Source organism: Pungitius pungitius, chromosome 11, assembly GCF_949316345.1.
Source record: "Pungitius pungitius chromosome 11, fPunPun2.1, whole genome shotgun sequence".
Taxonomy (NCBI): domain Eukaryota; kingdom Metazoa; phylum Chordata; class Actinopteri; order Perciformes; family Gasterosteidae; genus Pungitius; species Pungitius pungitius.
Genome location: NC_084910.1, coordinates 13087882 through 13228920, shown reverse-complemented (window position 1 = coordinate 13228920; position 141039 = coordinate 13087882). Strand labels below are relative to the sequence as shown.

Below are 141039 nucleotides of genomic sequence, written 5' to 3'. Positions count from 1 at the left end.
CACACACACACACAGACACAGACACACACACCTGGTCCCCCTAGAACCCCCCCCCCCCCCCCCCCTCACTGTCTGTGTTGAGCTTTGCCCTCTCCTCGTATCTGACCCTCACTGCTTCCTCCCTGTCAAACACCCACTGTGGGCTGAAAGCTGCTCTTTGGCACGGACAAAGAATCAAATCTGGATCCATTTTTGGGGCCTCGGAGCAACTTTGTCACCAAGGTCGCCGGGCCCTCTCTCTCGCCTTGAGGCCTTCGTGGCCTGATGAGAGGGGGGGCATGGTGACTATTTGATGTCCGTGGGTGTGTCGGGGAGCGCCGTAGGGCAGGTAACCGGGGAACGGCTGAGACCGGAGTTGCTAGGTGACGCATCCAGACGCTGTGCTTTGAGACCTTGGAAGTTTGAAGGAGAGGCGTGCCTGTGATCAAACCGTAAGGGTTCGTTTTTGTTGTTTCGCTCTCTCCGTGCACTCAGAGGAAGTGGAAGCGGAGCTCTGCTGCGTCCGGGCACTTTTTTGTGAAGCACATGGTTTCAGGGACTCGGGGTAAAGCGCAGATCCCCCTGGTGGGGATACCCCCTTAGTGAATGATACCAAAGTCAATGCCCTGCCAGGGGATCCCTCACGTTTTACCCACTCCCTAAAATCCTGATGCTCACCTGAGTGTTCAGAAACTCCACTTTCCTCCATTAGGCTTAAACGGCGGCATTTCGCCACAAAATCACATCATCATCTACCTCAGAGATGTGCATTTATTTATTCATAAAATATGCTTTAAAGGAATACCTTAACTTCTGGGGAAATATGTTTTTTTTTAATTGTCACGCAGAGGGCTAGATGAGACCAGGAAGTCCTTTTAGCAGGCCAGCACCAATCTACCCACACAACCACAAATTGGCATTTTTCACTTGGACGTTTGTGCAGTGTGAAATAACAAATATATGAGCTTTAGAGGTGCTGGTATGCAGATTTAGTTATTTTTGCTATTGCGTCCATGTGAATGAATCTTTAACAACACATTCAAACCAAACAGGATGCGCTGAATCGTTAGCTTTTATAGGTTTAGCTCCCTTTACTGCTTAAGCTCAGTATTGACTCACTGCCTAATGCTGCTTCTTTTACGGGCTTCCTAAAAGACACTTAAAGCCGCATAAAAAATTAACCTGTGATAATGCAGTTGCGAATAAGTGTCTGTTATTGATCTTAAAAGGTGAGCTTGTAAAGGCATAGTTTTGTACTGAAAGTAAGACTGAACTTAGCCCTGTAAGGGAGACAGTGAGAACATTAGGACCGCTGATGCGTTCGCTTCCTGCTTCGTATCTGAGCAGCGATGCATTCGCTTCGCTGAGAAAATGTTTGTCCGGAGCCGGGCTGGCTGTGAGCTAAGCTAACCATCGCTCAGGTGTAGCTTCATATTTACCGCACAGATAATCTCCTCATCTGCAAGAAAGCCCAAAAATGTCAAACTATTCCTTTAAAATGCAAGAATCAAAACTTTAACTTGATTGCAATCACGCTAAGATAAGAAAAAGGAGGAGACACGGCGAGTAGAACAAAGAACAACAACAAACACAAGCTGCTTCTTCCTCCTCCACCCACTCTCATCCACACCAGTCGTGCTCTTCTTCTCTTCCATCCTTTTCTTCTTACTCTCCCTCTCTTCTACAACATAGCTTTAGTCCAAAGGTTTCTACAGCAAAACAGCAAAGCAAGTACGATGTTATAGAATAAAACCAAAGAGCTCTAACTTGACCTTCTTCTCAACACAAGGCCTCCACTGCATCCTTCACCTCTCTCTACACATCCATCCCTTCCCTTTCGCTCTCCTTTAACTCCTCCGTCACCTAGCGAGCCGGTCTTTAAAGCCTTAACCTCAACTATCCGAAGGGGAATAATAATAATAATGATGATAATTAAGATGATGATGAAATGTATATTTTTAAGTATTTGTCATTGGAAAAATAATCTTCTCGTAATTATGATGATCATGACGATGACTACAATGACGACGATGATGATGATGATGATAATGAAGTTTCTCTTGGTATCTCTGTAGCTGTTCCGATCCTTCTTAAGTTCTTGTCTTTTCTGCTCGTGCTGCCGGAGAGTAACGCTTAACTCCCATCAGCCTCCTCACCCCTCCCCTCACACTCTCCCCTTTTTCATTTGATTTACCCAATGTTTGGCCCTACCGTCTACCTGTCAGACCTTTACCCCCTGGATGTTTGCCCGTGTGTCTGTGTGTGTGCGTGTGTGTGTGAGGAAGAGTGAGCTGTCAAACATTGACAAAGGGAAGTTCAAGGATTTTCTCTGGGAGTGCTTTCTTGTTGTTAGCTGTTAAAGAGGGGGGTGGGGGGAGGGAAGGGCTTCAGTTCATTGCTTTTCCACCTGTTTGCGAGCGTATTTGTGCGTGAGCAGGTGGGGGTTGCTGGAAAGTCGGACAGGTGTGGTTGGCTGCAGTAATTTGCAAAAAAGACAAAAAGATTCCCTGTTCTTTAGAGGACGACAATTCCCCACAAAGGCTCTTTATTGTCAACTGTAACGTGCAGTTTTCCAACTTCCTAATAAGCGTGTCTTTAATTCCCCTTGTCACAACAGTGTGTGTGTGTGTGTGTGTGTGTGTGTGTGTGTGTGTGTGTGTGTGTGTGTGTGTGTGTGTGTGTGTGTGTGTGTGTGTGTGTGTGTGTGTGTGTGTGTGTGTGTGGTTGCAACCCCCTCCAATCCCCTTTCTGTACCTCCCCTCCCCTCTTCTTTTCCCTTGTGGTAGCAAGTTAGCCTCTAGTGTATTTATCTTGAAAACCAAAAAAAGAAAAGAAAAATATCTCTACTTGTTCATTGTACAGTGTTGTTCATTTTAAGTCATTTTTGTAACTGAAAGTGTTTCATTCATCCAAATAAAACAGGAGACAAAAACTGTACAGATGATCCCCACCACTGCCTCTTAGTCTTTTCTTTTCTGTACATCAGTTGTCATGTTGAACCACTTCTCATGGCCCTTTTACACCAGAGGAGGGAGCTATTAGACTAGATATCTGAGAACTGCTGTTCTGTAACTCTTCTAGCAAAGGAAGGTCCACAGGTGTCATGGAAAATGTTCTTATAAACCAATATATACATTAAACTTCAATAAATAAGTGAATGAATGACAAAGCAACCAATAAATACATTTAACATAGATTTAACAATACCTAAACACAATTAATTAAGAATACAGGTTTTTGAAAGAGAATATCAGTTGATTAAATGATCACTATTTTCTTGGCACCTGTTTTTTTCCTGCAAATCTTACTCTATAGTCAGCATTAAAAAAAGAGCATAAATTCCAATGGAAATGGTTGAGCTGAACAGCTGCACACAAAACACCCACAATGTGGGTCAATACAGCAGACGACACAACACTGGATTAACTTGACCCATGGACAGATGACCATTAGGTCACCAATCAAATCTAAGACGATGGATCGTTTTGACACAACTGACGGGTTGCTTCCCAAACTAAATCATGATCAGGTGTGGAGCTGCAATGATTTGGAGCTCATAAAGACAAGGCTTGCTGAGTCCCCAAAGCTGTCGACGAGTTCTCACTGAGCAGTCTCGATGCTGAGGGGGGAGGAAGAGACATCATCTTTATCTGTCCCTCCATGTGTTTTCTCCCAGGGGACATCTGCTAATGGACAAACCGCATACGTTCCGACTTCTCCTCCCATCCAGAAGTGTTTGTTTCCCTGTCTGTCTGTTTTCTTTTCTCCTTCCACATTCTCCTCCTCCCTCTCCTCCTCCCCCTCCTCCTCCCCCACCCTGTTCCCCTTCCTCCTCCAACTCGTCCTCCTCTCTTGTTAACTGCCTCTCCTCTTCAGTATGTCTTGCTCTTCCGCCCCTCCCCCCTCCCCTCCCTCCCCAGCTGTGTGGCTCAGTAGGTGGATGATTAGGTAGGATGCTGGAGTGTGACAGCTTTCAGACACCCACCTCCGGGTTGAGTCATGGACGACGGTGGAGAGCATGTGATCCTATCACCAGGGTGACTCGGGTAGATCTGTGCTGTCGCATTGATATGTAATATTTGTGCTTTGCCAAAATGTTTCCAGTTTGATCATTTGCACATTGACTCGTTGGTGGAATGGAAGTCAGTAGATTAATAACTACAACCCACTGCAACAACAAACTGGAATACTGCGTCAACGCATCAGTATTAATAATGCGTAATATCTTTAGATTTTTATTTGTGATACTTCAAGAAAATAAATTCAACATTGAGTTGTAAATGCTGGGGTACGCTTACTTATATAGGAGTTAAAGTGCAGAAAAATAAATACTGTATTTTAGGGAAATGAACTTTAAGGTTCATTCTTCACCATGAAAACAGGAAATTCTTAAAGGTCTAGTGTTTAGCGCTTCCGTTTTGAGGACTCTGTGAAGAGGAACTGCTCTGTATAAACTTTCATTCTAAAATGTCCCAGTGATTATCAAACAAAGAGAGCATATTTAATAATGTTACATTCAACTTCTGCCAAAAGAGTTCCCAACATTTTTCACCCATTCACCTTTAACTATGTCCACTTAGCAGATTTTTTTAGAGAGCTTTGATAATGTTGTACTTCATTGGTAACTGTATATACTTAGATTCGTGTTGAAGTTTTAGCTTGAATATCCTAAGTAGAATATTTGATCCAAACACTTTAATTTTTACTTTGTAATAATCCCCAGTGGGGAAAAAAAGAAAAAAAATATGATTTGCCCTCTTCAAACATTTATTATTTTTCTTGTTCACTCTCAAATGAGATAATCACACATGCTTTTCTTAAATAACGTCTTGTTGCTATGTGACAGTGCTGAGTCAAAATGTCATCTTATCATCAGATAGTCATTGTAGGAGGGTGCAAATTATTTTCTTCGGCCCTGATGGGGATCATATCTTTCATCTTTGAAATGAATCACTCTCCATGAATGTAAAACCATACTTTGGCATAAAGCGGGTAACTGGAGAGTAACATATCTGGTTAGGTGAGGAGTCAGTTATCACAGGGGCCACTGCAGGTACCCGGGTGAAGGTGGAATTGGCTTCAAATAAGGCCTCACTGTGTCAGTGGTACGAGAAGACAGAGCCCCAGCTGTCAGTTCGACCAGGAACACTGCCAGAGAGTGTGTGTGTGTGTGTGTGTGTGTGTGTGTGTGTGTGTGTGTGTGTGTGTGTGTGTGTGTGTGCGCATGCGTGCGTGCGTGCATGCATGTGTTCATGTGTGCGTGTGTTATTGGTGCCAGTGAGAGACAGTGCCAGTGGTGAAGTGCCACTAGATAGATAAGGTTTCTCTCGCTGAACAGCAGTGTGTGTGTGTGTGTGTGTGTGTGTGTGTGTGTGTGTGTGTGTGTGTGTGTGTGTGTGTGTGCCAGTGTGAGCTACTGTTGCCTCACCCCTCGACCTCCTGCCCTCTAACAAAGCCACACATGGAAAGAGTATCGGTGTCTTGTACTCATCCTACGGTGCATGTGTTGAAGTGCTTATTGAGAAAATTAAAGCTATGAGTAAGTAGTTTAAAGAGACAAACAGAGAGGCAACGAGGTGTGTGTATTTACATTATATTACATTAAATTTAGCTGACGCTTTCATCCAAAGCGATTTACAATAAGTGCATTTAAACCATAAGGATACAAACTCAGAAGAACAAGAAACAAGAACGTTCCATTTAATTAAATAAGCCAATTTACAACTTGCTATAGGTAAGAGCCATTATAAGTACAATTTAAGTTCTACAATTTGTTAGTCTTTTTAGTCGAGGTACAGTCTGAAGAGGCGTGTCTTTAATTTGCGGCGGAAGATGTGCAGGCTTTCTGTTGTCCTGATGTTATTTGTGTGTGTGTTAAGGTTTGAAAAAGTCAAATTTCCACAGTAAGTCATCGGTTGAGAAACCAACAACACGTTGGTGTCTTTGTGTTTATGGTTAGTTTACTTCACAAAAAGGGCATTTTATGATAAATAATAATAATAAACACAAAAAAACTTCTTGGCCGATTTGAATACATGAGCAAACCTTGCTTTCCAGAGCTTTAGATCTGATGAACTCACATTTTTGCTTTTAATTCAATTTCAAGGAGGTGTTTACAATTAAGTGAGATATGAATATTTCAGCAACTGTTCTCTCTACCTTCACCTTGGCAATAAAGTGCATGAATGAAAGCAGGATCCCAACATGCCAAGGAAATTAACATCAGAGCGCTTTGGGAGAGATAAGCATGTACCAGTTATTTGATACAATTGCTTCCTCCGTTCCTTCATCTTCTTTTGGTCTTGTGGACATGTGAACGTCACCCTGAGACACACACAAAAACCCGGCAACATTGTGCACAGCAGGGATGCCGCCCGCCCCCTGGATGACACATCGCACAGAGCTCCCACCGCGCAGAGAAACCCTCCACAATGCTCTCACCTCTCTCCCCCACAGTCTTACAGATTCGACTCCCTTTGGATTTCTTCCCTGATTTTTAGCTCCATAATAACCAGATTGACTTGCCCACAAACCTGTTTGGTAACCTGAGCCATCAACAAAAAAAAAACAGTTTGGAAAAAGATGCAAATATCCCTGGAAAAAAGAGCTACTTTTTAAACGGCAGCATCAGTCGTGCCAATCAGGTTATCCACAGCACCTGTTTGTCAGGAGCACCCCTCCTACAGCACTGATTGGTTGGTATTCTAAAGGCGCAATGGTGCTTTAAATCAAATGGTAACGTGAAAGTGCTAGCAGGCACACAATGATGATCTCAGTTCAGCGTTCTAAAGTTTTCCTACTGGCAGCAAACAAAGTACATCTGAGGCTGATGTTTTGCAGGTATTGGTACATAACCCAAATAGTGTGTAGAATTAAATGGGGTAGTGGTGAAGGTTTTTTACCATAATAAAATACCCTTTTTTGCTAGATATTGTATGAAGCTATAAACATTTTGGATGAACACGTTTTATTTATATATCTGCATGGTATGTGATGACACTGTGTTTGTTAAGAATTTGGGTGTGATTGTCTGAAAAGGAAACAAATCTGCCTAATTCTTCCCAGCGAAAAAAAGAGCAAGTCATTGGGTGTAGGCTCTCTTAGTCCTGCAGGGCTGACATTGAACGCTGCAACGGCCACTTGATCACTGGGTTAATTGATATGACCAACACACTATTTTAGACAGGCATAACAACTACAAAGGTTGTTAGTGAATGTTAATTTGTGTTCCTGTAAATCATGGTGAAAAATATGTTTTCCATATAATTATGTAGTAATTCATTTCCTCTCCATCTGGCATAAGATGCAGCTAAAAGACCAGGAGAAAGCTGGTGGAGTGACCTTGAGTTAACATTTTTTCTTTGCCACAAATGAAATGTGGATTTTTGCGTTTTCCATATTCTGTAGTTAGCCGCATGAGCCGTGTATTGTGCATGTGACCGTTGCAGTTAATAGTTTCATTAAGGACTTGATGTAAAACACGAGGCATCAAACATGCCACTAAACACAAAGGCACACTAAGGTCAGAAGTAAAGGAATCAGTTCCACTGTACCACAGCAGCTCCCACACTGAACGAGCCCACTGCGCAGCACCTCCACAAAGGGGCCTCCAGTGTAGCAGTGCAAAAACAATCACACACACACACACAATCACGAGCCACGCAAACATGAGGAGAAAACCGACAAAGCAAAAGGATGATGGTGATTATGACACATAGCTATGCCGCCCACAGGAGTGCCTGTGCGAGGGCACAGCACATCAAACTGAGCAAGTGTAACACATGCTCTGTGTCAGTCCTCCCCTGCACTGGCATGTAATGTATGACACATAGTTGAACCACCTACAAGCCTGCTGTCTCCATGGCCGGCTCATGATGACGGTAGCGGAAGAAGGGAGGGAAGGGAGGTGGGGGGGCATGTTCTATATTGTACGGGAGAAAGAAGGAATAGTGTGTATTCCCTCTGTATGTGTGTGTGTGTGTGTTTACAAGCTTGCGTGACTTCCCAGTAGTATTTCTTTTGGTTCAAATGTTGCTCATCAAAAAATATACCCAAACGTCACTGGGGGTAAAACAAATCAATTTAACGCTAAACGTCGTCTGGCGTTCTCTGGCCCAGCACCTTTGGGTGATGCAACCAGGGGAGAGGGTGAGCTACCTAGATACAGCCCAGATACGGTGTGAGGATGGCCAATTAAAGACGAGAGAGAAGTGGAGGCTGCTCCTGTATGTGACCCTTGAGACCTCTAAGACTTTTTTGCACGTTTTTTGCTACTTCGGGCCAGCAGAAAACCAGCTGTAAACACAGCACTGACCCATCATCAGGTCAGAGTCTTCAGATTGCACTTTGGTCGCTGAGGATTGGAGAGGAGTAAGGAAGGGGAAGAGGAAGCTCTGCACTGTGCCAATAGGAAGACTTTGTTCCTCAGTGAGATACAGGAGACAGTGTCAACACACACGCTGTGCTCAATATAGCTGCTGTCACACGGCCAGGCATACCTCTCCCTCTCTGCTCTCCACCCTGACACTTGCACCTTCCTCAACACCCACCCTGCCTCGCTCACGTTCTTCTATCCGCACCCCCCCACCCCTTTCCACTGAACAGGTTGCATTCTTCCTTTCCCCTCCCCTCAGTCCTTCCCAGCGGCCCCCGTCCATCAATGTCACGTCCTCGGAGCTAAATTAACTGATCTCCCTTCTTTTGCTCTTGTTCCCCTTCCCTCTCTCCCCGCAGCCCTCTGTATATATTACAGGCTTGACACCCTGCCAGACATTGGTTTAATATAACACACATTCTCTGTGCCTTCCAGCCGCTCTCACATTACCCTCTCTTTCCAACTCCCACCACCCCTGCTTTCATATGGGCACTGGCCGCTTGCTTTTCCATACTTTACCCACCGCAAAAGGAGCTTTTTGTTCTTGAATAGCTGCCTCATTGCCATGGTAATCCCACAGAAAGAGAGTGTGGTTTTTCTGTCTAGGCCTTTGAGGATGAAAATAGTAAGTCACGATGGTGGCCCTGAATCTGAGGAATCAGTGTACAAATTTGGAGCGATGCGTGAAGGAGCCTGAAGTTTATTCGCGCCTTGATGGTGTGAGTATACGTGTCAGAATGTATTGCACTTGAGCCGTTTCCCAAATTGGTCTTCATCTACTTCCATGTGGAAATCTTGTTGCCACCTTGGCCTTTTCCGTTGATCCCCCTCTTCCTCTGCCTCGCGTAACCCACCCCCTTTCGTCCCTCCCGCACCCCCCTCACTGCTCGCTGTGGTAATCCCATTACTCATGTGTGAATACCAGCTGGGGAAGAGAGGCAGGGAGGGAGGGAGGGAGCGAAGGGAGGGAGAATGTGGACAGAGGATAACTGTGTCGAGGCCTGGGGTCTCAACTTGACGGTTGAAGGTTTTTTTCAAATTCTTGTTCATGAGAAGAAAATATTAATTGACTTTGCAAATTGTTTTGCTGTAATTTGAGGAGTGTTCAAACTTCGTACCCCTCTGACCATATTTGGAGAAGGGTAAAAACGCGATACAGAGAGACAGAGGGAGTGATGTAAGGCTGTGTCTCACGACGGTTGGACGGGCGAGCTTGAAAATAAACAAGTTCTTTGATGACAAAGAACCCATTGACTCCCTTATTCCCTCTCTCCCTTTCTCCCAATCCTTATTCGACACAGCTTTGCTCTCTTTTCCTCTCTCCCTCTGTCGTTTTTTTGCTTTTGCTGTTTCGAAAAGGGGTGACGTCGGGGGGGGGGGGGGGGGGGGGGTGAGCGTGCGTATGTGGGTGAATGGGGGAGGCATTAACCGCCACCCCGCTGCACTTGTTGTCCCCTCAGCTGCCGGCTTTTTCTTTCATCCGGTCTGCTCTCACCCTGCAAGCCTTTTAGTCTATCCACCCATCTTCTTTTCACACAGGGAGTGAGACCTTCTTCCCCTCAGTCAAGGTCCTCCACATGAGGAATTAAGGCTGAACAAGGGTACAACTTTGCAGGCGTTTCATACAATGCCGTCGGAGGTTGATTATGTAAGAACCCTTGCTGAAAGTCAAAGATAATTGGAGCACTTAAAAAGAATAGTGAATGGAAAAACAGCCAAAGAAGGAGAGACTGAAAACTGTTTGAGTGTGTATGCGATTTTGTGTGTGTGCGTGTGTGTGTGTGTGCGTCCTATTATTGATCAGTGACATGAATCATCGCCTACTCTATGTACATATTTCACCTCTGGTGGTTGTTCCACGCCCCGTGCAGGAATTACAATGCTCATTGGTTTCCACTAGTTGATAGAATCCGGTTGTTGGAGTGTCTGCATTGTATTTTTGCGAGTGTGTTTGTGCGCGTGCACTGCCTGTGGTGGCACTGGTTAGAGGGCTACCACACCCATTGTCCACAGTAATTACAATGACTCGAGCCATCTGTGTTGCAGTGGCACAGACCAGCGGAAACCACTGTGTGTGTGTGTGTGTGTATTGCTGCTGAGTGGATGGCATGCAATGCAGTTGCACCACTGGATAAAAAAGAGGTTTCTTATATTTTTGACCATCTTGAGCCACTGTTCATCAATGTGGAGTTGCGATTGAATTCAGTCACATTGTCTATCAAACGTGATAAAGAGTGGAGAGGATGGGGGGTGGGTAAGGCTTTCAATCTATTTGGGAGATATCTGGAGATGTTTAGACCCACACCCACCCGAACTGCCAGCGTTCACATACACACAAACACCCCAGTGACAAAATCGGCGCTCTCCCTTTCATTCTCTCTGTCTTTATCTGCGGAGCGTCTGTCTGTCATTCTGATTAGGAACGGACAGAGCCACATAAAGCACAGAGGGGATGAAAAAGGGCGGGATGGCAGATAGAGGGAGTTACACATGACGTGGAACCAATAGGACAAGGCTCTTCTGTGATACGCTCTAATCGTCAAACACATCATCAAGTTCACTCGCCGAGATCCAGCCGGGTCTAATTTATTGGCCTAATATAAGAGACAATATAAGAAGAAATGAAATGTGTGAAAAACCACACTGGATGTATTTGAAATGGGGGTTTTTCAGCAATGCAAAATATCCCATATTAAAACACAGAAAGGGTCCACAACCGGATCAGGCGTGTCCTGGACACAAATAGTGCATCTTCCAAAACATACCACTTTTTAACGAAGATATAAATGTAAATTGTCTCCCTGTGTTAAAGAGTTTCTCGAAGAAAGATGAGTGGAAAGTAAAGACAGAGTGAAATTCCCATTCAACAAAGGTCTGCTTCAAAAGTGAGATAAGGCAAGCTGCCAAAGGGAATCCAAATTCTGGCACTTTCAGAGAGAAATTTTTCTCTATTGAGCCAGCATGTGCCCAGTTCCTTGTCTTTTTGTATAAAAAAAATAATTTACTCAGCGTTAATGTGCTAATGAGACTTTGTATAAAGAGAACTCACTGCTAAGGTGTCATCTGTTAAGAAACACACGAGAACAACCATCAACTAGAGTACAGGTGTAACTTCATTCATCGGATCCCAATTCATGAGATCTAACCTGAATTAAAAAAATAGGATGTGTCCAAACTTTTAACCACGGAGTCTATATTCATGTATGGCCGAAATAGCTCCAAAAAATAGTTATCCCAACTCGTGATCCCATCAGCCTTGATCATGTAGCTTATATAATAATGACCCGAGGAGAGAAAATGTTTGTGAAGGAGGCAAAGAGACGCAGGCGTGGAGAGGTGGCAGAGGATGGAGCGGTGGGAGGAATAGAAGAGGTGTGAGAGTGAGGGAAGGTGGACGGACGTATGGATGGATTGGTGGTGAAAGACGACAGAGTAGCAGCCAAAGACACAGGGCGTGGGGGAGAGAAAACAGAAGAGGTGGAATATCAGCAAGAGTAAGGGAGGTGGACGTGGAGGAGGTGGAGGAGGAGGACAGAGGGAGGGTGCTGAGTGTGCTTCGAAGGGACGCACGAGTCGCAGACAGGCCAAGTTATTGGTACACACAGAAATATCGAGGAGGAGAAACCGTTTGTCCTCTCTGCACTTCATCTCTAAATCACTCTTTTCTACCTCCTCCTCCTCCTCCTCCCTCTGGAGCTGTTGGTCTTGTCCCCTCTATGACTTCTTCTCCCCCCGTGTGAAGAGCCGGGGAGAAGCCGATGAGGTCTTTACCTCAACCAAGAGTGCAGACATCAGTAAATGGAGAAATGATAGATATATGGAGGATGCATGCCTGGTTCCCAGCAGCATGCCCCGTGAGAAAAATGCCCCACCGCTCAGTTTTTCCTGCTCTGAAGAAGAACACAGGACGGCTGTTTCTCTCAATGTGAACGCTCAGCATCCCATTTTTCTTCTCTTTAGGTCCATTTCCTTATCAAGACAGAGCAGAATGGGTTTCCTGAGGCTGTCAGAGAATGGCCAGTGGAGGAAAGAGTTTGTAAATCACACGCACCATGCGGGGACGGCGCCACAGCCGGAGGACTTTGTTTACTTTGTTTTACTGCTGCTGTCTTATCCTGTTGACAAGGCAGGCCAGCGGTGTGCATCGCTGATGTCAAAACAGGGTGCAAAGACAATAGAAAAAAACACACAAAGCCCCACATAAAGCCTCTCTCCAGTGCACCAGGTGCCAAATGTACAAGAAGAGGCCAAAGAGGATATTCACTTCACCTCCCATGTACGACGCCTCACCCACTGATATGCACTCGTCAATGGCGCGTGACGGCGTCGTATTAGCGGCACATCGGGAGGAAGCAGAGGGTGAGAGAGTTTGAGGTGACAGGACACAAGTGCGGGCATGACACCGGTCTTCACAATCAAACCGGCCGTGCTAAACATCTGGGCAGGTGAAAAAGATTTATATCACAATATAAGTAAGTCATGTGCGCTTTGGATTGCAATGTGCACATACACACAGCATTATGCTAATGCAAGGGCTGGGTCATTGTGAGTGTGTGTTTGATTGTGGTTTAAAGGCCGGATACAGTTAGATGTTCTTTTCAAAAAGCGGAAAAGGGAGTTAGTGCTACACAAGAAACTAGCGACAGATGCAGGATGCAGGTTCATATTCAAATTAACCACAATCTGGTGTGGTGTTTTTTTTTTTGTCGACTCGCTGTGAAAGAGGTCTTAGTCTACATTGGTTAATGTATTTGAATAGAAATATGAATATTGGTTAAAGTGTTGCCAGCTGTTTGTGCTGTATTCTCTCATTTTTTATCCAATTTAATTTTCCAATTTTGCTTGATTAAATAATAAGCAAAAAAATTCCCCTCGATAACATTTCTTGGAATAAAGAATGTCCAGCTACAAAAAGAAAGCAAAAGGGACATTCTTGGGTTTTGAAAACAGGCATATTTGAATTCAAAGAGGCTTTATTTGGCGTGCCCAAATAGAAGGACACATTAGCCAAAGCACAATGTCAGGGAAAGGTACAGAGCTTTGTGTTCAACTTGGGTGTTAACAAGTCATTTTCTAGTTTGGAAACTTTTGTGATAACCTCTGGCTCCCATGACAACTGCCACCACCAAACTGAGGCCACAGAGAAAGCTAAGGATGTATGGAGGATTGATTCCATGTGACCCCTCTGTTTTGAATGTATATTTAAGATCTTAAATGCAGGCTTTTCGCCAGGCTTTGCTTTCAGGAGATGCAAGGGAAAAGCAGCCTTCATGAGTAGAAACACGTGTGATACACAGCGAAGAACATAAAACGGCATATAGAAGGTGGATTTTAACTACAATACTGAATGCAAGGTTTTAGTAAGTTGTATATCCTGTTTGCAGTGTTAGTCACAGAATGATGAGTATAATGAGTCAATATAATGATTGTAATTATCCTGATATGAAAGAGCCTAATTAGAGCCGTAACCCCCGATTGACGCAAAAGGACACCGTGAGCCGAGCCGACCACCGTGCCTCGCTCGAATCGTGGGATTCGAATGTGACGTCGGTACGGCAGCGCGCTGAGGCGGTCTCCGGGCAACGCCGCGTGCTGCGATGACGCCAGCCCGGGCCCCGGGCTCGTGTTGAGTGGGCGTGACTCGCCACGTTAGCCCCCCTCCTCCCCCTCCTCCTCCCTTCTCCCCCGTCAGTGTGGGCGGGGCCCGTCCAGAAGAGAGGGAGCGAAACACGACACCCCGAGGACGGAGAGACGCTACGTCGGGGAGGGTGGGGGGGAAGGAAGGAGTAGCAGTGAATGGTGCGAGAGCGAGAGTGGAGGACTAAAAAAAAAGTCGGTAAAGAAAGAGAGGTTCCTCTTTATCGTTCATTTCTGTCACAGAACAAACGCTTTGCTGGCGGGGGGATGTCAAACGGCGACGAGGATGCGGTTGAGGCGGAGTAAACAGCCACCCGGCAGTTAGCGAAACAACTTGTTAAAAAGCGGAAAAAAGGCTTTTCGGCTGGAACGAGTCGGGACGGTTGGCTTCGTTTTCTTTTCAGCTGCAACTTAAGCCGATTTGAACGCTCGGTGGTTACGGGTCGCAGCGGCGAGGTGTCGGACCGCGCGGTTCGGTGGACAGCAGAGCCCCGTGCAGAGCCCCGTTCGAACGGCTCGGTCGGCCGGCGGAGAGCCGAAGGAGACGGGCCGGGACACCGCGGCAGCCCCCGGGAGGGGCGAAGAGTGAGCCGCTGACGAACCAGCCGCTAAAAGTTTATCTTCACCTACGTTTACAGAAAACCAGAGGGGTAGGGGGTCGAAGGTAGGGGGTGGTGGGGGGGGAGGGGGTCTTTTCCCACAAACAACTTTGTGGATTTCAACGTGTTTTTCGGCAAACTTTAGCGCGCGCGCTGCCCGGCTGAGTAGCCGACGTCCACACAGAAGACATGAAGACACCTGGAGACAATGGTAAGTTCGCCAGTGGATTTCTACTCCCCATTGTCTGTTTTGTTTTTCCTTCTTCTTTTCTGTTTATTCGCCGTGGTTTGTTGTCGGCATAGCGAACGAGTAACTGCGTCGCTGAATAATGAACAAGTCGGAGCGTCCGCTCCCAATCACCAAAACAAACACTATGAAAAAACCTGTTGATTTTTGACTGCTCTCCGGATCAATGGTCCGTGGTTTTCAGATAAAATACTCAAACCTGTTCAAGAGGAAGTGGTTTAAAACAGCTGTAAAGAACTTGTTACGGCGACATCCTCTGTGTCACCGTGACAACCTTCACCCTCTGCCACCTTTCACAGGAAAACACCGAGGAATCCTAGCAGGTCTGCGTGTGTTTAGAGGCGCCGTGGGGACGTGTTGATATATTTCTCAGACCCCCCCGCTGCTGCTGCTGGTGGCTTTGAGGGGATCGGATCCAACCGGGTTGATATTGATGATACTTTTCCGTCAGCATATTGAAGTGAGAGCATGGGGGGGGGGGTCTAGTAGTCAGCTGAGGTCTCTGTGTGCGCGCGTCTAATTCCTGAAATACTTGCATAAGTTCGTTCCTATTCTTCACTGGTGCGCATTTCCTTTAAAAAGGAAGTGGAAGTAATGTATATTTTTGTTGCTATCAGTTATAGTTCCTGACAGAGATTTGAATCAGTTGACATGATTAGATTTAACGTTACGTTAATCTCAAGAGAGTGGATGACATCTGAGAGTATACAACAATTCAAGTCGTTTCCCCCCCTGTGGGAACACTGATGACTTCCTAAGTAGCTACTTACTGTTAAACATTTGGCGTGGGGCAGTGCGAGTGACTGACAAACTGTGTGGGGACCCTTTTCCACTTGGGACGTTCCCCTCCCTTCCCCCACCCTGTCCCCTCCTGACTCCCGCTGCACGCAGTCTCAGACCCTCAGCCCTCCACATTCCTACACACACCCACACACCCACACACACGCACGCACGCACACGCAGTCCTTGCTAGGAGGCTGATATGACATCATAGCACGTCCCACCACGTAGCCCTTTATTACAAGGAGCTGCGCGTGCATGTGGCAGCCGATAACTCCAAAGAAGATAATGAGAATGGGTGGTGCTTAGGTTGTGTGGTTGGTGTACGAGGTGTGTGTTTCTCATCTATTGAGTAAAGAACGTTAACCTATGGTGTGACTTGTGAATTGTGGCACGTTGGTCTTAGTTAACTTTTCACTTTGTTGATGGGACTTTGAGTCTTGATTATTATTTATTATATTTTTTTATAAATTTTTTTTGTCTCTGAAGTTTTCAATTTGGACGGCAAAAAACATTGATAGTATATGTCGGAATGTAGTGAAAAATCCCCTTCCTTCACCACAGGTGACAGTTAAAAGTCCAAATATATCCTGGATAGTCATTTTGTGAGTATACTTTAATTTAAGACAATGAAACATTGAATAAACTGGAACTACAAATATTTTGCATTGGTCTTAGCTTGTAAAATAAATTTCCCTTTTCTGTTTTTCTGTTTAGTGATGGTTCAAATTTCCCGAGAGTTATTTATCAGTCATCATGACATTTGAGGATGTCTCTGTTGAACAATAAATAAATAAATTGGTACCCATTGCTGTAGACATTTCTACATCATAATCATAATCTAACAACAAATCAGATTGTATAACAGCACCTTTAAATAGCTGCATTATGGGACAAGTTAATCCACAGAGCTTCTCTAAACGGCCTGATCTCCTGCTGTGTTCACAGTTGCCATCAGGACACCACTTTTAACCCTTAACTTGTGGATATCTCATCTTGTTGTCTGAAAGTAGTCCTTGAATGCAGAAGGATATGAAAAAGCCTGGATTTATGTTGGTTAAAGAATGTAGTCCCTTTCTGGTATGTTTGGTGGTGTACCGTTGTGTCCCATACGGGCAACTGCGTCTGGCGCTTACCTCATTTCTCTCCTTTGCCGGACACTTCCCTTGCACTTGTGTTTTCTACAGCCACTTCATAAGTCTGCATAGATGATAGGATTTGTGCTCAGATGGAGAATTGATACGATGAGACAGGAAGTAGCGGGGCTACAGCTATATCTGTTACTGCTGACAGCTTTGTGTTGGTTTTGTGGTTTTGGAAAGTATTTTTTTGTTTCCTTTATAGCTAATCACTTTTGTAAGAGGTAGAGTACAGGTGAAACTCTGGAAATTAGACTATCGTGCAAAAGCTCATTACTTTCAGTAATTCAACTTAAAAGGTGAAACTAATATATTAGTGTGTGTATATATATAGCCATAATCATCAACATTATATCAAATAAAGGCTTGAAATATATCACTTTGCATGCAATGAGTCTATTTAATATATTAGTTTCACCTTTTAAGTTGAATTACTGAAAGTAATGGACTTTTGAACGATATTCCAATTTTTCGAGTTTCACCTGTATAGGGAGGTGTCAACTTTTGCCGGTTACCTGAAAGGCCGTTCTAATGAGTGATTCGGCACTGGTGGTAAGGACATGCGTTTGCTATAATAACTTTTCTGCTGTTTGTCTCTCGTGCTATAAAATGTTATCAACACTTACACACACATTTTGCACTACTTTGAGGGTCACACATTTTTGACCACCCCTCCCCAGGAGTAACAATTTTTGTTCTGCCACTGCTGTCATTCTTTTCTCTTTCTTACGGGATAAGGACTGGTGTGTGTCTTTGTGTGATGGAATTGCATAGTGGGACCCCTGGCCCTCGAGTGGCTATTGTATGTGTGTGTGTGAGTGTGTGTGTGAGTATGGGACAATGGTGGGAGTGGGCAGGCCTCAGGGCTGTTTGTCAGTGGACTTGTGGGGCCAGGGACCTCTCATTGTACTCATAATGGTGCGGAGTAGCTCATAGTTTGGTGGTGCCTTTGACAAGTGAAGAGGCCGCACTTATCTATGCATGTGAAATGTGTGTGTGTGTGTGTGTGTGTGTGTGTTTGTTTGTGAAGGAGAGCGAAAAAAAAGAAGTTTGGTAAATGTCGACATCCCAGTCTATTTTTCCATCAGTCATTCAACAACGGAGTTTAATGATGATTGTTTCGTGCTGCTTACCTGGAGGGATTGCCATTGCTTTAGGGCCATTTTACCATTTGTGCAGACCCACACACACACAGTCAAAGTCTCACAGGCCTTATGACGTGAGAGGAGACAAAAGGGTAGCTTGTGAACAAGAAATTGAGAGGGAAAATCTCCCTGTGTGGGTTTATGTGTGCGATAGCCTCCATATGCTTTTCAATCTCGACACACAAGCACTGTGGTGATAAGCGCAGTGATTAGCCTTATCTGTGAAAAATCCCTCGCAGTGCTGACCACAGCAAAAACACCAGCTCCCATTATCCCAATATCGTTTTACGGCCTGGTTTACAAGACTGCCCTGCTCTGATCAGACTCGGACAACATGCTCTAAGCCGAAACTCAATGACGTTCTATTGCAGAAATGGGTATCTGCTGTGTGGAAAAAGCTGGCACATTGAGCCCCTTGCCAAAGATCTACTTTGATCGCTGTTGTTATCATATCTATATATTTGCTTATTAAACAATAGGCTTAACATCTCATGGCGGCACTGAACATTTTCACTGTAGTAACACTAACTAGGTATTTAGTAGTAAAGTTATTAGTTGTAATATAATATAGAATTTTATTATTAAAGATATTAAATATATAGATATTAAAGAAATGGACTTTCTAAAATCCATAAATGAGCATTGCCATTGCAGAGGCAGCAAGGCCCACTTTTCCTTGTCCCAACTGTTGTTCACAAAGGTTTTGATAAGCTCGTCTGTGATGCTAAGTTGACAAATGACTTCTGGTAGAAGGGGGGGGCCTTCACTTGTGGAAATGTCTGTATTTAGCCAGGAATGTGTCCAAAGGGAACAATGTGCTCAGCCAGTCGACACTAATGGACCTCCCCACCATCAGTCCTGTGCCGCCCTTGACCAGGGAGACCGCAGCCAGCCGGCATTACCCTTGGCAGCACCGATGCGTCTGACCACTGTCCAGCGGTGTTAGTGGCTTGTCTGCCCCTCCCTCCCACCCCAGGGACCCTCCCATTAACCTCAGGTCTGAGCCATTAAAACCTATAGATCTATGTTCCCCGAGACCTGTTTGATCAGCTACAGGGTTGTGATGTTTGACACTATAAGAGCTCCATTTAAAATGTACTTTGTTTAGTCGGGTAACACAGCAGCTGAACTAAATGTGCCCTGAGGCCGTTGTGTGTTTGTGTCTGTGTTGTGAGTTAGGCCTAGTTTTACCGTGAGGCCATCGGTTTAACCACAACATGACCCCGTTTTGACTGTTTTGGTTATTGGTCATGGATGGTAATGGGGTGGGTCTGCATGTCTGGAAAGGACTGGACTGTTGACAGATAACTGTAACGCTTTGGCTAACATTTGTGTGAGTACACATACACCGTGCACACACACACACACACACACACACACACACATTCACGCTGCTGCTTTTTATTGGAATTCTTGTGGGACCTCCCACATTCCTGCTTAGAAGGTTAATAGTTGCCGGCTGTGTTGCATTACACATGAGGGGGAAAACACAACAGTTACTATCTCTGCGGAACGCACCAAGTGACTTGCAAAGGCATGCATACATACATGTACACTACATGACATCATTTTAATAGCTCCAAACCACAATATGAATTCAACAGATTTCAAATCAAGATGAGAAGGGATGTTTTACGTCAAAACTATTAACTTCATAATGCTCACACACACACAACTCAAAGGGGTCTTTTTTCAAACAAGTATCAAAATTCGCGCTGAGAATGCACCGAGGTGTGTTTGGCGTGTATGGACTGACCCACGCTGTTCGGCAGCTGTTTGTTTGTGCACGCGTGTGCGTTGTAATTTAGTACGGGGAGTTTACAGAGACATTGTTGTAGAGGTGACTCAGAGTGAGGCGCAGAATGGCATGTTATTGTAAAATAATATCAGGTGTGTACACGAAGCACACTGGGTTTTCTGGGTGGGCAGCTCTGCAAAGGTGTCCCTCGGTACAAAGTGTGTACGTTGCTGCCTGTGGGTGTGCATAGCAGCTTTTTGCTTGTGCCCGCACCATTGAAACTGATCCGAGTCTGACGACATGCACCGAAGCGTCTGGTAACTCTATTCCTCTGATCCTCACAGACGAGAGGTTTTATCTCGATTCCCTAGAATATAATGAGCTGTCCTTCAGGTTTGAGCCTGGAGTGTCACCTCTTTGCGTGGTGCAGTATAATCAGGGTGTGAGATGGCAAGGCCGTGACAGCACTCAGTTAGTCGTGAAGGTAACTCTTCCTTCAAGCTTCCCCCGTTGCACCACCACTAAGACACGCCACAACCCAACCACCTGGCCTGGCGGGCCCACACACACACACACACACGCGCACACACACACAAACACAGTAGTTTCTCGTAATCTTGCGTTAATGCTACCAACGTCAACCATTTCTGCCAATGTTAGAATATGGGCCGTCTGTTGTAATCTATACTCTTAATCTCCTTTGATTAACCACAATAATACTCCTCCTGCTGTGGGCATCTTTACAGTAGCGATATAGTGTGACAGCTAATGAACATCCTGGGCTGGATACCTTTTATGTATTGCAAATGAACTTTCATGCAGACTCTGTGCATTCTGTTCGTTGGGTGTGTACGGTGTGTGTGTGTGTGTGTGTGGGGGGGGGGGTCTTTATTTAAACAGTCAGTGTTTGCAAGCGTTTGTCTGCAGTAATTGTGTGGTTTAGTAATATATTATTAATCATAGATGAACAAAATAATGGCGATTTGAGGTGGCAGGCTGAAAGAGCCCTCGTTTAAAAAAAACTTTATATTATGTAGGTATGTCATGTTTTCTCCTGACGGCTGGTAGTTGGAACAGAAATTACGCCTCGTTCACTGTTATCTGTGTGTGTGTGTGTGTGTGTCTGTCTGTCAAGTGTGTTAAGTGCTCTAGAAATTGGGCTGTCCCGGGCCTGCTGGTTCAGGTGGGTGCTGAGTGGAGTTCCTAACCCCTCACTAACCCCTGAAGTCCCTCGCAGAAAGTCAGCAGTGTTTGAATAGTTCCTCTCGCTATTTTTATCTGGGAATCCGCTTCTGTGCTGGACCCAGGGAGCGGGGGGGGGGGCGAAGGGCAAATGTCTGGTCTAATTTTGGACGATGGGAAGTCGCCAAAAGGCCGTGGTGTGGATATTTAGCGAGCACCCGAGTGGCCGGCCGCCGTGTCTTGAAACGGCGCACGCCGCCGAGTGGAAACGCTCTCTCTCTTGTCGCCCCCTGTTTTCTCCTCCTCTCTTACCTCCCCCAAGGCTCCCTCTTTTTTGGTCCTTTTTTTTTTCTTTCTCTACACCCCCCCCACCCTCCCCACACCCCATGTAAGGAATGCGGGATCACGCATGGTGGTTTCCTTCCAACCAGTCTTTCCTCTCCTCTGTTAGGCGTTCACCACGTCGCTCCCTATCGCTCGATCTTTACCTCGTTTCTCTCCCTCCTGCATGCCGTGTTCAGACATGTTCAGCTTTGTACTTAACAGCTCATTTTGAACTTTGAGCCAACTCGTCACAGCGTGTGTGTGTTTGTGTGTGTGTGTGTGTGTGTGTGTATCTGGGGAAAAAACTACCCTGAAAGGTGGTATTTGAAATGTTGGAGCTCATATACGTCGAGGCATTGTGAACTTTCTGTTTGCATGATAGTTTACACCACCTGAGCTAGCAGCTCTGTGGAACGGTATTGTAATAAATAAATAATATAAATGGACTGTTTGCAGGTGTGTACATACAGTCACCAAATAATTGCAGGCCAAATGGCCCACTCCCCGGAACGGGTGGTGTATGTGTGCGCTTGTGAATGTGTGTTTAAGGGAGTGATATATTAGTGCAACGAAGGACATCCTCTGTGGCCGCTCAATCTATTTTTATCCTTCTGATTAAACCAGTTTGAAACATTTTGAAAAATTCCCCCAGGGACTAAATTATGACCAAGGGATTGCTAATGCACAATGTACAAACAATGTACATGTAATGGAGGTTGGAATAACGGGCCTGCTGCTAAGTGCATCTCTTTCACAAGAGTTCTGACTGGAGCCAGATGGAGAGAAAAATACAGTGTTTTTATTTGGAACAGGCTCTTGTGTGATTTTGCGCACACACCGTTGCACATGTCCCTGTAGGGGAGTGAAACCTTTTTGAGCATCGATTGACCCCCCCCATCCCATCATCCTCTGCGCGCTCTCACTATCGTGTCTGTGTCACCAATCCATGGACCAATACCCCAGTGGGAGCTCCTCTTCTATTAGCCTCCCCCTCCTTTTTCCTCCTCACCCTGCTTGGTGTGCTTCATGTCACCCGATCCTGTCTCTCTTTCTTTCACTGGACACCCTGATTTATTGGGGCCAGCGCGATATGACGACCAGAAGCACGCGGGGTTGTCCGCTAACCTGGGTCAAAGTGTACAGAAGGCTGTGAGGACTGTGAACATGCGCCAGCGATAGCGGCTGGTGTCGATGCGTTGGGAGTGGACTTGGAAATTCGAAAATAAAACAAACTGAAAGTCAGACTAGACGTCAAGGTATCAAGTGCAAGGCGGTCTAAGTGCATGTTGGTAAGTGTGTCTACACACACACACACACACACACACACACACACACACACACGGCCTTGGGCTCCATCCAAGATGTGTGGTCATAGGCAGAATAAAGTGCGGTGGATTGCACTCACAGCAGGACAAACATCTGACTCTATTTCTGCCCGCTGGCCATCGTCCCCTTAAATGTTCACAAGACTTCCTTCACCAGGGGATCAGCCTTTTTCTTGGTTTTCAGGTGTGTGTGTGTGTGTGTGTGTGCTCGTACTGGCCTGAGAGAAACTAAATAATGCATTGGATCATTGGTATGGTATTTATAGAAAAGAAAAGTGGTTCAACATTTAAAACAAAGCTGGCCCTCAGTGCTGAACATCATATAGCATATCCCCCTCCATCATGTCATCACTTATTTCCCCTGAGTGAATGGGCGCTTTACCACTCACCACTCTTTTAGGACCTGTCACGTAACCTGTTTGATATAGACTTATATTTCTTGTCATCCCAGTTGCGCGCGTGTGTGTGCGCGCATATGTGCTGTGATTGTGCTCCAGTGCCTCTGTACAGTAGCCGTGCCCTCGGCCACAATAGTTTTATCTGTGTCCATTTTTAGAATCAGATGTGGCCCAGTAAAATTACATAACTGGGCAGTTGCATGCAGCTGCACATAAACACACACACACACACCTATAGGTCTACTGTATGCACACAGTGATTGTTGTTTTAGGGGATTAGAGAATTTGAAGAGAACAGTGAGCTGGATCCCCTGACCAGTCACAGGGTGAGAGGGTAAAAGAAAGCAGGAGAAGAATGGATTAAGGCCGGTCGAGGGATTTACTAAACAGGACAGGAAGGGGGACCGGCCACGAGTGCCAACCAGTGCTAACCAGTGCCAACCAGGAATATGTTGGAGAAAGAGGAAGAGAGTCGCCGATTTAATCAGATTGTCTGATGATCGTGACTCATCACTACACGTACTCGATGGCATTTGGAAACACTTCACTTCCAGACATGGCGACTTAAACCCTGAGGAATCGGCTGTGGATTTAGTCAAACCGATCTCACATGGCGTATATTCTCTACCATACTGTCTGCATATGCAGCCATGAAAAATACGAATACTTTGTGTATTCATTTTACCCTGGAAACAAGTCTTAATCTTCCGCCTGCCAAAATATGTCAATCTAATTATGACATTTCTGACTGCAGGCTACAGAAAGAGGACTTAATATGAAGAAGTGCTGTGAATGTAATATTAGTTGAATTACCCACACAAAAACACGCACACGCACACATTATTATACACATGAGTCTTTGTAACCTCATTCTTACACATGCAACTAACGTCACACACCCATTCTTATACGCAGCACTCTCTCCAGCCGGCCCCCAGCTAGATTCCACCTCGCTGTTCGTTCGTGGGTGTTGTGTTAGTCGGGTTATTGTGTTTGTCTGGCCCAAGTCTTAGCCGGATTCTTTGCAAAGGTATACGCTCTCCCTCATGCTACATGTGAGAGGACGCATAAGAGGTGTGTGTTGAAACGTGCGGTCTGTGCATGTGTGTGACTCATTGATGTCAGTGATGTGAATGTGTAACCTTGATTCTCTGTGTAATTTATGATCGAGCAATAATACTTTTTTTGCCACAATCATTCCTGCAATTGGTGGCCAATATTTGGTTTACTGCATGGTTGAAATTCATCATTGAATTACGGGTCGGGCAAAACTTCTCATGTGGAAAGAGGCCCAATTCCCAATTTTTTCCAATGTGCGTGGTGTCTCAGAGGCAGTTTTTTGCCGGTTTCAGATACCCTTTTTTTCCACACTACTGGTGTAGAGCTGTAACATCTTATGTTGCTTTTTGGCATGCAGTGGAATTTCCTTTTACACCTCACCGCCATGCGTGTAGCGGTCGGAGCTACTCCTTTTACGCGTACAGAGATTGAGTCATTATAACATTTTAAAACGATTAATAACCCACAACAAACACTCTTCAACAAGGTTAAACACCATGGCACAAACCTTTTTGACACCGTGATATACCACGATATCGTCAGAATCTTACAAAATATATAGCCATACCGCCCAGCCCCAGCAACATGATGGGCCGGTGATTAAAAAGAAAGAAGGTAATATTCCTTTTTAAGCTTTTACTTTCTGTTCAGTATCCAAACGGATGTGCCAAATTTAGTGAGCATGTTAATATTCAGAAGCAGCACGAAGAAACAATGCGACGGAGAAATGGGCAATGATAGAAATATTTTCTTAATCTTCTTCCACTCATCAAAGAGTGTATTCTCAATGCATCCAGACGGATCTGTTGTATCGGGTGTGTGTCACCAAATTGTATTGAGGAGGTGTAACTGGAGGCCAGTGCGGCTCTCACTGCACGGGGAACCCCCCCCCACTCCCTTGTGCTGGTCTACACCTCGGATGGATGATCCAGGTCCCTTTGGGGAAGGACAGTGGTTTTGAATGTGTGCTGTCATTCTGCATAATAGGAGTGTTCATGTCTTTGTGTGTCAAATGTAACTGAGATGTCGCACCATTGTATGTGCACGCACATGTACCCACGCAGCCACCCACACAAACAAACACACATACATGCCTCATGATATTTGTGCCAATGAGCAGAGGTAATCGCTGTGCGTGTGTGTGTGTGTGTGTGTGTGTGTGTGTACACTCAGCTCTTACATAACTGCAGCAAGGATCTCTCTCTCTCTCTCTGCCGGTCAGAGTTTAATCCCTCTGGGCTTTACTTCCGCATCACTCATTCATTTCTGTCTTTTTCACTTCTTTTCTTCTGGTCTTCATTCTCTTTTTGTCTCATGACTCCTATTATTATTTTAATTTTATACGCACGATCTGGCAGCAGAAGGATCTAAAGGCCAGAAAATCACAAGCAAGTTGCTTTATTTCCTCACAGGTCAACACTCCCCACGGACTTTTTAATGACTGAATATTCATTTTAGTTCCTAGTTCCTGTGTAAGGGATCACCCTGACGATTCACAATCTCTCTCTTCATATTACCACGTTCGTACACAAAGCTGACGTCCATTTCTCAGCTAAAGCTTTGAGGAATGGAGCATTACGCTCTTGACCCCTGCCCGCCGCTGTAGCCACGTGGAATCACAGTGTTGGTGGAATCAGGAACATTGTCCCATATATTTCCCTCAGGGAGGCCGTAATGATCGCATTGTTCTGAATTCGCGCTGTCTAGTTTTTCGGCAGAAATTGTGGTAAGTGGACCGGTCCCTGCCGGGGTAGAGCAGCTGTGTGTTTAATGCTCAGCTCATCACATGGCGGAGCTGATCGGCCACCATTGTTGAGAGAGATGGGTCTGCACCAAGGTACATGCCGCAGAGGACCTTTGTAGGGTCAGCTTTTTTAAAGGCCTCCCATCACACACATCTCTGTATCTCTTCCCCTCTTTCTCCCCCTGTTCTTCATTTCAGTGTTTTGCACTCTCTTGCGTTACATCATCATCAGCCCCTCTCTCTCTCGCTCTCTCTCTCTCTCTCTCATTCTCCCTCTCCTGGGGTCTTGCATAATGCCCAGCTTTATTTGCTCCAGCTGAGGATTCTAATCTCTCCCACGAGGCAGAGCGCAAGAGCAAACCAGGAGAGGAGGGGAGCAAGCCGACCTTTCTAACCTAAGCTGTGCCCGCTGCTTCGTTAACTCAATCACTCCACCAACCATTGAGATCTGAAGCATTGCTTTGTCTACAGGCAGCACTGACAGTGTGAAAGTGTGTGTGTGTGTGTACGCATATGGTTGTAAAAACGTCTATCAGGAAAAGTGTGTGTGTGTGTGTGTGTGTGTGTGTGTGTGTCCCATCCCCTGCTGCTGTGTGGAAGGTGCGTGGTCTCTCTTGGCAGCCCAATGCTAACTTGGGAATAAGCAGTGATTATCTGCATCTCCTTCAGTCGGAGCACACACAGACCCACAGACCGACATCGTGGCCAAATAGGTGAACATGCGCCGACCTGGCTCCGATCCATGAAGACATGGCGTCAGCATAATACATGCAATGTTCATTGAAGCAAATTGTCCCTTTCTGATTTCTCCCGTGCAGGGGCCGTATGCCGGCTGGCAGCCATGTCAGTGCGCTGTGAATGTTGCGTAAGGCCGATCAACACTACTTAATCAGCTTTAGCAGACGTGCTTAACAGGCTGACCAAGTGGGGTGAGCATTAGAGGAGGAAGAATAAGGTGGGAAAACAAGGAGGCTCAAGACAGGAGGAACAGCACAGGAACGGGGCTTGATGGACGAGGCGACACCGCACGCGTCTGTTGTCCCTGTTTACGACGGGATAAACACATAAACACGCTGGGCTCAGCCCTCCGAGTCCCCCCCTGCACTGTGCCGTTTGCCAAGAGTGTGTGTGTGTGTGTAGACACGTGTACTGAAGACGGTACAATTATTTTTTTCTTTTTTTTCCACAGTGGACACGTGTAGCCTCCCACCGACATTTTTTATAATCGCTAGTCAATTGGACAAAATGATGAATGTTCAACTCTCTGAATCAACCGCCATGTGCTGCTGCGGCCTGATGACTCACCTCTGTGAACACCGGTCTTGCAGGTTTTCACGTGACTGGAAAAACGAGGGAAAGAACCTAGCATTCGCGGCATGCAAGTAATTGGTGTAAGTGAAAAATATGCTAAAAGTTTATCATAATAGAATAAACACTGTATCCATGTAAAGGTACATTTTGTTTTCATGTCTCATGAAGAGGACATTTAAAGCGCCATCGACAGGGACTGTCATGCAGGCTGTAATCCTGTTTATTTTGTGCGCGTCATATTGCTTTAATTTTTTGCTTCGACCTCTCCTGTGGGCAGCATGTCAAAACCAGCCCCTTACTTTTGTTTCAACCTACAAATGAGTCCCATTTGGATGATTTGTGATCATTAAAGAGAGCACCGTTTCCAAGCACTCTGTCTTCACATTTGTCTGTGCTTTTCTGGGGCAAATTGAGCCAAATTATGGCGTTTAGCTTCTTTTTGTCTTTTTTTCTCGCGTTCTCTGTACTTGTGAAGGCCATTTGTTGCTCTTGTGGTTCACCACTGTCAAGTAAATGCAGAAGAAACACTTGAAATCTAAATGACTGTATATCACTCACGATAAGCGATTGTTCGGTTTGTGGCGGTGACCCTGTCTTTAACGTGAGGGCTTTATACCGGGCCTTTTTATTTCTTATTCAACACTCATTCCTCTGCTTCTCTTTTCTTCTCTCTCCTTTTTGACCTTTTCCCAGTTTTCTTTCTTTCTCTCTCTCTCTCTCCTCTAAATACCCCCCCCCCCACCTCCTCCTTCCCCACACACACACACACTCAAAAAAACACACACCTCTTGAAGAATGACTAGCAGATGTGGACGGAGCTTTTCCCTTCATCTAAAATTAGCCGAGATAGAAGAATGGCAGGAAAGCGCACAGGGTTGGACGCACAAACAGGAGGGGTGTGTGGGGTGGGGGGGGGGTATTGGCCACTGAGTGAGAAATCAACAAGAAGTGGAGGAAGTAATAGGTTAAAGTTGATGGGACTTGAAGCGGTGTGTGTATTTTCGGTGCTGTTCACACACGTTGCTGACCCACAGGAACCACTTGGTCCTTATAATGTGCTACATTGTGTGTTGAGTATTGTTTAGGGTGTACGGAGCAGTGTGCAATACATTTAATACATTAGGAGCAGTATAGGTAATCCAATATGTTGATCTGGAGCAACAACATATTACCAGTCAGTTGCCCTCGCCCTCGCCATGATGCAACGCTGCTGCCCATCTTTAATTCTTTTGTAATTACCCTGTCAATTAGCACTCTGCAAGCTGGATGTTGTACACAGCTCCAAAAGCTGCAGAAGGAAGGTGTTAAGGAAAACAACGCTGGTTGGCAAGCTGCCGATGTCCCCTGTTCACTTGTCACCCAAGGGCCCGTTAAGAATACCAGGCCAGCGTCCCTCTGCTTCACCCTTAAGTTTGGCTTACGTCTCCCCCCAGGGATCTCATAGTCTGCCTCACTCGGTTCAAGCAGCGGCAACTTTTTTTTATGGTTGTTGTTCTGCTCAGAAGCACGGTCGCTGTACATTTGTTTTTATTTTTTAATTTTTCTTATGTAGCTCCTGCGACGGTTGCCTCCACTTTTTGTGCGTCTGTGTTTGTACCGCACCACTCGGCTGCACACACCCTGTATGTGCAGCACGCAGGCCGGCACCATCGGCGCAGCAGAACAACAGGACCCCCCAAGGGGGGGCGGCCGCCACTATCACCAGTAGTCTGAACAACAGCACTCATCTCATAACAAGAGGAACACACACAAACACGTGAAGCCACATCGCCCATTCGCAGGATTCCCAGTTGGGCTTTGGAGTTGTCTGATGATGAAGATTGAAGATGTTTTTTTTTGTTCTCCTCACGTGGCCCGTTGTGCAGTCAGGGTTTAAAAGGTAACATGTCAAATAAAATGAATGGGTGTTTTTTTTTTCTCTATGTAAAGCTTTCTCAGTGCGCACAGAGTTGAGTGACGGAATTATTTGGGCGCAACGTAGGCGGTATTTAGGTTTGTTTGATCAGAAGATTAATGTGAAGGGGCCATGAGGAAGGCCGAATGTGTCGAGAAGAAAGAGGCGCTTGGTGAGATTCCCAGACCTGTGTTCCTCCTCTCTGGGTTGGCCAAAATGAACCGATGCAACTGTGAATTTATTACAATAAACTAATATGCTGGAGATTTACTTTTTAGTCCGGTCCGTCCCCAAGACCAAGGGCGTATCATTTCATCAGTACTGCTACAACGTTATTGGTCATGCCTTATGTATTACATTTATACACATTTTTCTCTGGTCTACTGCACAAACATGAGCTGCTACTGTAGAGCTCTGGTTAGCTATAACTACAATATATTTTTACCTCGGAAACCGAATAATTAAAGTCAAACGCGTCAATATTTGGATCACTTTCCATTAGGTTAACAAGAATCTGACTGTGCAGTCTGTGTATGAAGCTTATTAATAAATCATCATCGGGAACTACATTTCAGTTCCAGTTCCTAATTAACTTGTATTTTTTAGGGCAATGATAAGTAATTAAACCTGCCAGGCAAGCGTTATTAGTTCACTGTGGATTGAATGAAACTTGGGACATGAACATACGATGCAAATCCTCAACTTATTGTTCGTTTAAAGCACCACATGTTTCAACTAGAGCTCAGACATTAGTAAAAATAGTTCGTAGACTGCAACATTGGCTCCAGGGACCTTTTCACTCATAACCTCCATTTTACAGTTCGTACAACAGATGAAATGTGAAATATGTGAATGGTCATTAGTTTCAAACCTGGTACAGACACAGGACTCTCTTTCGCGCTCTCTCTCTCTCTCTCTCTCTCTCTTTTGTTTTTTTTTTCGAAGGATTATTAAACACAGAATCCAGCATGAACAATGCCAGACAAGCCTAAAAAATACAGCGCACAGCCCTAATCTGTTCTGATCTGATCTTGACCCACCAGAACCAGAACTCCTCCTCAACTGTAAGACGTCTGGTGTGCAGATCAGGTGTCTCGCCGCTCGGTCTCTGACTCGCCACCATGCGTCCCAAAAAGTTAATCCCCAGTGGAATGTGCCGGCTTCAGACCACAGACAGCAGGCCTGTGTCTGTGTGTGTGTGTGTGTGTGACTTGACTCAGATGTCTCTTACATTGTTTTATAACCGTTATTATTTCAATGTTTTAGGGAAAAGAGGGGAATCGTCATAGCCGCTTGGAGCCTTGAGCGAGGAGAGGGAGGAAAAGTTTTGTCTTGTTTCTAGCCAACGGTATTGGGCACTTTGTGTGTGCGCACACACACACACACACACACACACACTGCAATGTAGCGCAGACCGCTGTCTGTTGACGACTACCTGTTGCTGGTAGATTGAGCCTTCCACTCCTTTCTGTCTCCCCACCCCACCTCCCGCTCTTCCCCTTTTCTAATATCTGTTCTATTTGAGTCTGCGTTCTAGGCAGGATTAATTGCCGTATATGCTTTATTTTTTTTGTTCTGTTCGTTGTGTGGGGCGTTATTTTTAGGCCTTAAGTGTCTGGTTGCTAGGAGACCGTGCGATAGAAAGGGAGAGAGAGAGAAAATGAAGCAGAGTTTGCGTTGTGAAGGCTGAATTACAAAATCATTCACGCACTGAGTCAGCACTGACACACACACACACACACACACATGAATGTACTCACACAAGGTGTTTTAGTCTGAAGCTGTTATTGTGAACTTGTTTTTCTGGTTTCTCATCACGTCTGAGCTCTGCGTATGTCGCTGTCATTTACAATTCCAGATTCTGTCTCAGCTTCAGTACAATGAAAGCACAAACTCTTCGGCTCTGAGTGAACTGTGTTTAACTTCCTCTCAGTGCTCGCCTCCTTATCGAACGGTTTTTGGTTTTGATTCCTGCCAGATTTTGCCATGTATCAGAAATGACACACATGGACACACACACACACACACACACACACACACACACACACACACACACACACACAGGAAACAGATCTGTTGTTGTGGTGCATAACAGTTGCTAACATCCTGTCTCGCTCTCGTACCACATTCCAGGAAACCACCTCCCAAAAGTGTCACCTATGTCGTACTCCCATGCGCACAGCTGACACATACAGTATATGGCTTAATTGTGCCACTTTTAATTTACTCCTGTGCATCGAGTCACCTTTTGACCCCCAGATTTTACAACGTCACAGTGATAGTCTTACTTTTTAGTTACACGTTAGACTGAATGATGACAGGAAACCTCTTCATTTTGGAATGAGCAAAAAAAAATGGAATAAAAAAAAATGCTGAAAAATAATTAATATTCATTTGATTTCCTACTTACTCGATTGAGGCATCATTTCAGGGCTTTTGGGAGTTACGATAACAATTATCGACACACATCATATAGATTTTTGCACAGTGTCCCTACACACCGTCACCCCTCACTCACCCCACTGTCCCCGGTGAGTGTAGGCAGTGTGCGATTGAACCAGAGCTCGCTGCCAAGCTGTTGGCCCCGAGAAGCACATTAACAGCAGCATGGGAGGTGGAGCGGGCGGAGGAGAGCGGCGCCTGTGGCCTGTAGCACGGCTGTGTCACATCTTCACAGCCTTTCCCCTCAAAGTAACTTTAGAACTTGAGGGGGGGGGGGGGGGGGACCACTTGTGTCAGCTTCACACATCTCTCGGAACTATCCCTGGGCGTAGATATTTAAACATTTAGATTACTTTAAAAACGTGTTGCATACCATTTCTAAAATGCTGACCGCCGTGGCCCGGAGGCAAAGTTCAAGTTTGTCTTTGTCGAGCGCCAGCGACCCGGTGTTTATCGTACAGCTGCTGTGTGACACAGAGGAAACGACACTGAGCGATTTGACTACGCATAGGGCCGCCGTCGCGACCTCAAACGTGGAATCCGGCGGTGTAGTTTGTTGTCAGCTCGTGAAAAGTGTGAGTTTGTGTGTGTGTGTGTGTGTGTGTGTGTGTATCGGTGTGTTATGTCTAAGGAGGAGAGTTAATGCCCTGGGAGTTGGTAAGGGTAAATATACCTAACGGCGCCCTGAGAGCAACAGGACTCTTCTCTCACTGACACAATATTATTCTGCTGCTCCTCGCCCACTCGGGGGACGGCGTACGCACACAAACACACGCTCTCCCACCAGACTGCTTCATGAGTGTGATTACACGGAGAAGAGTCCAGTTATCGGGTGCCTCGGGGCTTCATGCCAGTTTGTGCGCGTGCTGGTTTCATTTTTTAAAATAATTTCTTAATTGACTGGTCACTCTGCACAGTTTGATTTTTTTTTACAACTCTCTCGAATTGTATTATTCTTTATTTTACTCTCTACAGCTGTACCTTTTCTCTACTTTAAACTGTAACATTGATTGAGCGCTCACGTCCCCAAATAGTTACTGAGTTGGATTCGCTAGCACTTATCATTTTCTTTTCTTGATATAATGAAAATAAATGGCTGCCCGGAAAATTCTAAATGGATACTAAAAAGTATGGTTTTCCTTGAAAAGCGGTTTAAAGTAATTCGTAGCCAATTGACTGATATTTGTAAAAATTCACCAGTACAACCCTAAAAGGATCACATTGGAGAGCTTTTTTTATTCCACCCTGGAAAGCTCTCGCACACACTTCAAAGACCTAATGGACATTTAACCCACGTGGTGAACAGGTTGACTGTGGAGCACGGGAGCTAGATTTGGCTGCTATTGCTCCTCCTCCCCCCAATATCCTGGAGAAAGACGTCTCCGCTCCATTGAAGGACGAGCGATATGGAGAGAGGCCGAGAGACGGGGGTCTTACGTCATACCCGTCTCATTCCCTGTCCCACTGGTGGCCTCATCACCTCCTCCAGCTCCTCTCCAATCCCCCCTATCCTCCCCATCCATTTTGTGTGTGCTCTCCCACTGTTGAACAATAACCCCCAGTGTGTGTGTGTGTGTGTGTGTGTGTGTGTGTGTGTGTGTGTGTGTGTGTGTGTGTGTGTGTGCGTGTGCGTGTGCGGTGCTATTTCTGGCCCCTCCAACTCCACAAAGCACTCTCTTCTAGCTCTTCTCTTTCTCTTCAGTGCCACATGGCATGTGAGGAAGAGCCTATAGAAAATGTAGACCGTGGGTGACCTCCAGGAATATATAAGCGGCCCGCTGGGCTCACACATTTTTGGTATGATGTTTGTTTACCCCCCCCCCCCCCCCCTCCTACCCAAAGGATATTTAGTCGTCATCTTGATTATTACCAACTCATGCTTCTCTTGTTTGAAATCTACTGTGCAAAATAAAACACTGATCACAAGCTTGATGAAAATAATTTTAACTAATTCAACGCGAATCACTGGGAAATTCAAAGACTGTTTTCCTGATTCATCTTGAGTTGCAACAAATCATGCACAATATCTGAAAAATATGCTGCTGATCTTTTTCATTTAAAAAACAAAAGTGGTTAAATTTTCCTGCTTCCAGACCATTAAATGTCTATATTTTCTTAAAGACAATTGATTATTTTTTGTCAAATGAGTACAAAACGGTAAGGAATTTCCTTCTGTGAGCTCATTTTGGGAAAATAGAAGTAGCATTTTTAATGAATATATAAGTTAATGATCCACTTTTCCCATCCATGTGTTTCCTAACTTCTCTGTCTCTGTGTCTCACTCTCATCTTCCTTGTGTATTGGCCTAATGCATTTTTAATGGACCTGGTGGGAAGAGTCCAGACACTTTGGGATTCAGGCGTATGGGCTCTGATTACCCCCCCACACCCACCCTCCTCTATTCCTCTCTTCTTTCTCTTACTTTCTCTGTCTAACCCTCCCAAGTCTTCTATTATCTCTCCATCCCTCCCCTCCACCTCTCCATGTCTTGTGTTTCTGTCCTCTCTGTTCCCCCAACTCTGCGCTTCAGGCAGTTTCACTTTTCCAAGCGGCCATGACAAAGACGAGGCTGTGTGTGTGTGTGTGTGTGTGCTCGTGTACCAACGCGCCACAGCCAAAATACCAGCTTTTTTTTTTTTTACACTTTTACAGAGAGAGCTGACAATGACCTCACCCACTTAACCCACACACACACATGCTCACGCACAAACACACACACGCACGCACACCTGCGCCGGTCGTTTCCCACAGTCTGGGTTAAAGAAGCACGGTGCTAGCCAACGGCCGCTAATGGCTGTTCAGAGGCCCTGGCCCGGTGTTAAAAAAAAAAAAAAAAAAATCCTGGGTCTGCAACTCCACTGTTAGTTTGGCACTGGCTTGTCAGTTGATTCACTGCCGAGTAGGACCCGCGGCTCTGGGAATCTCTTTCACTCAGTTTGTCTAGCTGCCTGGCTGTCTCCGCCTCCTTCCCGTCGGCTCTCCTTGGCACTTCTGCCCCAGGTCTGAGGGTCCAGTCAGCCATGACCCTTAAGGTGCTTTTTAGAGTGGGAACTAACTATTGTTTTCATCACAACTCAGTGTTTTATTTTCTCCAGGGAGAGTTTTCTCAATTTAGGATCTTTCATCCAACCGTCCAAAACACAAAGTTGTCCGGGCTTAGCTGCCACGTGGGTCTTTCTGCAAACAAACACGGCTCCTCTCATTGAGCGCATACAACAATCGCAAAGCTTGCATTGTTGACATCCATGTTTGCTTGCTAGCCTTTTTCTGTGTGTTGCATCACAGCCACCAAGTGTTTTTTGTTTAATGACAGCATAGATGTGTTGTTACAAGTGGTCGTAAACTCAACTGCATACCACAAACCATTATATAGACAAAGGAAAAGAAACTCTGATGTGCTTGTAAATAAGTGCCAAGTTGCCTAATTGACCCGTCATGTGAGCTTCTAAAAGTTTCATGTCGAGTTTATGGGGAGCAACCTAGTACCCGCGTACAGTCATGGGTGATAGGAACTGCAGTGACACATTGAATTAATGATGAAATAGGACATTTGTACCCATATTTAAATGCAGACAAATCTACTGAAGTTGTCCTTGTCCACGCCCCCGTCCACCTTCCCTGCCTCCCTCCCCCAAACGGCTTGTGTGCGTGTGTGTGTGGAAATCATTGTTGGACGGGTGACTGGCACACATAGCTGGAATAGCAGCCGTGTTGTAAGTCTGCTAGGGGCCTGCCACCGAGATCACATGGAGGAAAAGAGGCATCCACACTCCCAGAGAGGAGGGGAGTGGCGGGGGGGGGGGGGGGGGGGGTGTAAGCAATCTGATCTGGATGACAACAGACTACCAGACAAGCTATGATCTCATCGCTCCCTTAACCTCCCCCCTCCTCCTTCCATGCCTCCATCCACCCCCTCTCCAACTCCTGCTATTGTCTCTTTTTCTCCCTCTTCCCACTTTTGTTTCCCCGGTGTCCCTCCCCCATCTACTTTTCCCACTTTCTTTTCTCGGATCCGCACTTGTTCCACTGCTCAGCCCATCTCATCTTGCCTTCTTCTCTTTCACTTTGCCCCCCCCCCTTCTCCCCTTTCCCTCCTCTTGCACGCCTTCCCCCACTTCGGCGTCTTTTGCATCATTTTCTACCACCTGCCCCACTCTCGTCCCTACACACACACGCACACCTCTTGACGCACTTGCACTCTCTAGTGTCCCAGGCCAGAGATTAGGCGTACCCCTATCGTCAACCCTCCGCACCAGTTTATACATTATTGATGCCTAGTCTGTCCTTGTGTGTGTGTGTGTGTGTGTGTGTGTGTGTGTGTGTGTGTGTGTGTGTGCCTCATGCATGCTGTAATGGCTATCTAGTTTCTCCCCTGGGGGGGAGAGGAGGGGGGGGCACAGGGAGGGACGAGGTCAGAGAGGTTAAGTGTGGTGGAGGGGGTTAGGACGTGCTCTGCAGGCTCGTCCCTGCCACTCCTCTCTCTCTCCTTCATAACCCAACTACGTACACACGCACATGCACCCATACCAAAAATTCCCCGCTGAAATTCTCTTATTGGGTGTAAGCGACTGATGAAAGGGATCCGAGTTTGCGTGATAGCTGATCCAGTGAGAGTCAGGACAGCTCAGCCCGGGTTGGTCTCTGGGTTGATGGAAGGACAAAGCACCTGTTCTTGCTCTCAGCATTCCTCTTAACCTAATCCCGACTCTCTCTCTCTCTCTCTTTCACACAGACAAACACACACTTGCGATATGGTAGCTTTTAAATACACTGTTGCTAATGAAAGCATCATTGCAGGTTGAGAACGTCCTCTTAACTTCATTGACCCATGCCCGGCTACCGGTCTTATTATTTACATGGGATCCATTTCAAGCACCTGACATATGAGTTGGGTGTGTATAGTGACCTCTGAGGTCCAAAACAAAGTCAAAAGTATCATTACATCAGTATCAGTATGCCCAAACTCTAAAAATCTGTCTGAGGAAGATATGGTCACCATCCGATTCAGTGCAGCTGGCAATCGGGAGAAGGAGTGTGTGCATGTGTGTGTGTGGGGGAGGTTAGTGTTATTGTTGGAGGTTCAACCGGGGCAATATGTCTATGATTGCTCTCCCCTGGTGTGAGCCGCTGTGATTGTAACTCACTCAGGGGTTTGATCGTGCATCAAGTGTTTGTTTGAAAGAGGAAGAGGAGGAGGAGGAGGAGGGTGGTGGGAAGTGAAAAAGGAAATAAACTGTGTTTCATTTGCATGCTGACTGCTTCCATCTTATGCATGGCTGGAAAGTCTGAGAAATAACAAACACAGACTGCCCAGTTTATGCAGTTTTTACACCCGTGGTCACTTCATACTTCACCCATCATGGTGTTTTGTTAAAAAGAACATTAATCTGAAGCTAAACTGCTGGCACAGAGTTTTTGTCGACCTCCTCATTGGCCACATACTATCTGCATAATGTGCAGTACTGATAAAATCCCAATGCAAAGTGTGTAAGGCACATTGTCAGACTGATATTCTTTAATTGAGTCACAAATCGGTTCCCTTAGTAGGTGGGGGGCAACTGAGTGATTCATTGACCATGCCTTCCAAGTGCATCGTCGGGATCACAGGAAACCCACCAAGGATTGGGGGGTTAACCAGTGTCGCTTTCTTTCCTGCCTACCTTTAACAGGAGGAATGTGCTATGTGCATTATTTATTGTTATGCAACACTGACTAAGTGGTCTGCGCCGGCCAGTGCAGCGGAGATTATCAGATCCATCTATCTCCGCCTCGGGCTGTCATCCTGCAAATCCATTGACGAGCCTGGACATCCGTAATCTGTTGATTTGGGCCCGTTTGTCTTTCAAGCCCAGCTTGTCTCATTTTCTCTGTTGCCATGTGCATGCGGTGCGTCGCAAAAAGCAGTTTCATGGTGGCCTTGCACTCTACGTTTTTACACGTCCTCCCGAAAGAGGAAGTTGTTATGATATAGACCAGGAGGTGTCTAAAATGTACAACTTTCATCCGCTATTGTCTTGTATGTGATTACATCAGACATGCTACTTTGTATTCTGGGCAGCTGGTGTAATGTGCACCAAACATTATAGAATGGCATTAAATCCCCAGCAAAACGACACTTCATCAGCGCGGATGTTAGAACTAGATCTAATAGTCAATTTCGTCGTGTCCGATTTCCTCCACAACCCAGACAACAGAATGTCAGTGGGAGAATTGCATAAACATTTTCGAACACGAGCGCTGGCGCAGAAACTTTTTTTTTTTTTTTTTTTTTTTTACTCGCACATTTTGGGCACACACATGCTCTGGCTAACAGTCCCGCGCCCACGGTCTAGTTCTGTGTCTCTTGCTCTTCGCCTCCTCCTCCCCCGAGCTGCGGGTGGAGAGAGATGGAGTGATAGACAGGAGAGATGACTGGCCGTGTTGTTCTCCTCCGGTCACAGGAAACGGTGACTGCACTAGAGGAAAGAGGTGGAGGAGAGTTGGAGAGGCCTACCTGTTCCATGAAGCCCACTTGCACCACAACTTTCAGTGTGCGTTTTCCGTGGAAGGGCTACCGTGCTAATGACGGTAGAAGAATGCGCTCTGAATAAAAGCTTAGGATTACCACCCTTTCAAGCCGCCTAAATGTTTAGACCTTTTCAAAGTTGTTGTTACTAAAGACAGTGGGGGGAAAAAAAGGTTGGCAAATCTCCATCCTGGACCTCGTTATATTCAGCTGCATCCCAGACCATCTGGAAAGGGGTGAAGCAGACTAGCTGACCAAATCTTTATTTTACGGTACCATGAATAGCACAGTAATGACAACAGCTGTGTTGTATAATCGGCTATATTAACATTTGAGATGCACTAACACAGAAAAACGTTGTGTTTCCTGGGCTTACTTCAGGCACAGCTGCAACCAGCCAAAGAAGAGGCTGACTTGCCTTTTTATTATTTTAGGAGCTATCAAAGAGTTAACCCACGCGTTGTCTTCGTCTGAGCGCGGCGGGAAAGAAGAGCCTCAAACTCACCGTCATTTTAAAGAGCTGTTCATCTGAAATGCATTGTGACTAGTTTCCATATTTTTTAATGGCATCCTGTAACTTTTTGCCAGCATTCCTTCCCTATTGGCCTGCTTCAGTGATACATCAATATGTTATTATTTCAACAACTTCTGTCGAAAATAAACATGGATCTAGGTTAATAAATGTTGTGGTCAAGTATCATCATTTTTAGTTAGTTTAATTTTTTGTTTTGCTCTCCACTCCACTTGTTCAATAAGAAGGAAATTGTCAGTGAAGACTTGAAAGTATAAGACTGCTATGTAATATATGAAAGATCCCCCCACCCACCCACCAAGATTTCTACCTGTGATTATCTCATATTCATTTCCTTAGCCCCGCCGTAAAGGTCTCCACTGACTAGAACCGGATTTGAACGGGTTCTTTTGAGGTCCACGTCGCTCAGTTGCTCCACAGTAGATCCAGTGTTGTTCTCTTCCGTGTCATTTCTAACATGTGCTCTCCCACAGCCTCATTCTCCGCTGTTCGTCGAGCCTCGGGGACGCACACTAACCCCTCCGCTCTCTCTTATATCTCTTTTCACAGGGATTGCCTTCCCGGAATGGGCCTACAAGCCCGAGTCGAGCCCAGGCTCCAGGCAGATCCAGCTGTGGCACTTTATCCTGGAGCTGCTCAGGAAAGAAGAGTATCACGATGTCATCGCCTGGCAGGGGGACTACGGCGAGTTTGTCATCAAAGACCCGGACGAAGTGGCCCGTCTGTGGGGGGCCAGGAAGTGTAAACCCCAAATGAACTACGATAAGCTGAGCAGGGCTCTCAGGTACAACAAACTCGCCGAGTGTGTTTGATTCTTTGTGTATCTGTATGCAGAAGTGTGTGTTCATTCAAGTTTCCGTTGCTGGGACCAGAGCACTTACCAGATGAGGATTGTCATAAGGAGGAAGGCACAACATGACCACGGAGCACATGCTAATGACAAAAGAGCCACTATGCTCCAAATAAGACTGGATGGAAATAAGAGATCAAAATCAACTTGTATTGATTTCCCTATATAATACTAACAAGAGATTCAAAGATCTTAATGTTGCGTCTCTCTCTGAATCCAAACCCGACGCGTTAGCTCGGAGCAATCCGTCGCCCAAAGCACTTTACCTGGAACCACAGTCTTGAGACTGGTGTGTGGGCTCAGTGACGCTCTCTGACGTCCTCTTTTTGGAGGGGAATGTGCCTGAAATAGTACTGCCTCTGGTTTCAGCTAATGGATAGGGGATGAAATTGCTTCCTTTCCAGATATTTCAAGAAGGACAGCGTGTGCCTTCCCCACACTATTCTGAACAAGGAAAGGAACTGTTGACCTTCACCAGGGACAAGGCAGTAGATCACTCACTCTGTCACCTGTGTTCATGAACTCCTGAAGTGAAAATACTTCATCACGAGGCAAAGAACACTGCTACCTTCTTTTAAACAGTAATATGGATTCCATAAAAAAGAATGGGAGGGCACATGTTGATTACTGAACTAGGATTGGTGCAAAAATGTATTGAATGGTCTTATAAATCTCACACACAAAAAAAGAATCCGTAATGTGGATCAAGAATCCCCTCCACTGTGACTTCAGCATCTGCTGGAAGAAATTCATTCAAACACACAGACCCGAATAGCTTCCGCTCGTTGGCTCTGTTTTGCTCAGACATGCATTAGTCATGCACTGCTAAGACATTAATAGTAGTTAACCAAGTCTATAATAAGTGTAAATATCATAAGAGTGACCCAGGCCACATGCCTTGACACGGTTTTGACCTGGATGTTTAGCTACTATTAAATCACATTGAAATATTTTATTTTATCGCCATCAGTCCAGCCTTTGATATGAATCACCGACTCTGATCCACCTGAGCATTAGTTTTGGACCTCTGTTACTGAATTTCTTTTGTGGCACTTAGTATCCAAGGGTCGATTGAATCAGCTTTGATAACCTTGGAATTGAGTTTGCTAGGAAAGCAGTAAGTCAAATTCAACCAACATATCAATAAATCAAATTGCCTCAGGACCAACACAATAGTTGGGCGTCTGCGAGGGAACACCAAGCCCCATAAAAGGATATAATCTGAGCGACACAACTGATGCTCCAGATTTTATTCGCGCTTTCGGCTTCGCGACAAGACAGTGGGCCACAACTTAGTTTGATTATAGAAAGGAGATAGATCCGATCAATCTTGTGATCCATACTTAACACAATGACCTCTCGGCACTCCTCAGCGCTGCACATCCCTAGGGGTGAGAAGAGCATCTGATTCACTGTGTAGTGTAGACCCCGTGAAATTCAGATAATAATAATATTACAGATGGCATCGTACTGAGGGAATTAACATGGACTTTGTGATGTGACGGAAACTCGTGCAAAATCAAACTTGGAGTCCGGCTTCAGGGTTCCTGAATGGACAGCTAACTTGTGATCAAGCTATGTATTTATAGCATGTTCATCCTGTAGAGCTGTTCCAGTTTGGAGCTTAATGCTGCACATATATATATATATAGAGCTATATTTATATATAGCAGGTCTTAGTCCTCTCTTAGAGACTGAGTCTCTCTCGTGTCCTCATCTGCCCTCCGGCAGCCAGGTCGTCTCTGTTCCTGTAAATTGATCACAGTCACTCAGAGTGTTGGGGAAAAGACACCCCACGCGCACACGTGCACGTAAGTCACCTGATTTGACACCGGAGCTGTCGCCGGTTCTTCGCCCCGGGCAGACAGTAAAGGAAGCCAAGAAGGAATGATGGCACTAAAGATCAATGAAGTTAAGATCACAACCACACGTGTGAGCGATACCAGCCCACATATGGAGCAAAGTGTTGGCGAGCAGGCCACCCTGTGCCCTTCATGCGGAGAAAACCTGGAGCCTGCTAGAAGCCGAGGCCATGGGCGACATGTGGCAACCGCACTCGCACATGCTCACGGACATGAAAGGGCGCGCCTGTTTTAAAGTGTTCTTTTTATCACATAGCTGTGGTAATTATTATTTGCACCTTATTCTTTCATGTCCGCCATGCACATGATGGAAATTCGCAAAATCTGCATGGCTGGTGTGTGTGCGGCTTCCCGTTGAAGGGACACAGCCTCGGCCCATGCATCATCTTGGTCTGCCGCTCCCACACCGCTGTGAAGTTCCCACTCTCGTTGGAAGGATTACGCTCCCACTGCGTGTGCTTGTTTATGTTCGTGTGGACATGCTCGATGTTTAAGGAGGTTTAACTCATTTTTCCTAGTTTTGTTTGCTTTTGAATTCAGTCGTATATAAGGTTGCTCTTTTTGTTTAATTGAATCAAAAGCCCAAAGTGTGTGTTTCTCTCTGACGCGTTCGGTGCGAGACACGAATGACAGGAAGTTCACAATCTTTAACCGTCAGCTGCATGTCTTTGGATAGGGAAGTAAATCAATATAGAAAGGCCAAGCCCCCCCCCCCCCCCCCCCCCCTCCTGATTCCTCACAACCACTGTCTAGCTGTGGGGAAAGAGACCTGCGCTGGTCCACAAACAAGAGTACGGGTAGTTAAGGCTGTTGCTCAATCAGTCGTTGCCGAGTGCTGGCTTAATGAGTGTAATCATGCTAAGAGGTCCCAGCTCCTAGCAGACTCCCCCCCCCCCCCCCCCTCCGTCGTCTCAGCCCGCACATGGCTCCAACACAGTGGTCAGAGGTCAGGGGGGGGGTGCAGAACACAGCTGGCAAAGATTAACAAAACGGCACATGTGCGCATTCACATACACAAATGCACCATTGTATGCAGACTCTAGGCTATTCATGTTTGTGGTGTTTGCTTCATGTCTGACATCCGTTTAAACGTGATTGGTCGCCACAGCTAGAAAATCGCCACCACAGGAGGAAAAAAAACACTCAAATGGTTGATGGTGAAGCTGTCAATTTAGAATATTTGACCATTTATTGAGTGCTAAAACTGCATGTGGGCGTGCGTCTAATAATGTAGGTGAATGGATGGTAAGATGGGGGAGGCTGGCGGTGTAATTCCTATTATATAATATAATTACATAATAATAAAGTTTGCTTGATTTAACCCCAGTGCCCTATCCGGCAGGGCCAGTTCATAGGTCAGAAGGCCTCTACATCAGCACATTGTGTGGAAACACAGAGGGCCAGGACGAAAGTGCCGAGGGAGCACCCAGGGACAGTACCAGCGTGTGACTTTATGTTCTGCGTATGCTGGCGTGCACTGTCTTTCCATTGTCTTTCTGCAGCATGCATGTGTTCAGGGTACATGCACATTGTGTGTGTGTGTGTGTGTGTGTGTGTAGCTTTGTCCCTGACTGAATGAGTCCTTTATTTTCAATGGGGGCAGAATACACACACCAGAGTGTGCTCGAGTCCATATTCGCGCCACCCACAGAGCATGTGACCATTGTAACGGCACCCTGACCTGATCCCTCTCTTCGCAAACAAACATAGAGTATATACACACACACACACACAGCACAGAGGTGTGTGCGCATTGTGTGTGTGTGTGCGCGCAGGCAAAGATCTAGCTGGGATGTGTGCTTAACAGCCAATGCTGACGAAAGAGGCAGAAAATAAACACGGGGCTCATGGGGAGTATTGTAATCTCAACTTCCTGTCACCGTCAGCGCCTATTTACAGTCCAACAATGGGCAAGGCACGGCCTGTACATGCACACAAGTGGGTTGGCGTGTGTACAGATATCATATCGTAGTATAAAAAGTTGGCCAATGCGTACAGGTTTTGGCCGGAACCAAGTGTACAGATAAAATACATTTAGTCAAATTTCCCATTTTACCCAGAAACACACCTTAGAACAGAATAATGTCCTGATAGTCTAATGGGGAAACAAACACGAGTGGTTAAACACGCATATGTTCTGCAAACAAGCCTCCAGGTAGTTGCTGATTGTTCTATTCTCAGGAATTACTTGACCAATACAATGTTATCATATCAAATAGAACCGTGGACGCAGCTTTGAATAACTTAAGTTATAACAAACAGCTTTTTGATTGTGTTATGGGCTGTTGTGTGACACAGTGTGTGTGTGTGTGTGTGTGTCCGTTCCTCCCTCCCTCCTGCTCGCTCTCTTCTTTGATCATAATGTCTCAGACCATAGCAGGTCTGTGTAATCGCAGCTTTAATCCCAGGCCTAAAATCACACACAGTAACAACTGCACTGATAGAAATCCTCCCCTCTGGCCCCCTGAAGGATTTGCATAAATCCTCCCTGGCTTTGATTGGTCAGTGCTCTCTTTTGGTTAAATAGAGAGCGCGGTGAAGCTGCACCTCCTGGGTGACATGTTCAATGGGCATGTGTGGGCACACGTGTCTCCATGTGTTTGAGTATGTCTGAATAGACGGCAGTTATAGAATCAGGGAATGTATGTGTGTGTGGTGGGCAGCTAAACACAGGCACCCCAAGAATGTCTTTCTTCTCTTTTGAAGTGAGTTCAAATGCTCTTCAAAGTCTGCTTGCATGATGGTGCGGGGGGGGGGGCATGGAGAAAGAAGGGGCGACAGTGTGCTCTAAACGTGGCAACAGTTGCCGTGGCTAAGATTAGGCAAAGTTGTTGTTTGCATCTCAGCGCTCTTTGTTGTGTGTGTGTGTGTGTGTGTGTGTGTGTGAGCCAATGCCTCAGCACATCAATATTATAGGCCATATTAATTATACGCTAAGGCACACCTTTCTAAAAGGAATGCGGCTTACAATAAACATAACCGCCATAACGAACCGCTTAAGTTTCAGAGAGTTGATTCAACTTCGTCAACATTATGGAATCTGCACAAAGTGGGTGGAAAGAAGTCAAAAGTTGAATTGTTGTATTTTTCTTTGCATAACAAAGCGTACCTGTGTTGTATGGTGATGTTTCTCTGATACAGGAAAACAAATGATTTTTCAGTTACATCTTCCTGCTGTCCGTGCAGCATCGTCCCCGTGTGTGTGTTCCTCAGTCTCCTTGCTCCTGTCTGCTTCTCCTCCCTTACTTTGTGGGAGTGTCCCCCCCCCCCCCATGCTGCTTTGTGGCTGGAGTAAACAATGTTTTCAACGGTGCAGGCCCGTCCTGTCTCTCCCATCGCCTCGGGGGACGAGTGCCCAGCACAGGGAGAGAGAGTTGGAATAAAAAGGGGGGGGGGGGGAGGTATTGGTAGCATGAAAGGGGGGAGGAGGAGGAGGAGGGGTTGAAGAGGACAAGTGAAAAAAGAGCAACAGTCTGTTCCCAGAGCCAAATGGGCCCAGCTAGTCTGCATAATAAGCATAATAAGAGGGGGTGAAGGGTGACACCTCCCCAACACCAAACAGACACGCACACACTCCCGTCTGGATAACTACCATTCAGCATAATGACAGTGAATGGGCCCGCATTAACTCTGCATCACCTACATACCCTGCAGCCCCTATCTCTGTCAGCACACTTCACTTAACTGGTGCCGGCAGACGCACGCGGGAGGAAGGGAAGCCGAGCCGTCTGCTGTAAAAGCAGGTAGCCATGCCGACCCCACGAGGCGCCGCGCCGCCTGGTAGAATCTAATGTCCGGTAGCCGGAGGTCGCGTTGGTCGTTTTGGTCAGCCTGCCACACAAACTCGTGGTCTCGCGGGCAGACTCACCCAGCCTGTGTCCCTGCATACGTCTTTCGCTTTGTCTATGTCAGTGTAGGCAGCCGGGGACGTAGAGGTTACATAAAGTGCATGTGGATCTGGGGAGAAAGCACAGAGATGTTACATAAAGAGATGAAGCCGGACAAAGGTGAATACAAATAGTGCCTTGTGCTGTGTGCTGGAGCCATGAAAGAGAGAAAGCTAAATTGAAAAAAAACAGAGAGAGAATGGCCATTACATAAAAAGATAGAAATGGGTAGAATTATCGCCAGCTTTGGTTTGCTGTTACATAAAGAGATGGGTCCATCTAACAAATTGAATCGCGGAAACCGACATCTGAACAGGAAACACTCTAAAAGACACTTTCTCCTTAGACCGGTTTAGATTATCGGAATACACCGCGCATGCAATATCCCAACAAAGTAACACGAGTCCGGGACGCAAGTGTCACACATTGCAGACATGCCCCTTGTGGCCTTACGACCCATTTACGTTCCACATTTGGCATTAAGCACTGACCTCTGGTCTCTTAAGTGTTTGTTTATCCCTCCACACAACATCCCTGCTACTCCTCGGCTCAATCCATCCACCGCTTCCCATCCATCTGTTTTCTCTCCTTTAACCCCCACTCACCCAACAACCTCCCCCCTCTTGCGTTCTCTTTACTGGGTCTGCTTTGTGCATATGTCATACAACACCCTTTAATATCTATCATTAGAAGAGCGGGGAGGGAGGGGGGGGTGACATGAAAGACTTGTGGTTATTAAAGCGTGTGCTTGAGTGTGCTGGCACATCTGTCTGTGTCCTGTTCAGGAACATAAAATAAAATGAGGTGCACATCTTAGATTGAATGTTTCAGCATCGATATTAGGCCGGTAGTTCATACGTATTTTTGGGAGACACCAATGTCGCTGCATAAGTTAACATGCAGTTATTTGCCCCTTTTGTCTGCATCTTGGCCTTCACGTCCGTGTGAGCAAGTTACTTCTTGGGCACATATTTTAATTAACATCCTCATCCTTTTCAGATACTACTACAACAAGAGGATCCTCCATAAGACCAAAGGCAAGAGGTTCACCTACAAGTTTAACTTCAATAAGCTGGTCTTGGTCAATTACCCCTTTATCGACATGGGCTCCACCGGTAAGCCTCGCAGTCTATTTCTGTGTGTGTGTGTGCGTCTGTGTGCGTGTGCCTGTACAAGCTTGTGAGTTTTCAGATGCCTCCTGATCCCACAATGGGATGGCACGATTACGTAGGATTACACTGGAGAACATTATGTGTAATTTCTTTCTTTCTGTTTTTTTCTCCCTCGCTCCCTTGGCGTTTCCAGGAAGCAGTGTTCCTCAGAGCGCACCTCCTGTCCCCACCGGTGCGGGGACCCACTTCCGGTTCCCGCCCTCCACGCCCTCCGAGGTCCTCTCCCCGAACGAGGACCTGCGCAGCCCCGGCGGCATGTTCAGCTCCGTGGCCCGACGGATGGCCCGGGGCTCCGTCAGCGACTGCAGCGACGGCACCTCGGTCAACTCCGAGATCGAGGAGGGCAACGCCGGAGCGGGAGAGGAGAGGGGAGAGAGGAGCGTGAGCGGCGGAGGGGGCCCCGGCGGCGGAGGCGGCTACCGGAGCATCATCAACCCCCGCCTGTCACATGAAGCCCTGTACCGCATGTACGGGGGACCGGGGAACCCCGGCGGGCACCCGGGCCCCCGCCACGGGGCGCACCGGATTCACCCGGATTCCCTGTCGCCCTTCCCGGTGTCCCCCCTGCCGGGCCCGGGAGGAGCCGCCCTCCTAGCCCCTCCCCTTTCCCCGGCGCTCTCCATGACCCCGTCTTCTCACCTGCCCTACACCCCGTCCCCCACCTTGTCCCCCATGCTGGGCTCCCACTTCTCCTTCAACCCAGAGGACATGAAGCGCTACCTGCAGGCCCACACCCAGTCGGTATACAACTACGGCCTCAGCCCCCGAGCCTTCCTGCAGTACCCCAACATCGTCATCCCTCAGCCCCACCGGCTCGCCGCCGACAAGGCCGGCCTCTCCGGAGAGAGAGGCGCGGCCGAGAGGGCGAGCCGGGCAGAGCGGGGAGGAGAGCGCCACCATCACCCGTCTCTGGCTCACGCCACCCACCACCACGCGCATCCGCCTCATTCCGCCCACCCTCACACCCACTCTCACCCCATGCACCACCACCCGCTCCACCTGAGCGAGGAGCCGCTGCACATGTCTCCCTTCAAGTTCAAGCTGCAGCCGCCGCCGCTCGGCAGGAAGCACAAGGAGAGCCAGAGCCATAGTAAACCCCGGCAGAGCTCGCTGTCCTCCGGATCCATGACGTCTACGTCCGGCTTGGGCTCCTCGCTGTCGTTCGGCAGCGACCTGAGCTCCGCCAGCGGCTCGGGCCTCATCTCGGCCTCTTCCTCAACGCAGTCCCTAAACAGTACGGGACTGCCCAAAATAAAGGTGAGGCACATGGACCCAAATATCCGTTATGATTTGGTTTGCGATCTCAAAGGGAAAAGTACACGTACATGTGATCTAAATTATTAGCAACCGTCACCTGCCAGACATTGTCTTAACAGACAAGTAAAACTGCATTTTGAATGTATATATATATATGTGTATATAAATATATATATATATATACCCTAATTAAATGTCCTTGAGTTTCCTCCTGTGTTCATTCTTTGCCATGTTTGTCTCCCTCCAGGTGGAACCCATCTCTGATATTGAGTCAGAGGAGGAGGTGGAGGTCACCGACATCAGTGATGAGGACCCAGACGAGAGAGATGAGGAGTTTAAGCTCTTCTCCCCTCGCCACTTCAGAGCCCCCGAACACCACCACCACCACCACCACCACCACCACCTTGCTAACGGCACAGCCGCGCCCCAACACCACCCCCATCCTGACGAGGACCTGGACGAGGACGTCTTCAAGGCCCCTGCCCCGCCTCCACCTGGCCTGATGCCCTTCTTCACCTCGCAGCACACACACTCAAATGCACCCCGCATGCCGCCCGCCCTCAAGAGCGAACCCACCGAGCCAGTGGACAGCAACACCCCCCCGCCTCAGACTGTCTCTGTCGAAGCCCCTCAGACCAAGTGCATCCCCCTCAAGCTGCGCTTCAAGAGGCGCTGGAGCGAAGACCAGCGCATGGAGGCCTCCCAGGAGGAGTCGGACGACAAGAAGGTTCGACCCGAGGCGGAGAGGGAAAAGGAGAGGGAGAGGCAAAGGGAGAGGGAGAAGGAGAAAGAAAGGGAAAGCAACGGACGGATGGAGACGGAGGAGAATGGGACAGGCAGCAGAGAAGAGGACAGCCCCCCCCCGTTGGCATACGAGGGCTCTTTGGCCACGCTGTTGGCCTCCCAGCGGCAGGTGAGCGCCGAGCTGCATCGTGCCACCGCTCAGCTGTCTCTGGAGAACAAAGACTGCTGATGGGAGGCCCGGTCCAAACACTACTGCTCCGGGAGCACTGGAGGGGGCACAGGAGTATGTAAATGGTTCCTCCGTAATCCCTCTCCCAAACTAGATCCCTGCGGCCCTCCCAGTGAACTGAGAGCACAGTCCAACACACACACACACACACACACATCGAAAAACCAACACGTCAAAGACAGCCTCCCTCTTGTTTTGTTGGACACCCGCTCCAATCATCTGCCCGTCTGGACCGGGGCTCTTCTGGGACACTCAGACTCTGTGACTGGAACAGCGCTGACATCAGAGGCCAGTGACGCTCCGGAGTCCGCCGTCCCAGTAGCACGGCTCCCTCCGCCAGGACCCATCAGTGGGATCAGCAGCCAGTCAGCACTTTCCTCAGGGGACACACTCTCTTAAAAGCCCATTAACACGCCTCGGATGAAGATGCGCGCCCTTCTCCCCTACGCTAGTTTTCCTAAAAGAGGGCGGGACTTTGATAAGTGCCTGTATCTAAGAGAAGAAAACGAAAGAAGGCCGTGGAGTGACATGGGAGAGAGAAAAGAAGTAGAGGACTGCTGCAAGAAATCTTAAACTGATAAAAGCCTTGTAAAGTATGACAGCTACTGAAAAGTCAGCTGTATGTTTGTCGGTTGCATACACACACCACACACACACACCACACATACACACACACACACACAGAAACAGTGAAAAGGACTAAACGTGGACGCATTGCTTCTGGATAACAACGCGCATTCATACTTCTCTCTGAACTTTAGACTTTTGTGTAACCTTCCTCCTGCGTCTCTTCTGTCCCGTCGCTCCCCCCCCCCCCCTCCCCTGCGGACCACCTGGGGAAAGATCACGACTCCACTCAAAGACATAATCTCAACCTTCTCAGAGAAAAGAATTAACCAGTACCTCAGCGTAGAGAAAGGACTGCTAAGGGGACCACGGGGGGAGGCAGCTGGGGGGGGGCTCACCCCCCCTTCTCACCTCCCCTAACTTGGCTTGTACACTGAAAATAGTTTCTCTTAAGTCCCAGCAGCACAGAATCCTCGTTCACCAGCTAAAGCTCCTCTAACAATCATCGATAGTGTTTAATTAAACCAGCAGCGAAGCGCACACACGCACACACACACACACACACACACAGCACTGCCTTCAGCTCTTAAACATGCTTCTTGGCTCTTCGTCTGGACCTCCAGCTCTGTAGTGGCGTCATCCTCAGGTCCTGAGTGTGTGAGACGACCAGGCCTGTAAACTGCACGAGTGTGAGAGCCTGAGAGAACAGGGAACATCTTAGAGCTCACACACACACACACACGCACATACACACACACACATACACACACACCAACACTGCCTCTCAATGCCTTGTTTTTATAGCATGTACAAAATAGCAAACCGAGTTCTGATGACACACGTACAGACTATATCTTTATATATTCTAAAGGAAATTATTATGGAAGTGAGATTTTAAAAAGAACGATTTTAATGATTCAGGATTGTTTGTAGGTGAATTATTTTGAGTGTCCCCCCCACTCACTGGTCAGTGTGGCTTGGTGGCTGGTGGGGTGGGGAGGAGTGATGACTAGTGGGGGGATGGGGAGGGGGGCTCCGGGTTTTGTTTTTTTCATCGACAAACAAAGCAGAGAAAACCAGCACAGGCCAGTTTACCAGAACAAGACGGTCCAGAAGAAGAAGAAGACGAAGAAAGCCGGACGGGAGCAGACTGCTAATGACGCCGTCTGCAGCACTCGGTTCTTTCCCGCCTGTCTCTCAGCTCAGTGGGGTTCTCCCCGGCTCGAGCTGTCGTGCCCCCCCCCCCCCCCCCCTCCCTGGGCCCCCTCTCCAGGCCCTCTGTGTCTCACTGTGTGTGTGTGTGTGTGGGGGGGGGGGTGCGCTCAGAGTGAGCTCATGGGACAAAAAGTAATAATCCTGTCTCCTCTCTTTGGTTAGTCGGCGTAACGCTCCAAAGTTCACATGGGCTCTGGATTAAGGTGAGAGAGAGAGATGAGGTTAAAGGGTTAATCATTACTGGAAGATAGCCGGAGGAAAGTGGGACATGTGAGGCCCAGTCCTAGAAGGCCCTCTCCTCAAACTATGTACCTTCACACAAACACACAAATGATCACGTTTGCGATGACGTCCTGCCGCCAGGCGTCTGATTGGTTGACTGAGCTCTGCTGACCAGCGGCCAGACGGATCCATAGCAGCGAGCTGCGAGATAGATGGGCTCCAGGCGCTCTGTGTAGCCGAGCTGATTGAATTTCCTGATCAGACCCCTGTGGCCTGGACCGGAGCATGTCTCTCTCACACACACACACACACACACCAAGTCCTGTGTCTGTATTTGAACTGACAGCTGCCTTATTACTCCTTTTCATGACTCAGCATTGGGCGACGCATCTCTCTTACCTGCCCTCCTTCGCTCTATTTTCAGTTTCCTTTTGCTCCGTTCCGACGCCGTCTGACTTTGTGCGATAGTCGGACTCCGTCGTACCGCAGGATATCGCGTCCTGTTTCAGGCCTCACACACAACGGACGCTAGACAAACAGCACAAAGATGACATTTCTGTATCAAAAGATTAAAGATTTCTCAGTTTATTTTTCTGATGACAATATTGCTATTGATTATTGTTGTTGTTATTGTTCTCATTGGGTTATTTACCTCTCCACCCGGCATTATTATAATTCCATGGCCCTGTTAGCTGTTGCTTTTTATGTTGTGTTACATCACTTGGGATGATGTTGAATCCCCCCAAAACTCCATTCCCTCTTTCAAACCTTCAAGCCCCTCCTCCCCCCAAACTAGACATTTTTGTGTCTTTAGTTTTTACAAATGTAATTTAACTAAAATGTGTAATATCAACCTTTGATGCCAACGGAGAAATAACACCGGGGACTAAGAGGAAAATGCAGCGGCGCAGGATTTTATTTAGTGGCAGAGGGAGGAGTGATTTTATCTCTTTTGTCGTGTATTGTAATTTTTATTTTATAATGTTACATTTTTTCTCTCTTTGCTTCTGTACATTTTCTTTTTCATTTTTTTTAGGGGGGGGTTGTGTAATCTAAAAGGGAGAAGAAAAAAAAAAGATTAGTATTGTTTGACTGCAAAGGTCTATCTTCTCCCTCTTTCACACTCATCTTCGGCCTTGTCTCCCTGAGCCGTTACATAACACTCGGATGGAGAGATGAGCGTTAATACCATGATGTAACATTGACTTTTCTCCACTTCTTTTGTGTTTTGTTTTTTTTCAAACTTGTAATTAAGCTGTAATCAGGGTTAATTAAAACCAGTTGAAACCCAATATGAATATCACTGTGTTTGTTTGTGTGCGCACTTCCTTCATATGTTTAATAATGACACATAAGCCCAATCTGAGGGTGTTGTTGTTATTTGTAAACAAAGAGATTGACCTGCTGACTTTTTGTCTCATCAACAGCAGTTGACTGTTATATGTATTTTGTAGTTACATACTTTTACAAATTAAAATACAGTAATAGCCCCCACAACTTTGTAAAAATAAATATCTTTAGGCAAAAGTTTCTTTGAGTATCTGCTGGTTGCTTGGCAACATCTTACAGCCAAGAAATAGTCAAATGTTAAAAGTAAATGAGTGAATTAAACACACTGTATATATGGTCTTAATTAGTGAGCTTTGTTTGTGGTGGGATTTTGTTAACGTGGGGCGGAGCTATAGTTGTTTCTTCAAATTTACTGCAATGCAGGATTACACTACTGGATTTATATTTTGTGTGTAAATATATATATATACAGTATATGTATATATATATATATATATACATATATATTTTCCTTAAGCAATAACTCGAATCAACCAACATAAAAACATTCAACTGTTCTCTAACTCAAGCTAAAGCTAATTGTCTTTCATCTTGCCCCTGATGATCCCTGACGGTGGCTTGGATGAAATGAACAGATACACACACACACACACACACACACACACACACACACACACACACACACACGGCCTCCAACAGGGCTCTGAGGTTATGTGTTTAGCTGATAGAAGAAAAGCACTTTGTCTGCAGTGCCGCTGCCCACTCACCCACTAAATGCTCACATTTACCTTTTAGCGTGACGTCAGAACTGGCTCTCTCGTCTTAAGAGCACTTACAAGCACGTATTGTATGTGAGAAGAGGAGGAAGAGGAGGAGGAGCTGCTGGCCTTGAATGGCATGTCTACATTTTTAGTCATGTGGGGGCCTTGAAAGTTAGTTTACTTTCATAGATAAAATAACGTCAAAGGCAGATTAATATTAAATGATCAAAATCTACACTCTCTTCTGTCATGAAAACCTCTTAATTAGCGTGATCAGCGTCTCAAAAGTTCAGCCTCTTTGTGTGGCTTCAGTGTTTCTCTTCTGAGCATCGAGGGACGAATAGAAATGGAAACTTCCCGGCCCACCGGTCACTATGTATATCTATGTATATTTAACATATATATGGCCATTTGCTTTATATCAACAAACAGAAACCAGCCGTCAAAGCGAAAGGTTCCAAGGGAAGAAATGAAATGTTTGAACTAGGCCTTTAACAGTGAACCCGATGGTTCAAAGGAGAAAACGCACACATTCAACCTGTTAATAAGCGTCGGTTCAAAGGTCACCGGTGAAAACTACGGTGCTCCAAAGGGTTCCCCCCGGGACAGAAGCTTCCGTGTGCTCCCAACATGCCGGTGTGCCTTCTTTGACCTTCCCTGACCGTGTTGAGGGCCACTGTGTGTGCGCCTGTGTGATTCCCGACCCCCCCCCCCCCCCCCCCCCCGCGTCCGTTGACACGTCCGTCACCCAGCTGGTCCATTCACAGCCGAGGATAGATAGAGCGAGAAAGAGAAAGAGAAAGAGACCACAGGAGCCGACGTGCTCTCTCACCTGGGCCACATCCCACCCCCCCCCCCCATCCTCGTCGCTTCCTCTGAGCGCCTGCTTTCGCAGAAACCCGGCTCCGTGCTCCACATGCAGCCGGCGGCCTTATGCACGGTGCACGCGTCGGCGCGGCGGTGGGCCCCTTGTGAACGCACACACACACACACGCTCGTACACACACGGGCCTGTTGCATCCTCTGTGAGAGTTACGGCGCAGTGACACACGGCGAGGCGTGCTAGTAAGTTCACCGCATCCTCCGCCTTACGGAGAAAAGCTGCACCGCACAGGGGGGGGGCGAGGTGCTTTCACAGCGACGGCGAAACACAGACGAGTGTGCACGCGCGGATATTGATGTGGTTTTGTTTGATAAGCTGGTTGTGTTTCCTTTTTTCTCTTTCCTTCCCGCCAATCTTTCTGTTGGGCCCTTTTTTGACGGCGAAAAGAAGTAACGTCGTCTAAATATTCTGAATATTCGTGTTCACTCGGAGACCAAAAGGTCCGTCCTCGATGCGAGGGCCGAAGTGGAGGTGAGACCTGAAGAAAGAGGCTCTGCTTATGCTTTGTACGCCGCTGAGACCAAAAGTGTTGCAGCTTGCACATTTCACGTGGGATGTCTCCCCCTGTTGTTGGAACACGGCACTGCATGTGGGCGGCTGATTGTGTGCTAAACTGGAAGTAAAGGCTTGTTCTGTTGGATGAGTCGGTCTCAGCCTGTTTGAGTCACTAGTTGCTTAATGAGCAATAAGTCGGTGACGAGTGCAACAACATTTTTAACATTTTTATTTTTGATGGCATAAGATTTTGCCACATACGTGAAATACATTAAATAACTGGATGAAAAAAGGTTAATTGTCAGTAGTAATGCAAGCAGAATCCTTATATAAACTGCTAATGTTCGGTTATGTAAATGTATTATACTCATGGAATTTAAGAGCAAAAGTTTCAGTTAAAGTCAGAATGAAACACAAAATACAGAAGCCGTACGCTGCTTTAGAAATGCGTTTGTGACCACTCCTTCTTCATCTTGTCTATGTCCAAGGACGCCTGTCTTCAGCCCGGGGACATGACGTGGACACGGAGGAACAGCTGAGCGGTGTTAAGTTACTGCAGTGAGCACGAGGGCCGTCTGTTGAGCGTACTGCGGCTTGCCCGGATGGCGGCCTTGTGAGCCACCTCTCCAATGACGCTACCGCGTCCTCTCTCCTGTCATGGTGACCCGGAGCCGTTGTGAATCATCAGTTCACAGCAGCTATTCGGGCATCAGAACGATTCTTTAAAAGGGAGACTTCCAGAGATTCTTGTGTCTATGTCTCTGTGGCATCCCTGGGTCCTTGGAGGATTTGTCCCCACGTTTAATACCAGTTAGTGGTGGACAGGATCGGTAACCTCGCACAGTGTGTGTGCAGCATTTATCACACACTATTGGACACCATGACTCCTCGCTGCCTCCCCCTGTGTGCCACAGGAGCAGACTGTTGACACACGATACACAAAGAATCCCTCTACTCTTTCAGTAACCCACTCTGTGACATAAAGGCCATGGTAGGGAGAGGGGAAAAAAATCAAATATATATTTTTTCAAAGAACACTTTGGGCTCTTTTGTAAGAATTATTTCTAGCCTCATTTCTAGGTCCAAGGTCTGATAGCTGAAGAACAAATGTGCTCATAAACGTAATGTTGATATGACTAGAAGCCTAAATGTGTACACATAGTATGATATGATAAGTCAAAGATATTAGGAAAGTATTGTAACACCAAAGGGAGGCTGCACTTGTCAGCATGCTAACATGCACACGGCTCATCCAAAAGAGCAATGCTGCGAGCGAAGACACACAACTTTTATATGATAATTGAATGTTTTAGGCAAAGTAGCAGTCTATTTTATTGTCAAATTATCACTCGGGCCACCCTCTCATGCTCAAGTTATATGCTGGTCCTCCTTTCTCTTTTTGTCTGAGCTCTCAATGTTCCTCTGCTCTCTCTGGGTTGTGCTCGGCTGCCGTCTGTATACCTGAGGCCCGGGCTGACAGAGGAGCCCAGCGGGGGAAGAGGGTCTCGGGCGTTTGACTGACAGGCCGGCGATGAGCACGCAGAGAGAGGGTGAAGGGTGAAGGTCGGGGGTCAGGCTCCCGTGGAGAGTGGAGCAGGGGGGGGGGGGGAGGGGGGGAATGGGGGGGAACAGCGAGGGGGACGCTCTAACGAGGTGGGGTGGTTGTTGGGGTTTGCATGCAAAGAAAAGATTTGTGCCCTGAAAAAAAATGGCATAATGGGAATTTATTAGTCCTCGTCGTGGGTTTAATGTGTAGAGCCATGGAATGTTTGACACGGTTAGAAATTATTTTACTATAAGTTCATATCATTTCAGCCAGTCATGCAAACCAGATGTTTTCTTATTCACAATATCACTCAGGAGTTCAGACAGTGACTCCAGTTAGAAATGTTTACATGTTTTTAAAGTGTTTCCTATCCATTAAGATTTTCCCGCCTTCGTATAACATAGTCCTCTATAAGCAATCCCCCCCCCCCACACACACACACACACCTCCCCACCCCCACCGCTGTGGCACAGGACCTTTGTCTTGTAGTGAACCTTTAGGAAAGCTTTCTCCCAGATGTTACACATTTGTATTCGACACAGACTGATAACATGGCCGATGTACCGTCTGATATTAGTTCATCGCGCATGGACTGGTATCAGCATTTACCATGTCTGACAATAAATACAGAACATAAGTGGAATAAGTGTCTCAACGACATAGTTTGTCCACCAGAGAGCACTGACAGGTCTATTTTTAAACTGTAGAGACCAACGGAAGCAAAGTCCACTCATGACTTCAAATCACTAAAGGGAATATTTAATATAGATATTGTTACATTTTATTAATTATGTTAATGTATTAATAATTAATAATATGAATAATATCTAATCAAATCACCAATATAATGTTACTTTTCATCACTCTATATATTGTCTTACATCCCGGGCATTGCAGTCGTATGACTCCTGGGATATTTCCCCTTTTTAGACATTTATGATTCAGTGACAGCTTAAGTAAAACCTCTGCAAGTCACTCGAGGACAACAAAAAGTTGCAGTGCAGACCAATTACAACTAGATGTCACTCTACATCAACATTTAATCAACATCTAGCCTCTCTCTCTCTCTCTCTCTCCCTCTCTCTCTTTCGACACACACACGGTGCACAAACACAGGCTAAAACATGCAAGTAGTAAACCTTTCACAAAAACATGCGGCCCTTTCGTCCCAAAGTCTCCCTCTTCTCTCCCATCATTGAGCTCGAGTGAGAGGTCATGCATGCATCGGATCACACCGACAGGGGGCGCTGCTCCTATGAGATCCCTCATCGGCTGTCCGGTCTGCTACTACACACAGACCAGAGGATTATGTAATCTTTATTATTACGGAAAGACATATTTTGTGAGACCCTGTGATTTTTCCTATTCTATCCTAAGCCAGTGCCATCCATCTCAAACGTGCACATCTTTCCCCTTCAGCCGGTCCCGTGCACACCGGTTCGTCTCCATCACCATCAAGTTACAAACACGGGGTTAGCCGAGTTTACGCCAGACCACGCCCTCTCGGTCCAGCTGGTGGCAACACTCGTGATGACATCATCGCTAAGCGCGGCCATTGGTCCCGAGACGTCGCACACCTGCCCAATCGCCTGTCGGTGAAGTGACGTCGTTTCATTTCACGGGAGTGGGCGGGGCGGAGAGACTACCGACGTCAGAGCCAGCGGGATGCTGCGCCGTGATTGGCTGCATGCGGTGAAAGTCAGCGTCTGTTGCTGAGAGAAAAACGGAGACGGGGAGAGAGGCAGAGCAGTCTGCAAGGGGCACCGATGCGTCGGCTGTTTCTGCAGCACTGAAGTGTTGTCCAGCTCCTTAAAGACTATAATAGTGCACTCGTGCGCACTCATCACCTGTGTCAGTGCATTCACTTAGTTTGCCTCAACGATATTCACATGAACTGTTAAAATGCATTTGATGCAACAGTTTGCGTGCTGGGCTACACAAGTACAAACAACCGCATAGCTGTGCTTTTAATCCCGCTGCACCAACGTCTCCATGGAGAGGGAGAGAGACTGATGCATTATCCCCTCTGCTCAGCGATGGCACTTGTGCTGTCAATTATGGTAAACATACTTATTTTCAGTGGAGGGGGGAGGGCATGTGTGCCTTTCTATTGGCCCGCGGTGATTTTCTCCCTCATTTCGGCCCTCCCTCACGCTGTTCCTATGGTTCCCGAAGCTTTTATTGGATACTGTAAAGTTTGGGACAGGACACCGGTCTGTGGTCAGCATCCTCGTCGCTATAGGCTTAACTCCGCCGTCCGTCAACTGCGCCGTGACAGCGCGTCACGCCCCCTGGACCGTGGGGCCGGCGCTGATTGGCTACTGTAACTGTCAGCGACCTCTCATTGGTCAGCTCGCCCAGCTGTTGGTGGTTCATTCACCATTTTGTGACTGTAGTGGAAAAGAAGACCGATAGTTTTTTTTAATGTAGCCTCGTTTGAGTTTCTGTAGGGGCAAGACATGCCTCGCGGAGGAAAAGTAAAGTGCGAGTCCGGACCGCGCCGCCGTCAGAGCCGACAGCCGAGGGACGCTACCGAGGCTTGAGCCCGCCTCCCCATCTGCAAAATAGGACCATAAATCTCTCTCCGTCGCGAAGGGGGTGGGAGGGGAGCTCTGTTTGGGGTGAGTTGAAACTTAAGTTAACGAAAGGCTGCGAAGCTCTAAACTGACATGCGTTTTAACATTTCCAGGAGCAGCGAGTTAGCGCGAGAAGAAATGTCCGCCGCCGAGTGAACTGACATCGCTCGCGCTGCGCCGAGAGAAAACGGGAGAGGCAGCTTAACCAAAAAAAAAAAAAAAAAAACTTTTCGCAAATGTTTTTTCCCCCCCGCAGATTCGCGGACGACCGGGAAACACGTTTGCCTCCCTCGGGTGCCGTTACTACACCGTGGTAAATGTTGACTACTTTTTCCTTCCCTCGTATAGGCGCCCGGGTTGAGCGGCGCGAGCGTAGTAATCAACAAAAAAAACTCGACATATTTGCGGCATTGCAGGATAAATGTTTACAAACAGCAACGCGGGAGATACGCGGCTTATTTTGTTATTTTGTATTATGTGTTTATATAACGCACCGTGCATACATTAAGCAAACAACGCGGCAGCGTACGACGTTCCGTTTCCTTGTGGTCTGCCACCGTTGCGTACTACGACTACTACAACATCCACCAACTACTACTACTACACCCGGCTTCACCACACCGCAGATTCCTTCTTTCCTTCTTTCATTTTTTCCTTCCAAGTTTTTTTTATTTTTTTTACATTTTGTATTATTCCACCCGGGCAGAGTGTCACTCCACGGGCTCCATCGAGCAGGCTTTCTCCGGAGCGGTCTTGCGTGTGTGCCCACCAGCCACTGTAGTGGAGGCTTTTTAAGGAGAAACCAATACGGACTGAGCCCTTCTGCTCGGGGATAGCACACTGTCACTTGAGACGGGGTGGTTGTTTTTGTGTTTTGTCCCTTCGAGTCGTGATAACTCCGTTGACGCTGTGTGCGTCGTAGTACTCGGCTTCCCCCCCCCCCCCCCTCCCTCGGACTCCTCCGTTCTGGGCAGTTTTCTGCACAGTGTTTGACGGTGTATTTTCACCGAATGCTTTTTGTTGTTGTTGTTGCTGTTTGTTTTGCAATTTTGACATAAAGCTGTCCTCGGCTGCCCTGTAGATCTACACGTGTGGCATGCTTTCCCCTCACCCCTCCATCCTTGCACTATCTTTTGCATATGGGAGAGAGCATCCGGCCAGTCGATGTGGCATCTCTGCTGTTTTGGACTCCCAGAACAGGACCGGTCACCTCTGATCTACGCATACGGGCCTCTCGATCATTACGGCCCACCATTGGCACAAATTCAAGGGCTCGGTGTTTCTCTTTTTATTGACATCACTCACAGTCAGATGTGCCAGCTGTTAAACGGCTGCCAGTATTTGTACTACGTCACGATGGATGTTCTCCACAACGATAGCCCACAGACACTTCCCAAGCTCGGCCTCGAACGCCTTAACAAAATGTTTTTTTTTCTCACGTTGCATGAATGATCCCATCCCACTCAACCGTGACTGCAGGAACCAGTGTGTGAACGTGTACAACAGAGAATATGCTCTTTTCTCTCCTTTTCTTCTTCTTTTTTTTGTGTGCACTGTTTCCCCCCCGGTGACCCAGTTAAGGGCAAAGTCGCCCCAGCCATGCAGACGCGTTCAAGGGGCCACGCTGGGCTTCACTGCCACATACTGTCTCGCTCTGTCGTGCCATCGCACGTCGTCCTCTCTCCGTCCCCGCCACTGCAGCCCTTCTTCCATACAGACACCCATAAAACAGCCTGAAGGAGAGGGCCGAGCTGCAGTGTGCCTGGTAACCACGGACACGCTCACAGCGACGTACAGTGCGAACGCGGCGTTGAACGAGGTAGACGCCACCTGAAGACATACCCACGTCTCCCACACACACACACACACACACACGGGTCCTGTGCCATGTGTGCGGTGAGGTACAGGTTAACAAATGAGCGGATAATTTGGCATCGAGGTTGAGGTTTATTAGAGCCGTATACTCCAGTAATAACTCCTGTGCATAACTTGTTTTTTGTGGTGTTGACATTGAGAGGAGGCTTAAGGTCCAACCCTGCCGAATAATCACCAGCATGGGGCTCTTTTGCTGGAACAAATCAATATCTTGAATATTAGGATTTGATATATTTTTTATGTTTTATCCGTTGACGAGCAAAACGTCTAACAGCCCAGAGGGTGATCTCCTGCATGTGTGTGTGTGTGTGTGTGTGTGTGTGTGTATGGCACAATGATCATGTCAGATTGAGATAATATAGGTTCAAGAGAGATTTTAACAGAGCATGCATGACTGCACTCTAAATTCCAGAGAGAGAGTAAAGTTTGATGTTGCTATGCTGTGGAGGGGGGGTGCATTGTGTGACACTGTGTGTGTGTGTGTGCTGCGTGTAACAGCGTCTTTTTGCTGTTTGCGGAGGAGTCCAGTCCAACGCGGTGGAGGCGATAGCCGTCGATTAACCGTCTATATTCAGGATTTACAGTCGCTTCAGTCCAGAGCAGCAAATATCTCACTCTCAACCTGCTGCGAGGCGCAGACGTCTTGAATCTCAGAATTCCACTGTGCTTCGTCTGGGTGCTTCCCAGAGCACCAGGATCCTGTACCAAATTCCTTTATATGTTCAGTTCTACTAACTTATGTGCTGAAAAAACAGGAGAAGAGATTTGGACTTGGACTTGGATTGTAGCTAACAAACATAGAGGGAAATGTCTGCAGTCATTTTCCATTTCTGCAATGTTTTTGGAAGGCACACTGTGTGTGTGTGTGTGTGTGTGTGTGTGATTAGTGATTATTATCTTATTTAGGGAGGAAGGTGGAAGAAACATCAAAATCCTGTGCCATTTTGTATATGTCAACATTGAAATTACAGAAGGCCCCTGCTCAAATTCATGTACTTCTCTCTGGAATTAAGTACGACATATTTGACGACCTTGACAACAATAGTGTATTCTTTCTGGAATTCCAGAGGAAATGCTGTGACCATCTCTTCTCCACGCATTCAGGATGGATTTACAAACGGGTGCACACGTATGAAGACTTCAAGTGTTTTCATCCACTTCAATCTAACTCCTGCTCAGGTGCTGAATAGTTTTTTTTTGTTTATTTGCAAACTCGACTCTGAGCGCTCGGCACTGAAAGTAAAGAAAGGTCGTGAAGGTCGGCGATGTCTAAATCTGAATCTGCTCTCGTCTACATGGTGTGCACACGCTTGGTTGTGCACAATGCGAGTATACACACAAATCCCTGCTGCTGGCTTATCAGCCGAATCCTGGAGCATTTTTCGAAGGCCACGAGCGTGACCGAAACACATTATTCTCGAGCTGAGATCGGATCCTCCAGAGAAATTCAGTCAGCCAGCGAGTCGGTCAAGTGGCCCTGACTCCTTCCTGTCTTTGCAAAGTGCAGCCCGGGACCAACACGCCCAGTCCGGGTCTCGGTGTCTTTGCTAACCAAGGAGGGCTTTAGCCCGGTGTCACACTCCTTCAGGCCCAATTATCTTTCTTCTTTCCCGTGGTTCCTCTGAGTTTGGCTACGTCGTACACTCTGGAAAGAAAGAGTGGGGTGAAATTTCAATTCACAATCCTCGTATTTAATTTTTGTTAATCTGCTGAATTCGTATCGAAGATCAAAGTACTTCATGTTCTGTAGCTCATATATGTTTAATTTATTTTCAGCCATTTGAACCAGAGGTGTGAGAGTAAATGGCGCTCGTCTCCTGCAGTCGCGGTGCTCCGTCCTCGGTAAAAAGAATGAGCTTAACAGAGTGGATCCCCGTGTGTTTCAGACAGCAGGGTCAACTCCAGATGTAGTCGCAAGTGAAAGACGAAACATCAGCATCACTTTTAAGATTGGTATCTGCAGAAAATTCCGCGGTAATGACCAACGCCTGTTTATGCAGTAAACACTGTCAGTGAGGGCCGAGGTCCGAATTTAGTTGGTTGTTTATTTTGTCATTGGGGGCCGGAGGTAGTGGCGTTGCCACTTCATGTTGTGTATCGGCAAGGTCACCTTACCTGTGTGTGTGCAGCAAACTTTTCCAATGTCGAAAATATTTGCTGTGAGTGTGTGTAAGAGGGAAGTCGTCTTGTCAGTATTTGTAGGAATGCAGGAATTTTCACATGTTGGTGAGTTGCCGAGCTTCGTCGAGGGAGGCATTTACGCACAAGTCTGTGTGTGTGTGTGTGTTTGTGTGAGAGTGTGTGTGTGTGTGACTGTATTTAGCCGGTAATATTGCTTTAACCTGTACCGGCCTTTTGAATTTTTCTCATTTTAGGCGTATGCTATCCTGGCAGATTATTTCAATTGTTATGTATTTTAGTAGAAATGTTTCTGTGTGAGAGAGACAATGACGAAAGATGACGGGGAAAGACTGAGACGTTGTGAGAGAGAGAGTGAGAGAGAGGGCCAGCGGGTGTGAGAATGACTGTGGAAATTCCCGATGACTACACAAGAACAGCCTATTTGAACAAACAGCCAAACAGCCGCATACTCCCACCTCTCTCTCTCTCTCTCTCTTTCTCTCTCTCGTTGTAGGGTGACCTCACTCAGGCCACTGCCAGTCCTTTTCCCATCGACGGGAGTCGGAAAATAAAAGCTGTGTTGCTGTTGTTTTCGAAACCGGTCTATAATGCTTAGCGTGAGAAAGCTACCGTGTCGCATGTCGGAGTAGCGTAGAAGGAGTAAAGTGGAGAGACGTGAGTGTCTGTGTGTGTGTGTGTGTGTGTGTGTGTGTGTGTGTGTGAGATCGGGAGAACATCTTTTTATGTCTCTGCATGGATTTAAAATGAAAGAAATATAGTCTTCATTAAAGGCACAGTTTGATAAAGGAGTAGTGAAGTGACCTTGATGTTTTTTACCTTTCTTTCTTCATTCCATTTTTTGTTTTTATATATTTTAAGAGAGTAAACTAACCCGACTAATAAGTAATTTTGTGATCACACCAAGGTTAACTTGATTAAATCTCAACCTCAGAAACATCTGGCCATAATAATGTGGAATATAAATGAACATCATCCTCCTTATCAAAATAGAAATATCTATTTTTCTCCTTTTTATTAGTTATTTAGTATTAAGCTAAATGTGATATGGTCTAGAGAAAAACATGTATAATAAAGAAAGCAATGTCTTTTAATTTTAACGAGTGAGTCTTTTTCATGTTGTCGTCTGGTTTAAAAATGTCACATAACAAATATGAATTATGATTTAATTTTTTATGATGAAGATAATAAATGACACTCTGTCTTCTGTGTCTCTCTTTTCCTTTCCAGCGCAAAACCAGAAAGCAGAGAAGGACAGGGGGAAGAAGAAAAACCAAGAAAGACGTTTAAAGGAGTGCCTTGAGGAGAAAGAGCGGCACCACAAAATCTGCACTTTGTGAACCACGAGAAGAGATGAGGCCGCTAAAGAAGCACAGAGGCCGTTCTCCCCCGTTGACCAGAGGTCGAGGGGGGAGACGGAGAGGAAGCTCTCAGCCCCTTCAAGAGAAAGACCCCAAAAGAGCCAAGAGGGAAACACTCGTCAAAACCACACAGCATTCCCCCAGTGCTCCCACAGGCAAACAGATCTCGCACTCCATCGAAGAGCCGATCACAAACAGCAGTTCTCCCAAGAGAGCGGAGCCTACAGAGCTGAGGAAACCTGTGGAATCGCTCGAGGAAAAAGCAGCAGAAAAGACAGAAACGGAAAAGATTGACGGCACAAACGGAAACAAGGCCGTGTCCACTAACTCTAAAGCATTTCCTACCTCCACCCCAACGCCACTCTCCACGGCCACGCCCCCTCCGGCCACCAATCACAGCCTAGGCTCAGTCTCTAGTAGGAAAACAGCCACATTTAAGGCTCGTGTGCCCAAGAAGAAATACACATATGAGCACTTTGCAAACAATGCGAGTAGCCTGACTACCATTCCTACCTCCAGCCCTGCACTTATACACAGCAGTTACTGCAATGCTCACAGCAAAATCAGCGATAATCTGAGTATACCCAATAACAACTTCAAGAGTAGTAACAGTATTAGTCAAAGCAGTAATAAAAGCATTCATTCTAGTATCAATAGTAGTGCTAAAAACACTACAAGTGGTATTGACATTGTGACTAACCATAGTAGCCATAATACTCTTATAGATAGCAGTAATAGTAGAAGTAATAATTGCTCAGGTAATCAGCCATCAGTGCTAACTGTGGAAAGCAAAGCGCCAGAAGGGAACCGCGTCGTTTCCGTGGATGATAAAACCCTCAGGACGGCAGGATCCCAGGACAAAGATTCCCAACCCGGGAAGTATAAGTCGGAGGGGGCCCGCTACTCGGTGCGCTCCTCCTCCACGGACACTGCGAGCGATCACTCCGCTGACCTGGACGGGCTGGAAGCAACAGGACCGTGCCTGCCCCAAAAGAACCCCCGCTGCTCAGCCGCTCTCCACCACTCGCAGCACAAAGAGGCCGGGCTTTCAGAGGGACTGGCTGAAGCTCTGGCCAAGGGCATGAGGAACCAGAGAGTCCTTGCTCGCCGGTTAAAGACGACCACGGAGAGCGGGGTCGGGTCCACGGGCAACCGGGGGCTGGAGGAGCGCGACTCACGGCCTCTGTCCCCGGTGTTCAGGCCAGGGGTGGTGCGCAGGGTGAGTGGAGGGACTGTAGAAGTGCAGCTCCAAGGAGAGGAGACCCTCGTTGGGTACCCGTTCCGTGGCGGGACCGCGATGGCATCCCCCTCTGGAGCCGAGAGCCCGGCGGAGTTCATTTTGGACGCCCCCCCGCCCGGCATGGCGCCCGTAGCAGTGAGGACCCGGGTGTGCGTGCCCTTCGGTGGAGAGGAGGGGGGTCCTCCGTTGTACAGAGAAGGCATTGTCACCCAGGTGGACCCCCACCCTGGCGTGTCCTTTCCTTACCAGGTGCTCTTGAGTGAAGACAGGGAGTCTCTGCACGGCACCCATGTGGGGGAGGAGAAAGAGAAAAGGAAAGCTAACGCAGATTCTCAGGCTGTGTGGGTGTCCCGTCAAAGTCTGAGGCTGCTCACCCCTCCCTGGGAGGTCCCACACCTGGATGGTGGGAGGGCTCAGGAAAGAGAGCGCGAGAGGGAGAGGGAGGAGAGGGAGCGCAGGGAGGAGATGGAGGTGGAGAGGGAAGTGTGCCAGCTGAGCATTGGGATGGGGGTGCTGGGAGGGGGAGCAAGGGTGGGCCATGGGTTTGAAGGAGTGGCCGGGGGGCATCCTTACGGAAACACACATCCGCCCCCCCGTTCCTCCACTGTGACCTCTGGTGCGGCCTCCGGCTCGGGCGCGGGGAGCGAGCCGAACACTCCGGAGGAGGATGTCGAGGTCTCTCGTTTGAATATGGCCCTCGCCGTCGGCGCCAAGGCGAACGCCGGGAACTCCCAGCACAGAAACGTTGCTTCCAAGTCCCTCTGCTACCCCACCTCCTCACCCCACCTGCCTGCGTTGCAGGTCCTGGCGCCCCCGCATCTCTCCACCCTAGCGAGCCCCCATCCGCCCCGCTCCCCTGCCTTAATCGGGTCTGAGATTAACAGAACCACTCCGAGCCTACCTCCTTTAAAGTCCACTCCCACTCAGACCCCTACTCCCACTTCCGGTGTGGGGTCCTCCTCTACCTCCTCTCGTTCCAGGACCCCCCTCTCGTTGGCTCAGCAGAAATACAAGAAGGGCGACGTGGTGTGCACGCCCAATGGCATCCGTAAGAAGTTCAACGGTAAGCAGTGGAGGAGGCTGTGCTCCAGGGAGGGCTGCATGAAGGAGTCCCAGCGTCGAGGATACTGCTCAAGACACTTGTCCATGAGGACCAAAGAGATGGAGACGGCGGCAGGAGGCGGAGGAGGAGGCAGCAGCTCGGGAACCGTCACCCCCGACCTGCGGGGGAGGGCGAGCAGTGAGTTTGAGTGGGACGACACGTCGAGGGAGAGCAGCGAGACTAGTAGCAGAGGAGACTCCAGACCCCGCCTGGTCCTCCCTTCCCTCCTCCCCCACGACCTGTCGTCGCGCTTTGACTTTGATGAGTGCGAGGCCGCCACCATGCTTGTGTCGCTGGGGAGCTCGCACTCCGGCACCCCGTCCTTCTCTCCCATCTCCACCCAGTCGCCCTTCTCCCCCGCCCCGTCTCCCTCGCCTTCCCCGCTGTTCGGCTTCAGGCCCGCCAATTTCTCCCCGATCACCGCCTCCCCGGTCCTGCAACCCCGAAGGCACAGGCAGCCCAGCGGGACTGGGGGAGGGGCGGCCGGGGGCAGCAAGGCAACGGCCCCGGCCGCAGGAGGGGAAAGGGAGAGACACTCGTCGGGCATGCAGCCCTCCTTCCACAGCAACCTGATGTTCACGGTGCCCATGAGCCCCAGCAAACGAAAGCCCGACGCTCTTGCTCCGCCGACCCTCCCCTCGCACCACCACGACTACACGCCCAAGACAGAGCCCGAGCAGGGCGACCTGAACGGCTCTTTTAGGGTGCTGTCCCCCCACGTGCAAGCCTCACTCTCCCGCACGCACACGCCCACCTTCTCCCGACCGAGAGGAGTCGGCACCCTCTCGTCCAGTAGGCCGCCGTCCTCCACCGCCGTCTCCCCTCCTCCTCTGCTGGTCTCGCCGACTCCCCCGTCCCCTCTCACTCCCGATGGAGGGCCTCGCCGCGTGGTACCCGTGTCCCAGCAGGCCTTGCGGGACTCCCCTGTCATTGTGAGGAATCCGGAAGTCCCGCTGGCAAAATTCACGGCGTGTCCCTCAGAAAAAGGAGGAGGAGGTGGTGGAGACCTGGGGGGGGTGGATAATACCTTGTTTAAAGACACCGGCTTAGAACCCCTCGCCCCGCAGCCAATCGCTGGCCTCCAGGTTCCCGTCCCCATTAACGCCGCAGTAGCCAATGGCACCGTCCTCTTGCGGGGCCCGGGCCAAACGTTAGTGCTTGTGTCCCCGACTTCGTCCTCTGTCCCCACCGCTGCCACCCCTGCCCCCTCCCTGCAGCCCCTCTCAGTTGTCGTCGGCACGACGGTCGCAGCTGCCGCTCCGAGTGGCGCGGACGGACCCGTGGAGCGGGAGGAGAATGGGGGGACGGGGTTCGGGGGTGAGGTCCAGCAGCCGGTTCCGTGTCACCCGTCTCCCACAGCTCTGCTGCCGCTGATCCTCCCAGCCGAAAGCCTTCACCCCGTCCCACGGAAGGACATCATCATGGGACGTCCTGGCACAGGTGAGAATTGACGCATGTCTTTTGTGTGTGTGGGCAGTGACTTTGAAGGAAAATCCGGAGACGATGGATATTTGAGAATTTTTGCAGTTAGAAGATTTTTCGGAATGGGAATGTTCAATGCTATGTTCTGTTCTATGTTGTGTGCATATATATGCACAGAACATAGCATTGGTTATCTAATTATTTATAAGACAATTATCTTATAAATAAGATCTGTCTTCATTCCAAAAAAATGAAAGAAAAAAGCTAAACTTCAAAGAAAAAATAAAATATATATATATATATATATATACAGTGTGTATATATACAGTGTGTATATACAGTATATATATATGCATATATATATAATAAAAATGATGTGTTGAAAAATGTAACATATAGTGAACCTATATGTGAAGGAGACGTGGGGAATTATACACATAATGAAGATATTAAAATATTACTTTACTTTGCTAAACTTTACTCCTTCATGAAAAACGAATTTCAGGTGGGTACATACAAATGAAGTATGAAGGGAATATTGTCTTCTCATTTATTTTTAATGAATCCCCAAATTTGGAACTTAACAGCCTCATGGGAAATATTTCTGCAACATTCCCAGTTGTGGCGCATTAAGAGTTGGGGGCTGTCAGCTGTGTGTGTGTGTGTGTTTAATTGCATCCATAGATTGTACTCACTAAATTAAATAGTTATTTAACCTTTTTAAAGCATGTTGTTTTTAGTGGCTGTCTGGATCTGCAGTGTCTGTAGCGACACAATTCCATGTTGACTCAGACCGCACTGAAGGGCAGCTCGGTTTACAGGCTCCGGACTCGCAGGTTAAGAAGCGATTCTTTCTCTCTGAAGCTGAACAGAGAAAAGCACCGACACTCTACGTCTAGAGAAAAGCACCAAAGGAGTAACCGAGAAAAAAAGTCTGATTAATTCATTTGAATTTATTTGCAGCAGCTGCACACATCAAGTTTTGATTTTTGTATAGATTTATAGATTTAATTTTCATTACCTGTCATTTAGCTGACGCTTTTATCCAAAGCGACTTACAATAAATGGATTTCCACATAGAGATACAAACTCATTTTCATTTTTAAACAAATACAGTTGGAAGAAGGAGATTTGTCAAAGCCTTTTTTAAGGACATTTTTTTTTAAATGACCTTGCTAACTCTGCATATATATATATATGTATATATATATATATATATGTATATGTATATATTTTTTGATCAAAAACCAGCCAACTATTATAACGTAAATTTACCAAATACATCGGATTTAGCCAAACATATATTTATTTAATCCAGGTAAAAGTAATTTGTAATTTTGTCAAGGTAGGTTGAAGATAAACTAAAAGCCGGGCAGAGGCTCGGATTCACAGTAATGAGCAGTGACCTGTGTGTGTTTGTGTGTTCAATGCCTTGTGAAAGAAGCTCTAGTTAGCCAACATTCTGTCGTCCCATGTGGCTTCCTCTGGTGTTCAGGCTCGTGTCTGCTGGTAAAACTAAACTAAATGATCATCTGAAGAAGCCCTATAAAGTGTGTGTGTTTAAGGCATGGATGGGCGTGAGTTGTTTTTGTGTCGGGGGGGATTAGTCTGTGCGATTTACGGGATTAGCTTTGTTGATACTGGAGAGCACTTTTTATTTTCCAAGTCATTGTTGACACAAACTTTGTGGCCGAGTGCTGGAGCAATCAGACAATGCACAGAGGTACAGAAAGGACCTGGGAGGTCAACAATCTGAAGAAAGTATCGCCGTTTCCCTGCTCTGAAACATCTCATAAGGGGGGGTGGTGCGGGGTGGGTGAGTCGGCTGCATGTATGTGGGCCACTTTCCATCGACTTTTGAAAGAGACGGAGGAAGGCCTCGCAAGATGACGGCGTAGACGAATAAAGTGGAGCAAATAAAAGTTTTGCAGCTGTTCCATTCTTGAGAGCGCCTGACCAGCATGCTTATAATACGTTAACACCTGGCGACTATCATCTGCTTACTCGCTGTGTGTATGTGGCTGCGTTCGTTTGTTCGTTAGTGACTCATGTAACAATATGGTGACTACTACAAAGTGTGTGTGTGTGTGTGTGTGTGTGTGTGTGTGTGTGTGTGTGTGTGAGTGAGTGAACGAACATCAGCTGATAAATAAGAGCCTACTTCTTTATTGATATAAATCACCAGTTGGTGCGACTCTCTTCACCAGAGCCCTTGGTCTTCATGTGTGCGACCTATTACTTTGTGACAGAGACGTGGACAGGAAAAGGGAACGCTGTCATTTTGAGTGTGTTTTTTGTGTGCTGAAAGTATGCCCAATGAGTGAATGAATACCATCCCTTTGTGTGTGTGTGTGTGTGCATGTGTGCGTGCCCACTTGGCTGTGCATTTATTTTGAAGATCCTCAAGCGAGGAGCACATGTGGGTGTTTTCTGTGGAGTTGGAAAGGGAGTGCGAGCTCTTTCATATGGTCGTGGGAGAGTGTGAAAGGCGAGGGAGAGGAAACCCTGTGCGGCTGCGTGTGTCCGCGCGTGTGTGCGCGTGTCCAATCACACGAGTGTTACGTGTGTATCCGCCAGTTTGTGTCGGTGTTAATGTCTTCTTAACAGATTGGAAAATTTGAGCAAATGTTAAACAGTCCATTGTTTTCCAAATTATCTTAATTTTAAATATGTTATTTAACAAATCTCAGCAAAATAAATTGGTGATGTAAACTCTTACATTTAGGTAATAAATGTGTGTATATTTTTGTTGTGGTAATGCATAGCAGAGCAGTGTAATGTTAAAAGAAAAGTATCCATGTTTGATATTGCTCAGAATTAAATTAATGTCAGGGAAAAAGCAGGGAAAGCCAGATTGTTTAAAATGATACATCAATAGTGGCATATTACACGTATTCAAGGACAGAGGAAACTCTGGGATACACCGGGCCTTTAAGTTCAGCCCGAAGAATTGGAAGAATGAATGAAATGTTTAATGTTTCTGTGCTCGGACAGACACACTGAATGAAATCAAAATAAGACATCTGGCAGTTAATGAAAGGACAATATTTTAAGCACCCAAATATAGTTCTACTAGTTTAACAGTCCTACAAAAGATTTTGATTTAATATGTACGAAGGAAAAGAGACCATAATGATAAAAGTCACAGAATTCTTCAATACGTCGTCCCTCTTTGTCTGTGCTAAACACATTGTAATCCTGCACATACGCATTTATATTTTGTTAAATTGAATCCGCTGGCTCAGTTAAGCTCCTCAACTCACGCTCTCATACACTCTTCAGACAAATCTGCGTATGTTGTCCCTCAGCGTGTGCGCGTGCTCTCATTCCAAACGACAACGTGCAAGTTGGTCTGTAAATCAAGCGTTTCTGTAACTTCCTGTAAAATCTGATCAGCTGAGGCCGAGCGGCGAGGTGAAGGGATGACACCACTTTTACCCTGTCAGGTGTGTGCTGCATTCAGTGTGTGTGTGTGTGTTTGTGTGTGTGACAGAGTAACCAAGCGTCAAATCAATGACAACCGGATATGACGTGTGAGCGCCAAATGTATGTTGCCATGGCAACAAAGCAAACATCACACTGGCGGTAGTACATAACACTGAATGTTCACAATTAGTGTTTCTGTATGTGTGCGTGTGTGTGTGTGTGTGTGTGTGTGTGTGGTGCAACGTGCAGGGGGAGGGGGGCACTTTTATATTTTTAGAGGATGATCCTCAACGTGCTGAAATGTGTGAACACATTTATCAACATTCGGTCATTATATTTAGTCTGTGTTTTAGTCAACAGAGACGACGCAGAATAAACTAAATAATTTAAGCAGTGAGTGAAGTGTTCCTGGCCAAATATATTTGTTGTATTCTGGACCATCAACTTCAATCAACAGAGTGTGCAAGGTGAGGGAAAAGTGGGCCTGGTGCCCCCTTCCACAGGGAGGACCCCGGTGGTTGTACATGAGTCTGGACTTCATGTTTTCTCTTGTCCATTTTGGGGTTGCAACAAAAACTCGTACACACTGTGCCGAATGATTGTGTCTGCGAGCATCGAAATCATCTGCGTCATTGTTTCTTCAGAATAAAAGGGCTCTACTGGGCTCCTTCAGCCCCTCAAATGAATGTTGTATGAGATATGGGGCAAAATGATATGCAAATAACCCACCGTTTCAAATAATCAAGCTCCAAATAACTGTGTAGCCATTGTATATTATTATGGGCAAAATTCTCTGATGTTTCTGTCTCCGTCGCTCACCTTTTTTGCGCTCAGATAAGTATAATTTTGTCTGCCCTCTTCATGCTTTCCTTTCCTTTCTGTCTCGTGTTTTTTTTCTTTACATAAATGTATGACACTTTTTGTTTTAACCCTTTGATCCATCGCATTGCAGTGTTTTTTTTCGCTTCCCCTCCTCTCGACTTTGCTCTCTTCATCCTGGTCTACCCGGATACGGATACCCGGGAATAACATCCCCACTCCCTCCCGCCCCGCGCTTTACGTAACGCTTAAAGCCCTGCATATCCTCCCTGGCCATGGCAACAACCACATCTGGATCACGCAGCCATCTAGACGGGCACCGAAACACATGTGGAGCCCCTCAAGACTTACCACAAAAAGTCATGTGCAAGAATAATCCTGTTGCCAAAGCATACTCTGAGGAGATTCGCAAGATGCATAGTGCAGTGGGGCTCCAACACTTCCAATACATGCGTGCAAAGTTAGATTCAGATTTTCCTTCTTCGGGAGCTCAGTTGAAGCCACTTTGCTTGTTTTTTCAGGAGCTCACAGGTTTCACGTGTTCCTCACACTCACAAGTTTGGAATGAGAGGTTTTTATTTTATTTTTTATCTATCACAGGAATGTATTTCCTCTCCTTCATGCCACTCTCCTCCTCTCCTTTCCTTGCATCTCCAGCTGCACTGTCTTTTCCCCAGTTGTCTGCCGCTGCCCTCTCTATTAGCCCTCCATTTGCAGGCCGGTAGTGCCCCTCAATGGACAAACGCTAGCATTACACTTTCCTTCACAAAGTGCACGAAGGATTCTACGGCTGCAAACACTGATCAGAAGTTGGCCTTAACGTATCTGCCCCAATGCTGATTGATTGAATGCATGGAGGAGATTTTCACTGAATCGGTTTTGTTGGGTAATGAGATGAGACGATCTCATCTTCCAGTAATTACCATTATTTTTAATGCTCAGAGGTTGAATCTTCCCCTTGCAACATTGAACGAAATAAAGAGTAGTTGTTTTGTTGTGTGTTATCTGGTGCACTGCATGGTTTACGGTCGGCAGCAGACCACCGCGAGTGACACAGGGACCTGCGCACCAACACAGCTGTTGCCATGGTAACAGAAAAGAACTGGGGAGTTATAATTGGACAGAGGACTGTGGGAGGGAGAGACACGGAGCACAGGGGTGGAGGATGAATTAAAGGGTGAGGGAGACGGGATGGGAGAGTGCGTAGGTGAGGAGGAGGAGGAGCAGGAAGAGCAAGAGGAGGAGGAAAAGTTTCTTGCTTGAGATCACGTGCCGTTTGACTGATGTAATTGGGAGGGGGGACACGCATATGTAGGCAGCATTAAAATCATGATGCTTGTAAAGAGACGACAGCCAATGGAGGCCGCTGCCTGCACACCTGCACAGATGTTGCACTGCAGCAGCGAGAGAAAGCTCGGTTCAGCTGAGGGAGACAACTGCTGCCTCTCTCACTAAGAGCTAGAATTCTGTGGTTACCCACCGTCATCTCGTGCCTACCTCAGCTCCCATGTGCAACATGGACATTGCGTGCAGTCAATAGATTTACTCATCATAAGTATTTTTGCACCCGGGTGACTGCAACTGATCTCTGAAGTGAGACAAGGTGTATTTCAAGAACGTAGGCGTATACAAACAGGCCCAGAGGAAAAACTGTGTGCCGTGCTCTAAATAAATGGTGAGATGAAGTTCATTATCAAGGGCTTGCATTGTTACACTGGGTCGTAACCTCTGAGCTGCCAGTAATCTCTCATCAGCCAAGCAGAGGGAGTTGGACACTGTGGGGTTGACTTTTTTGATTGGTGCAGTTGATAACTCTTAATTTCTCTTCGCTTAGGTACACAGTTAACTTAATTTTCTTTTATTAGATGTTTGAATACTAATGTTCTTTTTTGGTTGAACAGAACGCATTTCGATCGGTCAGTGTTTTTCCGTCAGTGTTACTACTAAGTAACTCTGACTAACCAGCTGACTGGGTGGTAGGGATCAGTATCCCCCTTGAAGTGTTGCATTAGTCTTGTGAACAGATGAGCTAAAGTGAGCATGACTTTTTTTGACTCATACAGCAGGAAGTGAAACCAAGTGTTCTTCCTTTTAGTCATAGCTGTGTTATGTACCCAAAATCTATTGGTATCTTAGAGAGCTTTGCCTTTGCCTCCCCCATCTCTGCCCGCCACCCCAAACCCCCACACGCTCTTTCTCCATTTAAGAGAAGTTCTGTTTTCACAAGTCCCTTTCTCTCCACCCACCCAACCTCCTCCATGCCTCCCTCCCTCCCCCTGGCTCTCCTGCTGAAAATGACTCTCAGTCTATTTTTACCCTCTGGTCTCAACCCTTTTCCCTCTTTTTCTAACCCCCCCTACTCTCTTGTTTTCAATTATCTTAGTTCTCTTTGTCTCACTCCCTTCCTGTCCCTGTTGCATCAGAGCATTTACAATTATTTCTGGAGGAGGCACATTAGATAATGGAGGGTTGGAAAAAATGTCTGAAAGAGCTTTTTATGGTGGAAAGTTACATCACTTTTTATCGGCTGTTAGCTGTGTTCCCAAAAGCAATGTAGAGTAGCCAAAGGTAGGCTTTTAAATACCTCTCTTCAGTGAATATTGGAAATTTATAATACAGTCGGTATTTGTGTTTTCATGGAAAATCTTCAAACACATAATGTATTTATTGTACGTGTATGTGCTTTGTCATCTTTACCCCGGAGCTGTCCACCCGCTGTGCAGACTGGAGAGGAAGACCAAAAGGAGCGTAAAAAGTAAATCGCAGATAGCTCACTAGCGCCCCCTTTTACTGGGGTGGTCTTTATCGGTGTGACGGCTTTTGCAGAGAGGGCGGGCTCTTGTCTAACTTCTGTTAAGCAATTGGTTGGCCTACATCTGAATGTCAGCTTTTGGTTGGTGGTTTCACGCATTAGTTAAGATTCACTCCAACCCTCGCACCAATGAATTTAGCGTGGGGTGGGCTTACCGAAATAAACATAAAAATACAGATTGATTTATAACTTATATGTGAATATAACGGAGCAGTATGACGAGGGTGTTTTTTTTAATTGTATATCTGTTAAGTCCTGATTATTTGGAAAGAAGAGCCGTTGTTCATGAAACCGAGTGAAATTTGCATATGACTGACATTCCAGAGCACACTCTGACCAATCAGTGTTCGCGGCGGGGCGATGACATATGGTCACCTTGGCCAATGGCCGAGTGCAATACGCAGAGAAAGGCGGGACAAGGCTGGGCGAGGTTGACAGGACGAGAAGGGGAGGGGGCGACCACAGAAGGGGGGCAACAGCCTAGTTTACAACAAGAGGAAGAGGGAGGGAAAGAGAAAGAAAGGGCGAGAACGAGACAAAAATAAGGGAGTAATGTCGGTCTGGGGAGCTGGTGAGATGCTATACGTGGACTTTTCGGCACCACAACAACACTCGTAACACCAAGTATCAACCTTAAGTGAACTGTACGGCGTGCGCGTGGATGTCGTCCTCGCGAAGTAGCTAGCTAACCTGCTGCAGACGAACGGATATCACCAACGGCTTTTAACCTGATAGTGCCGTGTTGCTTCTTGCGAAGCATCCACCGTCCGGTTTGGGGTCCGGTACTCGGAGACCTCCAACCAGCCGCTCGTTCGCTGCCTTGATGATGAGAAATAGCCACGATTTATTTCCTCTTTTTTCCTCACCGATCGAAGCCAGGAGCTCTCTCTGTGGTGGCTTTTATCGTGTTGTGGACTCATCAGTTTGCTAGCTAACGTGAATTCTGTGGTCAGATCGGGTGCTGGTAGATTAAAACCTGCAGAACGACCCAGCCGACGGTCCGGAGAGGATACAGTGGGGTCGGTGGCTCTCTTTGATAATCAGCTGATGGATAGCGGGCTTGAGAGCACTGTGTGATGGATGAATGCAGCAGACTTACGGTCAACGGCATCTGCTAATGCCGAGTAAACACGGGTCAACTGAAGTCGGTATCGCTGCCCTTTTTAAGGGACGATTTCGGAAGTTGGATAGGTGTTAACCGAACTGTCAGAGTAAGACAGGTGCACGGTACAATTCTGGGAGCAGGTAATTGGGGTAGAAAAACACTTAGTATTCGGTTAAACAGTCGTGGCTGGATCATTTTTGGCCGGCCATTTGCGCGAGAATACGCATGTAGTTGAGACATGAGAACAATTTATCTTGCCTCTGTCTGAACCGCGGGTGCACGACCAGGGGCGTTCCCGAGAGGTCGGTCCCATTCGGAGCGGAGCACACGAGGCTCTTGTTGTCACAAGAGGAACCGCTAAATCGGCGTCTCTGTAGGTCGTTTGGTGTTAACGGACAAGCATTGGAGGTCCGCCTGTAAATAACGTTAAATATATCGCTCTTGGAACAATAAGCGGTTTCTTTTCGACGCTCCTCCCAAGTTAAACGAAGCACTTCGGCTTCGATCGCCCCTCCGCCACCCCCCACACAATTTTGTTTAGCCTAGCTTGATCGATTCGAAACACCCCTTCCTGTAAACAGTTACCCGTTTCACCCACCGGAAAAGGGGGGGGGGGTATTGTTCTTGTCAATAACTGCAAAGCCTACCTGTCCGCGGCTGTGTCGCGGCGCAGAGCCGCGTTTTCACATGGCCCAGAAAGACTGCGTAGTCTCCTGGCGGATGTTTTAATCCAGGCCGTGGATGGGCTCAAGGCCTTGTTAACCCCTTCGTGTCCGAGCTGCTGTCGTAATGTAAACAAACAGGGAGAGAGGGCATCGGGGGTAATTAGACCAACGGGAAGAGAGGGCTGGCTTTCGATCGCACGCGGGTCGTCGATACCTCGTTGGATTCGTACACATTTAACTCGAGGTGTGTTTTGTATCAAAGTCGTTTATGGTGCATTTTGTCCACTGTTTTATTGCTACATATGCGTTATTAGAAACGCGTTACGGAGAAATGGACTCTAGTTGACATTTCATTTGTTGTTTCATTGGAAGGTAAACGCAAAAAAGCTTCCACGCCACATCCTGAAATCCCTCTGATGCAGCTCAATGATGCAGTTATTATTGTGAAAGATGACCGCAGCCTGTGGGGATGAAACTGGGCACTTGTCATCTGTGAGCTTCCCTGCAATATCAGCTCGCGATTTAGGATTTAATATGGTTCTTTAGCTGGATTTGTGTTTTGGAATAGGGATTTTTTTAAAAGGACATTATTATTTTGGGGAGAAACGTCAAGGATTTCATTCAACCATGTTCTCGTCAGAGAATCCTCAGTATCTTCACCAAGGATTGAGCATGTTTGGTTAGTCCACGTCATTACCTTTCTATTTGTATAATACAATATTGTTTTTGGCAGATCTGTTCCATACAGAAAGATTTCAAAAGTGTTTAATTTTAACCTCAAGCATCAAAGGTGTTATAATTAATCATGGACATATTCTAGAAAGTTTATAGGAGGCAGCTTTTTTATGGAAAATAATCATTATTAATACTGTATTTAGTTTCAATAATGGCAATACAAATGGCTCGACTTAAACAGTCACTTATTTATTAGTGGGTGGGTTCAGTGTACTAGCTTCTATTCCCCATCCAGCCTGTTATTGAGAACACAGAGTCCTGTTGTAGATCTGTTGTTGTTGGAGTTATTTAACCAGTTGAGTGGCTGGAGGTGGGTTACTGTGCCAGTACTAATTCTCTCTACAGTCTCTCAAAGTACTAATATTCCTGTATTCCGCCAGTTACCCAATTGCATCACCTAATTTTAGTGTCATTAAAATGGCTAGAATGAAAGGCAGTGTTATCAAAGGGGTAAGTTTTAGTTAAACTCTGGATACATTTGTTGTTATCACTCAAAACAAAACAAAAATAGAATGACATAATTAGAGTTTATGATCGGGATAGTAATGCTTTTCTTGATGGAATGTTGCACGTAGGGCCCTGATTCCCTAAAACATTGCTTCTTGGTAATCTGAATGCTAGGAAGCCTGGTTCTTTCGAAAGATTGATCTCTGCGCAGGAAAGCATTTTAGAACGCGCTGGTCATCCGATGGATTTTGCTGTAATAAACAATGCCGTTTTTCTCTGCAGTATGGACCAACGTAGAGCCCCGGTCTGTTCCAGTCTTCCCCTGGCATTCGTTGGTCCCTTTCCTGGCACCCACTCAATCGGATGCTTCTTCTCAGCCAGGAGAGGGTCAGCACCCAGTCAACCACCCCCAGGCAGCCAGTCTGAAGACAGGTATTCAATACATTTATGTTAGAAAAAATGCTTCTGGAAAATCTATTATGTATTTTTTGATGACCATCAATTGTTAACTTTGCACTAATACTCCATGCATCTCTTTTTTGTTCTTCCTCAAAAGAGTGTCAGGGGGTGGCTTCGTTGTCACAGCAGCCTGCAGAGGCACCGCCTACTGTGGAGAGAGGTCCTCCATCCCGGCCTTCTCCCTCTTCCGATGAGCAGCCTCCAGAGGAGGAGAAGGGCGACGCAGAGAGGGAGAGGCCTGAAAGCGAGACGGAGAGTGATGTTGATGACCTGTAAGTGCATTTTTCCTCTTTAAAAAACAAAACGATTTCATGTGTTAACCCTTTGAGGTTTCATGAACACATAAAGATACACTGTGTGTATGCTATCATAGGCGTTGATAGGGGTCTCTGTCCTGTTTGTACTTTTCTGTTTGGTTCTGTGTACCCACACATACAGTATGGGAGTGTTATATTTTTGTATCCTAGTGCTAATTTGGGCACAAGATCTCACTGCCAGAACAAAGCAGGTAGGAAGAAAAGTATCCCATCTGTGGGCTCTAGCACAATAAGAAAGGCAGTGGCCAGGCTGTCTGCCATTGAAATGGATGAGCTATCTGCTGGATCTGCTCATGCATCTAATGAGAGATGAAGTACTTGTGCTCTGTGGCTGCATTGCAAATAGACATCAGTAGACTGCAGTTCTAAGATAAATAATACAGTTTACATAAATACCTCAGTTTTAAATATTTAAGTAGTGATTTATTGTTCTCAAGTGAAATATCTAATACAGATAACAGACAAGTTTTTCTGTCCTTTCAGCTTCCTCCCAGGAGTTGTACCGGAGCAGCCCCTCTCTACATCACCAGTGAAGAGACGCACCCAGTCCCTCAGCGCGTTGCCCAAAGACGGAGATAAGAGCTGCCCTGGAAAGGTAGTCTTTCCGCTGCTCCCATCACTAACGTCAAGATTTTAAACGTTCCATTTGCTAATCTCTTTTGTTCAATCTTTCAGAGGGAGAAGGACCACATCCGACGACCAATGAATGCATTCATGATTTTCAGTAAGCGCCATCGAGCATTGGTGCACCAACGGCACCCAAACCAGGACAACAGGACAGTCAGCAAGATTCTCGGGGAGTGGTGGTATGCTCTTGGACCAAAGGAAAAACAGAAGTACCATGATTTGGCGTTCCAGGTACACGGATTGACAGACTCAAAACACCCAAAACATTTGACCTATATCTTTCAAGTTGTTACTGCATATTTATTACAAACATATGCACATGTGTTGCTCTTCTATTCATTAATTTGCCTCAGCCAAACCTGCTCGATGGACGTAACTTTAGGGATAATCCTAGACGTTTGGAAGCTTAATAATTAGCTTAATAATAAAGTAAATGCGATTGATTTGCGGTTGACTGAGCCACTACAATACTTTAAGGTTTTGGAAGACAAAATGACTCACCATTTCCCTTTGAATTGTGTTTGTTTTACTTTAATCAATCAGACAAAAATAATGAGTTCCCGACTGTTCTGCACGAGTTCTTTCTTCTTTGTAAGCTAGTATTTACTGCAATTTTTATGTTTTCAATGAACTATGCACACCTTATCGGAGCTGACTAGGAGTAGTCTTATACATTTAAGGTTGTCTTGATTTGGGTCATTAATGGTTATAAATCTAGTTCCTCAACTAAATTGTAGCACAGAAGTATCTTCCTTTTTGTCTAGTTTTGTTCTGTCCTTTTGCCCTGCGTAAAGTGTCTTTGGGTATCTAGAAAAGCGCAAAATATAACTTAAGTTTTATTAGTAGTAGTATTATTATTATCATTATTATTACAGAAGTGAACTTTCATTCAATTTCATTTTCCAAAAACTAAATTGTTGCTAGTGTATATACCGAGTGGCTAAAGTGGCCATATCTTGGATAAAAACCAGACACAAATTGACCTCAGCCATTGAAATGTATTTATATAATTTATATGAACATTGCATATTATGTAAACTACGATTTCTGTCTACCTCTTTCCCCTCTCTTGTCTCTCACCCTGCTACCAGGTAAAAGAGGCTCACTTTAAAGCTCACCCAGACTGGAAGTGGTGTAACAAAGACAGGAAGAAGTCCAGCTCAGATGGCCGTGGGGTACCAGGGGGCAAAGACATCAGAGAGAGGAGCATGTCCGAGTCCACAGGTTTGTTTAACTCAGATTTCACATGATGTAACATGTGTGTTGATATCTCTTCCAGGCCTATCAACACACATGTTACATAACCGGCCTCTTTTTGCCCCCTGACAGAGCCCCACTCTGTGGAGCTAAAGAGTGCTGGTCCTAGTCTGGTCGGCGTGTCTGAGAGGAACACAGGAGAAGGTCTTGTAGGCCAGCTTAGCCGTCCCAGAGCCTTCTCTCAAAGTGCCGTGCACAGCCTGGAGCGCAGTGACAGGGGAAACACACAGGTCCTGGCAGAACTGACCCAGGTAAGAGAAACACTGTTTTCTTCGTTTTCAACATTCATTATCATTTTTTTTCCTTGTGGTATTTGCAACAGTAAAACAAAAGTTATTTTTTTGTGAGAGAACCCTCCTCTAGCATACTTAGCATTGATGTTTATTGAAGAGGCATTCAGACGCTATAGGCATGTATAAGTTATAAAACAGACACACACAGATGATAAATTACCTGTTTAAAACATCTCTGCTACAGTATCTTCTACTTTTTTTCTTTACCCTAGATGTGTGGGGATGGGGGCAGTAAGTTTTCGGGTCATGTTCCCAACCCCCAATCCCAGAGGGGGGTAAGCGAGGACATGACCAGTGACGAGGAGCGCATGGTCATCTGTGAAGAGGAGGGAGATGATGATGTCATCGGTGAGATATCAGGCCTCCATCGTCTTCATGAAGCCAAATGTTAGATTTGATTTGTTAGCATGTGTAGTGCACTGCTTCCCGGGTCTCTGCATGTGGAATTCTTATGAATTCATCACGTGGTTAGGTTGTGTCCAGTTTTTGACCACTTCCATGTTTTGATTATATAGATCTTGTGGCCTTAGGAGCTGATTGGGACACTAAGTAGATCTGACTAGATTGGATTATAGTTTGCACACACTGTCAAGTGTAGCTGTAGTGTATCTTTCTTTTTCCACAGAGGACCCTTATCCGAGCACTTCCATAGACCTCAAGTGTAAAGAGCGGGTGACGGACAGCGATAGTGAGAACGGTTCTGGAGACGAAAGCAACCGGAAGGTAACCGGTTTGAACAATTGGTTTTCACTGCGGCTCTAGATTGTTCCAATGGTCCTTGTCATTTTGAAGTATTTGCAATTATTTAGTTTTTCTCCAAATAATTGTATCTGTTTGGCTCCTTTTTTTCAGCGGGTTTTTGCGCCAGTCATTTGCTCCTCCGCATCATCATCTTCCTCACACTACACCTCTCATGGCAGGAGTGTCTCTCTGTCCTCTTACCCAAGCAGCAAGCGTTACGATGATGGGAGATCAGGAGGAGGAGGAGGATTTTCAGATCACAGGAGAAAGGACAGGGGAGAGGGAGACACTAGAGATACATTTGGAGGAGGAGGAGGAGGAGGAGTGCAAGCCACATCTCTCTCCCTCACTTCTGGCCAGTCAGTCATCTCCACTTCCTCTGCTGGAGGGTATCTGTCCTCATCAGCAGGTGCCCCGGGGGGAAACCCCCTCCTGGGGATTGGTGCTGTAAGGGTGGCCTCGACAGTGGTGACCAATGTAATGCGTCCTGTTATTAGCACGCCCCTCCCAATCGCCAGCAAATCCAGAGATGGAGGGACATCGAGCCCGCATCCACCAGAGAGGAAGCCCCTGACTTTCCATCAGCAGCCACAATTTCTGATCGGTTCAGGACCAGGAGGAGGAGTTCCGGGGACAGGGGGTGGGTACTACTCTTCGTCATCACCTAATCCGTTAGGTGCAGGCATTGGGCCTGGTGGTGTAGTGACTAATTTGGTGTTGGGAGGGGCTCTGCCTGCTCAACCGGCCGTACAGCTCATCACACCCTCCCACCACCATCATCCCTCTCAGCAGCAGGCCTTTTCCTCCTCTGCTGTGTCAGTGTCGCATAGTCAAACCAACGGGCCCCTGCCTCTGTCCCTGCTTCAGCCCCAGTTCCTCCCCACCTCTTCCTTAGCGTCCCCTGGGGGTAAGGCTATCACACAAGTTCAGTACATCCTTCCCACCCTACCTGCCAACACCAACCCCAACCCCAATAGTCCACCTCAGCAGCTCAGCCAGCCAACTGGTATCTTCAACCTGCCCACAGCTCCACCCACACACATGTCCTTGGCCAATGGGAGGCAACAGGGAATAGGTTCACTGACAGGATATTCGTCCAGCTCAGCAGTGGGAGTGGTTAGCCCTGGAACAAGAGGTGAGCGGTTTAGAACGGCAATCATCACAGGAATTAACTGTAGTCTTGTTGGGACTTCTAATAAAATCCCCACTCTCGCCTTTCTTTGGCTCAGTGCAAACACAGTCCCCGGTGCTCCAGGGCAAAATGATTGTTCCCATGGCAACAGTACGGACAGCACCAGCCCCTGCCCAGCAGGTTCCCATTATGGCTCCAGCTCTTCCGGTCCAGAACGGTGCTCAGGCTGGAGGCAAGGTCAGTGAGACACTGACGCGTGAATTTGTACCTCCCCAGAGGACCAGCTCACCACTTGCTCTGCCCATTTGTACATTTGTTCCTTCATTCATGGGTTCCTCCTTTCATGCCAGATCATTCAAATAGCTCCCATGCCTGTGGTCCAGTCCCAGCTGTCTCATGGTGGAACGGTCCATCCTGTCAGCCCCTTCCCCGGAACAGTGGGCACAACTGCTGTGGTGTCCCCAGGATCGGCCCCCTCCCAGGCTGTACTCCTGCCACCAGCTCCTACCAGGTAGACAATGACAAACAAACCATAATGTCAGAATGAAGAAGGATCCCATACCTACACTGCTCTTTTGTGCTTTTCATTCTGCATTGGGTCATCCACTGCAGACTTGTTAACTCCTGGTGAGCTACACGCAGACCAGGACAAGAATTCTTCGTCAACTAACAATTCAACGAAACTCTGGGCTAATAGTCTGTGTCAAATAGTAAACGTCACCAGTTTGGTGCACCAGAATGAACTAAACAAAGAGTGCTAATTTTAGTGTTCGGCCCCAGCAGTTAATCTAAATTGACTATGAAAAGCTTTTCTGAATTTGCCTGCCTCGCACTTTTTTTATAAGCCACCTGACGAAATCAGGTGGCTTATTTTGAACATACGCCAGTCTCACTCTTCTTATCCCGGGCTACTGTTGATCTCAGTAGAGGTTTCATTATTAGCTGTTTCTTTCAAGTTTGTATGAGCCAAATATTAGTTTCTGTTGGATAGAAATGATCTCCATGAAAGTTTTCCCATAGTGCTTCAGAAAAGAATTGGATACAGTGTGCTGTTTGCATGTTCTGTCTCTTTGCCCCAGAATAAATATTTAGAAAAAATATTTTCAACACAGGAGCCAACATATTCAGCCTTGATCTCCATTATTGATTTGGTTTTCAGATTATAGTAATCCAGCATTCTTCCGGTTTATGGATTGAAGTAAGATACTGGTTAAATTATGACATATATAACATAGTTCTATCATTTCTCATAGCGGTGATTGTCCATATTTCTTAAAGCACAGCAAGCAAACAATGTGTATGGGACAAAAACAACAGCAGGGGTGCAGCTGTAGCAGTGCAGCTCTATTCTGGGTATGTTAGTCATGATGCTGGTGGCCCGAGTTGCCTCTGCCTGCCACCCCCACACTACCTCTCAGCGCCTGACACACACACACACACACACACACATGTAGCACTAGTCATCCAGTGCTGCTTGATGTGATGTACTAACCCTCACTGCAGCATTTCTCTTATGTCTTACTCTTTGTTTCTAATTATGTCCCCCATTCCTGTTCTGGCTCTTTATTGTACATAAACACTTCTCTCACCTTTCTTGACCTTTTGTTGTTACAAGAATGACAACACCACTCTTTTCAATTTTATCCCGCAAATTTCTTTCCTCTCATCCCCTCTTCCATTTACTGTACCTCCCCATCCAGGATCACTTATGTCCAGTCCACACCAGGGATCCCGTCAACTCTGCCTCTGGTCTCCACAACAGCAGTCTCTTCCATCGGTCAGCATGGTTCTGCATATGTGCAATCGCCCCTGGCAACTCTCGGATTCACTGCCATTGGACCACCTGGTCAGACCCTGGTGCAGCCACTGATCGCGGGTTAGTGATGTGGTCACGTCTTTGACTCTGTTCTTTGTTATGCACTTTCTGCTCTTTATGAAGTGAGCTACACAAACATCAAATTACAAATGTTAAAACTTTTCTGGCATTCTGGAAAATGTTTGTGAGGGGTTAAGAAGGTTTTAAAACAAGACAAAAATTGGTTGACAACTTGCATCATTTTTTTTCTTTCACTCAGCAATAAAGCAGCCAAATGCACCGGGGTATTTATTGATATGAAATTGTTATACGTGTGTTAAATAACACAAAAATAATAGTTGTCTTCCTGGTCTTTTTTTTTCTTCATTCAGGTCAGCCACCACTCTTAGCCACAGCTCCGTCTCCACAGCCCTCCATCTCAGCCCCTGCCCCGGGACCCGGGGGCCAGACGGTCACCGCAATCTACCCTCCCTCACCTAACGTCACCATGGCAACAGGGGTGGTCTCCATGACTGCGTTACCCCCCAGCGTGGTCTACTCCATCTCCGGCCCTTCCACTGTTTCCTCCCACATCCTGTCCAAACACACTGCGACCCCTAGCACAATCGCACACCCACATCCGCAGCCCCAGCCGGACAGACAGGCCGACAGGCACCCGCCTCCGGACCGACCCCCAGATCGACAGACCGACCGGCCGGCCGAGAGGCAGACAGAACTCATGACGCATTCGGACAGACATCTGGAGAGGCAGACCTCCGCCAGTGTCAGCTCAGTGGCCCCTTCAGGGGGCTCAGGTGTGTCCACGAGGCCCTGCAGTCCTCCTCCGATTCAGACACCTGGTACGGCTGCATGTGTTATTTGTATTTACATATTGTAGTTTGATGGTAGTTATCGTAATGATGTTTTACTTTTAAATGGTGTTATTTTTTCTGTTGCACAGGCAGTACACCAGGTACACCTAAACTCACCCAGCTGCCCGTCAGGACCCCTCAAAAGGTGAAGGCAACACTGGCGAACATTCCTGTAGGCAGCTATGAAGGAGGAGGCCGAGTAAAGGAGAGAGAAAGGGAGAAGGAGAGAGAGCGAGAGAAGGAGAAGGAGAGAGTGGCCGCAGCCACCAGTCGCTTCTCTTTTGATGCTGAGCCAGCAGGGCAGACGGGGTCTCCATCAACACATCCTGCCCAGGACCCGCCCCCCTCATCCTCCTCTGACCGAACCCTGGAGGGGAGCTGTGCTGCGGACTCCTTTGATGCCCAACATAGTGAAAGCACAACCACCAAAGAGGTGAGAAGAATATTTGTACTGCAGAAAATTAGTTTTATATTGTGATAATAACTCAGCTGCCCCCCCGATTTAGGCTTTTGTTTTATAACACATATTAAAAAGTCTGTTTTGACAGCCCCATCATCAAGTGTGTGGCTCTGTGTGAAATATTGAAATTGAACTTTCCTGCCCAGGCTGGATGGAAGGAGTCCCTCCCCTCCTCATCTCCCTCCCCTCCATCAGCCACAGAACCGCCCCTGCCGCCCCCGCAGGCTGACAAAGACGGCCCCCCCGCCAAAAAAGTGAAAGCACGGCCGCCTCCACTGAAGAAGACTTTTGAATCCGTCGACAAGTGAGTTTACACCTTTCTGAGTCCTGCGTGTTGTAAGGCTGCAGAAATCTTTGCTGGGCGGTGTGTATATGCTGTATATTGTGTGTGCGTGTTGGTCGGGCAGGGTGCTGTCCGAGGTATATTTCGAGGAGCGCTTCGCCGAGCTGCCCGAGTTTCGGCCTGAGGAGGTTTTGCCTTCCCCCACCCTGCAGAGTCTGGCCACTTCACCCCGCGCCATCCTGGGCAGTTATCGCCGCAAGAGGAAGAACTCTACAGGTTTGGCTTCCATGACACACTGACTAGATCTGCAGTGACCGTCATTAATGTGCATTTATCAGACAAACAGCAAATAGTTGCTGATGTTGATGTAAGCATCCTTAAAAATAACTTGTGTGAGATTTGATCCCTGCTGATAACTTTTTCTTCTGGGTGCTTCTAGATTTGGATTCAGCCACTGACGAGCAAGTCTCTCCTAAGAGAAAGAGCCGTCGGCGCTCGAGCTGCAGCTCGGAGCCCAACACGCCTAAAAGTGCCGCCAAGTGTGAGGGAGACATCTTCACCTTTGACAGAGCAGGTAAGACACGTCTCTCTGGTTTTTTCCTTTCTAGTTCTGGGAAGTTGTGTTTGCGTTTTACTTTCATTGTATTGATTATAAATGTAATGTCTCAACAATCTCCTCACAAATCCCTCCTTCAAAGTTTGCTTGGTTTCTATTACGCTGATCTGCCATACAGGTTTTCATTATCATCATTACCATCAGTCATCATTATTACGATTAGTGCCCCACTTCTCTGCATAGTTTATTGTTGATTAATTGGATTGGATTTGATGTGCCGACCTCCCCAGTTTTTATTTTAATTATTCTTTGATGCATTACAAGCTTTTAATTCTTATCAATAAACTTAGGACGATTCAGTCAAATATGTAGGATTTTGTAGGCTAATCTTGAAAAAAGAAAAAATGAATAGGATTTGAACCACTGACTTGGAGAAATGTCGCCATATTCATTTCTGAGGTGTGTCCAACATGATGTGCCTGAAGTGACACATAACACAGAACAGAGATTATTGTAGCGAGTCCCTTAACGCCTCTACACCTGTTCGGCCCATTCCCAGCCACGGATGGAGAAGACATCCTGACGGATCTGGAGTTTGATAAGGTTCCCTACTCATCCCTGAGAAGAACGCTGGACCAGAGGCGAGCGCTGGTCATGCAGCTGTTCCAGGAGCAAGGCTTCTTCCCTTCAGGTGAGATAAGAACACAGGCTACAACATATGTACAAGCCTTTTTCGCAATAGATCTACACTTGTTGACATGGATTTTCTTTTTTTCGTTTTTAGCTCAGGCCACTGCGGCCTTCCAGGCGAGATACTCCGATATATTCCCCACCAAGGTGTGCCTGCAGCTCAAGATCAGAGAGGTGCGGCAGAAAATCATGCAGACGGCCGCCCCCTCCGACGTCTCTGCCTTCGGCATCCCGGACTCTCTCGGCTCCCTCCCTGGACCTTCTGGCTCCCAGTCGGGAGAGGGAGCTCTGAGGGGAGGTGGGGACCTGCAGGACGATGACGTAGAGCAGGGCGCAGAGGGGAGCCCCGAGGATCCTCGTGACTCACAGGAGTCTTCTAGACGAGGGATGCTGACCAATTTAAATTGACCAATCAATTTGTATGGCTCCAAAAACACATTTGTCCCAGTGGGCTTTACAATCTGTACACGTCCGACATCCTCCCTCCCCGCACCCGAATGTTAACAGTCAAAGTCAGACCTTTCCACCCACTACACACATACACTTTTTTTAATCCTCACTCTCAACTCTCCTTTGGCCTCATCCCGGTTTTCTCTCCATCCCTAGGACCCGACCCGGTGAGAGTAGAATATGTTTTTAATGGAATGTTGGGACCTTTTTTACCTTCAGTTAAACGCATGAAACCCCATTGCACAAAAAACACTTCATGATATACACACACACACACACACACACACACACACACTGCAAACTGTCAATCACCACACTTGAAATGGAACTCTGTATAAACCCCCCTTGGAAAGCTCCCATTAATGCCAGTGAACAGAGGACCATTGTGTACAGCTGCACTCATTCTCCTTGAAGGAAAGAGGGTTCTGGTGTTTGGACGCAGAGACCCGCTCGACCCATTCAGAGACAATAAAATGCCAGTGGCTTTAAAACAACAACATTAAATGTTTTATATTTGTTTTATTAGTATTAGAGGAGTAAAGCAGTACTAATCTGCGTGAGGAAGAACCTGTATTTACACTCGGCCGTTCTGAGCTCGCGTCGTGTTTCTGCTGACATCAGAGGGCTGGGCCCTCGACAGCCAGAAACAATTTCATTCAACGAGAGAACTATCACTCTGGACCTGGAAAGCTCTATCGCTCCATCTTATTGTTCTCGGGGAGACTTGGGGTAGACTTACTAGGAGGTACAGAGAAATGGACTAAACTCAAGGGGATTTCTGGCTGTGCCATCATTCCTGTATTTACCCGTCTGGCCGTGTCCTCCCTCCTGGCGATTGACGCAAGCACACGCCAGTCGGTAGGAACCGCGCATTCCTGTGCCTCTCATTCGCTGGCCATGAAGGAAGGAGGCGGGTCAGAGTCACTGGGCACATCCTGGCTCTCGGTTGTAGAGGCTAGGCTGATTAAGCCTTAACCCTCTATTGCCAAGCCGTTTTATTAACTTTGTTTTTTAAAATAATTTCATTTGTATTTAACGTTGTCATATTCAGTATATTGTTTTACTATTCCTATGGTTATTATGATTATTATTCCTTGTATGATTGAAATGACCCCGGTCCTTACTTCTGTTATCATCGCTGATCTCGTCTTCCTTCGACTGGCCGCCGTGCATTTCTTTGTTGTTTGTTACAGAGGGCAACAAACACAGCGCGGACCTCTGTTCTTTCAGCAGTAATAAGACGTAATGTTTTTAGACCACCCTGTTTGACTTCTTTTTTTATATCGCCTCAACACTTGTTCATCTCCTTCCTCCCTTTGTCACTTTATTGCTCATTGGAGACCTTTTTAAGGCCAGCGGAGAGAGAACTGGGGGAAGGTAATGGATCAAAGAGCTGGTAGTATCTAATACTGTCTTTGTGCAAGACTTGGTTGTGTTGTAAATAATTACTGTAGAGTCAGAAGACTCGTTATATCATTAAGGAAATATTGGTCACTGAACATGAGTTGACTTTTAAGCCACCCATTACGCAAGGTAAAATACATGAAATGGAAAAAAAACATGGCTATTGTTTGTGTTATACTCCTTGTTTTACTGTTCCAGTATACAAGAGGAATTTATATGAATAATTTAAGTTTGTATCTGTATCTTTTCAGTATGCCAATAAAAATGGGTGTTCAATTATAGTAATAGTATCACTGATAAAGTAAGGGAATTGGTTTTCTATAGGCTGAAATACAAAAAGTGGTTCATGGATGTTTTTTTGTGTCCCACCATTGAAATCTTTGTGTGATATGTAACCATGGTTAAATTTATATTTTAACATGGTTGTGTTGCAGGAGAGCGGACACAAATGTGTCACCTTGAAAAAACATTTATTGATTTTAATTATTTACAACAGCACGACCAATCCATTAAACAGAAGAAAGGTCATAGACATTTCATATAAATGAATCATACAAATATCATCTGAGGCACAACCACTATTCATTCATGAGTATCATGTCCTTTATTTTAGTATATTACTTAAATAAAATACTGACCCCTCTCATAGCTTCGGAAAAGATGATGGATGAATTACTTTGGTCTGACTGCTGAATTTCATCCACTACATAAATATCGGGCTCCAGTAAGCAGGGACTGGATACCTCGCAGTAGTCAATAGGTCTTTGTTAAGAGTCAGTATTGAGACTAAAACTGAACTCATCAACTTTTTAGAACGAAGTTGCAGTTTCTCTTGTCGGCTCAGAGGAGCTGCAGTCCATCCATGGCGCCCGTTTCCATGGCGAGGCCGTTCTCCAGAGCCGTGTGGTAGATCTCCAAGGCCTGCTCCAGGGGCAGCACCTCCCCCTCGCTCGTCTCTATAATGGCGATGGTCTCCCCGAACTCATTACACATGATGGTGGGAGTGCCGCGTGTCTGAGAGGAGAAAACCGAGCACAGAATTAGTTCAACTGACAGCAGAGAGCCAAGAGTCGACTAAGCAGCTTGGACTCCGCGGTGGGACCAGCGAGAAAGATGCACTTGCTGACTTGCTGACCTGCTGAAGCCCCGCGGCTTGGATCTGGATGAGCTGATGTTGCCCGTTGGCCAGCTCCACCGCCGAGGCGTCTACCGCGGCGGCGCTGGTCTCCATGGCAACCTGGGCGGCCGCCTCCTCGTCCAGCCTCTGCTGCCTGGCGTGGGTCTTCTTGTGGTTCCTCAGGTTGGAGAACGTCTTGAAGGCCTTGCCGCACTGCGGGCAGGCGTGCGGCCGCTCGCCCGTGTGCGTCCGCCGGTGCTCCGCCAGGTGCATGCTCTGGATGAAACCCTTTCCGCACACTTCGCAGCGGAACGGCCGCTCGCCTGAGTGCGTGCGCAGGTGCTCTCGCAGGTGCGTGTTCTGGCGGAAGCGCTTGCCGCACACCTGGCAGGGGAACGGCCGCTCGCCGGTGTGGACGCGCTGGTGGAGGGCGACCCCGGAAGACGACACAAACATTTTGCCGCAGATGAGACACTGGTGGGCTTTGGGCCGTTTCCCGGCTCCGCGGCGGAGCCGCCCGGCGCCCAGGGCCAAGTGGCTCAGTTTGTGGAGCCGCAGGTTGGCGGGAGAATTGAGCTTCTTCCCGCAAATGTTACAACCTTGACCTCCGCGCGCGACGCCGGCCGAGTCTCCTGACTCGGACTCTGCCGAGGGCCCTTCGCCCGCCTCGGCGGCGTGCTGCTCCAGGAGGTGGCCGTCGCGTTGCCTCCTGGTCAGGAAGCCGGCTCCACATTGGGGACACGGGAACGGGGCCGGGGCCCCCGGGTGCTGAGTGTAGCGATGGGCCGCCAGCTTGGTGGGCCAGCGGAAGCTGGCGGGGCAGTCCGGGCAGCACAGCATGGCGGCGTTGGCGTGCAGCAGGCTGTGCTGCCGCAGGTTGGAGGCCTGGGAGAAGGAGCGGTGGCAGACCTCGCAGCGGTACAGCCGCACGCCCGAGTGGATGAGGTTGTGCCTCATCAGGTTGGCGAGAGACGAGAAGGTTTTGCCGCAGTCGGTGCACTGGAACGGCCGCTCGCCGGTGTGAATGCGGATGTGGTTGCGCACGTGGATCTTCTTCTTGAAGGACTTCCCGCAGATGCCACAAATAAAGCTGCGCTCGGTGGCGTGGGACTTGCGGCGATGGTGGAAGAGCTGCAGCTGGGAGGGAAAGGTCTTCGAGCACAAGAGACAGGAAAAGGCCCCCTTGTCGGGCGGCGCGGGCGGCGCAGTGACGCTGGCGTCGCCCGGGGGAGAGTGCTTCGCAGCTACGTCAGACTCCGTGGCGTCCTCCACCCGCTGGGGATCACCCGTCGGGCCTTCGAGAGGGGCAGTCGCCTCCGTGCCGTGGTCCTCCCCTTGCGTTTCCACTTCGCCTCCCCCCACTTTGCTCGGAGACATCCGCCTCTGATCTTCCCCCATTTGTGCCATCTCGTCTTCCGAGAGCGGCGCCAGCAGGTTGCCCCGCTTTACTTCGTTGGCGAGAGAATTCTTCTCCCTCGCCCTCTGTAGGATGGCGAGTGCGGACAGAGACGCTCTCATTGGAGCAGATGCCTGCAGGAGCAAAGAAAACAGGCAGATGTAAAAAAATATATCTAATTAAGGTGCAAACGCTGTGTGTGTGTGTGTGTGTGTGTGTACCATAAAGACGGGGGCGGGGGTGCCAGTCGGTTCACGGTTCAAGTGGGTCCTGCGGTGGTAGAGGTACTTGGTCATGTTGGTGAAGGTTTTGTTGCAGAACTGACACTTGTGGAGGGGCTCCACAACGTGGGACTTCCTGTGAGACACCGGGAGAAACAGGTGAAACGGACGGTAATAAAAAAGAAAAGGTTCCCATCACAGTGACATGGAGCGCCGGGTCGTACCGGTGCATGATCAGAGTCATCTCCGTGGTGAAGCCATTGCCGCAGTCCACGCACAGGTACCTGGCCACGCCCGAGTGCGTGCGCATGTGCGTCTGCAGCGACGTCGCCTTCTTGAAGACCTTGCCGCACTCCAGGCATTCGTGCGTGCCCTGCTCGTGCACGCGCCTGTGAGCGGCCAGCCTGTTGGCGGAGGTAAAGGTGCGGTGGCAGAGCTCACACTGTTGGGACTTGGCCCAGACGGTGGCTTTCTTCTCCGCCGCCCTGACCCTAACGTCCTCCGCCCTCTCTGTAGTCTCCTCCCTCCCTCGCGCCTCCTCAAAGCCACTCATGACACCTGGCTCTCCGCTCTCTTTGTCCTGACCGAGGAAGTGCTCTCCCTGGTGCTGGAGGAAGTCCTCCGGGGTCTGGAAGAGAAGGGAGCATTCTGAGCACTCATACGGGTGGATGACCACCACCTCGGTCGGCTGCTGCTGCTGCGGCTGCTGCGGCTGCTGCTGGGTGCCATCCTGGACACTGGGGGCCAACCTGAACTCCAGCCTCTGGTCCCCGTTCTCCAGGAAGCCCAGCTTTCCCGCAGAGCCTCGGCCCACCGCAGGCAGCAGGGGGGGCAGCTTGGAGCGGCGTTGGCCGGGGCCCGTGGAGTTATCTGCGAGAGCTTGAGCTGTGAGAATCTGCAAGTGCATGGTGGCAGAGCCAGGGAGGGCCGTCACTGGGGGCAGCAGGGAGGAGCGGGAGGACGCGGACGGTTTGGACTGAAGTTTCCTCTCTTGTTGCTGTTGCTGCTGCTGCTGAGAGAGTACCTGAAAAGGAAACACGCCAATGTGCAAAACCTTTAAAAAAAACATTCATCGCGCTCTCATTTAATTCCTCTCTAGTGAGGCATTTACGATAAAGTACCTGTGCCAAGATCTCCCCGGCCTGCTGCTCACTCAGGACGTAGTTCTGCATATTGTTCAGTGGAGTGATGGTGCCATCGGGCTGTAGCACATACTCCTGTTGCAAGGACCGAAAGAAAAAAAACATGCTTTATATTTGACAGGAATTTCAGAAGTCTATGAGTACATATGAGGTTTTACCAGATGAACTGATCAGATTTAGAGTGGATGTATTATCAGCTGCCCTCTAAAACAGGGGTGTCAAACTCATTTTATTTCATTTCAGGATCGAACGCGGACCAGACCAATAAAATCATAGGCTGGGGTGGCGCTGACAATCCGACCGGTGGCTTTATTTATCGTTGTTACGGTTCGACAACATGCTTCAGGTACGACCACATTCAATTCATGAAGCAACTTCATTTTCAAGCCGATTGTTGCTTTGTCGCCTGTAGAGTGTGGCCCGAGCTGTTGGAAAGTTGGCTTAAGAATCTGCATCAGACTGTTTTCTTAAATGACCAGTAATTATGACAAAGGGAGCAAGACCCCTTCCGTATCCGTGCAGTAAACAGTTAAATGAACTTTCCAGATAAGAATGCAAATGTTTTTACAGCTCAATGAATCCCCCTCACCATGGTCTCCGTGGTACTGTGGGTGCTGCTCCTGCTGTGGGTCCGCCGGTGCTCCAGCCAGGTATCAGGTGCGTCAAACAGAGCCAGGCAGTCAAGGCACTGGTACTGGACGGGTCCAGAGATCTGACCCTCCGACCCGTCCTCCGTCTCCAAAACTTCACACAGCTCTGTGAAACGATCATACACACAAACATTAGTCTGCTGTGTGGAAGACAAAAATCCTTATAAAAAGCCGTATTGTTCGCTACCACTGACCAGCCTCACGCAGGGACTGTTTACTATGATTCAATAAAACCGCAACGCGCTCCGCTCCAGTCCCTCACCTTGGTGCTCCACCTCCATCCCCGCCTCTCTCATGTGCATCTCCTGGTGCTGCAGCAGCTCCTCCGGGTTCATGAGGAGGGCCCCGCACTCCAGACACTGGTACTGCTGGGTTTCCCCCCACTCGGCCACACCTTGGACGGCCATGACCTCGCCGTCCCCCTCCTGGGCGGTGTGGATCTGCTGGTGGATGAGCACATCCTCCAGGGTGTTGAAGAGCTGGTGACACTCGCTGCACATGTACTGGTGCTCCACATATACACCGTCAGCCTCCTCCTGCTGCTGCTGCTGCTCGGCCATGCTGGTAGTCCCTGTGTCTGAGTGTGTATTCAAATATGGGTTGTGCGGGCTGCAAGTGTATCATGAAAGGATTCTGTACGTCAGGAGATGGGGCGCTGTTTCCGGTCACCTGAGGTCAGTGACAAGAGCGAGAAAAAAAAGACACCAAACACATGTTAAACGGAAATCCATTTTAAATCAGCAGGTGTGTAGAGACATTTCAACCATTTATGTTTGCTTTCAGTGCTTCGGTACATGTTAGTGTGCTTGGTAAAAAAAATAAAAGTGTCCCCAGCAGTGACTACACCGATATTACAAAAAAAAGTCTCGCAAACAAACATCGCAATTTTGCGCCGTTAGCCAAACGGAGGCCTCGTGATGCTAACAGCACGACCACCACCCGGCACATCAGCACGAGTCATTGTCCCCTTTTCCCACACGAATGTGACTCGTACCTTTTTGTTTACAGTGTGTGATAGCATATGGAGAGCGGTTGGCGGCGCTCCCTCCGATTTTGCAGACTTTTTTCCCCCCTCGGCACCGCGGTTTCCTGACGGTGGCTGCCCGGTTCGTCTGGCGGTCCGTCAGGCGGCGCTACCCACTTTTCCCCGAAGCTCTACGGCTGCGACGGCGGGCCCTTCTTTCCCTTTGCTTCTCATTTACTCTCGTTGGACGATCCCTCGTGTAGTCATCGCCCTTCATTCACACGGGCGTGCACCCCCTTTTTTTTGTTTGTCCCGTGTCACCATCGGTGGTGTGGACATGCGGAAAATGTGAAAAGTGTCCGTGGGAAATCGCATTTCATTGAGTGAAATGAAACGTTTGTCCGTTGATCGCCTCCATTCGTATGATACAGAGCCCTGCCCAATGCGGTAGTGTCAACCTTTCTGGGTCTGTGATTGGACAGACTGGCTGTCAATCATAAGTAGCGCTTTCCTTGCTGGGCATTGTAGTTCTTTTGGTCAAACGTTGGGAAATAATTTCGCCCACAGCGCTTGTATTTACTTATTATCACTATCCCTTTCTCAGTATCATTAAGGTATTACAAATTCCACCTGTAATTATTGTAATATTGAGACCATATGTTCGTTGACTTGAAAACAGCGAAAACTCACTTTCCCAGTAACGCTAGCGAGTTTTACGTCGGTGTGCGTCAGCTTCTCAGTCCCCCCCCCCTCCCACCATCACCGTTCTATAGAGGAAGAAAGGGGGAGACGGGCAACCTCTACTGAACGCCGTAAGTGTAGTTCGTATTTATTAAAACACCCATATACATAGCTCAAGTTTTGCCGGTGTGGCTTTCGTTAACGTTCGGCCACGCTCCGGCTTTAGTTCACACAATTATGAGCGGCAGCGGGCGGCCCAGGACCAGCTCATTCGCTGAGCCTCCCGGAGCTCCCGGATCCGCTGCAGCCGGTGCCGGATCATCAGTAGCCGGTGGAAGCTCGACAGGAAAAACTGGGGCTTCACAAGCCAGTGGAAGCAGCTCGACGAGCTTTGGGAATTTGAAACTTCCCAGTGAGTATTATGTTCCGTTTATATTTCACAGCCGACTCGTACAGATGATCACAAATACTCTGGTCTTACGTTATTTTATATTTTTAGAGAAATGTTTCGGAGTGTACTTGGTGTCGGGTTATTTTCGCGGAGCTAAACCGAAGCCAGCGAGCTGTTAGCTTGTAGGCTAACTTCAGTTAGCTATCCGGCTAACATTAGCTGTGTTTTTCATTTAAGGAACCATTGCGATCAAGGGCTTTTATTGCACAGCTAACGTTATCGTTAGCTGGAAAGATTTTAACTAAGCCGTTGTTGTTTTGACGGTAAATTATGTTATGCAAATGTTTTCGGCAACATTACCTAACTATTATTTTTGCGTTTTAACCCAAGAATAGAATCGGCGTTAGCCGAGTCTCTAATATACTCGTCATTAATATCAAATGTAGAAGCTACCTAGCTCGCTAACGTCTGTAAGGTGATCCAGGTTCAAATGATAAAGTCTAACTTTTTAAGCGTCGTCCTCGATTATGTAAAATATTGCTAAGGTAGTGCCGAACTAGGGTTGTCAGGCTGTACGTCGTGTGGTGGCCTGAAGAAATGGAAATTATGATGATTAAAAAAAAGACTACCGAGTTCCACATTCTTACTATCCTGCATGTGGAGACCTGACCTTAACCTAGTTTAAGTAACTGAAAGGCTACGTTGATTGGTTTGATGACACCATATATGAAAGCATAAATGTGTGGGTCAAAGCCTCCCTTACTGTACTTAAATCCACCTCTGGTCCTCTTTCACCAAGAAAGTCAGATATCTAGCTTAGTATAGTGGAATCAGTTTTGGGTAAATCTTCATTTGGTATATTGCCTGTAAATAATATAATAATATATATACTATTTTTAAGTGGATGATCATTTCTTAATTGAATTTCATTTCCGTACACCTTAGTGTAAGCATTTACTTTAAGTAGCCTGTATCTTTACACGGGTGGTTGAACATACTCCCGATCTTAACCGTTTTGACCCTCTACTGGACACAGTCCCCTCCAGTTGGTTTCGCTGGTGTGATGACAAGAACTTGCAGAATGCTCAGGGGTCGTGTAGCAATGCAGCGGTAGCAGTTGGCGGAAGGTCTGTGGGGTTATGCAGAGGTGTCCATAAGGACAGACTGGGAGAGATGGATGAAACGGCATCACAGCTTGTGTGTCAAGAAAACATTTTCAAAAGGGGAATTTGAGGCATTTGGGCTCTGACACAAAGTAACATGGTATTTGACCCAGAACGGTTTATTTAAACCGGAGAAATGACTACCAAAGAAAGTGAATAAAAGCCAAAGGTAAAAAGTTGACTCTTGCCAATGTGTTGTAAATCTTTCCTGAAGTTAGTACATGCGGCCAATCTGCAGATCTCCATCAGGTGATTCGGCTTTTTCCTTTCCAATGCTTTGGAATATAAGCTTGCTTTCCCCTTGTTTAGTTTTCCCAATGTCTCAGTCTTGGTCATCAAGGTAATCTGCATTGTGTCAAAGCATTGTTCTTGTGTCAGTTGTGCCCATACCCCTGCAGTGACTACACATAAATACTACTTAAATTGCTACTATATCCGAAAACATCTCTAAATTTCGGCCCTTGATATATTTTAACACCCCATATTATGCCCTGTAAAGTGGATCAATATGCATGGCTAAAGCTAAGCTTGAGGGAGCATGATGTCTGCCTGCTTATATTTTTCCAATAATGCCAGTCAGACAAGACAGATGTCACCATTAACCTCTGTCTATTGATTACTCATTTGATCAATTCCTTTTTAGTGCAGAAGGAATAACTGTTCTTGATTTAACACGTTGCATTAATAAGCCACAACTGAATCACTACTTTATACTCATTCCGTTTTTTGACAACTGAACGAGAATAATACGTCAAAAGGATTATTTTGATGGTGCCGTGGACAAATTAAACTCTTTGTCGGCATTGAGAGCCAAAGGAGATACTGTCCAGTGGTCCCTGACCAAAATAATGTAATCAGTTTGGCTGATCAAAGCCTTTTAGAGATAATAGCAGTCATTGATGTAAATGGATTAAAACTGGCCAAACAAATGCAAATTAATTCTTAGGTCTTGGTATCACTGAAAAATATCTGATATGACAAATTTATAACCCCAGTGTCAGTAGAAATCCCAAAACGGTACTTGTCTTTTAATTCCTCATTTTGATGGATAGAACACAATTTTCCACCGGACAAAGCCCTGTTGTCATTTCTCAAGTAATAGTTAGTAGGTTAAGATTTAATCTGAAAAGTTGACTACTTAGCCTCTTTAATGTCTGTTGCGTTGTGTTTTAAACACCTGCGAAATGGGACAGGAAAATTATTATTGTCTAATTGTGGTAACTCAAGATTCACTTGCCAATGGATGGCAGCATGGCTCAATCTCTTGACTGCCTTGAAATAGAGCCATTAAACTTTGTTTTATTATAGAATATTAAAACGTGTGACTATCACAGCATCATTTTGCATTATCTTACCCGTAATATCACAATAGAAAATCTATTCATAACCTGTTCATTCGTAACCATAACATGTTAACTTGATATTTGAGTTATTAAAAGCTTACAGAAGCAGCATGTTCAACAACGTCAACTCCTTATGAAAGGCAGAGTCAACGTTTGGTGACCAGGCGGATTGGGAGTGGTTCTAGTGAGGGATGTCCACCTTGCTGCAATACATCTCATGTATGTAACATGTTCAGCAGGACCCGGCTGCCTGTTCTTATGAATTACTTAAATCGTCTTGATATGGGGAAACGTGACATGATTTAAGTTGTTAAAAATACACTTGTGCCATTTGGCAAAATCCAAAGACACCTTTTAGGTTAGGTAACTACTAGTTACACATTTGAAAAGCATTTAACTTGGATCCGTGGAGTTGTTAGATGTCAAACATCCTTTAAGGTCCCGGCTGCCTCTTTCCTGCCTTTTTGAATCCTGAACTTCCACACTCAGTAGATCATTGTGTGGTGATGCACTGATCCTGATCTAGTGCTACTGACCATTTTATTAATATCACGGGGAAGTTAGCCAGCTCCATTTTAAGTGTGGGTAAGGGGTCCTCAGTCCAGTCTGACACTGGAGTGGACATTAAATACACTCTACACCAATAAATAACATTACAAAAACGATTCTCTCGGTGGGCCTCTGACCCTGTATGACATCGGGGCTATCGCCGGCCTCATTTTACCGTACTTGGAAATTATCGCGATACACGCAGTGAGATACATATTTCAAATTTGAGGGATTCTTTCCTTCTGGGATTGGAACCTGGTCTGTCGACGCTGGAGCGATCGGCGCATTTCAACATCATCTTGCGTGTTTGTGGCACCAAACAAGAATATAGACTACAGTAATTGTGCTGTCTAGATTTCTGATCTTCTATTGTGGGGGAGGGTAAATGTTGGGACGTATGGATTAAAATGCAACTATTACCATGGTGTTTAAATTCATCCTCACACTACATCAGGCAAAGTGCCGGTATCGGTTCAATAGACCATACACGATGAAATACCTGCTTTACTTTATAATGCACTTGCTAATCATTTAGTTAGAACTGTTACATTCTTCCAGAACCTCCAAGCTAATTGCTTATTAGTGTGGGTGAGCTGCGAGTCACTCTGCTCACTCCCTTTCTTACTCATCCGGCTTCCGTTAAATATCAGAAACCAAAGCTACTCACTGACTGCTGGGCAGAGTGCTCACTTTTACTTTCATTCTTCAAGGGACAGTCGTGCCACAGCTGCTCGACACTTGATGTGCTCACCTCTGACATGACTTGCTCCAGAGTGTGAAAGGGATGCTAGAAGGAGATCTAGAGGAACCGTGTATTGTGGCGCAGGAATAGAGGGTACAGGAATGTGCAGGAACCTCAGTGACTGATCTGAAAAGTCTTTCCTGCTGACCGGAGGGCTGAGATTAAATCTAGGCCAAGCACGCTTTTGGCTGCTGTTTATTAATAACCGAGAATGTTTGCCAGGTAAACTTTAGAAAATAGCAAAACTAAAGTATTTTGTGACTGACTGCATCCGAGACGTGTTTCCACCCCAAATGCTTAATTGTCTGACTCCATTTTGAGACTTGCAGACCTACTGGAGATCAGAAGGGGTCCTGTTGAGACAGGCCAAGTGAGCGAGCCCAAGAAATGGGAGCACTTCTGGGTGCGCTACTGTCCACGCAATTTCTATCACAGGCTCTGACAAGCCTTTTGGCAACAGGGCTCCTCCGCTGATCTTCCCCTCCCCGTGCCATTGCTTCTGGTGCCGGTTTGTCAAATCCTTCCTCCACCCCACCCGGGCTCAGACGCGCAGCACTGAGCAGCTACTTGACTCTAACTGGAGCTGTCAGTTACTCTTAAAGCTTTGACGTCTCTTTTCCACAAGGTCAAAAATTCTGTTTAAAACAAGAATATATCTGCCTGCGTTTTAGCGCTTGCAGAATCTAGCTGATATAAAGGTAACCATGGAAATGTGGACTAACATGCGAATCCAAATGTATAACTGTTGACCTTTATTTCCGACATAACATCTAAGCCATGATAACCAAAATAAATGTACTAGATACAACTATGTGCACAGCTGGCTGACACAGCGAGTACATTGAGCTACACTTGGATTATGTTTTATTGGCAACATCCAGGTAATTAAGATTCCTGAGGTCCTGCCCTCAAACTCTAAATGAGACTATTTCCTCATTCAGACCCACACAGGTGAAACCTGCAATCTGCATCGGTCAGCACTTGTCACTGGACCTGACCTTTGAGACCTTATTGGGTTAAACGTGGGTCGCAGGGTTGTGATCCATGCACTTCTATTTGTAATGGGAATTCAATGTTCACGACTTTGGCCAAAAAAACAACAACCTGTCAATAAAATAATGACATCCCAGTTATGCATGGCTATTCTGCCAGCTGAGCCAAGAAGCTATAGTATAGAACTGAAACAAATGTCACCCCTTTCATTTATTTGGTTACTACATGAGTGATTTTTTTTTTTTAGCCGTGTGGAATAGTCGTAGTGAATTCCTTTTTGACAGCGATTTCATATGAATGGTTTTAACTCTGGTTGAGTGCAGCATCGTATTTGTGTCTCCAGAATGAAAGGGGTTAGGCTAGTTTGACCCAGGGGACAAGCAGGGAAGTGTTATGGGAACTATCAGCATCTCATTACCACACACACACACACACACAAGCACACATAAGCTGCAACCATCTAGAGAAGATGGGAGGGCTTGTTTCTGTCTCAGACGCACGCAGGTTTGAAGACTGAACTGAAGAGTTGTTTCCCAAATGTCAGCATTCCTTCATCCATGAACACACAATGTTTACATTTTTCAGATATAGGATGTGGAACTGTGGTGCGAAGCTACATTGATTTTGTTGACAGCGAGTGTTCTGATCACATCGGGGTCCTTTTAATCAGGCGTGTTTGCTCTCGTTCACAGGAGACAGTGGCAAGGTGACAACGGTGGTAGCCACACCAGGCCAAGGTCCTGACCGCCCACAGGAAGTGTCCTATACAGACATAAAGGTTATAGGAAATGGCTCCTTTGGGGTGGTCTACCAGGCTCGCCTCATCGACAGCCAGGAGATGGTGGCGATTAAGAAAGTTCTCCAAGACAAGAGGTTTAAGGTATGCTCAGATGTACAGCCACATATTTACAGTAAAGTTCACACCCAAATTACATTGTGGAAATTTTGTACAAGTCACATGTTTACCTTTTTGTTACAGAATAGAGAGCTGCAAATTATGAGAAAACTGGACCACTGCAACATCGTGAGGCTACGCTACTTCTTCTACTCCAGTGGAGAGAAGGTGTGTTTGTGTGTGTGTGTGTGTTCGTTCCACACCCAGCCAGTCATCAATGATGATTCATATACATATTTTAGACAAGCTGATCCGGGTCTTTATTACCCATAAAATTCACACCCTTGAGTCAACATATTCAGGAGCTGCATGGGCCGAACTTCTCTCAAATCTATAAAGATGCAGCATTGTATGGAAGCAAAGTGCACGGTTTATTGTATTTGGACCGTAAATAAAACAAAGTATAATGTCCCGATTGTTATGCACAATGGAGTATTTTATGGTTTATAAATTAAGTATAACATTGGTGTCAGTGAGCCTATATAACCTCTCAATCTTTACACAGCATTGTAATTTGCAGTTTTACCCATAATAGGCTAAATGTGTTTACACATTATAGAACAATCACCTGAACCAGCTAAATGTTAACTCTGAATTGGGTATTGTTTGCTTCAGATACTCGCCGCTAACATGTGCAGCGCATAAGATGAATGACTTATCGTTGCATACAGCTACAGTAATTATTCTTTGTTTACTTTCTCACCCCTGGTACAACCCGGCGTAGTTTATGATTGGTTGTTATGAGATTTACAGTTATTAGGAGTTTTCCACATCTGATCAAGCAGTACTCTTCTCCCCCGCCCCCCCCCTCTCCAGAAAGATGAGGTGTATTTGAATCTGGTGCTGGACTTCGTACCCGAGACGGTGTACAGGGTGGCTCGGCATTTCAACAAAGCAAAGACCACCATCCCCATCATCTATGTTAAGGTGGGCACACGTGAAGTTACACACACACACACACACACACTCTCTCAGTCGGCGACTGTAGCATGGAATCGTCTCATCGCAATAATGACTTCATCAGAGTTGTTGTTGATTGAGTCATTGAGAATTGTTTTGACTTAGAATGGGGAAATGAGAGGAGTATAATTTTGTTGTTTAATTCAGTGAGTGGATACAAACTATTTTCCGGTTAGTGTTTCACAGACAGCTCTCTGTTGAAGGCTTATGAAAGCAGAAAGGGAAAGATGGTCCCTGGGGAATTAATCAGTTTGCAGTACACTTGGTTTCCTGTTTAAAAGAGAGCTCTTTTTTGTGTTTGTTTTTTTCTCCCTTTTTTGTGTGTGTTCACTGTCTCAGAGAGGACGCACGAGCTGTCTCACGGCTCATTTCCCTCCCTCAGCACACCGCTCCCCCGTGGCTTTAAGATTCCTCCTGAGCTCTCTCTCCCCCATCCTCCAGAGACACACTTCCATCACGGCCTGTCTGGTGGCCGCCCCTCCCTCTCCATGTCCCTTAGGTCTTCATGTTTCTGCGAGTGCTCTCGTGGTTTCCCTCCGCCCCCTTTTTCAAACATCTTCTCCTGTCTCTCAGTCGTCTTGTTCCCTGTAATTGTTTTAGTAATCAGTGGCCAAGGCTGCTGTCCCTGCATCATGGGGGCAACAACGCTGATAATGGTGGCGATAAGTGGTTTGTTTTAAGGTTCTTTAATTTCACTTCTCAGACACAACAAAGGATGGAACATGTTGAACTAGCGACTCTTCCTGCTGTGCTCTCAACTCTCCATCCTTTGACGTGCTGGGTTTGAAGTGCCAACACACTCCTGACGTTTAGCCAGGACATTTTCCAAACCATTGTCTTTTAGGAACAGGGTAGATGTTGAGACGGAAGTAGCCTAGCAGCTACCAACATGCTGTGGACACTCAGTCCGCGGTTCCACTCGCCCTCACTCCCACTCACCTCTGCACAGTTCTCTGCTGTATGTCGCGCCTCTGTTTATTTCCAATATAAAAAGCTGTCCATCTTCAACTTCCATCTCTGTCTCTCTGATCTAACTGACTGCAGCAAGCGGCGGTTTCAAGTCCTGGTCAACCCACACCGGAAGTAAACGAAGTTGCCTAAACTGCGTTAAAATATTTTATTGTATTAAACACGATGACTTTAACAGCCCTCAAATTAGCTTGATAAAATGAATCCGTTACAATTTGTTACGCCTTCCATCCTTTTGTCTCTCTTAACCTGAACAAGGTTGTATAATTTAAATAAATTCTTTCACTAGAAATGGTTACTTACTGATGGGATTGTGATAATTGACGGCTATATTATATTGCCCCTAATACTTTCCCACCATACAATCTTTGGCCAGTATGATAATGAAAGAGATAATGAACTATGAGAACAGCAAAAAGAGATGACTGTGGTGAATTTTGGTCTGTAAAAGTTGTTAACAGGTTTATGCCAACCCTCCCACACAGGTGTACATGTATCAGCTGTTCCGCAGTCTGGCTTATATCCATTCCCAGGGTGTGTGTCACAGAGACATCAAGCCCCAGAACCTCCTGGTGGACCCAGAGACGGCCATCCTCAAACTCTGTGACTTCGGCAGGTGAGTACCAGACTCCGCCTCCGGACATGTCGGTCCGCCTCAATCGTTGCTGTTGCCGCGTGTGCCTCAGCCTGCATGTTTAGTAGGCTGTCTGCTCGTGTAGCCGTCTCTTTCTCAGCCCAGACTCTCCCCGTTTTCACCACACAGTGCGGCACCAAGGAATGAGAGGTTTATGTTGACTGGCGTTGCCCTCCTGAGCTGTCTCTTTCTGCTTTGTCTCCCTTGAACTGCCTTCTAGTGCGAAGCAGTTAGTTCGGGGGGAGCCAAATGTGTCCTATATCTGCTCGCGGTACTATCGTGCCCCGGAGCTCATCTTTGGTGCCACCGACTACACATCCAACATTGACATCTGGTCGGCCGGCTGCGTGCTGGCCGAGCTGCTGCTGGGCCAGCCCATCTTCCCTGGGGACAGCGGAGTGGACCAGCTAGTAGAAATCATCAAGGTACAGTAGAGATACCACTGGCTGAGAGCCAACTGGCCAACTGTTAGCTCAGGCTGGATGAAAGGGGACATGGTCTAAAGTTTGAAGTAGAAACTGCAGTCCGTATTGGCTTTGAGTGTCAATAAACTGCATTTGTAAGAGCTATTGGGAAAGAAACTTCAAACCATGTGTGAGTTTAGGGGGTATAGTATTTAAATACATTTAAATACGGGAATTGAGAACGGTGTGTACAGAAGAACGGTGCAAGCTGGGCTCTGCCATGATTGCAATTCATATTTTTATTCATGTTGTTCAGGTTCTGGGGACACCAACAAGGGAGCAGATCCGAGAGATGAACCCTAACTACACAGAGTTCAAATTCCCTCAGATCAAAGCACACCCTTGGACAAAGGTATGTTCTCGCTGCGGTTGACTGTATATCGTGGATAGTGGTACGGTTGAAGTGTTTATTCTCAAACAGCTTGTTTGCCTGTCATAGGATGAGGTTATGCAATGGGGAAGTAATACCAAACAAAACAAACACATTTGATCTATGTATACAGATCAAAATGTTTCAACCTGATAAAGCTGCAAGGTTTTTTTTATTGTTCAATCTTTAACAAAGCGGAAAGTAATAGCAACATGACCAGTTCATGTGTTTTGCTAAATGGTATCATAAATGTTGTTTGTTTGTCAGACTTTGAAGCTGATGTCGTTGACCTGTCTAACGAGGAGTCTGAGCCGTCGATACAGTAAAGCTCATGCGTCATTTCATCTGCTGTAGTCTCTGTGGTTGCCATGGTCACATGGCCAACTAAGTTAAAATCGGCAGATTCCAGCCGTGCTGCGTCCCCTCAGCCGCTGTCTTGCGGCCCCTCCGGCCGTGGATTCACATGAACCCATGATCCTGTCTTCTGTCAGGTGTTCAAGCCTCGCACCCCACCGGAGGCCATTGCCCTCTGCTCTCGACTGCTGGAATACACGCCGGTGACCAGGCTGTCTCCCCTGGAGGCGTGTGCGCACGCCTTCTTTGATGAGCTGCGTCAGCCCAACACTCGCCTGCCGAGCGGACGAGATCTGCCGCTCCTCTTCAACTTCAGTCCCGTCGGTCAGTTCGACTCCACGTCTTTCTCCACTCGGTTCGATCTCTCCTCTGTCGTCCTGTGTTTTGTCCCGTTGGTATTTCATGGATTAATGAACCGTGTGTTCTGCTCTTTCAGAGCTGTCTATCCAGCCCCAGTTGAACTCCACACTCATTCCTCCTCACGCTCGTGTACAGACATCGCCTGCCTCACATGGTATGTATCCAAAAATAAAAGCAACTCTTACTCGTTTTCATTGACTGCCCTTGGGAGGCGTCTCATTTAAACAGTCACTCATGTTTAGGTTTCATCTGACAGTTTGTCCTCAAAGCACCACTGAATTCACAAATATAATAAAAGGAAAGTTATATCAAGTGATCAATATGAGTGTTGTCCTCATGTCATGGTGCATTTTTGGCCTGTGACCTTAATCAAAAAATCAGTTTGGTGAAAACATTGAACCTAACCCCTTATTAAACCAACCTGAAACCAAACATTTATTGGCAGTCTCTTCACACTTTTTATGAATATCACTTCTTTTTTTTTTTAACTGTTGGTCACATTATAATCATTTGATAATTCCTGAATTATCTGACATTATTTCTGCGTTTAGCCTGTTTGTTGGTGACATGTGTGCTCCCTCTCTCCCCCTGCAGAGGGCAGTGTGTCAGACAGTACCGCCCAGCCCAGCTCAGCACCCGGATCCATCAACAACAGCACCTGAGCATCCAGCCCTCTTGTCATCCTTTTCTTTTTTTCTTCCCCCATTTTCCTTTTCCCTCCTCTGCTCTTCTCCCTTTCAACCTCCCCTTTGGCTCCAAACCCTCAAAGTAAAAAAGAAAAGAATATACCCCCTTTTAACCTTTTCCAACAGAAAATACTTTCTTTGGTTGCCATCTTCAGAAGATGAGGGGGTTGATTTAAGGGTATTTAGATGCCCACACTTGGGCTCCGTATAAGCTGGAGTGCACGCTGGCCCTGCTGTGGCCTGTTAGAATGATGCGGCTTTACATTGGTTGGGATATTTAGGAGATGGGGATGGGGTTTGTCCATGCTAAATGGATGTTCTGTGTTGTGAGATACAGTTGACTTTTATCCCTTTTTTATGTTTATTTTATTTGCATTAGCATATTTTATGTGTGGCCGCGGTGCCATAGTGAGGGCCGTATGGGCCCGACTAATATTGACAATCATCCTTAGTGGGGTCAAAAATGGCACACTTGTAGTGTACGTGTTGGATCGTACATCACACTGAATGTAGAGAAGTGACTTTGCTGTCACTTTCTACCCCAAAACTCTACTCAAATATTGTCAGCTCACTCGGCCAAAATGTGAACAACTGTGAGGAATTACTTTTAATCTCTCAATTTGATACCAGACGGAAGATATTGGCGGACTCTGGCTCATTTTAGATAAGTTGTTTTTAAATTTTATTACAAATGAGGGCACCACAGCCTGTCTTTACAGTTTCTTTTTGAATATCTCGCTCCGCAACTGCCTTTTTTAAAAAATGTGAACGAGAAAGGAGCAGTGCACACTTTCAGTTTCCTCAGTATAAGCTTGTCTTTTCATTTGGTCGAGCTGGAAACCCAGCAATTCATGGCCATTCTCAAATGAGTATTGCACATCTCCAGAGGGAGTGGAGCAGAAGCAAAGGGGCGAGTTATGTGACTCCACACGGAGGGAGCCGTGGACGTGGGGCTCCACTTCAGTACAGTTTTCAACAATGCCTCTCACGTCATAAACACAGAAGTCACCTCAATAATTGTCTTTTTTTGTTTAAAACTGGCTTGATTATGTTAAAGGTGCACAGGGAGACTTCTGGCTTGTCATTGTCGATTCAGCTGGTCGGTTTGTGCAGGAGGAGGACTCTGAATGAATTCTGTTTGGTTCGCGACCCTCTTCGCCCACTTCCCAGACAAGCCTGCCTTTTGACGCTCGTATCATGTTCTTGGTGGCCCGTGGGGGCGGTCGTGGGTTTGATTTTGATCGGCCTGACGTCACCACCAGTTGTCTTTCTTCCACCACGCAAATGTGCATGCTCAACCCACGATGCCCAGACTGTATCTCCTCCACTAATCTCAGTAATAATCAGACAGACAATGATGCTCGAATCCCTAGAAGCCAACAGCTTTTGGAGCCTTCCCGTCCACTCCTTTTTGTCCTCCTCCCGCTGCCTTCTGCTTCCCTCTTTCCTTCTCCTTTTTTCACTGCTAAACTGTAAATATCAAGTACCTTTTATTTTATTATTGTTATTATATTGTACTTGTAATTTTTTTTTTCTTCTGTAGTAGCCCGGCGCAGCAGTTGCCGGACTGTTTATCCTCAGTCGCAGTCTGTAAATACGATTTCATTTCAGTCCCTGGTTCAGGAGGGGAAAACAGAACAAAATGTTTCATTTTTATTCTCTCCCTCAATTTCTCTCTTTACGACTTTCTGTTCACCCCATAAATGTTGACATAACTGTTTTATTTATTGTGTTGGCTTTTTTTAGGGTGAGGGGGGTCATTTATTTTCCACTAGGGTGAAACTTTTTATTTAACTCCAAATTTCAGTCCAGCAACGTCATACGCAAAACAATTTCACATCCAAGATACTGTATGGAGATCCCGACGTCGGTGTGTCCTTCCCGATTAGCGCTCTTGTTTCTCTCCAGGTGCACATGCGAGCCAACAGGTGGAACTCCACTTTTCCATTTAACTTCAACGTGAAGGGAATGTTACAAGCATCCGGATCTTTGGGGTTGAAGTGTTGGGAAGGAGCATGTATCACCCGTTGTGTGTGTGTGTGTGTGTGTGTGTGTGAGAGAGAGAACGAGGGAGAGCGCGAGTGTGTCTGCAGGAAAGGGAAAATAATGAACTTGCCTACCGACATGTGTCATCTCCTGTGTCCGACTGTCTCCTGTTTCCACTGACTGTGTGGTGTGAGTGAGACAGGTCTGTCCTGTTAGTACAGTGTGTATGCGTCAGATACTCGAGGAGTTGCTTGAGCACAGCTGCAGGGAATGTATGCGTTTTTATGGGTGCTGGCAGAGCGTGGACATTATTTTTCATTCCTAAATGAAGAGCTGACTAAATTTTAATGTTTTAGTTTCATCTTCCGATTTGTCACACCTCGTTTTTAAATTTGCTGTGACCCTGCTCTTTTATCACCATTGTCTGAGGGTAAAATGTGTTTGTTGGGAACAGAGCGGTTGGATAAAGGAGATGTTAAAGAGAGGGATAGAGGGAGAGAAACAGTTTTTGTTTGGTATAAATAATTAAACTCATTAATAAAGTGATGAAACTGTTCCTGTCTCACGTTCATGATTGAAGCTGAATAAGTGACAACTCACTTGAATACAAATCTTTTAAGCTGTTCCGTTAGTCCTAGATTCATGGTTTTAGTCACAGTTGCATCGCTCCACTTGGCCTCAGTAGTACTCCAGTAAAGTTTAAGAGCTAATTATTTATATATACTAATTAGGGCCGGGACTTTAACGCGTTAATTACGATTAATTAATTACAATGTGAATTAAGATTAATTAATTAATTACACACAAAAAAACACATTAAACATTTTTTACGCATTTTTACACTTATTTTTTGCACCGCGGCACGTTTCTCACTGGACGAGTTTCGGAGGACCGATTATACTGGAGCACCAACTAGCGTTCATGACTTCAGACAACAACAAACCACAGTGAACGAAGAAGCTGACGAGACCGTGTCGGGTGGCCCCGTGAATGGGAAATCTTATTATAATAAACACGGATGGAAGCGTCGATAAGAGCGTGGTTGTGTGCAAGCTGTGCAACAAGGAATTCACATCGAGCCTCAAGTATCACCTCAACGCAAAACAATTAGCAGCTAGCGTGGACGTTAGCCCGACCCGAGTACAAGGACCCACACTGCACCAGATGACTGGTTTGAGGACCAGGGTAACTAAGACCACGTCTGAAAAAATAACCAATGTTCTGAATGTACTTGAAAGTATTGGTCTACTTAAAAAAACCTAGTTTACAGAAGTTCTACTTACCTATAGGCTACCTGAATTTCTGAAAGTACTATATTTCTAAATATGCTATTTCTACACTTGTCTGCTGGAATTGGTTGAACAAAAGTAAAAATCCCTGTGAAAAAAATTACTTCTCACTGTTCTCAGGTCAAATATTTATGCAATTAAAATGCGATTAATTTCGATTAATTAATTACAAAGCCTCTAATTAATTAGATTAATATTTTTAATCGAGTCCCGGCCCTAATACTAATATATTAGTTTCACCTTTTAAGTTTAATTACTGAAAGTAATGAGCTTTTGCACAGTATGCTAATTTTTCCAAGTTTCACCTGTATGTATATATATATAATTTTATGCAGATGTTTACTTAAGTACTTATGTAAGGTAACTGTACTTTGCTAGTTTTTCAATTTCATGATTTTTTTTTACGTAACTAAACTACAGTTAACATGCAAAGTTTGCACTTTTATTTCCTTTATTTGACTGCCATTCATTTTCAGATTAACAATTAAACAAAATCTACCAAAACCTTAAACCCAAAATGCATACAATTATTTTAATTAGCTGAGAAAAGTCATTCTACTGCAGAGCAGCGTACAGATGAATAAGGCTCATGAAGTGAAGATGAATCCAGTAGAGAGAGACATTTGTTGAGTTATTCTAGCGGATAAAACCTGGCAATCCATCTGAGGACGGGGTGGAAATGAGGGACATTTCTCAGCCTTCTGGTGACTCGTGATACAATCTGTTCTGCATCAGCATGATCGGCAGTGTGATGCTGAAAGGGCGTTGGGCTCAGGTGCTTTGTCGTGCTTTCTGAGGCCTTTCTGAGCCCTTTCTCCTGCGAGAAATGTGGATCGCTAAACACACTGCTTATTAAGACGTGTGAACTTGCTTATCGGTTACAAGTTGTAGGATTTGGTTTTATGAAACCTTTTTATGGAGGGATTAATGAAAATATGCTCCTGTGCTGCTCCAAACTGATTTCATAACGGTGACATCGGAACGGTTGTTATGGAAACCGTGCTATTCCAAATGTCAGTGAATAGGCTTTTGACCTAACACTTGACCTTCCACTGTTTGATAATGTCGCACATGTGAACAAAGGGGTGCTGGTTGTATTAATAATTCATATTGTTCTGTATATTTATCATTTAACTGTTCTCCCTCTTTTTGACATTTGTTTTAAGATATCTGAGCATCACATTGAATGGAGACCTCCATTGACTCCATGACTTCAAAGAGCACACAACATAAACACAGCAGAATATCGTCATGGCTGCTGAGCGAAGACATGGGAACCTTCTCCCACACATCTGTCCCAATGTCCTTTTTTTCATTCGCACAAAAAAAGAGGAGCAAGATTTAACGAAGCCTCTGGGTGCCTGTGAACTTTCTTTTTTGGTCTCTCTCTGAGTACAGTGTAGAAATACTGATGGGCTCCGGCAGGACCTTTGCACGACGAAGACTGAATAAAATGGCTTGATTACTTTTAGGACTGCCCTTCGAGTTCAGCTAAGATAAATTATTACTTTGTCCTTTTATGCCACCCTGTCCTTGATCTCTATTCGTATTCGAGGATTCAAGTCTTAGATTAATGTTTTACATCGGGTGGCCGTTTTTGGCTTAACATTTGCAGCAGGTCAATGTAATTATTAGGCAGAACAAATGTTCTACGGGGTGATTTTGTGTTCTTAATTTGAAAAATAATTCACTAACAAAAGGGTAAATAAAAACTGACGGTTTGCTACCTTTTGAATTTGGGGAATAAAGTGAATATGGAATCGATAGTTGTGATTTACCATTTTAAATTCTCTGGAAAGAATCTAATCTGGGAAATGTCAACTGAGTATAAGTACCTTTCTTATATTTATATGCATCTATACTGCATAAAAATCACAGCTGAAACAGAAATCATCGTTTTAAAATGTGATTCCATAATGTAACAAAACAATAGCTGTTTTTTTTGGTTTAATATTGTACTTCACTCCAGACTAATATCAAAGATATTTAGGGAATTCATGAGGTAGGAAATTGAGTGTATTCAGTTTATCTCACAATATAAATTCTTGTCCCACCATCATGGAGAATAGTATATAATTCTACTTTTCTATTTTACTTGACACTTGTGTGAAAAGTTTATTTTTTATTCAATAATTCTTGCAAGCAGGAGACACATTGACGCACCTACAACGTGATGGATCAAGACTACTCAAAGGTTTTCTTCTTCTGAGCAGGAGTTTATAGTTGGAAGATGAACATAGACAAAAAGGGGGCTGGTGTGTGTATGTGTGTGGGGGGGTGGGGTGGGGGGGGCTCTGAGAAAAACATGCTGGTAATCAAAAGGGAAAGAGCATAGACTCTGCCGTCAAAGTAACACTGTCTAATTATGGAACATAATTGCAATTTTTCTCTCATTTTGTCACGACCATAAAGTAAACGCTCATTAACCTATCTTCCCTGCGGTGCAACAGCATCTGCTCACACAAGCCTCAAGGTGGAAATGTCGAGAAAACAACCCAAGAGATAAAGAGGAATAAAATACTGTGTGCGAGTCCTCCTCTCCTGGGAACCATCGAGCCAATAAAATAACACGGCTGCTAAGTCGTCGCCGTGCTGATTCGAGACGTCAAGGTTGAATAATGTTATCCCGCGATGTGTCGAGCAGATTGCACAGTTTCTGTGGAGCCTCGGTGGCCCCGGCCCTTCTGGCTCAAAGCCCAGCCGGCTCTTTAATACTATTTGGAGTGAAGTCAAGCAGTCTGGAGGAGCTGCTCGTCTTCCCAATCAGCCAATGGGGCGCATCGGGGCCCTGGGATTTAATTCTGGGAGATGAATGGAGTGGGCTAGTCTACTTTCACTGACCTGTGTGTATAATACACCATGCAGCTGGCTGTGCTCACTGTGAGGAGGGTAAATCTGATAAGCATCGGGCTAAACGGTGCAGATATACTGTGTGGGCATGGAAGGGCAGTTGAAGTCACATTAGTCGGGTAAACAGAATGTGAAAACAGTCGGCCATCGAAGAGCTGAAGTAACAAACTCTTGTGTGTGTGCGTGTGTGTGTGGACTGAAAGCTTTAGTACTGCAACGTGTTAAGTGATCAATGTGAGTGAGCTTTTATAAACTACAAATGCTTTTGTGCTGTCAATTGGTGTATGTATAAAAATGCAACCAATAGCTACCACCCAAATGTGTCCCAGGTGTTAATATATTTAATGCGATTGTACTTGTAGTACAAACTTGTAGTTATTATTTTATTTTTCTTCGGGGCACATTTTGTTTTTGTGAGTCGTGTTGTTCATCTGTAACTTGTTGTTATTGCTGCTGTCATAAATGGACTGCTCAGATATAATCTTAATTTTTCCTCTCTGCCTTTTCTCCCCTGCAGCTGCAACAAAAGACTACACTTGTAACATATTCAATGTACTTGAGATCCACGGTTTAAAAAAAATATAGTGTTAATGTAGTTATATTTCAAGCCTGTGTTCTGCAGTTTAACATATCTTTGTGTTAACTAGGACTTCCGGCCAATTAAATGAAATACAATTATATATATTGTATCTAATTCCAAGTAAAGAAAATACTTTGATGTTACTAACAATACCTCATGAACAAAAAGTCAGCAGATCTGTCTCCATGACAACAGGGCATACTCAAATCCACTGTGAGACAGTTTATGGAACAGCAAAAAAGCTGGGGGGACACCTGAGAATGTAGTTACGTTAAGGAGCTCACTTTGCCTCTGAGCTCAAAAAGGAAGTATGACTGCTTAATATTGATTACATCAAACCAAGTGGACCTTGAATTGGGGTGTGGTATGTTAAACTATTATCTCTAATAATTAGGATAAGCAAAGCCAAAAACAGCCCGGGCTTAAAGTGCATGACTTCAAATTGTTACGTTACTTCAAGTATTATCAGTAAAATGTAGTCACTGTATTAAATGTAATGATGCTAAGTTCCCGCTTTCTGAGTAATCTATTTTACCATTATATATATATTATATTAGTTATTTATTAGCTAAAATAATAAGGATCTATTGTATTTTAAGTATACAATAGATACATGTATGTATGCGTTGTGCCTTTAGCTGCAAATTGTACCTGCACCTGTACAGAATCTCAAACTAAATGCAGCTAATCACTTTCTTTGCAGGACCGCACTGACTCTGCCTGCAACACTCGCGCGCTTTCGGACTACAAACCGCCTCAGTCTTATGTGTAGTGCAATGCTATTGGTCCATGAAGCGACCCTAACAGCCAATCACATCTTGCCTTCTAACATGCAGAAAAAACTGAAGTTGTTGTGCTATTTCCTCGACCGGTAATGTCTGAGTGCGGTGAGTTCTGCTGAATTAATTTAACTTATTTTATGTGGATAATACTTTTTCAATGACACATCGCACACCGATATTTATGTACGGAGGTTTTCAACGGGGGGAGACAGCTAATGTTAACTTTTGGTCTGTCGCCGCCATTATACCACCGAAGAAGCGTATCCCGCCCTCCTTCTTCGGTCTTTTCTTCTTCTCCTCCTTGGTAATGTTACCACGGAGTAAGCACCACTGGTCCAAGCGGTTTAGTCGCAAGCTAAGTTGGCCTCTGCGCAAGACACCAAGGAATGATCCGACGGTTCTGTTAGCTTCCAAGCTAGCAAGAAAGCTAGCTACCACGCCGGGGGCACCAGTTAGCCATGTTGCTAGAAAAATGGCCATCGTTGAATGTTAGCAACACGGTATAGGTCAGAGATAATACAGTTGGCTAGCTAGATGCTAATCGATAGCCTCGCTGTCGTCCTTGATAGCTCGCGCCAGACCAGCCCCGACTGAAAAACGGTTCCAAGGTGCAAACCTCACGTTTGCTATTATCCGGGGATTGCATAAACTACTTTTATAGCTCTTTATTTGTACTCCGTGTCTCTTTGTGAGTCAATAGGTATTAACGTTAGGTTTCCCTCCCAGGATGCATTTATTCATGGCGTTTAGACAAATGTTTGGTCCACCTGGCTCAGTGACAAACGAACATTTGAATGAGCAAATTACAACAGGTGTTTGACACACACACACACACACACACACGTGATGATGCAGCGTCGAAGCCGGGCTGAGGTGTTGCAGCATGAATCACAGCGCTTTGACCATCTGTACGCGGACGGTGTGGTTTCTGCAGGGAAGAAGGACTCAAACTGACAACGACCACACTGTAGCACCATCCCAACAGGGGGCAGTGGGACATCATTATGTCATTATTGTTTGGTTCTTTTCTTTCCTTTCTACTATGAATAAAAAAACAAGGAAATGCTCAAACCAGCACTGGGTTGAATACAGTTAAGTACTACCCATTTGAGAATTAACAAATGCCTGATAAAGCCTCACAGAGCATCTAAAAATATCGCACTGACCACGATACTGGTTTACTGTTAATGGGGTGGTTGTAATTCATCCTGGGTGCATTATTCTGCTACTATAACCTAACAACTACCGTGTCCAGTTGTTTTAGAACATTATTTCTTGGGGATGTTTAAAAAGGTAATCAATATGTCTGTGATACATTTTCAAAAATCTTAGGATTTACGATTTACAAAGCAATGTTTTAGCCCAGTCATGGGATTGGTCAACAATAACAAAAATATGGAATAGTCCCAGTCTAATCCTTTGTAACCATTTCTCTGCCAGTGAAGATAATCAACCAGCAGGTGTGTCACACTGATGTTATTAAAAAGTATTGATGTGTCTTTGTGGATTTCTTTGATTTGTGAGGCTAGAGTTCTACTGGTGCAGTAGGAGGGTGGACCATTATCTAGTGAGTGGGAAAGGTTGCAGACACAGATTTTGATTGAACACAAGCCTCACCCACCAACAGCGAGCCCTTCCAGTGGGTCCAATTACGGCACATATCTAATTGATGTTGGAGCTAAATGTCTGCCTGGTCCAAGAAATGACAGAGAGAAAAAGAGCGAGAGCCTTGGCAAGGTCTCCGCTGAGCAGCAACCTGCATGGTCAAACTAACAATTAGCTCAGGCTCAGCACATGGTGAGTCATCTTGGCAAACCCAGGGTTAGCCTCTTGGCGCTCGAGTCCAAGCTGTTGTCTTGATAATATATGCAGGCACTTATTTTCATCAGGAGAGGGCAATGTTCACAACCTAGCTTTAAATGTAATGTACTCGGGGGTAGGAATTTGTATAAGGCTCACGTCGGGATATTCCACGCATGCTGAGTTTAGTGCACTGTTTAACATAGTTATCTACAAATCATTTTTGCATTGCTGCCATTTCTTCTGAAATGTTTTTGATTCTTAATCCCATGGCAGAGATGGAGAGTTCGTCGGTGTACATGTGCTTCCCCTGCTACCAGGAGTTCAACACCCTGGAAGAGGTGCTCGAGCATCAGTTGACGTGCACCGCTGAGGACGAACAGCTGGAAGCCCCTGGAAGCACCCCAGTCACCGTTCCACTGCTACAGACTCGGGTAAATACTGGCACAGTCAACAATTCCCCCATTTCATCACACATGCAAGATCTTGATCTTTAGCTGGCAACAGACCTGACAAAACCTCAATGTCGTGGCGGTGTGGCCTGAAACATCAAGGGGTGCGTATGCATAAAAGAAGAGAGAAGGAGAATGACATTGAAGTGACAAGCATACATTAAGTAATAAATTGACAATGTTCTGCTACTCATCATAGTAATAGTGACCTTGGTCAGAGCACTTAACATTGAGTTGTTTGTTGCAATTTATTTATGTTTTATTTCAAGGTGTTATGTATTAATATCAAAGTTAACTGAGGTAATGATTAGTCCTACAATAACTCTTTTTGGTTTTGTTTTTTTACAATTTATTAGGGCTTAATAGAGCTTGCTGATAAATTTTATTTTTATCATCAGAATATGGAAGCGGGCAGTAAACACATCGTAAAAGACTACTTTAAACTACATAATTATATAAAATAATTTGATCTGGGAAGTGTGTTGTTATTATTGTATTACCTTTATATAGTGTAGGCATGGTTTAACCTCTCAACTAACCACTGTCAGACAAAAGTCCAATCCACGTATTTTATAATTTGTCATTGCAATAATGACGCGACATGCGTGTGATGCGTTGGGCAGACTAGACCCCCCCCTTTTTTTTTTAGTCGGGCCACCCGTTATTATTTTTGGGCTCGCGATTATTAATCAAGATCACTCATTGCTTTAAAATACAAAAGACTTGTATTGCACTTTCTCCATTTAAATGAACAGAGCTTACACTTCTGTGCTGCGCTACATTCCAGCCAACGAAGAAATCTTGATTCTCAAAAAGACTAATTCTTCTAAGTCCTCATTCCCAGTGCATTTCCTTTGAAGCAAAATGAGTTGAATTGTACCAGAATGTTTTTACCAAGAATGTAATGTACAGAGCACCGCTAACTGAGTCTTGGCATCTAAATGAGAATAATTATCATCGTCCTAAATGCAGTGTATTTACTGTCAATCTTTTTTGACCCTTTGTGTTCACATAGTGAGTCAATAGAGTACTTAGATTGTCACTGCAATGTACACTCATAAGTACTTGCGAGCGTTCGGTTGACTCCCACAAAGCATTTCATAGAATAGCATTCACAGCCTTAAGAAAAACAAGCAGTTGGCAAACAAGCAGGAAGTTACTTGGAGATTAGTATGTGGGGTATTAGTTGTGTTGTATTCTTCAATAATAATGAATAACTAGTTTCCATGATAATGGTATTTTTTTACTGTGTACTAACTGCGCGCTTTGTACATAAATGCATTTGTACTTCTATTGTTTATGATTAAAGGGGACTTTGGCAGTGAATTTAATATATATATTTTTTTTGTTCGAGATTTAATTTAATTCAAATTATGTGCTGCCTTTTATTTCTGCGATTTGAATTTGAGAGTTTTGGTACAGGGCGATTATAAATGTCCATTTGACACATTGAGTGTCTTCCCCCCTCCTTTTTTTCTTTTAATTTGGTCATGACAGCTTATGAAAACCCTTCAGATTTTAAAGCAATCATTGACACTTGTTTGGCATGACTGTATAAACTTGTGGCTGAACCTCCATCCTTAGTCTTCATCACACTTCCATAAAGCATAGTGACACTCATGACAGAGTTGCCGGGTGGGGAGGGGAATATGAAAAGCATCAGTCAGCGCCACCCTTTCTCCTGATGGATCGCGCATTGGCCTTCTCATAGAGGAGTCAGCAGGGCAAACACTGTATGAGTTGGGTACCTCATGACACCCTGGCCCATGCTTCATTACGAGCATCCCCATTTCATCAGATAAATAATAATTATGGTTATTATTATTATTAAACTTATTAACCTGATAAAAACACGCACTTCACATGTGGCACCATTGAAATATATCAATACTGATTGTGATCTGAGTATGAGTAGTTAAATCTGTGACATTTGTTAATCAAATTCCTTTGAGCTGTCCTCTGAAAGCTTAAGTGTAGGAACTCTAACGGGACGGTCAAGTGTTGTCAGACCGTAATACTTAATGTGCTCTTCAGTCGTAGTGCTTATTATAACCTTAATAAACAGTCAAATATACACCGTAACCTGTGCGCTCATTTATTAAAATACATGGAGAACTTTGTTATTGCGTTCCAAACTGTGGGGAAAAAAATGCCGTTGCGTATTTATTATTTAATTGTCCAAATGATTAGTGGGATACGCTGCAGATAACCTTTGTGCAGGGAGAAAAACATTTTGTACATTTCATTTAGGTAAATACTTCGATCCGGTGGACTCTGAGTGCAAAATTTAGGATCAATGATGGACTTTGCTATTGTTTAGTTGTTCTGCTCTTGGTAAGTGGTAGAGTGCATATTTGGAATACACCAGTATAGTACTTCATTACAATTTCATACGTAATTTTAATCTCATCTCAGAGGCAAATACTGTCCTTTTAACTCCACAACATGTATTTGTCAATATTATTTACGAGCCTATTTTTTCAAATTCAGATTTAATACAAAATAAGTATCAAATCATAAACTAATGTATTATTTTCACATCCAGAAGCCCAACATGATTTGGAATGTATGTTCCCTGAGGAACAAGTAGTTTTCTGAATTATAATGTATTATAAAGTAGTTATAGTTAGCTCAACTGTTACCAGCTGTCACATTATAGTCATGAACACTAATACATTCTTAATTTTGTCCTATTGTGAATATATTATTTAGTTTTGTTCATTATGCAATATGAGTTCACTTTTATGGTGTAAAGCTGACGCAGCCATGAACTTATTCCACTTTCCAAGCCGGGCTACAGCTGGTCACTGTGCATGAAATTCACACACATTTAGCAACTGTGGCGTTAAAAAATTGCCTTTGTCATTGTACTGAAGCATCGCGTGTAAGACAAAGGTCTTTTCTCCCCATTGGCGAATGTGTGTGTGTTTTTGTTGGGAGAATAATCCACTCATTACGTTAGTAGAGGAGGAAAAAAGCTGGTGACACACTGCCAAGCTTCTTAAAACCTTTTTCTTCATGTGGGTTAAGATGTAAAAGGTTTAATGATGAGAACTATTTTGAATGTAACGTAATTCTGCTGAGCTAAAAATAGGTGAAAAAGTGGACTTGAATTAGAATAAATTCTTAATCAATTCTAAATCATAATGCTCCCTCCTGTTGTTTTTTGTCCGATGGAAGATGCTCAATAATTATTATTTTTGACTATGAAACAAAGACTCTACAAAACTTATCACAAGGGTCAAATCAACTTAATAAATTGCTTGTCTTCTGAAAAAAGTACAATTTCACAGAACTAAAACTATTAATTTCTGCTTCATTTTCAGCTTGTGATGTCAATTTTAAAAGGAAAAAAAGAAGCTTGTCAGAACCTTCTTTAAGAAATGATCTTTAAAAGAAACTAGCTGAAACAAAAAAAAAACACACATTCACACTCCTCGAAAGTGCAAAAGGGTCTACATTATTTGGAAGAGCTCAAATGACAACACCACAGATGGCAGACCAATGGCTGCAGGCTATGACCTCATTAACACCTGGTGTGAACGTCATATCTAAATGCGTAAAAATGAAAAATGCAACCAGAATGCTATCGATTGAGCCGGACCACATTAAGTACTCTCATAAATATAACCCACAAATCATTGCGTTATGTGAGACGTGTTGAACAGTTTTAATTGAGACCCTTTCAGACGTCTTTAACCTCGACCTTGATGTTCTGTTTTTATCTTCTAAGTAGACTGAGGGAGCGAATGTAAAACCCTGTGGAGTGACCCGTTCAACCGCCACGGGCCTCTGATAGTTATCAGCCAGGCTGAGGCCTTATCTTGGCTGTCTGGCGCACTCGGAGGAACTTTGGCTCCAAACGCATGCAGCTCTAATTGACCTCAGTACCCCGACACTCAAGTCCCATCCCTCATCTGCCAGAAAGAATGAATTGAAAACCCAACACTGCAGATTTTACGCCAAACCGCTTTTGACCAGGAGGCATTTCCTTTGTGCAGGGATACAAACACAACAAAAGAAACATTAATTAACATTCCCCTTTTCTCTCTCTCTCTCTTTCTCTGCTTTCTTGTTTTTGCAGCAACAGGTCATAAATATACCGAAGACAGCCCCACAGGTTGAGATCCAAGCGGGGCAATCCTCGGTGCAGTCTCAGCTTCTGAAGCAGGCGGCACTCAGTGCAAACGTGACGTCGGACCAGCCCAGAATCCTCTACCAATGTGGGGACTGTGATGAACTCTTCAAGAGCCTGGACCTTTGGCAGCAGCATCGTAAAGAAGAGCTATGTCAGCAGCCCGCCTCTGGGAGGGAGTCCATCCCTGAGTCCCAGCCCGAGTCCCAGGCGGAGGCCGAGCCAGAGGACGCTTCCGCGCAGGTCTCCGCTTCCACTGCAAATCCAGAGGATTCTTCCCCGTCAAAGGGCGAAGCCAGTGGAAACCTCGAACCCGAACAAGCGGAGGCTACCGTTACGGAGGAGGAGGGCCAGCCGCCGGCCGACGCCTCTCCGGCTCAGAGCTCCGACCCGGCCGTTTCGGAGGCGGCCGCCTCAACATCAAATCAAGAGGATTTGTCTCCCAGGAGGAAAGCGGCGATCAAAAAGCCCAAACCGAAGCCCGTGCTGCTGTGTGTGGACTGTGGCTCGTGCTTCGGCCTGGTGTCCGAGCTCGTGGCCCACCGCAAGACCCAGCACGGCTTCGAGGAAGCTCTGCACCGCTGCTCCGTGTGCGGCGAGAGCTTCCTGAACACCACGCTCTTTCTCTACCACCGCAAGCAGCACCGGCAGAAAGGCGAGGAGAGGGCGGCGGAGCTGGTCTGCGCTCGCAGCGACGGGGCCGGCGAGCCGGACCGCGACGCCGCTCCATCAGGCGCCGCCGACGCCTCTGGTTGCTCGCCGCCCGAGTTGTTCATGTGCACCCGGTGCGGGGAGAGCTTCAGCGAGGAGGGGGGGCTGGGCGCCCATCGCAAGCAGAAGCACGGCCTGGCGGAGCCGCTGCACAGCTGCGCCTCCTGTGGCGAGGGCTTCATGAACACCACCCAGTACCTGTACCATCGCCGGAAGCACCGCTTGTCGTCGGGGGCGGATGTCGCCGATACCGGCGACGAAGCCCCCCCCTCTGCCAAACCTCAGGATAGCCCCCGGAGCTCAAAGCGGCTGCTTTCCCCGTCCTCCTCCGCCGCTGGTGAGCCAGGGTCACCGCTGCCGAAAAGAAGTCGGCCCACTTTCAGGATCCTGAGCGGTAACAGTGGCGGTAAGTGAGAGTCTGGAGCCGATTAGGGGGAAACAGTGCACTGGTCGCTGGGCGTTTCTGCTCCTTAATGAACAGTTTTTTTTTGTTGCCTCAGGAAACAAGGGCATCAAAGACGAATCAGAGGGCAGCACTGCAGCAGACTGTGACAACACCAACCACCCTCCGCCTGCCAAGCTGCTGCAGGACTGGGCACGCACACCACTCCCCCACGTTTGCCCCTACTGTGGCAAAACCTTCACCCGGCGCGTCTTCCTTCGCACGCACGTCTTCAGCCACACCGGAGAAAAGCTCTTCACGTGCAAGGTGCCAATCAACATCTGTCCTTTTTACTCATGTCTGGGGGATAATTTGTATTTGCTGAAAATGTCACTTTCATCATGCGGCAGACGTTGTTGAGATGATGTAATACTTTTGAAGTGTGTCAGGGTTGACTATCACAATCCTGAACCTCCGGCCTCATTATCTTTGACACTTTGACAGTTGTGTTCAAGAATTAGGATTTGAGAAGATGCAGCCACATACGTTTGTAGTTGGGTTTTTTTGTATGTAAAACTTTTTCAAATACAACTTTGGCTCTGATCCTGGCTATCGTTGCTTTGAAGGTTTGTGCAAAGTCCTTCACCAACTCCCAGAGCCTGCTGCGCCACAGCATGAGCCACACTGGCACCAAACCCTTCAGCTGCGACGTTTGTGGCAAAAACTTCTCCCAGGCGGCCTCCCTGAAGCGACATCAACGCATCCACGTGACGCCACAGCCTCGGCGCAGGCGTGGACGCAAGCCGGTACCGTCTCCCTCTTTCAATTTCCATTGAAACACAACTCAAATTCAACGCTTCTGTTACAAAATCTTGTATTTATATATTTTTGGGAAATTAATTGTTTGTTATGTTGAAATTATCTTTAGTTCTGTTATTTGTCACAATAGAACCTTTTGGTGGATAACTGGAATCCCTTTATTTATTTATTTATTCTGACCGTGACTGCTTTGCCCCTCAATGCAGGTGTGTTTGTTGGACAACGAGGGATCTGCCCATCTCTTCGCCTGTCCTCACTGCCCGTCACGGTTCAACACGGAAGATCAGCTCAACCATCACAAGTAATAACACGGCAACGATATCCTACTGGTTCAACCGCATTCTTCATTTGTGGAAGTTAGGAGGAAAGAAAACACAACCCATCCAACAGCTTCCATTGGATGTTGTGCGTCATATTCAACAGCAGTCAATAATCAATCATTTACAACCCTGTTAGTGCGCATTAGACTTACAGTTCCAAACAGAAGCCAGGACAGGTTTTAGATCAAACTGACGCCCTCGCCGAGAGCCGTAGTAGTTGAGCCGTGTCTGACTCCGGAACAAGACCTCAAAGCCGTGTTGCAAACACACTGACTTAAGATGTCTGCGTGCCCTTGAGCCCCAGTCATACATGATTGATTGACAACGGCCCAGTGAATTAAGATGATAGCGATAACACCCCAGGGCCGCGGAGGAGCCTGGTCCTGTCCTGCCTGCTGGAGCGAGGCGGAGAGGACATGTGATCGAATGGATGTACTGACCCCCAAAACAAGTTTACCTGTGGACAATCGCGTTGAAGGACAAAAACTGTGGCATTTCCTCCAAAACAGTGAACCATACAGGCTGCTTCTGCCATGCTAGCCGGAGTCAATGTTCATCAGCAGATAACATTTCAGTTAATCAACATTAATTGGTCTATTAAATGACACCCTGAAATGTATTCATTTCCCGTCAGCTGTCCAAAACCCAAACAATCATAACTCAAGGTGCACTTAAGAACTTTTCCAGAGCTTTCAACTTCATTTCTAGGTCTTCAATAGCAGATGCAGATCACACACACACATTACAAGAATGTTTATTTCCAAGGTCACGGTAATAAGTTCACTATTTTACAAGATGAGGAGAATCTGAAGTTGGTAATTTTGCAATTAATAACTAAAGCGATTCAGTGATTATCAAAATGGTTTCTTTCTGTCGCTCATTAGATTCTGTCAGTGCAGTAATAGTGTCGACCGTGCGCGGTCACCCCCACTCATTAGGGAACATCGGGTTGGGAGAAGAGGTGACCCTGGCTGAAAATATAATCCTCCCAGTTGCCTCAGGTTCAGCTGTCCCTGAAATATTGATTTCTCCTGTCTATTTAACGGGGAACAGAAACCGCGGTGCCTCTCATACGGGCATCGAGAGGTCCTTGCACATCACCTCCAGCATCCTGCTGCACTCGAAGTGACTCGTGTCTTTTGCTGCAACATTAACTGCAGCCGCAATACACATAATACGTAACCCTGTCTGCGTGCAATATCTAGCGCCGCATTGTGATCCCTGAACTTCAACATCCTCTTTGTCGGTTCTGATTAGGAGAAACTGCTCATAGAGCCCATGTTTTATTTGAGCCATGCTGTGAAAGCCTGATGCCGCATTAGGTGAAAACATCTTAACACTTCTCTCCTCCCTTAAGGCTACTTGCAGTGTAACGTTATGCTATGGATAAGAAGTCTTTCATGTCCTAACTCTGACTCCTCCCTCTTTATTGCTTTTTTATATATTTATTTTTTCATCTCCAGCCGTTATACACTCAGCTAATACCCTTTATTTAACCCTCAGCACAGCTAAGCACATACTTACTGGTAATCCTCCTACAAGTCAAATAGAGGGTGGCAGCTTAAAACCAAACATTACTTTCCTCTCACTTAAAAGAAAAAAAAGAGAATATTTGATGTGTCTTTCATTTGTCCCAAGTCGTCAGTGCACCCTAATTTAACTGTTCCCTCTCCGTGTGAGGCCTTTGAGGCCCCTTTATTACGCTGAGCCATGTCCGTGTAATCCCTTTTGCTGGATAGAGCAGGTTATCCTAAATGGTTAAAGCTCTCATGTGAACATGTCTTTGTGTTTTAAACAGACTGCTCCACACCAGCCATCCGTTCCCTTGCCATGAATGCGGAGAGGCCTTCAAACGCCGGCGAGACCTGGACCTGCACTCGCTCACTCACCAAGGTGAGCGTTCGGGGCTCAGCCCGGCGGGAATGCGTTCACTCCCATATTTGATATTGTATTTGTGAGCGACTCAAAGCCAACAAAAAACGTCGTACAGCATCCGTTGTTCAAAGTCTCGTTTATTCAGCTGTTGGTGTCCATTTACATTTACAGCAAAGTGGTATCAAGGAATAAAAACACAAGACCTTTTGCGTGCATGTGCATACCTAATTAGATGTGATGTTTTCATCTTATCGGAACAGTGTGCTGTGAATTACAATGGAGCAACGCACAGGCGATGAATGCCTCCATCAGCCGGCCCGGGTGGCCTATCTTGTTTGTTTACAAACGTACATCCACGTTATTTGTGCTTTGTTCTTGTGATGCATTAAGTCAATGACTTTCCATTGATTTGCGTCCCATACGCAACGCGGATGGAAGAGAGAGGTAAATGAATTAGGTCGACATGTTGACTCTTCATCTTAATCAGAGAAGGGGGGGCATTGGCACGTCGGCCTCATTAGTTAAGCTGGAGGAGTCAGCGTGCCGCGGGGTTCAGAGGTACAACGCTCCTGTCGGGGAGAAGATGGTAGAGATTGATCCATTGATCAGCCCCGGGCCTGAGGCTTAGACTGTCCTTAATAAATGTTTAATTAGAGAGGGTCCCAATGGGGAGCAGAGTGGGTCGCCCCCGCAAGGATAGACAGTACAGATGGTTAGCAGATTGCAAGATGTTGGCTTGGCGACCTGTAGACACAATGATGAACCATCAGTGTCAGCGATTTCCCAGCCAAGATCTCAAGAGCAACGCGGCGAGAGTGCGGCTCGCTTTGCCAAAATACAACAAGGGCGCCAGCTGATCACAGCTGGAATGATAAGCAGATGAATTGATTAGCCAACTGACAGGAAAATAATCAGCAGCACTTTATTAATCACTTTAATCGTGAAAATGTCGACTATTTGTTGTACCTGCCAGCTCAGTTGTGAGGATCTGTGGATTTGTGTTTTAAACTTAAGTAAATGTGATATTTATGATTGGACATTAAAGGATGGCATTTTATAGATCCTGAGACCAAACCAGATAAATTGATAATATATGATATTGATATATGATATTTATTATTTATAATTTTAATGTTCTGTCTATTTTCTGTTTTGTACTTCTTTTGTCACTCCAACCCAAAGTGTTTTGTTTAGTGGAAACCACAAATAGGATCACTACTTTATGAAATATTGTACAAAAAATGTCCATGCCGATAACCATTGATGATCTAATATTTAAATTATATGTTTATTACATGACTACAAAGTAATGCGGACCGCTTTGATATTTAATGCATTTGATGACACAGCTGTTTTTTACAAATTGCTGTACACCACAAATAACATTAGTGAACTGTGCATAATCAAAATATGATGCAGAGATTGTTGTAGATTGAGACTCAATTTCTATTTTCATCGCGTGACAGGACAGGAGGCTCAAATACGAATGACAATATGTTAGCGATGCAGCGATCACAAGCCTCACAAGACTTGGCACACAGAAGCACTCCAGCAGGGTTAGGGTTAATATAAAACAGTTTTATATTCTTGTAAATAGATCCTAAATCAGGAACAGTGTAGCATGTATAAATGAATAGATGAATAAATACATAGTGTTGGATGTATAAATAGTTGACTAATTATATTCTGCTCTGATGCAGTGTGGCTGTGGTGCAACAAGGCTGTAAAGCCTTATGCACGCCGCACTGAACAATCAACCAAAGGGTTAAAATGATCACTCTCAGCTGATTCTTTTATTAAACAGCATTTGCAAAGGAATTGGGGTTTCACAATGTGTCTTGGTTTAATATGCAATGACAACTTACCAAATAAACACACGGTGAAAACATCAGTAAAGTATAGGCTTTAAAAAGCCATGAAATAATTCATCCTGTTGTGCTGCCTTGAAATCTTTTAATAAGAAAATTTAACAAGGAGTTGTTTGTTATGCATTCCTGTGTACATAAATATCCCTTTGTTTATGGCAAGTAATAACGTTATAGCTATATTTCACAACATTATTGTACATTGCATAATTTCCTCATATAATGCAGCCCATCGCAATCATTTTTTATCTACATAAGCAGTGAATTTCTATAACCGCCATCAGTATAAGCTGTTTCCATTGTGTTGTACAAAACGGCAAATCATCACGCTCTCTCCTTCATGAATACCGTAAAGATGGATTTGACGATCACCATCAATGATTGTTTGATTTGAATCCTGTAATTAATCAACCTATTTTGACCAGTTGACTTGTCGCAGAATGGAAAAGTGGGATTTAATAATAACGTTTATTATGTCTCCAGCATTTACAATACCAGGGCCTTCAAACCGAGCGTACATTTTTAACATTTACATGTATTCCTGCAGCGACATGTCAAAATGCCCCCGATATACATGAAAGAGGTTGAATGCCTGCAAGCGCCACCGGCTGCAGCACAACGCTCTCCGACCCAGAGGACCGACTAACACCTGACCCTGTCCCATTGCAGACAAGCAGCCGGTGACGTGTCCGCACTGTTCCTCCCAGTTCGTGAACCAGTCTGTGCTGGAGATCCACATGCAGCGCTGCCCTTCCACGGAGGAGGACAAGAACACCGGCCGTGGGCGGGGTCAGGGCCGAGGACGATGCACCGGGCAGGTCGGTAAAACGCGCGGGGGGGCAATGAATGATGGTGAGGGGTGTGAGGGAGGAACGGAGCACACACACCGTTTGGGCATTCTGCCAGTTTAGAAAGAAGGAAATAGTGGGGTTAGCGTAGGCGGGGGTGACATAACCAAGGTCCCCGGTTGGGTGACGTCGTCTCCGTCTGCCCTCGCAGGCTCCGACCTTTTCTCTTTTCATGAATCGCCCCTCCCCTGTTCCTTCTCCGGCTCCTTACTGTTTTTTTTTTTGTCTCTTTCTCCTTCAGGTCGAGTGTGACCTGTGCGGCCACCGTTGCATGACGCAGGAGGGCCTCGACCTTCATCGGTTATCCCACACGGGCCAGACACCCCTCAAATGCCCAGTGAGGCCTTGCCGCCGCCGATTTACCTCCAACAGCACCCTGGAGGAGCACGTGCTGGCTCACTTCCAGGGCACGCTGAGCAAGTCCAAAAACCGACCCCGCTTCCGCTGTCAGATTTGCCTCAAGGAGTTTTCCTATAATTCCACCTTTAATGTTCACATGAGGACACACACTGACGAGAGGCCGTTTGAGGTAAGGAGGAGGGTACTTGTGTGTGTGTGTGTGCTCGCGCTTGCATTAAAAGGGAATGTCTCTCAGCTTTCTGAGTTGCAGTTTGCCCCTTTTTTTTCCTAATGAAAGGCTTTTAAACCCTTTTATTGCCTGTATTTCAAATTGTCATCGAGCACTTCCTCTCCACCACGGTCACTCGCGTTCACCGCTGTGGCCATCCCTCAGGTTCTGGGCCGTGGTCATTTGTGCAGCGTGTGTCCTGCGGGTGTTTCCTCCCTCCCTGTGTACCTGTGATTAATGACAGGGCTGAGTTAGGGCCTGTCAGCCCCCTCTGTGTCTGTTTCTATTCTGGGACTCTCTCGCTCTCCCTCTATTTCTCTGGTGACGAGGCAGGACATCAACTATAGGCCCATCGTAGCCCATCATAGCGCGCCGGGCTGTAAAAGTTGATTGACTTTGTGGCTTTGCTGTCGGGCCTACTATAGACATAAGGCCAAGGAGCATTGGTGCACATGCACAAAGTTATTGGGAGGAATTTTAATGTAAGTGAAATTAAGTAAGTGATATTCAGTGTGTGACTTTATTTATAAAGTATAGAAAGAGCAAATCAACTGAAAAAAATTTATTCAGAGGTATTGACACCACCAACACGGTTTGTAGACGCAATCTTGGTGTCCCAAATGGGAATCAAAGCAAAGCACAACAAAGTTATTCTTCTGTGGTGCCTCATGTTTAATCCAGTGTTCACTGAGTAGCTGATCATACTAACCCTTACACAGAAGAACTGCAGATATTCTGATAACTGTATCTTTATTAATTATTTACAAGCAAAAATTCCAACTAGAACTCTCTGGTTGTAGCTTTTTTTAAATGTGAGTAGTTGCTCGTTGCCTGGCAATGACAATGATAAACATCACCTTGTACTCCTCCAGCCCAGTCAGAAAGGCTGCATCTTTAGAAAAGTTCCATTTGTAATACAGTTTTGTGCTTTGGCACTGTAGTGGACAAAACTGTACTTTCTTGACACCTCCTCACCTTTTTATGTTTTGTACACTTTTCCACTCTACTCCCTCCCCCCCCCCCCCTCCCTCCCCCCTAATCCCTCCACCAGTGCGCCACCTGTGGCAAGCGCTTCCGCCAGCTGCCCCATCTGCAGGACCACGAGCGCATCCACAGCGGCCTGCGCCCTTTCTGCTGCTGGATCTGCGGCAAGAGTTTCAGCGTGGCCGCCCGGCTCACCGAGCACGCCCGCACCCACAGTGGGGAGAAGCCCTACCCCTGCCCCCACTGCCCCGCCGCCTTCCGCTCCCGCTCCAACCTGGACAAGCACATCCGGCTGCACGGGGACCTGCCGGTGGACAGCGCCGAGCAGGCGGCGCAGGACGCCGAGGCCGCCCACGTCCAGAAGGTGCTGGAGGGGGCCAAGGTGCTGTCGTCTCTGGCCACCACTGGGGAGCTCGACTCGAGCTCCGTGCAGACCATCTACGTGCTGCAGGGGACCGAAGGGGGCACGGAGACGGTCATGATCCCGTCGGATCAGTTCGCGGCCATGGACGGCGCCTCGCAGGTCGTCATTCTGCCCTCGTCTGTGCTCGGCGCTCAGGGCATCAATGTCCCCACCATCACCATGGATGGAAATGAAATCACCATGGTGGAGACGGACCAGTCGTCGCAGCACGCCATCGAGTTCATTGTGGAGGAGACGGTATTGGAAAATTAAAAACTGTTGTGGAAATGCCAAAAGTAGAGATTCACTGAGAGACTAGTTCAACTTGAGTTGAGTCAAAAGTTAGATGAATATTGAGTTCTCACCTTTATTGATATATCTACATGAATACTTATTGAGTTTCTATGCCAGTTTCAACGTTGTATAGTAAATAATACAGCTATACAACTTTTCCTGACGTTTAATAAGCTTGTTCAATCTGTTTAAAACTAATGAATGGTTCATACACATGAAAAAGCTCAGCAGAACAGAAAGTACCTTTTAAAAAAACACTTGATTTGGTTACATAAATACTGATGTTGATTTACAGCCCCTGTTTATTGGGCAAGACGAGTGGCGACCCCTGAAATTTCTTCTGCTTTAATAATAAAACGCTTCAGCTTTTACACTTGTGAGCGTCCATCAATGTGTAGAGTGCACGGGGCGAGGGCTTTGCCCCCCTCCTCTCTTCAGCTGGGATGGGTCTCACAGGCTGGACAGCTCTGCCCCATGACCCGCTGCATTAGGTCCTCGATCACATGCACACTGAGGCTTGTGAAAGTCATAATGAGTAAAAACCTGTGTTTGGATGAATCCAGATGTTCTAATTTATTGGACATGTTATTTAGCTTTGTTCTATAATCAAATAAAGTTATAACAAGAATAACGAAAGATCTGTGATGATTTAGCTGAAGTACAGCATCACGCAGAGACAAGTGGAGCAATGAAATTATCCAGCACTTGCAGCAGTTATCAAAAATAATGATCCCATTTTTGTCTAAATGGGAAGGGGCATAATACGATAGAAGTTTTGCCGGCGCTGTAAAGTACAGTTTATGGCTGTCTCCCACCCAGTGATAGCTGACATGGGGGTTTGAAACCACACACACATGCACGGGGGGGCAATCTGTCTTAGTTTGTTTTCATGTCATAGTGGGAGAAATGCTGATGATTTTTGCAGGTTACTGAATTGGGGAAATGGCAGCATTCCTGCACTGTGTGAGAAGCAAATCAGGAAATAGACGGCTCCTCGGGAGAAAAATGAGTCAGTGCCAGGAATCCAGATGCTCTTCGATGCTTTTTCTAGAGACAACAGGCCATTGGATAAATACGCACTTCTATTTTCTCCTGGAAAATTTTGCGCGCTGACATTCTTTGGGAGTGCTGTTAAAAAAAAATAATGTTCTTGAAAACCAGAACTCTATGCAACTGTGCCTAGAATATGCTTTATGTGTGATTTTGACATGATATATTGCTGGCATGTCTGATCTGGTTTGACGTGCAACGTGTCTTGGCTGTTAAAAAGCAAACAAAAAAATAACTAACCATTGTGTGTCCCTGTGTGTATATATATATATATATATATATATATATATATATTGAATAATTTCGAGTGCACATACATCAATTGCAATGTAATCATCCTTTTACTCACAGGAATTATTCACTTAAAATAGACAAGTGTCAAGTGTTTAAACTAAACTTTTTCTAACTTTAACTCAAATTCACTTCACTAATGGAAATACACATAAACCAATGGCAAGTAAATTATATTTAGTCATGCATGAACAAATGTGATGTGAATATAAACCACCGTATGGGCTTGTAGGTGCAACGGTTTCCTCAATTGTATGTTTTAATTATTCATGGCATTTTATAAACTGTAAAAGGAGGCAGTGAAATGGTGGATTTTATCTTTTAATACAACGAAATATAATGGACCTAATGCAGAGTCATGGTGTCCTAAAACAACCATTAGAGTTAGGAATGTCCTTTTTGCAAATAAAAGATGCGCACACACACACACGCGCAGTAGCTGCCCTCACGCTGGGCATCCCTTTGGATTCTCAACTGTTTTCATATCAAACACTAAAAATACCCAAGTGACCGCCAAAAGAGAAATGTGCATATTCAGCTCTCACAGCAGTAAACTCGATGATGTCACCGCGTCCCGCGAAGGTGGAGGACGCCGGGAGCTCCATTGCTGGCTCATGTTGGACCTCCTTAAACAAATATAACTGATATTATCAGGTTTGTGACCCCTTAAATGTGATGCAATTCCAACTGTTTACCAAGCTTACTTTCAATGGACGTCTGTATATTTTAACTATTGGTCACGCAGCGGGCTACGTTTAGCATTACGTAACATTATTACCTCTGATATTTTCATTTTTAATTATATGTTCTCTACTTTTCACTCACTCAACTCAACCATCATCACTTTGGCAATTGCCACTGGTGGAATGTAGCTAACCTGCTAGCTAACTGTAAAGAACAGATTTTAGATCATGTAAATTGTATTGTTTACTTCAGGTTAACTTTTAAGGAGGTTATTTGACTTTTTACTTATTTTCATGTCTGGTTACTTTGCAGTTTTAGACGATTGAAATCAAGTACTTCTTCCTTTTGGTACTTTATGTGTATCATGATGGTAATACGTGTGTACTTTTACTTGAGTAAGATTTGGGTTTTAATAATATATTCCTGCTATTTTCCTTTCTAGTTAAAGATCTAAGATCCATCATACCTTTTGCCATGTTACTAACTACTGGCTAAATATTATTTTAGCTATTTCAACTACGTTTTTATCCAATACTTTTATCTTTGTTGCAAAATCGTCTTCACATGCTCTATTTAGGCGTTATTCTTGATTAAATCATGAATTCAATATGTTTTAAATAAGCCAAACTCGCTACTCCTCATAGGTTGCACAGACCCCGTGGCAACCGCTCATTAGCAAGTAGCCGAAGCCTCATCCCTGTCATAAACTTTAGTTCTAAAGGAAACTTTTTGAAGAAACAACAAACAAATGAGTAAGTCCTACCGTTTTATCAGCACTCTTGACTTCCCGTTAATTTTACACATTCAAGTCTGAAATATAGGCCTCTCGAACACAGTCCACACAGTGGTGAAGTAATAAATGTTAGATTTGGCTAGAGGTGTGTCTCGATAAGTCATTGGAAATAGTACATCTAGACCTCCAGTAGCATTCTGCACAGTCTCTGTAAACCCCCAACCGCCGAGGACCCTGCGGTCCCTGCAGTATTGGAGTCACGGTTTGATGAAGCCATTTTTATTGACGTCTTGGCAAACTGGAGCTGCAGGTCACTACTTTGTTTCCAAGGTAACAAGGGTTTTAAATTGGGCTTGGTCTTTTCTTTATAGTAATTGCAGTGTTGCCTTTCAAGGGACATGTGTCTTACAATGTCTTCATGTCCTCTGTGGTCAAATGCCCTTCGCATTTCATGCTAATCATTCCTCAGTTTGGCCTCCTAGAGAACAAACGGATTTCATTCAGGCCTTAAACACAGCAACATACTCTAAAGGAGGCAATATACATCACATCACAGCAAAACTATCATCCATTAAAGGTCAAAAATATTACCAGTAAAAATTGCATATACAAATATAATAAATCATGTTAAGGTCAATGTGCTGTGTGTGCTATAAAAAATGTCCCTGCAAGAGAAATAATACGGTTTTCATATGAAAGACAGACCATTTTATAAAGTTACCTTTGATTATACATTACCAAAGATGTATATTTACCAAATGGTAACGGTGACCTGTGCTTGTCGTGTGTTATAGACTTTAATCGCAGTCATGCATCCAAATCCTCTGAGCACCTCTACTCTACTATTGCTTTCTCTGTTACACATGCAGCCCCTATTCTAAGATCAAACCATACGGTTAATGCCTTTAAATATTCATGTTATCTATTACAGTGATTGATACCATTTGCTCTGCTCTTTAAGTGACATTATTAAATTATATTAGTGCATCTCTAGACTTTCCATCTTAATTAAAAAACATTTCACTTCTTAGTGATAATCCATCTTCAAATAAAGTCTGATTCAGGGGACGTGCAAAAACACGTGATGCAGTTGGACTAAGTGAGCACACTTACGCAAACCTACTCAGTACACTCACTACAGCTGGCTTCCCGACTCTATTAACATATCAGAGTTATTAATGTATGATTGACCTGTTTAAGTAATGGAAGTAATGGTTTACATCTATCATTCTCTATGCTTTGTGAATATATATATCATTTTCTTTCCCCCCCCCCTTTCATCATTACTCCCCTGTTCCGTCTCTCTGTCTTTCCCCTTGGTGCCCCCCCCCCCCCCCCCCCCCCCGCGACATAGCCTCTGTCTCTCTCTTTGCTGAGGTGGCTGTACCTGCTGTGACTTTGACAAAGTAGTCTCCATTCTCTTTCTCTCTCTGTGTGGATGCATTGCAAGGGGGCTCAAGAGTGTTTGCATTAGCTTCATTTTTAGCTTGCAGATGTTGAGCCTCTGTGTGTGTGTGTGTGTGTGTGTGTGTGTGAGAGGATACTGCGGCTACATCCACCGCTTATGTGTCACACTATACGCTCATTTCTTCTGTCTTCCTTTACTCCTCACTGTTCTCATCCCTCGCTCTACCTCCCTGTGCTCCTCTTCTTTCGCGCTCCATCCTCTTTCCCCCTCTCTTCTTCCCCCCACCCCTGCTGCTTGTCTCCTCCCTCTTTGTCCCCTCCCTCGTGCCCCCCCCCCCCCCGCCCCCTTTCTCATTGATAGTGAAGTATTTGTGACTAGAATACTGAGGAGCTAATCATTATTCCACGAGCAAAGCGCAGTGTTCGGGCAGAATGTCAATCCCCCCCCCCCCCCGCCCCCCCTCAGTCTTCCTCTCCCTCCCCTATTTTTTGCATGCTTTCCAAGCAATAGTTAACACAGGAGCCACATTGCAGCGATGTGTAATGCTTGAGTAAGGTTTACATTGGTGCGGTGGAAGGTGTTTGGAGTGTGTGTGTGTGTGTGTGTGTGTGTGTGTGTGTGTGTGTGATACGTAGTTGTTATGTAAAAGCACTTCACATCAATTTGTCAAGAGCAAAGTGGTGTGGGATGGAGATGAGAGAGAGACAGCTGTTAAATGCATATTTAGAGTCAGGAAGAAGAATAAAACAGTGACAGCATACTTGTAGTGGATCCTGGGAGACCTAAATCTCCAGTGATGTTGAGTTGTTTACCTAAATTGTATTTTGCACGTTGGATTATCAATATATAGTTTAAGCATAAAAGACCACGGCACAATGCGCAGGCAGTAGATCTCACGGAGCAGTTTCAGTGTCACCGACTCGTACTGAAAACCAAGAGAGGGGTAAATTAGACAACACCCCCCCACACACATTGGGATTGTGACGCGTGTGTCAGTGTGTGTGTGATGGAATGGGAGAGACAGCACATGAAGACTCCTCCTGACTTCCTAAAAACTGCAGCTGTGGGTCACAGCCAGGGGTATGAAAACCTCACAACCCTACACACACACACACACACACACGCACACGTACAAAGAGACAAATAAAGAATTTTGAATTTGTGAGTGGGACGGATGCAGGAACATTCATATCCAAATGTCCACTCAAACACATACACACACACACACACACACACACACACACACACACACACACACACACACACACACACACACACACACACACACACACACACACTTAGAAAAAAGAAGCCACGGCCTGAGGGAACCTCTGCTGTGACATGGCTGCAGTCTAATAGGCCGAAGCATGAGTGAGTAATAGGTGTTCCAGCACCGTCCGCCCACTAGACAGAGACATCTTGAGATGCACATTATTTTATGAGATGCAAAGCGAATAGGTGGAAACACAATGAAGCATTGAGCGTGTGTGTGTGTGTGTGTGTGTGTGTGTGTGTGTGTGGTGGCGGCGGGGGGGGAGTTGTTTGAGACCGAAGCAGAGGGGACAGCTCAGCATTGTCACATACTATATCTGCTTCACTGTTTGATTAGGGGACAGTTTAGTGGACGAACTAGAGTTGATGTATCCAAAGGCTCAAATCAGAGGCTGTTAGTCAATATGGGAGAAACAAATAAGCCCTTTCTTTACATCACATCACTGTGTGTTATCGGTTGAACTAGAGCAGCACGGATTAAATGTTAATGGGCACATGGCTGATTCAGATGTCATCTTGTTAATTTAACAACTAACAGCAATCTTGTGACAGAACATCTCTTTTAAAATCTGAACTTACAGATATCACTGCAGGCCAACGCAGTGTCTTCACTGGCAATTAAAGAGCCACCTTACTGCTCAGAGTGAGAAAAATCAATGATTCAACCCTCTGTGGTGAGTTTAATAACCTGGGAGGACATGAATTGCTAAAGGAGCATCGGGGCTGCGAGGAAGAAAAACATCTACATCGAAAGGGCTACATGGACACGACCAGGGTACCAGAGAGGAACAAAGGCCTCACGGGGCCACCACCCCGGTCTCGTTAGTGGGGGACGCGACATACAGGCAGTGACATCACACAGTGTCTCTGCAGACCGCTGTCTGCTCGCTGTGGGCTCACGCTGCTGTGGACTTGTGCCTTGTATGAGTGAAGGTTATAAATAGTGAGGAGGATGTCTGCTCCATTCAAGGGAGTCCCACCATCCACATGAAGAGTCCAGAGGGAGAAAGGATATTCAGCATGGTGTGACCCTACATTATTTGTGTTTGCCCAGTGGTAGAAAAATTATATAAAATGCATTCACTATGTCCAGTAAGGACCTTTTGTTGTGGAATATTTCAATAAGCTCGGTAGAAGAGAATGATTTGTCTAATAAAACGGAGTCTTGATGAATGATCAAAGTTGCAGAAAGTCCATTTATTGCTTGCAAGCAGGAGGTCAACTACACAGGCACGTATCACGGTGCTCTGTGGAGATGGCGTCTCCGAGCAGTGAAAATGCTGAGTTCTTATACACACACATGAAGGTCATTTCTAGTGGTATGCAGACACGAGAGCTACTAAAGCCTGAAACTCTAAACCACCTGTGAGATAACACAAATGAAAAGTTACAAATCAAGCAGGAAAAGAATCAAGGCAAAGATGGGAGTAACAGGGTTCCTTTGTTCGAGCATTCGGGTGAAGGCCAGTTTGACTATCCTCCTTCACATAGCTGCAAAAGGCAACTTTTGGGTCTCCCTTTTCTTCTCACATTGCTTCATTACAGACAATAATCAATCTTTTGGCATAAGATTATGTTATAACATATTTTACCATTACATTCCACTCTTTTGATTATTCTTTAATCACACATAATATTGCAAAAATATGTTTTTGTGAGACCAAGTCTCAGGTCGTTTAGCAAGCAAATATGAAACAAAAGGAATGAACACAGAAACATGAGAATATAAAAATGTCACTATGCGTATGTATCGAGGTCGTAAGTGTTGAGGTCGACCAGGGAGTCAGAGTCACTGTTGGGGTCATTGTCAGAGTCATGTCCAGAATATGGAATTAACACAAACAAAGTGACACTTGCAAATAAACACATGGTTACACGAGTTCCCCCCAGTCGTCTAAGGGGGCTCCATGGCCGTTGCCGTTCCATGATAAGGGAGAACCACTCTTTAGATAGCTGATTACAAATCACAAAAAGATGCTAAGATACAATGAAACTGAAGCAAGCAATAATATGAATGAAACCGTAATGACACAAACGACTACTGTGTCTATGTGGAGGGGTCCTGGTCGTGTTCTTCTTCTTGTGTTGGTCCGTAGGTGCACGTTGGTATGTGGAGTCTGCCAACCTTCTTTCTTGTGAGGCATCCGCGTTGTAGACAGTCAACACAGATCACAATGCACTGTGTGTCTGTCGGTCAACTGCCCGTTGTGAACCCGTCCGTGGTCACTGCAACGGTGGTGTCGGTTGATTGACACTTGTTGTGGGGGTAGGGTCGCTTGAGCCCACTGCTGGTACTGGATCTGGAACCTTCTTGCAATGGGATGCGTGGATCCAAGTTGCCCTTTCAGCTACTTTGACAGCTGTTTGGGTGACAAGGAGAATCTGGAACGGTCCCTGCCAGCGTCGTGCTTTCCAGTTCTTTCTTCTGAAGTCTTTCACCACCACAAAGTCACCAGGTTTCAGTTTGTGGAGTGGTCCTTCAGCTGGTTTCGGGAGGGCGGCTGCAACCTGTTGTCGTATGTTAGACAGAGCAGAAGAGAGTTGTGCACAATATGTTAACATTTCATGTTCACATAGCGCGGTTGAAGGGAGTGGTGCCGTCGGTGCCTCGGTTCCTACGTGAGGAGGAAAACCAAACAATATCTCGAAGGGACTCAGGTTGCTTCGTGTTCGTTTTCTCATACGCATGTACATCAACACTAGAGGCAGGGCTTTTGTCCAGGGCAGACCTGTGTCTGCACAGCACTTTGCCAATTTGGTTTTGAGTGTGCCATTTTCTCGTTCCACAGCCCCTCCACTGGCTGGATGGTATGCGCAGTGTGTTTTTAAATCAATACCTAGGTATGCACTTAATTCTGTAATGGCCTCGTTGACAAAATGAGAACCATTGTCGCTTGATATTTTAGCCGGAATGCCCCATCGAGGAATGATTTCAGAAATCAGGGCCTTGGCCACTGTTGCAGCGGTTTGTTTGCTTGATGGAAAAACCTCAACCCACTTGGAAAACATGTCTACCATCACCAGACAGTGTTTCTTACCTTCAGATGGAGATAACTCCACAAAATCCATCATAATGTGCTCAAAAGGGCGGGTTGGTGGTGGGTGTGCAGCCTGGCTGGACACGCCCACGGGCCTGCCTACATTGTGAGTAGAACAGGTGACACATGCAGAACAAAATTTTTGTGCATATGCTGTGAACCCTTTTGTAAACCACGTCTCATTAAGTGCACGTAACATTCCACCTTTTGACACATGGTCTAACCCATGAGTCAACTTAGCATAATGGGCAAAATAATGTCTAGGTAAACACGGCTTGCCCTCGGGTCCAGTCCAGAGGCCGTTGGTGTAAATACAGCCAGATATGGACCAAAGCCGTCTTTCATCAGGGGTGGAGAGTGACTGCATCGCTGTAAGAGAGGAGGGAACTGACACCTCAGAGCACATGAAAACAGCGGAAGCTGGGAGCGAGCGCAGAGCAGCAGCTTTTGCAGCCGAGTCTGCTCGAGCATTTCCCCGTGATACATCATCTGTATTAGACGTGTGGGCTGCACATTTACAGACAGCAATAGCTGTGGGTAGCAAGATGGATTCCAACAGTTCAGCAATGAGAGTGTGATGTAGGATGGGCTTACCGTCCGATTTAAGGAAATTCCTGTGTCTCCACAGTGCCCCAAAATCATGTACTACACCAAACGCATAGCGAGAGTCAGTGTGAACTGTGACTGTTTTACCCTTAGCCAGTTTACAGGCTTCGGTCAGAGCGATGAGCTCAGCTGCCTGGGCTGAGAGGTGACATGGCAGAGGACCTGAACACAGCACACCAGAGTCAGAAACAACAGCAAAACCAACACAATTTTCACCAGACTGAGGATCGCGAGAGGCGGATCCATCCACATACATTACCATGTCGCTGTTAGTTAGTGGAGTGTCCACTAGGTCAGGACGAGGAGTGCACTGAGCTTGGAGCTCAGCCAAACAGTTGTGGTCCTCCCCATCCCCAGGAATAGGAAGTAAGGATGCAGGGTTAAGGTTAGTACAACGTTTTATTGTGACATTCGGCATGTCGAGGAGACATGTGTGGTACCGTAAATAGCGAGCCGCAGAAAGGTGAGAGGATTTCTGTTCGAGGAGAATCAAAGAAACCGCGTGCGGAACGAGCAGAGTGAGTGGTGCGTAACCCACTATGTCACGTGAGGCAGTGAGCGCTCTTTCAGCCGCGGCCACAGCGCGCAAACATTGTGGCAGTCCTGCAGCGACAGGGTCGAGTTTTGCGGAGAAATACGCAACCGGGCGGAGTTTATCACCATGGGGTTGTAGCAGCACAGAAGTCATGCAGCCCTGTCTTTCATCTACTGTCTGAGTAAATGGCTTATTCGGATTCGGCAGTCCAAGAGTCGGAGGAGTTTGCAAAGCACATTTCATTTGTGTGAAGGCCGCAAGACCCTCTTCAGTCCAGATTATTTTGTCGTGTGCTGTAAGATTTTTTCCATGGATTAGGTTTGATAACGGTTGTTCCATTTGTGAGTAGTTTGGAATAAATGATCGACAGTATGAGCACATGCCCAAAAAGGACATCATTTGTTTTTTGGTGTTGGGTTTCGGTATTGATGCGATCGCGGCAATTCTTTTTGGGGAGAGGGTTTTTCCTTCTCCAGATATGTCATGACCTAGGAAACGCACATTTTGAGACACAAATTGCAATTTAGAAAGGCTGGCCTTGTGGCCTTCCTTCGCTAAATGTTTGAGTAGTTTAAGCGTGTCTGTCTGACACTGCGTCTGAGTAGGAGCTGCAATTAAACAGTCGTCAACATACTGCAGAAGTGCAGAGCCGGGAGAGAGCGTTAAGCTCTCCAAGCTTTCTCTGAGCGCATCATTGTAGATTGTGGGTGATTCGGTATAGCCTTGACACAAACGAGTGAAGGTGTATGGCTTACCGTTGAAGTTGAATGCAAACCAAAATTGACTGTCTTTGTCGACTGGCACGCTGAAAAAGGCATTTGACAGGTCAACAACAGAAAACCATTTAGCTTCAGGAGGAATCTGAGCTAGGATTGTGTAAGGATTAGGAACATTTGGTGCCCGTGCATGAACAGCCGCATTTACTGCTTTTAGGTCCTGCACGAAACGCCATTCTGTAGGCTTGCCAGCATCTCTGATTTTTTTTACTGGAAATATTGGCGTCCTGACCGGTGAGTCTGGACATGGAACTATCACTCCTGCCTCCAGGAGCGAATTGAATACAGGTGTGATACCGTCAATGGCCTCTTGTCGCAGGGGGTACTGGTGTTTGTGGGGGCGGAAGTCAGAACGTGGAGTGATGACGACCGGTTGGCAGTTGTTGATCAAGCCTACGTCATATTTGTGTGCCGCCCAGAGTGTCTGTGGAACAGAAGCAAGAGCGGGAGAAATCGATGTGGGATTTGTTAAAAATGTTTCAACTTTGTCGTTGTGCTCATAAAACACATAGACAGATCGACAAGCTGGTGTGAGAAGTACACAGTGAGTTCTGTGAAACCCTGTAGATGCGGAGCGCAGAACAAGCGGATCGATTGTCTCCTCCCAGTCAGTGAGAGATTCACACTGAGCCACAAATGGTCCCAAATCCCTCCATTGGTCAAGGCGTCCTTTAGACAGTGAGACATGGGGATAGGAGCCGGGAACTTGAAACAGCTCTTTCTGCGTGGAAGACAGAGAAATAGACACAGCAGATTTACAAGTTGACCAGTACAAAGTAGAACAGGCAATTGCATCATTGAGGGTCTCAAAATATGTCTCTTCAAAAGAGTCGTCTGGACCCTCTGACACATATGTCGTGCAATGCAGGTGTTCAGGGTTCATACGGTCTGCATGAGGAGAAACCCGTGCTTCACCAGCCTGGCTTAGCCTCCGAGCGTCATCGATCGGGATCCACCACTGATACACAAAAAGAGGATTAGAGGGAGCCTTTTGCATCATTTGGAGTGCGGCTCTACGCCTAACCACTTTAAGGCCGTCTGGAGATGACGTCAAACAAATACCATAGGTACACATCAAGTCTCTGCCCATCAGATTTACGGGACAAAGTGAAGAGAGTAAAAAAGAATGTTTTACTTTTATGTCAGGTTTTAGGTCAGTCTCGTCAGAGTGTACACTCGTCATAGGTGTAGTAAATTTTTCTGTCACAGTCAAACCTGAAGCCCCTTGAGAATATACATACCGTCCACTCATTTTTTGATTTGGAAAATGTTTTTTTTTAATTACTGAATGAGTAGCCCCGGAGTCTACTAAAAACGTCAATTCTTTCCCTTCCACAATTACTTTTGTAGTTGGCATATCTTTGTATGCATCTGATGAAAACATAGCATACGTGAGTGGTGGTGGTGTGGATGTATTCCGTTGCTGTTGCTCTAAGTGAGAAATGATGCTGAGCAAAACAGCATGTTGTTCTGCAGTGTGCGTGCGAGGAAGCAGATCTTCATTGCAGCATTGTGTGTGTGTGTTTATGTGGGTGTGCGTGCGAGGAAGCAGATCTTCATTGCAGCATTGTGTTTGTGTGTGTTGTCTTCTACTTTCCTGTTTTGGAGAGGCAGCAGTCGTCATCCCTTCACACGTGCAATCTCCCTCACACACACACCGTCAGTCTGAAGTGCCGAATTGTTGACCACCTCTGTCAGTCCCGGGGTGGCGCTGTCGCCCACGTGGCTGACGTGCCTGGTTAGAACGGTAGGGGCAGTCTTTGTACCAATGGTCTGTTTGTCCACAGAGGAAGCATTCGTCAGGCTGCATATCTCGTGGTGCTCCTCCTTGGAAACGCCCTCTTCTTCCACGATCCATTCCCCAGCCTCGTCCTCTCTGTTGGCCCCTCCCATAAGAATTTCCGGATGGGTGGGTGTCTCGTCCTCCTTCTGCACCCAGTGTCATCTGTTTTACGGCTTGGAGCATCGCGAGTTGGGCTCTCTCCCCAGTCTGCTTGCTGCGTTTGTCTTGACACATTTGATTTTCCACATACATTTTATAATTGTGCCGTGCATGTTTTACCACTTCTGTGAGCCTTGCATCTTCCAGACCCACGACAGAGTGTTCTGTGGCAGTTTTGACGTCGGGCAGAAGCCCGTTCATGAAGGCGTTCTTGAGATGTGTTTCCCACACGGTCATGTTGGTTAGGTCCGTGGGCTCCTCGAGGCCGCTGTGAATCTGAAAAGCAGCCACAAGACGCTGATAGTAAAATGTCACATCTTCGG

General features: G+C 46.1%; 6 protein-coding genes across 8 annotated transcripts; 4 read left to right on the top strand and 2 right to left on the bottom strand.

Annotated features, from left to right (window-relative positions):
- Positions 1–14673: 14673 nt before the first annotated feature.
- On the top strand, positions 14674–51651 carry erfl3 (Ets2 repressor factor like 3). The gene is made up of 5 exons (XM_037453348.2): positions 14674–14800; positions 38904–39138; positions 45953–46068; positions 46259–47382; positions 47630–51651. Exons 1-5 carry the CDS (start codon positions 14779–14781, stop codon positions 48353–48355), a joined length of 2223 nt encoding a protein of 740 aa, XP_037309245.2. The 5' UTR covers positions 14674–14778; the 3' UTR covers positions 48356–51651.
- A 6059-nt stretch (positions 51652–57710) lies between these two features.
- Positions 57711–88675, top strand: cicb (capicua transcriptional repressor b). The gene is made up of 21 exons (XM_037453290.2): positions 57711–57955; positions 63155–67067; positions 77341–77490; positions 77615–77789; positions 78318–78429; positions 78510–78692; positions 79553–79685; positions 79791–79969; positions 80224–80359; positions 80637–80734; positions 80864–81887; positions 81982–82121; positions 82235–82395; positions 83585–83760; positions 84072–84539; positions 84641–84984; positions 85158–85315; positions 85419–85570; positions 85734–85868; positions 86410–86541; positions 86635–88675. Exons 2-21 carry the CDS (start codon positions 63278–63280, stop codon positions 86946–86948), a joined length of 8160 nt encoding a protein of 2719 aa, XP_037309187.2. The 5' UTR covers positions 57711–57955; positions 63155–63277; the 3' UTR covers positions 86949–88675.
- A 172-nt stretch (positions 88676–88847) lies between these two features.
- Positions 88848–94428, bottom strand: znf526 (zinc finger protein 526). The gene is made up of 8 exons (XM_037453308.2): positions 93915–94428; positions 93183–93589; positions 92860–93026; positions 92250–92345; positions 91353–92152; positions 91129–91264; positions 89530–91041; positions 88848–89408 (listed from the first exon to the last, which is right to left on the bottom strand). Exons 2-8 carry the CDS (start codon positions 93478–93480, stop codon positions 89235–89237), a joined length of 3183 nt encoding a protein of 1060 aa, XP_037309205.2. The 5' UTR covers positions 93481–93589; positions 93915–94428; the 3' UTR covers positions 88848–89234.
- Positions 94429–94594: 166 nt separating this feature from the next.
- On the top strand, positions 94595–107979 carry gsk3ab (glycogen synthase kinase 3 alpha b). The gene is made up of 11 exons (XM_037453411.2): positions 94595–94696; positions 94792–94977; positions 100439–100626; positions 100726–100809; positions 101458–101568; positions 103056–103186; positions 103425–103629; positions 103925–104020; positions 104530–104716; positions 104829–104906; positions 105347–107979. The coding sequence occupies exons 2-11, from the start codon at positions 94803–94805 to the stop codon at positions 105412–105414; spliced, it is 1323 nt and encodes a 440-aa protein (XP_037309308.1). The 5' UTR covers positions 94595–94696; positions 94792–94802; the 3' UTR covers positions 105415–107979.
- A 4964-nt stretch (positions 107980–112943) lies between these two features.
- On the top strand, positions 112944–128752 carry znf574 (zinc finger protein 574). 2 transcript variants are annotated; one of them, XM_037453310.2, is made up of 10 exons: positions 112944–113030; positions 115002–115159; positions 119262–120429; positions 120524–120732; positions 121032–121211; positions 121431–121525; positions 123343–123437; positions 125954–126102; positions 126374–126661; positions 127752–128752. In XM_037453310.2, the coding sequence occupies exons 1-10, from the start codon at positions 113018–113020 to the stop codon at positions 128358–128360; spliced, it is 2964 nt and encodes a 987-aa protein (XP_037309207.2). In that variant the 5' UTR covers positions 112944–113017; the 3' UTR covers positions 128361–128752. The 2 variants fall into 2 exon arrangements, with proteins under 2 accessions (XP_037309207.2, XP_037309206.2); XM_037453309.2 differs by lacking the exon at positions 112944–113030 and adding an exon at positions 113076–114016.
- A 6243-nt stretch (positions 128753–134995) lies between these two features.
- Positions 134996–140398, bottom strand: LOC119204553 (uncharacterized). 2 transcript variants are annotated; one of them, XM_062565603.1, is made up of 2 exons: positions 136858–140398; positions 134996–136327 (listed from the first exon to the last, which is right to left on the bottom strand). In XM_062565603.1, exons 1-2 carry the CDS (start codon positions 140396–140398, stop codon positions 136299–136301), a joined length of 3570 nt encoding a protein of 1189 aa, XP_062421587.1. In that variant the 3' UTR covers positions 134996–136298. The 2 variants fall into 2 exon arrangements, with proteins under 2 accessions (XP_062421587.1, XP_062421588.1); XM_062565604.1 differs by having other exon boundaries at positions 137723–140398.
- Between the last annotated feature and the right edge of the window lie 641 nt (positions 140399–141039).

Coding starts and splice junctions, on each gene's coding strand:
- erfl3 (XM_037453348.2), top strand. CDS start 14,779: ATGAAGACACCTGGAGACAATG. Junction 39,139..45,952: donor AAGCTGAGCAGGGCTCTCAG/GTACAACAAACT, acceptor CATCCTTTTCAG/ATACTACTACAACAAGAGGA. Junction 46,069..46,258: donor TATCGACATGGGCTCCACCG/GTAAGCCTCGCA, acceptor TGGCGTTTCCAG/GAAGCAGTGTTCCTCAGAGC.
- znf574 (XM_037453309.2), top strand. CDS start 113,809: ATGAATCACAGCGCTTTGACCATCTGTACGCGGACGGTGTGGTTTCTG. Junction 121,526..123,342: donor GATCAGCTCAACCATCACAA/GTAATAACACGG, acceptor TGTTTTAAACAG/ACTGCTCCACACCAGCCATC. Junction 123,438..125,953: donor GCACTCGCTCACTCACCAAG/GTGAGCGTTCGG, acceptor GTCCCATTGCAG/ACAAGCAGCCGGTGACGTGT.
- znf526 (XM_037453308.2), bottom strand. CDS start 93,480: ATGGCCGAGCAGCAGCAGCAGCAGGAGGAGGCTGACGGTGTATATGTG. Junction 93,027..93,182: donor GATGGAGGTGGAGCACCAAG/GTGAGGGACTGG, acceptor ATCGTTTCACAG/AGCTGTGTGAAGTTTTGGAG. Junction 92,346..92,859: donor ACAGTACCACGGAGACCATG/GTGAGGGGGATT, acceptor TCCTTGCAACAG/GAGTATGTGCTACAGCCCGA.
- gsk3ab (XM_037453411.2), top strand. CDS start 94,803: ATGAGCGGCAGCGGGCGGCCCAGGACCAGCTCATTCGCTGAGCCTCCC. Junction 103,187..103,424: donor AAACTCTGTGACTTCGGCAG/GTGAGTACCAGA, acceptor ACTGCCTTCTAG/TGCGAAGCAGTTAGTTCGGG. Junction 103,630..103,924: donor AGCTAGTAGAAATCATCAAG/GTACAGTAGAGA, acceptor CATGTTGTTCAG/GTTCTGGGGACACCAACAAG.
- LOC119204553 (XM_062565603.1), bottom strand. CDS start 140,398: ATGACGACTGCTGCCTCTCCAAAACAGGAAAGTAGAAGACAACACACA. Junction 136,328..136,857: donor GGAGTTATCTCCATCTGAAG/GTAAGAAACACT, acceptor ATACGACAACAG/GTTGCAGCCGCCCTCCCGAA.
- cicb (XM_037453290.2), top strand. CDS start 63,278: ATGAGGCCGCTAAAGAAGCACAGAGGCCGTTCTCCCCCGTTGACCAGA. Junction 77,790..78,317: donor GAGAGTGATGTTGATGACCT/GTAAGTGCATTT, acceptor CTGTCCTTTCAG/CTTCCTCCCAGGAGTTGTAC. Junction 78,430..78,509: donor ATAAGAGCTGCCCTGGAAAG/GTAGTCTTTCCG, acceptor TCAATCTTTCAG/AGGGAGAAGGACCACATCCG.